Source organism: Oncorhynchus keta, chromosome 37 (genome assembly GCF_023373465.1).
Source record: "Oncorhynchus keta strain PuntledgeMale-10-30-2019 chromosome 37, Oket_V2, whole genome shotgun sequence".
Lineage (NCBI taxonomy): Eukaryota > Metazoa > Chordata > Actinopteri > Salmoniformes > Salmonidae > Oncorhynchus > Oncorhynchus keta.
In genome coordinates this window covers 8,112,021-8,254,659 of record NC_068457.1, presented here as the reverse complement: position 1 = coordinate 8,254,659, position 142,639 = coordinate 8,112,021, and the positions used below count along the sequence as shown (strand labels likewise).

The following is a 142,639-nucleotide window of genomic DNA, read 5'->3' as shown; positions in this document are numbered from 1 at the left end:
CCCAAAATACAAATTCCAAATCATGCCAGACTGACAAAACGGCACCGGTCAAGCACGACTGACAGCCAGCATGCAGCGAAGGAAAAGAGGAGAGCAGAGCGAGTAGAAGATCACACAGAGTGACTCTGGCATACAAGCACAATTAAAAACAGGAGGGGAGAGAGAGAGAGAGAGAGAGAGAGAGAGAGAGAACTGAGATAAAGAGGAGAGAAAGAGAGACATGAAGGGAGGGAGAAAGCAAGACAAAGACAGGGAGCGACGGGAAAAGAACGAACGACAGAGAAAAGGAGAGAGGAGCTGACCAGATGATACGTTCCCACACCCAGAGGCAGCAGCAGCTAGAAGTCAGCTGGTGTTTGCAGCAGTCAGCAGGTTGCTCCATAGCAACAGCAACAGCCCTACCAACAGCCCTACCCCCATAGCAGCCACGTAACTATGCAAATACAGTGCCTTCAGAAAGTATTCACACCCCTGGACCCTTCCCACATTTTGCACACAGCCCGAATTTAAAAATGGATTCAATTAAAAGATTGTGTCACTAATCTGTCACTAATCTATACAAAACACCCAATAATGTCAACATGTAATTATGTTTTTAAGACATGTTTACACATGAATAATACAAATCTATAGAGTCAATTTATTTATTTATTTTAATTTCACCTTTATTTAACCAGGTAGGCCAGTTGAGAATAAGTTCTCATTTTGCAACTGCGACCTGGCCAAGATAAAGTAAAGCAGTTCGACACATACAGCACAATACAGATGCACAATCGAGAGCATCCTGTCGGGCTGTATCACCGCCTGGTACAGCAACTGCTCCGCCCACAACCGTAAGGCTCTCCAGAGGGTAGCGAGGTCTGCACAACGCATCACCGGGGGCAAACTACCTGCCCTCCAGGACACCTACACCACCCGATGTCACAGGAAGGCCAAAAAGATCAAGGACATCAACCACCTGAGCCACTGCCTGTTCACCTCGCTATTATCCAGAAGGTACGGTCAGTACAGGTGCATCAAAGCAGGGACCGAGAGACTGAAAAACAGCTTCTATCTCAAGGACATCAGACTGTTAAACAGCCATCACTAACACTGGGTGGCTTCTGCCAACATACTGACTCATCTCTCTAGCCACTTTAATAATTAAAAATTGGATGTAATAAATGTATCACTAGTCACTTTAAATAATGTTTACATACCCTACATAACTCATCTCATGTACATACTGTACTCTATACCATCTACTGCAACTTGCTTATGCCGTTCGGCCATCGCTCATCCATATATTTATATGTACATATTCTTATTAATTCCTTTACACTTGTGTATACAAGGTAGTTGTTGTGAAATTGTTAGATTACTTGTTAGATATTACTGCACGGTGGGAACCAGAAGCACAAGCATTTTGCTACACTCGCATTAACATCTGCTAACCATGTGCATGCAACAAATAACATTTGATTTGATCCATCTTGTGATCTTCCTCGATTTGTAAAATTTTTTACCTTTATTTAACTGGGCAAGTCAGTTAAAAACAAATTCTTATTTACAATGACGGCCTAGGAACAGTGGGTTAACTACCTTGTTCAGGGGCAGAACGACAGATTTGAACCTTGTCAGCTCGGGGATTCGAACTTGCAACCTTCGGTTACTAGTCCAACGCTCTAACCACTAGGCTACCCTGCCGCACCCTTTGATTTGATTGTTTACAGTAAACGCTGTGCCACTGAGCCATTACATAGCTCTGCTAAATGGCACATGATATCATTCATTCCGTTGTGCATGGTCCTTGGAAAAAGCTAACTACCACGGAAATGTACGACGCAGGAACAAATAGGCATTTACGTATGGTGATAACCAGTAGCTCTGCAACCATAAACGTTCTGATATCAGAATGTTTATCACTAATATCCTTGGGTAATGAGTAACATATCGTTTCCAGGCTCGCAACAACCATCAGTTTGTTCATCGCTGACAAATATCACTGCTGGGTTTGATTTTCATATCGGGGCAATCATCATCCAGCCAATTAGACTGAGAAAGAGACTATTCACGGGGGTAAAAAAAAAAACACAGTCACACACACAATGGAAGTGCAGTCACCCAGCACAGAAATAACCCACTAATGTGTTAAAAGTCCTCAAATCTCCTTGCAGAGTAACACTGGCTTGGCAGCTAGCATATCGGCTCAATAAGAACGATGCTGTACGTTTATATTCGTACTAGGTCGGTCTCTCTTTTACTAGCTATCCTAGTATTTCAGGGTCAGCGTCTAACCGTGGTGTGTCCGTAGTGCGTAACACACACACACCTGTTAGGGAACATAGAGCACAGTGGGTATAGTGCTGTCCAATCCACACCTCACCGTCTCCCTATAGGCCGACAGACAGCACAGACTGGCACCACAGCACAGACTCCAGAACAGCTGGGAATGTCATCATTCATCCCAGCAGCCCCAGCTCCTGCCAGCTGCTCCAGCCAGCCTCTGACCTCTTGACCTCTGACAGCTGGCTGGGAATTGGTTACTGGTAACTGGCACATTGCACACACGTCCACAGGCACGTCCACGTGCGCACACGCCAAACACACAGTCTTGTTTTATTAGGCCTCCTGACTCTAGCAACTATCGGTAGTATGTCTGTCTGTCCGTCCGCCGTGCCACCTTCACGTCCGCCGTGCCACCTTCACGTCCGCCGTGCCACCTTCACGTCCGCCGTGCCACCTTCACGTCCGCCGTGCCACCTTCACGTCCGCCGTGCCACCTTCACGTCCGCCGTGCCACCTCCGGCCTTCCGACCATTCTCTGGCATAATATTCAGGAATGCCAGCCTGCCCCTGAAGGGTGTGCAACATGTGCCCCCCCCCACACACACACAAACATTCACAGGGAATTTGGGACGTACCCGTATACACACGCAAACAACTATACTGTTCCCCGCTAGTTCATTTATCTCCCAAGCGCTGACTCTCCATCTTCAAGAGTCAGATTCCCTCACCACCAAAGGGGATGGTTAGTTTTTAAAAGGACAGATGCAGACACACACACACACAGTCAGTCACACACACACATATCCATGGAGACCGTAGCAACAATAGCATCCTGCCAGTCAGTAGTACATGGTCTATAGTGACACACTTCACCCCAAACCTCCCCTTGTTAAGAGTTTTTTTCAACCCTCATTCCCAGTGTCGACCCTCATTCCCACAGCGAGTCGACCCTCATTCCCACACTGAAAGCATCTCATCCTCAAGGAATGAGTAGACGTCTCGAAATACACTGACATGGCACATGACTAGCCTGCCCCCCTCAACCCCGATTTCCAACCTACTATCCCCCCCCATCCTACTGCTGTATTCGTCTCTTTATTTAGTTAGGAATGTAGATGTAGGCTAAAGGTTGTAGAAGGAAGAAAGTGTAGGATTCCACGTTGCTCCTGGACTGCTGCTGACCGCAGCACTACCGCTGAGCCACACCACTGTCCTACCTCCTCTGATATGTCTCGGTTCTTGGGGACCCAGAGGGGTGCACGGTTTTCTTCTAGTCCAGCGCGAAGACACCTGATTCGACTTATCAAAAGGCTCAATGACTCGTTGGGTTGGTTGTGTTCGTGAGGGGCGAGAACAAAAACGTGCACCCCTCTGGGTCCCCCTGGATGACCAGGATTGGGAAACACACACCACAATGAGGGAAGACAAGTGTGACAGCCTGGAGACATGAGAGAGCAAGCTCTTCACAGTGGTGGTGAAGGGGACAAGACAGCGCAGGACACAGACTCTCAGAGGACGCGTGACAAAAATCACTTCAACGCTACTCCTCCACTTCCCGGGAACAGGCCGGTGCGGAGGGGGGGGGGACTTGTTCCCTACACCCCTCAGGCAGCCACACAGACTACGTCCCAAATGTCACCCGATTCCCAACACAGTGCACTACACGCAGCCCCCCCCCTCCTGTCTGTCCTCTGCCTTTCTTCCTTCAACTTACAGAAGAAAAAAAAACAGGCACAGCAAGAGCATTGAAATAGAATAACATTGTATTTTTTAAATTTTCCTCCCTTTTTCGTGGTATCCAATTGTTAGTAGTTACAGTCTTGTCTCATCGCTCGGGAGAGACAAAGGTTGAGAGCAATGCGTCCACCTGAAAAACAACCCAACCAAGCCGCACTGCTTCTTAACACAGCGCGCATCCAACCCGGAAGCCAGCCGCACCAATGTGTCGGAGGAAACACCGTGCACCTGGCAACCTTGGTTCGCGGGCACTGAGCCCGACCCCCCACAGGAGTCGCTAGTGCGCGATGAGACAAGGATATCCCTACCCGCCAAACCCTCCCTAACCCGGACGACGCTAGGCCAATTGGTGCATCGCCCCACGTACCTCCCGGTCGCGGCCGGCTGCGACAGAGCCTGGGCTCGAACCCAGAGTCTCTGGTGGCACAGCCTTAGACCACTGAGCCACCCGGAAGGCCTAATAGCACAACATTTTGAATAGGAATGGCCATTCTAGTAATTCTATTTCAATGAGCAAGAGCCTCTCTTTCACTGTGGAGATTCTGTCAGAAGAGTCATGGTACATCCATGATTTGTTTTAAATGTCCATGCCTGGTTCCAACGGCTCAGAGTTAGAGCATGGTGCTGGCAACACCAGGGTAGTGGGTTCCATCTTCTAAATCTAAAACTACAGGGGTCAGATTGGCTCCCATTCCAATTCTTTCGATAGAGTCCATGTACTGGCTAGCCCTGTCGTTCCAGATTAGTTTGTGCCGTCTTGCCAAGTCCTATAGCCATCAACTAACATCTATGACCACCTAGCTATGTAGTGGTGGCAGGAAACGGACTAAAACAGCACCCTAAAGGAAGGGGTTAAAGGTGTCTCTTACCTCTGGTGTGTCTCTCCCTTCGTCCCACTCAGGTCAAAGGAGGTCAAATGAAGCCAAGTCAGGACCAAGCTTTTATGTCCTGGAGAGGAGAGAATAGGAGAAGGGAAAAAAAGAATCCCATTTGATTCACCATCTTTTTTTTGTTGTTTTAAAGTGGAGACAAAAAGAAGATGGCTGAAATTCAGCTCAGCAAGGGCCATTACTCGAGTGACAAATGGGGACCTATGGATTGATGACGCTTGTTCTCATAGCGCTGTAGGGAAATCACATGGACTGCGTCGCTGTACACAGACAGAGAGAGATCAATCTCACCGTCACAGGGAGTGGTTTCAGAGCCTGGGTGTGGAGAACTCTTAGACACACTGGGCTGAGCAAATTGAATCAAGCTAAGAAGCTAACACAAGTAGCTTGTGACAAACGTACGCAGGTAAAATGAGGAGCAGCGCACTTCCACAGGTCGAGTCACAGACCACAAGCTAATCAAAATCCCGACTCGCGTTACGAGTCACCAAATCACCAGGCTAGTCCCGTATGCCGATTCAGACAAATCACAACCGAGTATGTCTCATGTCCAGAAAGAACGCCGACTCTTATGTTAAACATGATTCAAATCAATCATATAGGATGGAAGATTAGTTTTATGTCAAAAAAAAAATAATGCTGATTCGTGGCCCGGCTGGTCAACCTCTGGCACACGTCTACAGTGTTGGAATAGGTTTGAATTTGGCCTTCTGCCCTTTGACACAATCTTTCCCCACGGTCTTCCTCTCTGTTCAGTAAAGTGCCCCAAAAAATATAAACCGTACCAGTGAAAAGTTGGGACACACCTACTCATTCAACATTTCTTTATTTTTACTATTCTCTACATTCCATATATAGTGAAGACATCAAAACTATAAATAACACATATGGAATCATGAAGTAACCAAAAGAAGAAGTGTTAAACAAAATCAAAATATATTTGTAGCCACTCTTTGCCTTCATGACAATTTTTGCACACACTTGGCATTCTCTCAACCAGCTTTAATGAGGTAGTCACCTGGAATGCATTTCTATTAACGGGCGTGCCTTGTTGAAAGTTAATTTGTGGAATTTCCTTCTTAATGCGTTTTAGCCAATCAGTTGTGTTGTGACAAGGTAGGGGTGGTATACAGAAGATAGCCCTATTTGGAAGAAGACCAGGTCCATATTATGGAAAATAACCAAAACAGAAATGACAGTCCATTACTTCAAGACATGAAGGTCAGTCGATGTGGAAAATGTCAAGAACCTCTAAAGTTTCTTCAAGTGCAGTCGCAATACCCATCAAGCACTATGATGAAAGTGGCTCTCATGAGGACCGCCACAGGAAAGGAAGACCAAGAGGTACCTCTGCCGCAGAAGAGAAGTTCATTAGGAGGTAACTGCACCTCAGATTGCAGCCTAAATAAATGCTGATGAGTCCAAATTTGAGATTTTTGGTTCCAGCCGCCGTGTCTTTGTGAAACGCAGAGAAGGTGAACGGATGATCTCTGCATGTGTGGTTCCCACCGTGAAGCGTGGAGGTGTGATGGTGCTCTGCTGGTGACACAGTCTGATATATTTAGAATTCAAGGCACACTTAACCAGCATAGCTACCACAGCATTCAGCAGAGATACACCATCCCATCTGGTTCGCGCTTAGTGGGACTGCCATTTGTATTTCAACAGGACAATGACCCAACACACCTCCAGGCTGTGTTAAGACTATTTGACCAAGGAGAGTGATGGAGTGCTGCATCAGATGACCTGGCCTCCACAATATCCCAACCTCAACCCAATTGAAATGGTTTGGGATGATTTGGACCGCAGAGTGAAGGAAAAGCAGACAACAAGTGCTCAGCCTATGTGGGAACTCCTTCAAGACTGTTGGAAAAGCATTCCAGGTGAAGCTGGTTGAGAGAATGCCAAGAGGGTGTAAAGCGGTCAAGGCAAAGGGTGGCTACTTTGAAGAATCTCAAATATTTTTTGATTTGTTGAACACTTTTTTTGGTTACTACATGATTCCATATGTGTTATTTCATAGTTCTGATGTCTTCACTATTATTCTACAATGTAGAAAATAGTAATAAAGAAACACCCTTGAATTCGTAGGTTTGTCCAAACTTTTCACTGGTACTATATATCTCTATATCTCTGGTGTGAAAAATGCTGACTCGTTGTGTGGTGAACATGGCCACACAGTTGGTGTTTGTTTGCCTCAGAGTACACACTCCAGCCTTCGTTATCCCAGTTGGCCTCAGCTGTCCCTTTGTAGAACTATGCAGACGGACTGTCCACACAAAGTATGTGGCTCTATTCAAAACACAGGGGGGGGTTCTTTCATGGTGTGTGTGTCTGACTGACACACATACACACCATCTGTTTCTAATATTACCACTCAGCTTGACTTACAGTGAGCGATCAAGCCTTCCCTGCATGATATCTTCCCAGCAATTATGCCTGTCAGTCAACACAGACATTGTAATGGAGGTGACATGTGGGTTTGAACAGCTGTATGCGCTGCAGTAGCAGCAATGATGCCCAAAGCGGGCGCCACTTCTCTCTCAACACACAGGAAGTAAACAAGTGTGACATCATTATCCCAGATGCGAGAGAGGGAGGATGTGTGCATAAGGGGGTGGACATTTCTCCAAGGATCCACAACAGCAGGACCTTCACTGTCAATCTCTTACACTGGGTGGATTCTAAGTGCAGGAGTTGCATTTCAAGGGCCAAAGCAAAGGTTAGAGAATCAAGTCCTCTAATTTGGGAGAGGGTTTAAAAACTCCTGAAAAAGATATCACACTACCAGTAATGATCCCCTACAGCCAATAAGGCTGCACCTTTTGTCTCTGTTGGTTTCTATTGAGATGAGTGTTGGTGTAGGCGTCTGCCGAAAAAAAAAAAAAAAATGTAGAGGAAACACTGCTTCCTGTACTGTATATTCAAATCTCCCTAGGATACAGGTGTCCTTCTCCCACCCATACTTCCTGATCTGGCCTAATCCCACATTTCCTGTCTGAGCAGGAAGTGGGAAAGAGGGCACTTGGCAGAGGTGCTTCTACACCTGCATTGCTTGCTGTTTGGGGTTTTAGGCTGGGTTTCTGTACAGCACTTTGAGATATCAGCTGATGTACGAAGGGCTATATAAATACATTTGATTTGATGTCAGAGGATAATAAAAACGAGTATTGCTACAGAGAGGAAACAGAGATAAATCAGACTGTGTACAGTAATGGACATTATCCACAACTAACGCAACCCCAAGCCAAAAGACTCCTGAAAGGGCCATCAAATGGCTACCTGGACTATTTGCATTGTGTGCCTCCCCCAACCCCTCTTTTTACACTACTGCTACTCTGTTCATCATATATGCATAGTCACTTTAATCATAGCTACGTGTACGTACATACTACCTCAATCAGCCTTACTAACCGGTAGCCCTCGCTACTTTCATAGCGTCGCTACTGTATATAGTCTTGTCTTTTTACTGTTGTTTTTAATTTTTTACTTACCCATTGTTCACCTAACACCTTTTTCGCACTATTGGTTAGAGCCTGTAAGTAAGCATTTCACTGTAAGGTCTACCTACACCCGTTGTGTTCGGCAAACATGACAAATAAACTTTGATTTGAGGCAAAAACATTTGGGAGTGCGTGTGCATGAGTGCGACACATCCAAACCGGTGACCTCAGCCACACAGATCACATTGCATACACAGTAGTTAGGACATTCGTCACACTGCCTCATGCATTCTCTAACGAATGCTCAGTTTACATCGTGACGCATTTCATTACACAGAGTCTTGCCCCGGATTGTGAACGGACAACTGTACCGTTTAACGCAAGATGGAGGAGAGCCTGTCTCTCGTCAGAGATCACATTTATCTCGGAAGATCGCAAAATGTGACCTTTTCAATCAAAACAGGATAAATACGCCGGCACAATAAAAACGCAACAAGCGACAATTGCAAAGATTTTACTGAGTTTACAGTCCAGACGCTGGCAGTCATGAAATTTCGCCATCCGGCAAATAACTGTCGGTCTCACTGTAATTGACCACAATTAACAAACACATTTAGCATCTCCTGGCTTCCACACACAGCCCACACTGATGCAGGCCTTTGAAACATCTACATTTTAAAAAGGCTATTAACTCCATGTAATATAGCCTACACCTCCGGAATATATCCATTATTTATTTTAGACAGGTCTAAAGAAACATGATATGAAGAAAATGTAGTCTATTTCAGAAGAACAGAGTAGCATACTCTGAGTTGTCCTTATGTGAGGTCTTGATGTGGCTATGCCAAATGGCTGTGGGCTACACCATTTCCTTTAGCAGACAAGATTTGGTTAGAATTCCATGGCATTATTTTATACTATGAAGAATACAATTGAACATAGCTGAATAAAATAGAAAGGATATTTTCTCCAAATGATTCGAGGGAGTGCGCACATGCTGCTATTCTGTGTTAAGCAGTTAACAAAGAAACAGGTGCTCCTATGTGCTTAATTTAGAGCTATTTATGTAACTTTAGTTGCGATACAAATGTTGGCCTATATGTTTTGCATGATGCGACTAATGCTGATTTTAAAAAAGGTTGCATGAAAGGCATGAGCTCTGCATAGTTTTTTTTGCGCAGGCTGTACACACTTCTAGTCTCTCATTCACTATTTGACAAGCACTTGATAATGACTCTAATTTCCGGGACGGGATCCCCTTTGTGGCCGTAATCCACCCTAAAAAGAAATCAATGCTTCTTCTTTGTTGTGCCCTTCTACCAGAGTGCAATGGGCTCTCCATCACGTTGAAGTCTCTCTTACAGGCTACAAGTTTTAGACAGACACATTGGGAATGCAACTGCCCGTGTCCGTTATCAAAAATTACTGCAAATGTGATTAAGCATCTAATGAGTCTATAAGGTGCATTTGTATGATGAAAATTATTTTCCCCACGCCTGAAATATTTATTTATTTATTTATTTATATATGCCCGTTAGGCTCCATACCCCTTGTAAAGCGGATTAATGTGCTTCATTTTAAAATGTTTTTTTTTGGCCACTTTAGTTGTGATGACCTTATTACAATATACAGGCCTATGGCCTGATTACATGAGGTGTGCTACTATGATTAGAAAAAGTCGCCATTTTTTTAAATGTTTATGCTGGGCATCATTCACAAGCGATGGGCAAATATTTTCACCCATCAGACTATTTTTGATATAATCTTGTCTTTACATATACTAAATAATATGTGTGTGAAATTGTTTTGATTTAGAACGGACCATTATCATGCACCAGTCTCAAAAATGGGGCAGCGGGAAAAAAAATACATCTGTGCACTTAAATAGTAGTTTATTTTCATGACAGCCAGGAAGGCTATACTCCTGTTGTAAAGACAAGCAATGTGCATAATATTAGGAAAGTTGAGAAATAAATATAGTAGGCCTAGCCTATAGAAAGCTGATGGGATCCTCCTCTATTTAGTAGAAGCCATCACTCTGTTTTCTCCCACAATTGCCTAGCCTATTGAAATGTTGCGCAACATGAGCTCATGGGCTCACATGAATTGTTTGATTCGATTTTTTCGATCACATTACCATTGATGTCAGAGTGATTAGAGGGACAATAGTGATAAGTACTAGGCAGTTAGCAACTTTGGTAGGCTACTAATGACCAGCAGCATCAGAGCTTGGAGAATCCTAATTACCGTCACGTGGTATTTGACTGCCTTTATGACTCGTGACCGGTAATATGGTCAGCGCAACAGCCCTAGTTACAGTTCATTAAAGGAAATCAGACCATTTAAAAACATTCATTAGGCCCTAATCTATGGATTTCACATGACTGGGAATACAGATTTGCATCTCTTGGTAAGATAACCTTTAAAAAAATAAAAGTAGGGGCGTGGATCCGAAAACCAGGTAGTATCTGGTGTGACCACTATTTGCCTCATGCAGCGCGACATCTCATTCACATAGAGTTGATCAGGCTGTTGATTGCGGCCAGTGGAATGTTGTCCCACTCCTCTTCAATGGCTGTGCGAAGTTGCTAGATATAAAACACATGTTCTGTAAAAGGTAATGTGAACGAGGCTTAAAAGGACGAGTAGGCGAAGTCTTTCAGAAGAGCAAATCACAAGTGTCCATAGAGCATGAGTCATCATGACCAGGTCCATCGTGCAACCAGAGCAATGCATGGCCATCAGAGTAGGGTGAAGTTACGCTGATCTTAAGTCAGTTGAGACCACCCTTTATGATCAAACCACACAAGTTGTTTAGTTCACTCCCGAGTGCAGAGAGACTGTTCACACTGAGGGGGTAAACGCACCAGAGTTCAGAAAACCTGCACCAAAACAATTTGGTGTGAAAGACCCCTCAGACTAAGGAGTGCAAGCGTCAGGCCCTCCCTGTCCACCATTCATTATGACAGAAAAGGCTAAACTGGTCCACGGTCAGCACCCCTACTTAGAAGATTCATGAATATGGGCCTTGACCCTCTCCCTCGCTGTAAACTTCACTTTTGTTGCAACAGGTTCATGTTGGCTGACCCTGGACATGTGAGTAGCCCTCTGATGGCTCATATAACCAATAGGGATGCCAAGCTCGGCAGCTGATCTGGAACCAGGCCGCTCCACTAAATTTGGCACGACAGTGTGTAATCAGGTTCACGACACAACAAACCAGGCCCCAGCCAAGAAGATTAGCCCAGTGGGTCAGTCAGGGAGTTAGGAGTCGGAGAGACACTCACATACACACACTTAACATGTGTTCATACGCAAACGTGCCAATAGGTCACAGAAACGAACGCGGGCGGGCTGCGTGAGAGTGGTAAAACACTCACACGTGCCTCCAGTATGAGTGACTAAAGCTGCAGGTGTCAGTTTGATACGAGTCACCATCTATTTTATGGGGTGGGGGGGGACAGGTGCATAAGTTGAAGTGAGATATCTACAGTTTGCTAGCCAAAGCAGTTTCAAACTTCTCCAATGACATTATTGGCCTGGTCCGCCTATATTCAAAGCCCTGGGGGACATGTTTTCTGCAAGGGAACAGCACATGGCTGCATAACATTTAACACAACAGACGTTGACCAGTATAACTCCGTCTGAAGTTAGGACTACAGTAGTATGCCGCGGCCCTAAATGTGAGAAAACATGGCTTGTTCAATAAGAAACCCTCGTTTTCAGGTTGAAAAGCTATTTGCACAGAGTTCCCCTCATGAACACGGGTGTTAAAGCAGCAAAGCATTACAAAGTGAAACTGCTACACAGCCAAGTGTTCCAGATGTTGACTGTGGAAACTGGTCAAACGAATTGAGGAAAAATGACGAGAATGAGCTCAGTGTTTCCAAGCACGCATTTCCGGATGACATCATTGACACGAAGAGCAGCACAGTAGTCTCTTTCATTCATTTCTTTCTCTCTGCTCTCCATCCGATCACTAGGGTCATTTTCATAAGGCACCAAACTGAAGAAAACAGATTGAGACAGGGAGGGACCATTTGGACATGTCCACTAGGAAATGCTCATTTTCCTTCTCCTTTTCAAAATGCTTTAAAAACGTTTTGCGACGGTGCGCCCTACTGGAAATGACCCAGTTTCCCCCAACCAATGCCTTCAGTCTTGTAACGATTGTGTTGGCAGCTTGGCAGCTGAAGATTGAAGAAAGGTTAGCCAATAACCTCACTAGGGGCTCGATGATGTGCGTCGTCCCGCCGCCCTTGGCTCGCTGTAAAATGGGCAGTGTGACAGGGAGATGCTGGCCACATCCCGATTCGACAACCCTTCTCCTAAACTGTGCACTAGTACACTTCCCGTCATGGATTTAACAAACGGTGGAAACTCCCTCCGGCCAATGCGTACACCAACCCAATGATGGGGAGTGTGCAAGTGCACACTATGGCTGAAGGGGTGGAATATTGGGACAAAGCCGCATTTTCTCCCCTTTTTACTCGTCTCACAGGTCCAGAACAAATTCAAGGAAACGTACAGTATTCTACAGAGCCATTAAACTCCCATCCTTCTCATCTAGCGCAAGTAGCACAGCAAACCTGTTGTTTTTTTTTACGAATAAAGCAACACCTCACGGCACAAGGCCTCTACCCCACGTGATCCACTTGTCGTGTGTATTTACTGACATGTATGTGTAACTGACATGTATGTGTAACTGACAGATGCAAACGCACACCACGTGTTCATGATTTGAAATGCATGTCAATTGTGAAGTCTTTTGTCTGTTATGTCGTTTTCGTTTACGTGTCAGACCCCAGTTGGACTGGCTGTCGGGGATCCTAAGAAACTGGGATCCTAATAAACGGGGACCCTAATCAAATAAAAACCACTCTCATCCGTATGCACCTTCGCAATATCTGTGAAGTGAAAGCTTTTCTACAACCGATGTGAAGAGTGTAATGTGTGTAATGCATCTTTTAAAATAGGTCATATTTGCCTGGGCCTGGAAAGCAAAGAACGTGAAGGCAAGTTGTATATCTTTAATGGATAATGCAGGTTTTCTATTCTATACTGTCGGTGCCCAGTCTCAGCTCATAATATACAGGCTATACTATAAGAGAATCAGTGGACAAAACTAAATCTTTGAACAGACAAGAGGATTTTGTCACCCACCATCTAAGATTCTGAAATCGTTTCTGTAGTTGGAAACGGGTGAGATCATTCCTGAAACATTATTTTGTTTAAATATAATTTGATCGGAGAAATTAAGCTGATTGATTGCACCCCAAAAAAGTGGCCATTTTAAAAACGTATTAAGATTCATTTAATCCAAAAATAAATATGAGTACCTAACATCCGATTTGGACCATAACTCTTCCCAACAATGAGTAAGACTGAGTAATGAGGAATCCAATAAAATGATCACTAACCACCCACAGATCATCCACACCCTTACAACCAGTATGAGTTCTGGTTCTAAGGCAAGTATTATGGAGCTGCTGCTGTGAATCTGGCGAAACATTTTTTTAAACAGAAATTTCCGTCCTGTTCAATTTCAGTTTCAAAACGTTTTGCTAAAGTGTACGTTCACTGGATATCACCCATATTGCTAATGTCTAGGTGGTATGGTAAGAGAGAGAGTCGCCCATACATACTCAGCATAATCACACACGCGAAACACCAATAGAATAGAGCAGAGGGTCCCAAAGAAAATTGCATTTTTCCTTGAAACACAAACACACGCCGACAAAAATGCATGTGTTCACAGTTCAAAAACAGTTCCCTGAGGATTTAAAAGGAATGTGACCGAGAGACCACTCAGGGGGAACAGAGCAAACACAGCTATGGGTAGGAAAAATAGCGGAGGACTTCCGCAGAGGGGTGAGTGGAAGAGCTAGCTTAATCTGCACCGCCAATGACCTGATACGAGAGTTCACAGAGTCCGCGCACACAGTCAAACGCAAAACCTGGCTTCTCTCTACCACTCTATATCAACACAACACAGTCACACACACCCTGTGCATGTTCTTTCTCCTCGCCTCCCTCTCCTTCTCACGTCAAATCTTGGCTTCTCTCTACCACCCCACACAAAGACGCACGTCAGTGCTGCTGTCAGTGTTCCATGAGAACCAGCTGAACTTTGGGAGGAGAGCAGCAGCACACAGGATGGGAAGGATAATGATGTCAATCCCACCTGGTTTCCATGGCAATGAAGAAAACAGAGGTCATGTGAGGTCACTCAGAACAGAACTTTTCACTGGAGGGAAACAGGACATTCTGCATCCCAAATGGCACCCTATTCCCTACATAGTGCAATACTTTTCCCCTGGCCCCATAGAGCTCATTTGGGACACAACCAGATCGGAGAATCCAGCACAGGCTGGGCTCGAACACTTCAACTAGACCCAATGGACCAAATCAGTGGTTCCATGCAGAGCACAATATAAGGCCATCAAAAACTACATCCACGCCATTTCACATAACTGCCAATGGAAATCAATATAATACACTGGCTCGGCTAAAAATAGAACTTTGTATTTCGTTTCCCGTACTGATTAGGTGAAAGCAATACGGAAGAGCGCTACCTTTAGGTTATTAGGCCTATGCTATGGTGGGAAAGCAGCCATAATGCTTACTCGGACTTGGCCATGGGTCAAGGCTTCATTGCTTCTTGAGCTACCGTGCCTTGAAGAAATCAGTGAGGTGAAAGAGATGGACCATAGGAGAGACCTTTTTCAGTTTTGGAATGCAGCCATTCTGTACTTCAGACCTGGATCGTACTCATCAGTGCAAACCGTAGCAAAACGTTTTGCAAAGAAAACCTGAACTCGTCCAATAATTAAATGGTTTCGGTCAAATTTCCACAACATCCTGTCACACGACACTAATGCCAACACTGACTGGACCACAGCAAGAGCAGGCAGAGTCCATCTGCCTGTAGCTAACAGAGGCTTTGAGGACACAGGCTAAAGGCGTCTGCATGCTTCCTATCCGAAGCGGTTTGTTCATATATGATGACGACATTTTGGTCTTGGGTAAGGTTTTTTCAGGTGGTTGTACACACGAGGCAAGCTGAAGTTCAGAGCCGAAGTCTACTCCCCCTCATTGGTCAACAGTAGGGATTCTTCAATTAAGTGTCTTGTTGTCATTCAATGATAGACAACTCGTTTTCAAGCACATTTTCTTCACATGAGAAATACTGCACCCAAACATCTCAGTTAAACGTAAAATTGAGCGACTAAGATCTCTCCTGCAAAAACGTCTAAATTAAGGACCGGTTTGTGTTCTTACACTGAACAAAAATGTAAATGCAATAATTTCAAAGATTTTACAGAGTTACAGTTCATAATCAGTTATTTGAAATAAATTAGGCCCTAATCTATGGATTTCACATGACTGGGAATACAGATATGCATTGGTTGATCACAGATAACTTACAAAAAAAATACAAAAGGTAGTAGGGGTGTGGATCAGAAAACCAGTCATTATCTGGTGTGACCACATTTTGCCTCATAGCTTATACCTGCCCATACCATAACCCCACCACGGAGCACTCAGTTCACAACGTTGACATCAGCGAACTGCTCGCCCACACAGTCTGCCATCGGCACAGTACAGTTGAAATCTGTGGAGAGCACACTTCTCCAGCATGCCAGTGGCCATTGAAGGTGAGCCTTTGCACACTGAAGTCCGTTACGACGCCGAACTGCAGTCAGGTCAAGACCCTGGTGAGGACGGCGAGCACACAGATGAGCTTCCCTGAGACGGTTTCTGCAGAAATTCATAGTTTGTGCAAACCCACAGTTTCATCAGAAGCCGGATGCTGAGGTCCTGGGCTGGTTGTACGTGGTCTGCAGTTGAGGCCGGTTGGACAAATTCTCTAAAACGAGTTTGGAGGGGGCTTATGGTAGAGAAATTAACATTTCATTCTCTGGCAACCGCTCTGGTGGACATTCCTGCAGTCAGAATGCCAATTGCACACTCCCTCAAACCATGAGACATCGGTGACATTGTGTTGTGTGACAAAACTGCACATTTTTGTGGCCTTTTATTGTCCCCAGCACAAGGTGCACCTGTGTAATTATCATGCTTTTTAATCAGCTTCGTGATATGCCACACCTGTCAGGATTATCTTGGCGAAGGAGAAATGCTCACTAACAGGGATGTAAACAAATTTGTGCACAAATGTTGAGAAATAGCTTTTTGTGTGTATGGAAAATATATTTTATTTCAACTCATAAAACATTGGACCAGCTGAACTGAAGCCTTAACCAGCCACCATGGTGCTCATGCTTCTGACTGATTAATAACTACCTAAGCTGCTTATAATGACACTACATAGAGGGAGGAAGGGACAGAGAAGGTAGAGAGGGGGGTGGAGAGAGAAAGGACTTACAGGGTAGAAAGAGGGCAGAAAGCATTTCCTTTCATTGTGGGACAAGACTATCGCTAACAGTCTGAAAACTGATGTGTGCTCGTGATCCATTTAAAACACACTTAGATAAGAACCCCTGTTAATGTCTTATTGCAAAGAAATCAAACGACGCACATGTGACTTACTGTATCAATCAAATAACATTTTTTTTTTTTTTTTTTTTTACCTTTATTTAACTAGGCAAGTCAGTTAAGAACAAATTCTTATTTTCAATGACGGCCTAGGAACAGGGGCAGAACGACAGATTTGTACCTTGTCAGCTCGGGGATTTGAACTTGCAACCTTTCGGCTACTAGTCCAACGCTCTAACCACTAGGCTACCCTGCCGCCCCCAACATGATGCAAATGAAAAAAATACATTGACTTTCTTGTTCATTTCATTGAGTCATCTAGATTTGGATTTTGTACATTTCTGTGAACAATCGGTCAGTGGAAATCTCCTTCTCCATCTTGGTCCATAGGAGACGACCCGGGGCAGGCAGGCAGCTGGCTGGCTGTCTGCCTTTGTTCCAAAATGGCAGTTGCAGCTGTCGTCAAAGGTCAAGAAAATGCTCTACGAACACTAAGGGACCTATGGAGACAGAGGACAGGACCAGGACAGACTATAATAGGGGAAAACTCACATCTAGAAATGGCAGGGTGGGCCCTGGTTGGTATATGAGGGTGGCACTCGGTCGGGCACCATGGCGCCAGCTGCCCTTCTCAGGCTCCTACCACGCCCTCTCCCAAACCCAGAACACTGCCCAAGGCACTTGCAGCAGGGATACCTCCTTTATCAGCAGGCACCATCAGAGGTTTCCCTGCCCCCCCCCAGCTCTTTATCACAGTAAGTTATCTTTGAAGTGCCCCCGCCACCCTACACCCCCTCTGGGTGTAACAGATCCTGGTTAAACCTACACCCGTCATCTCAATGCCATTGCTGCTCTTTGTGTTTTAGCTCGTCGGCTACCTTTTGTGCCCAAGGACATGAGGTGGGTGGCAGGGCATTAGGCCTTCTACACGTGCAACACCCCACTCCACCCCTAAGGAAACAGCCTTTACCCCCTCCCCTCCTCCATCCCTGTCCCTAGGGATCATTAACCAAGCTGGGACTGCTTTTGTCATCTGATCAGCAGCTTCACTACTTTCACTGGAACACTGGGATATGAAAAGGCAAGAGGGAGTTAGTTATATGTGGCTTCCCTGTCCCTACTGTATAGCTTTCATTTTTTTTTTTTTTTTTAAACAGGTGGTACCTTTATACGACTAAAAACTACTGAGATAAATATGGGAGCAGACAAGGAAAATAACATGTTTTTTTTTTAAACAAAAGTAGCGAATTGGAAAACCATGCTGTAAGCTGTGTGGATTTTGTTGTGGTCTGCAGTTCTCTCAGACATGCAGTCTCTCATTTACCTCCCACTCTTCTCCCTCCCTGGCCTCAGGAAACAGTGGAATACTGAACTCCCTTAAGTCTGCCCTTAACAAAAAAAAAAAATTTAAGAAAAGAGGGAACTAAAATAACACCTGGCTTGCATCCCAAATGGTACCCTATTCCCCATATATTGCACTACTTTTGATCAAAGCACTATTGGCCCTGGTCAAAGGTAGTGCACTACATGGGGAATAGGGTGCCATTTGGGACACTAACTAGCTCCTCCTGGCAGATGGTCCCCCAATCAATGGAAAACAAACCATGACTGTGCTGTTTACGTGCACAAAGCCTGGGTTGTGTTCAGTAGGTACTACATTTAATGGGAATGGAGTAAAACAGGAATGGACTACCTGGATTTTTCAAATAAGTGCATCTACATTTGTTGCACAACGTTTTGAACTAATGAACACAACCCAGGCTACATCAGCCCCAAAGAACACAGCTAACACACAGTGCTTTGGCCATTCAAAATAAATGTGGCCACACCGCTGCAAGTTGCAATGCGATCCTTCATTCAATTCTTCAGAAACAAAACCACACAACATCTATTGGTGTGACTGACTGAAGATCCTGACAATCAAGCCACCATCTCAAGTCAACCAGCCACTACCCCTAGACCAGTGGTACCCTGAATTTGCAGCGCACAGTGACTATCCTATTTTCCATTCATAACACATAACAATGATACAATTTCAATTCAATGTGTTTAATGCAGGCCTGAATCATTTCATTGAATACATCTATTGTTCCCTGGACGGCAGATAGATGGCAGTATAGCGCAGCTGTTGAACAGAAAGGCCGAAATTGAACGTTTGCTAAAACTGCAACTGCACAAGCTACAGCAACTGACCCATAGTTCATTTTGCAGTCTGGTAGACATGGATCGATTTATTGTGTACAAAAAAAAAGAAACGGAAATCTATTGACAATGAAAATGAGGGGGAAAGAGCTGGAGAACAACGTGACAGCTGTGAACGAACAACCGCCGGAGAACCAGGAAATAAAATCAAAAATCAGGAGGATGGCGGCGGGGAAACACAGCTAGCTAACGTAGCTCCGGTGGCTAAGAGAAGGATACGGTCGATTCAAGAAGAACGCAGAAAGTTCCAAGAGAAAATGGACAGACAAGTATTTTTGTACTGCATAAGGGGACAAGCTCACGGTCTTATTTTCCAGAAGGCAGTCAATCATTTTAAACGAGCAAATTTCCAGTCACACCGTGCCCACTTTGACAAAACATATCCGCCACAAAGCAACCTCAGAAACAACAAAATAGTGCAAATCAAAGGACCCCTCAAAGAACAACAAATGGACAGATCTAGCACTGTTGCAGAGAAAACGACAGAGGCAACATATGAGATTGCTTGGATACTCGCGAGAAACAAAAAGGCCTTCACAGACACGGATATTGTATGCCGATTTCACAGACAAGGAAGCTATTTTAAAGAAAATTAGGGGACTGCAACTCTCAGACTCAACCATAACAAGACACATAGAAGACATCAGCAAACAACTGATTACTGACATATCCGTCGCCGTGTTTTAGGTATTGCGCTTGACGAAAGCGCTGATGTGACTGACATTGCCCAATTATGTGTTTGGGGTCCTTTCCCCTCAAAACGGGTCAATCAGAGAGGAACTTCTATGTTTACTGCCCCTTCAGGGACAAACACGAGAGGATATTCTGAAAGCCCTTGTTACATTTTTTTGCTGATAATATTGACTGATCAAATCTGGCACCTGACGGCGCCCCAAACATGCGAGGGAAGGAGAAAGGACTCAACAAATGAACATTGTGAAACAAAAACAGAGAAACAGACTGACCAATGCACACCCGGATTGCCTCACAAGGATACCAACAGACTATACCTTTTGAATTCATTCAGTCAAGGAGCAGAACGCATATTTTCACTCATCCAGCTACTGAACTAAACCTTAGTAAATGAAGGTAATGGGGCGGCAGGTAGACTAGTGGTTAGAGAGTTGGGCCAGTAACCCGAAAGGTTGCTATATCAAATCCCCGAGCTGACAAGGTAAAACTCTGTCATTCTGCCACTGAACAAAGCACTGTTCCTAGGCCGCCATTGTAAATAAGAATTTGTTCCAAACTGACTTGCCTAGTTAAAGGTTAAATAAAAAAACAAATAAATACGATATGGGTCTTATACATGTGTGTGTATATATTTGTGATGTACATCAAAACAATTGCGTGTTCCATTGCTCTCAATTGATAATATTTGAAGAAAAAGTACAACAAATTAAAGATAAGTGCAGCCCTCTGACAAAGTTGTCCCCTTACAAAGAACAATGAGTAACACTGCCCTAGACACAGATCTGTGAGGACTGGATAGGCATAAGCAATAATTACAAAAATTCAATCTAGCATATTGAAAGGCAAGGTGGAGCTACTACAAGTTCTTTCAGAACTCCAAAAGTGAACAGGAAGTAGGGCTCAACTTTCGAATGGATACGTCTTTGCTGTGATATGCACAACACCTCACTTATGCAATTCCTTCCATTATTTTCCCTCTGTTCTTTTGGCATGACAGTGAAATCGCTGTCATGCCAAAAGTGAAACCACAACTCCTGCTACTTGCTTTCCTTTGTAAATGTAAACAGTGTTCACGAGGAAACTATGAAACCACCTACTGGATAGTTGGTTGTCGTCATCATCATCTGGCCCACAACTGGGGTGTATTCACCAAGAACCAAACTAAAGCATACAGGCCCAAATGGGGAGGGACCTACCAGAATGTGTCCAATAAATTATTGTTTTTCATTGCAAAACATTATGCACTAATGAATACACCCATGTTCTGTTGGTGAATTTACTTTGGTGATAGGTCTTTATTTTACCAGGTAAGTTGACTGAGAACACATTCTCATTTACAACAATGACCTAGGGAATAGTTACAGGGGAGAGGAGGGGGACGAATGAGCCAATTGTAAGCTGGGGATGATTAGGTGACCGTGATGGTATGAGGGACAGCTTGAGAATTTAGCCAGGACACCGGAGTTAACACCCTTACACTTACAATAAGTGCCATGGGATCTTTAGTGACCACAGAGAGTCAGGACACCCGTTTAACATCCCATCCGAAAGACAGCAACCTACACAGGGCAATGTCCCCAATCACTACCCAGGGGCATTGGGATATTTTTTTTATTTAGACCTGAGGAAAGCCTGCCTCCTATAGAAAGGTTACTGCTCTGTCTCCCAACACAGAGATTAGGGTAATTTCAGTGTTTCCAGGGCCTTGTGGAGGTACGGTAAGCTACATTACAAGCTTTCCTGAAAAATACCATATTGTCGTAAAATATTGGACAGATAGGTGTAATAAGTTCTCATCAGCGTCACCCAGTAGGCCTCATTTCACTAGCAATCTTACCGCGTTCCAGCAGAGCCTGTGCGTCCTCGCAAGAAGAAAGAGCTCATCAATAAGAAACCTCTAGTAGGGCTGGGAAAACAGAGTAAAAAATGACCACCCAACAAATGTTTGTTCTGATATTTTAGCAGGCATTGGCAACCTGGGTACATATGGCATCCCGTGAGAGGCCTTGCACTCTGCTCCTCTTTGCAAAGAGGAGCAATGAACTCTACGTTCATCGAAGGGTCATTAGTTTAACAGTGTGAATGTCTGTCTGAAGCTAAGAGCGGAGAAACCCAGTCATACTCTCAATTCTGTGTTTGTCTTTGAACCACAGGCTCTATTTAGCCAAGAAACACTCATACACATACATTAACAGTCAAAAGTTGACACACCTACTCATTCCAAGGTTATTTTTACTATTTTCCACTTTGTAGAACAATGATTCCCTATGTTTTATTTCATAGTTTTGATGTCTTCACAAATATTCTAAAAATGTAGAGTGGTAAAATAAAGAACAACCCTTGAATGAGTAGGTATGTCCAAACTTTTGACTGGTATTGTACACACACCGCTTTAGGAAAGTATTCAGACCCCTTGATTTTTCCCCACATTTTGTTATCTTACAGCCTTATTCTAAAATTGATTAAATAGCTTTTTTTTTCTCCCTCAATCAGTTTGGGTTACACACTTATGACCCCTCTTTGGAAAAGGTGAGACTCGTCGGTTCTGATGGCCACAATCCTCACAAGACTCGCCTGAAGGTAGCTCGGTACCAGTAATAAAAAAAAAGTTAGTACTGTAAATATAGTGCATTTGTAAAGTATTCAGACCCCTTGACTTTTTCCACATTTTGTTACAGCCTTAGGCTAAAATGTATTTTTTCCCTCATCAATCTACACACAACACCCCATAATGACAAAGCAAAAACAGGTTTAAAAAACTGAAATATCACATTTACATAACTATTCAGACCCTTTACAGCCTTGAGTGTTCTGGGGTTTGATGCTACAAGCTTGGCACACCTGTATTTGGAGAGTTTCTCCCAGTCTTCTCTGTAGATCCTCTCAAGCTCTGTCAGGTTGGACGGGGAGCGTTGCTGCACGGCTATTTTCAAGTCTCTCCAGAGATGTTTGATCGGGTTCAAGTCTGATCGGGGTTCAAGTCTGATCGAAGGACACTCAGAGACTTATCCCGAAGCCACTCCACGTCTTGGCTGTGTGCTTAGGGTCTTTGTCCTGTTGGAAGGTGAACCTTCACCCCAGTCTGAGGTCCTGAGTGCTGACACCACCATACTTTACCGTAGGGATGGTGCCAGGTGCCAGGTGACACTTGGCATTCAGGCCTTAGGAAAGTATTCAGACCCCTCGAGTTTTTCTACATTTTGTTATGTTACAGCCTTATGCTAAAATTGACTAAATACATTTTTGCTAGGAAGCTGGATAATGTTAGCTCAAGGGGTTGAGTTTAGGAGTTAGCTAAAAGGTTTAGCTAAAAGGTTTAGGGTTAGCTAACATGCTAAGTAGTGGCAAAGTAGCTCAAAAGTAAGTAGTTGCTAATTGTCCATGATGAGAGCTGTACAGACAACATGTGGGTTGCTAGACGTTACATGTCCAGGATTGGGAGACAATATATCCACAGTGAACATATAATTACATCAATTTTTCAAAGTGATGGTAGTGCATTCAGATTTATATCAGCTGAAGTATGTGCAGAACCATGTAAGCACGTGCACGAACTCAGCAAGTGTGCATTCATTTGTATCTACTGAGCATGCTTCAGGTGATATAAATACGAATGCATTAGCAATGCTTTGAACAGTTCAAGCAATTATACTTTCCTGTGGATGTATCATCTCACATTCCTACCACCGGAAGGACCAGACACAAGAACCGTTAAAAGTATGTTAATATATAATTGTATTCAACATTATGGCTTGTAGAAATCGCGAGAGCAAACTTTCCTGATTCAAACGCTTAATTTCTGCCAGACACAGAATTCAATGCAATTCAACCTCGCGTATTCACGCTATACATCCACATTTGGTGTCCCAGATGTACGTTTACTATTATGTCTAGTCCGAGACCCGTCTGAACAGGGTGGGGACACTGGCATCTATATCGTTGTTCAACGAGGCAATAGGCCTTTCGTGTCGCTGAAAATGACATTGCGCAGTAGGCTATTCTCCGTTACACAAATCGATTTGGATGAGACGATGAAGTCATAAAATTTGCATGAAAGCATTTCACCCATCCTTGACCATCATCAACTGACATTCATATAAGCAATTCACACAGACAGTGCTATCCCGGCCTGTTTTTGTTTTTTTAAACAGTCCGTAGTATAATGACCTAACAGCAGTTGTCCATTTATATTTTTCAATAGGTCATGGTCAGTCTGTGGTGTTCCCTAGTCTGGCCAGCCACACACACACCCTTTATCCAAGGAGTATTCAATGGCCGCATAAGAACACCGCAAAAAGCATAGAACTCTTTCAAACAAACCACTAGCTTTGACATCATAGGGTTTATAAAAAGGTAGATGTTGATCTAAAAACACAGCCATATTTTAAATGTTAGGTCCTATACAACCAACTACCCTTCCTCAACAATCAATTCACACCCAGCAGGCTATCATTCCCTGTCTCCCGGCCCTTTCTTCGTGGGGACGCTACAATAATGAACACCTATGCTGGTACACCGTAACTCGTTTAAGGTATTTTTTGTTATTAAGTAGATTGTTAGGTTTTATCAATAAATAAATAAATCCTAATCACATCTGGAGGTGAGAAAAGCTGCTTTCAAAATCTACTTACAGTCAAATTGGGATTTAACAGCGGCTCCTCTTCTGTGTTCACCCCAATGGATGATGAAAACCAAAGGCAGTAATGTTCGAAATAACACGCTTCTGTGAATCAGTTGAGAGAATTGTAGTGCCCGTTGTCCTCATATTTTTTGAACTAACAGCTCGGCATGCAAACACATACATACTCCCATCCTCGTTCTCTTTCTCAGGATTGTTGCGTGAGGCACGCTATGCGTCTCCTGTTTCCTGTCCAGCCCAGAATTAGGCTCGAATCATCTATCCTGGGAGTGAACAAGCGCCTCTCCATCCTCGTGTACAAGTATGCAATTGCAGCACGCAAATCGGGGCGTTCCTGCTTGTGGGCATTTCTGCGTCTGCAGGAACACACCTCTCGAGCATCCCATTGGTTCCTTCATGAACACCACCCCTCGAGTATCCCATTGGTTCCTTCATGAACACCCTCCCTCGAGCATCCCATTGCTTTCTGCATTAACGCCCTCCCCACCCCCATCGAGTACCCATTGGTTCCTGTATGAAAGCCCCCGTCCATGCTTGGGTATGTCTTGCGGCACTTTCGAATGTGGGTCAAAAGGAAATATTGTCAACCACGCCTCCTGTGTGCCGGAGTCCTCTTTTCCAGCTGGACAGTGTCCTTCCCTCCCAGTCGTTAACAGAACTGCAGGAAACCGTACAGCAAACTGGCTAACACCTTTCTCCCGCCTGCTGTGTACCCAAGAAAATCATGCCTGACAGGCGGGGGCCAAGGACAGTTACTAGCACAGAAGGAGGCTGGGGCCAAGGACACTGTTACTAGCACAGAAGGAGGCTGGGGCGACACCGTGTTAGCTAAGTTGCTTGCTTACCAGTTAGCTAACACACGATGTCACACCCACCTGCTGTGTACCCGAAAAAACCTAAGGGCGAAGGATACGTCTACCGCTGTCGCTACTGCTAGCTTCTCCGGGAGGCGGAGGCAACACCGTGTGCTCCCGTGTACCGGACTCCTTATTAAGACTAACCAAGCACACATTTGTCCTTCGCTCTCGCCTGCCGAACATCTGTCCTCTCCGTCATTGACAGAACTTCTGGAAAACAGTGCCCGACAGGCGGGGGCGAAGGACACTCCACCTGCGGCCCCCATTTTGAAGGCCCTCCGAAACATTTTTTTTGGAACTCAGTCGGGGTCTCAACTTACTTTTGCGAGTTAGAATAGTAGAATACAAGGTATAATTTCGAAATTTGGTTGTGTATCAGCAGTTATCGTATGTCAGCTAACGTTTAAATTATTATTGCTAAGTTAGTTTTGCAGCCAGCTATCACGTTATAATGGTCGAAATACTCCCATTGATTTTGTTAGTCAGACTCACTCGTATCATTAAACTGCATTTGTCTCCACTTTATGGCAAACATTTTTGTGCCCCCATCAAAGTTTCGATCCCTAAGCTAACAGCTAGCTACGGTTATCTGCCTCACCTCTTCTTCTGTTGGGTGTATCAGCGGTTGGCATTCGACATTATGAGGAATTACCGCCATCTACTGTATTGGAGTTCCCATTCGCCTCCTGCCTATGTACTTGAATCATAGCTTAAACATGTAAAAGTACTGTATAAAGAGGGGCAGGAACGCCCTGAATTGCGGGGTGCAGTTCTCGACCCATCTTAACCAGACTGCTGAAGAAGCCAATTCGATGTACAAATTCATGGGATTGTTAAACTAATTCATATGGACTGATTCATGTTTGTCAAACCTCATACATTATCCTGTGAAGTTAGAATTAAAATAAACTTTTAATTTGCAAATTCTTTCTAATCTCTTACATTAATTCCACACACAAATTATTTACCATTTGTTGGTGTTCCTATTCTACCAACCCCAAACCGTTGCACAGTTCAAATCACATTTTATTGGTCACAAAAAGTTATTTCCAGCTATATGTAATAACACAAATAAATGTCTGGGATAATAATGTAACAAATAACACACACACAAAAAAAATACTGCAAAGTTGCCATATCTGTCGGTGGCATCCCCTGTTGTAGGATACTGCAAGTTTATTATAACCTTTGACCATTACCTCATTAGGCTATATCTGAAAGTGGTAGCCTAATAAAGTGAGGAACCAATGGCAATGGTGTACAAAGGACGTATAATGTGATAATAAATATAATATATAAGTGCTTGATAAATCGTTTGTGAAAGTGTGTTTAAATGTGTATTACAAATATAATTATCAACAGGCAGATACATCTAAACGAATTATGTCACCTAGTGGACAAAATTGCCATGACATCATTACATTTTTTATTCCTTCTCCCTGGTTCTAGGCCAGAGAGAAACATCTGATTAGCTGAATACTTGAATCTGGGTGTCAGGCAGCATTTAGATTGGCAGTCCAATTCAGTTTTTATTTTTTATTTATTGTTTTTTTGACAAATCAGATCTGAAAAATATCTGATGTGAAAACAATTGGTCAAAATATAAATTATTGGAAAAAATGTCAGAATTGGGCTGCCTCTCTAAACACAGCCTGACAGTGATGGGCAAGCACCAGTTGGCTCTGGTTTTGACTCGATCAGCATTTTCAATCTGTGCTGTTTTGACCCATCAGTGACCTTTACCACTGCTCTCTCCTCTCTGACATGTAAGGTCCCCAGTGTTTCAGAGAAAGTGATGATTAGGATCAACATCATGGGGTCCCCAGTATTGCAACATCGAGGCATAAGATACCTGGGCAAAAGCAGATCTATAGCTAGGGGTTTGTTAAGTGTATTTTTTCACAAAACGGAACATTCTACTAGGTGTTCTGATTGGAACCATCCATGCTGTCAAAGAAGGCTATGAAAAGCAGAAGTTAAGACGTGAGCTGTGGTTGAATACCCATACTATCATACTGTATACTACATACTTAATGAGTATATACTACATACTATAAGTTAATTTTAGTATACTGTAAACAAACAGTATCCTTTCAGATAAGTGTACTCTCTCTTCACCTGTGTACCGGAAGTTGATGCTGTTGCTATGCAACTTCTTGCTAGCTAGTTAGCATAGCCAAAAAATTACTCGCTTGACATCTTACGACTTCATTAACAATGTCCATTGAGAACTCAAAATGACAAAACCACTTAGCTAAGCTAAGAATGATGTGAATTATCAAGTCAATAAACATTGGGTAGTTAGTTGGTATATAGTTAATATACTGGCACTAACGTTAGTGGAAAGGGGGAAACCTAGTCAGTTGTACAACTGTACTGTAGCTAGCTAACATATTGGTACATACAAGCAACTGCAGTAATGATATGATATGCTGTTCGTAAGGCTAGCGAAGCTAACAAATTGTCAGACAACATAACATGTAGCGTAACTTATTTGAAAAGCCATTACTTTATCATATTGCACAACATTTTCTTAGCATGTCATAATTAGTTAAAGCAATGAATTCGTATCTGGTGTCAATGGACTTCGGCTGCATATTTTCCACAATTTTATTCAAATCTGAAAATGATGTGAAGTCACGCCCATTTCTGAAGAATCGCATAATGGGCCCCAAAAGAACAGAAATAGTGTCCACTTATTGTATACTTCGTATTTTGGCAAATGTAGTACGACATCCGGGACTGTGTTCGTGCTGGGAGAAGCTCTGCGTTTGGTGTTCATGTAGACACTCTAGGAAGACTCCACTCTCTTTAGGTCTCAGTTGGTAGAGCATGATGCTTGCAACCCCAGGACTGTGGGTTCTATTCCCGAAGGGGCCACCAACACCAAAAATGTATGTATGCATGACATGACTGTGTGTGTGTGTGTGTGTGTGTGTGTGTGTGTGTGTGTGTGTGTGTGTGTGTGTGTGTGTGTGTGTGTGTGTGTGTGTGTGTGTGTGTGTGTGTGTGTGTGTGTGTGTGTGTGTGTGTGTGTGTGTGTGTGTGTGTGTGTGTGTATAGCTGTAGTGTGCAGGAGATCAGTAAATCTCTCAACTCCCCCCCCCAAACAAACTATAGCACACAACATTTCCAATGAAGTTACCTGTATGATATGAAGTGTCTCTGGAAAATTCTTGCACAGAAAAAATCATGACAAACAGGAAATGTTGGCCTACACTGTGACCACAACGAGATGTATGGTGATACGATTCGATGTAATACTCCCCTGTCTCTGTGATAATATCAGAGTTTTCCTGACAGCCTGTCGCAGGAGACAGTCACATAGCAACAGAGAAACCTGGGTGGGTCTCTGCGAATTTTACCAGAAGCAGTGAAATATGATATGGAGGAGAAAAGCAAAACATGAGTAATACGATACGAGGTTCCAAGCCCATCAAAAGTCACACACCGGTAGAGGGTGGAAACTTATGAAGTTCAGAGTGCACTGCCACAGAGTGAGGATGTTTTTTTACTGAAGAGTCCGTGCAGTCAGTCACCCTGTTAGATGTGCAGCAGAGAGAGTTGCTTACAGTCGACAAGGGCCAGATTGTTGTTCACAGTGACAGGTGACAGGGAAGGATGTTATGAGATGCACGCTGCCATCGTGTGACGAGCATGTGTTGTATGTTTAGGTAGAGCAGAGCAGTCACTGTCTCGTTCTGTTTGGCTTACAGTGTCTTGTCACATTTACCCTGATTGTTGTGCACTGTAAAGGGAGATCAGGGGAGCTTCAGTTTCACGACAAAACTGAGAACTTTCAAGATGAACGTTTACTGGATACCCACGATCCTCCTCTCCCTCTCCAGTGCTGCCAAAATGATAAGCTCAAACAACTGTAAAGGTAAGATCGGAGCCTGTTTAATATGGTGCAATGTTATAGAATGTTCATAGAGTATTGTGTAGAATAGATATAAATGTCAGTCAGGTAGAATAAGAAATTGTTTCAGCACATTTGTCTGAATGTTTCACCATTGGACTTTGTCATTATCGTTCATCTATATTCTCAGTATCAACAAATGTCACCTCAGGCATGATCCATAGCACGACCAGAACATTCTGATAACAAGAACAAAAGCCAAAGATTGCCCAATCAAAGGGTTGCAATGCTAGCAAAATTGCATGGTTTTATAAGGTGGGGATGCTAGTTGCAGTGGTTTGAATTCGTCCAGCACACTACTCAAATGAGTGCAGTTAAACCCCAATTACAAATGTGGATATGCTTCAACATCTAGACTGCAGCTATATTATGAATAAAATAAGCAGGTCTATGTACAGTTCAAGTCGGAAGTTTACATACACTTAGGTTGGAATCATTAAAACTCGTTTTTCAACCACTCCACAAATTTATTGTTAACAAACTATAGTTTTGGCAAGTCGGTTAGGACATCTACTTTGTGCATGACACGAGTAATTTTTCGAACAATTGTTAACAGACAGATTATTTCACTGTATCACAATTCCAGTGGGTCAGAAGTTTACATTCACTAAGTTGACTGTGCCTTCAAACAGCTTGGAAAAATCCAGAAAATTGTGTCATGGATTTAGAAGCTTCTAATGGGCTAATTGACATCATTTGAGTCAATTGGAGGTGTACCTGTGGATATATTTCAAGGCCTACCTTCAAACTCAGTGCCTCTTTGCTTGACATCATGGGATAATCAAAAGAAATCAGCCCCAAGACCTCAGAAAACAATTTTAGACCTCGACAAGTCTGGTTCAAACATAGCAGCAGAACAACATGGTAGCAGCACAAAACATGGTACAGTACAAACATTATTGGGCAAAGACAACAGCACAAAGGGCAAGAAGGTAAAGACAACAATACATCACGCGAAGCAGCCAAAACTGTCAGTAAGAGTGTCCATGATTGAGCCTTTGAATGAAGAGATTGAGATAACTGTCCAGTTTGGTAGTTTTTTGCAGCTCGTTCCAGACGCTAGCTGCAGCGAACTGAAAAGAGGAGCGACCCAGGGATGTGTGTGCTTTCGGGACCTTTAACAGAATGTGACTGGCAGAACGGGTGTTGTATGTGGAGGATGAGGGCTGCAGTAGATATCTCAGGTAGGGGGGAGTGAGGCCTAAGAGGGTTTAATGAATAAGCATCAACCCGTGTCTTGCGACAGGTATACAGAGATGACCCGTTTACAGAGGAGTATAGAGTGCAGTGATGTGTCCTATAAGAAGCATTGGTGGCTAATCTGATGACCGAATGGTAAAGAACATCTAGCTGCTCGAGGGAACCCTCAACTGCCGATCGATCTATAAATTACGTCTCCGTAATCTAGCATGGGTAGGATAGTCATCTGAATCAGGGTTAGTTTGACAGCTGTGGTGAAAGAGGAGTGATTACGATAGAGGAAACCAAGTCTAGATTTAACCTTAGCTTGCATCTTTGATAGCTGCTGAGAGAAGGACAGTGTACCATCTCGCCATACTCCCAAGTACTTGTATGAGTTGACTACCTCAAGCTCTAAACCCTCAGAGGTAGTAATCACACCTGTGGGGAGAGGGGCATTCTTCTTACCAAACCACATGACCTGTGTTTTGTTCAGAACCAGGTTTAGGGTGGAGAAAGCTTGTTGGACACTAAGAAAGCTTTGTTGAAGAGCGTTTAACACAAAATCCAGGGAGGGGCCAGCTGAGTCGAACCAGGGGCGGAACCTGTTTTTAATTCTCATTTTATTTATGGGTGTGTATGTTAACAATACCACTGAAAATATCAACAACAAAAAGGTCCAAGTTACTTCGACAGAGGGGATCAAGCTGATTCTATACCATTTTACAGAGGCAAGATCATGATGGAAGGCTTGCTCATTAAAGTTTTTTAGTAAGTGTCTATGACAAGTCAGGACAAGTCGTTACACTGAACAGCCATTACAAACACAGGCTGTAAAACAGTGATCACTAAGGTCATTACAGAAAACACCAGATTGATACCTATCGGGATTATTTGTAGGGATAACATCAAGGAGAGTAGCCTTTTCTGGATGTTTGGAGTCATACCTTGTGGGATTGGTGATAATCTGAGAAACATTTAGGGAGTCCCCTTGCTTTAGGACTTGGTCAGGTGGTTTAAGCATGTCCCAGTTTAGATCACCTAGCAAGACAAAATTCAGACTTAGTGTAAGGTGCCAGGAGAGAGCTTAGGGCATTTAGGGTACAGGTCGGTGCTGATGGTGGCCGATAACACCCAGCAACAAGTCAACAAAGAGTTATTAAAGTGTAATGTGTAAAACCAGGAAATCAAATACTTTGAGGACAGACTTGGTGGAGACAATCAAGCACCGTTGTTGATCCTTGGTAAAGATTGCCACTCCACCACCTTTGGATGGTCTGTCTTATAGAAGATTTGTCTTCTATAAAGGTTAACATCAGTGTTCCAAACACTCTTTCTTAACCACGTCTCAGTAATGACCTACACATCTGGATTGGAGCCATGAACCCACATTTTCAATTGATACATTTTAGGTAATAAACTTCTAGTGTTAACGTGCATAAAGCCCAGGCTTTTACTATAGCAGAAATCTGTGAAGCAGATATCAGAGCACAAATCAGAATTGAGGCGAGCAACAGTAGATGGGCCAAGGTGTACATGCGCATATAATCAGCAGTAATACAATCAGGTCACGGCAGAGGACAGGGAGAGCTCTGCAGTTTTTATAACATTTGAATGTGCATTAGGTGGCAACACGATCATATTGTAAAGCAATTTCCTTAGGTAAGATGAATACAAAGCCGGCGAGAGGTGATTAGAATAGGATGGGAGGCCAAGAGTCCGTGTAAGAGTCCCGAGTGTGGGAACAAACAGACTGTGTCACGGTTGGGTAAACAAGCAAGTTCATAGTCAACAAAGCACGCAGGAGTCATGAGGTAAATAGCATAAAGAGCAAGTGAAAAATATAACAACTTGTGGCTTGCCATTGTAAGTTCAGAGTCACTCGCCTCAACAGTGCATGTGTGCTGGAGGTGACGGAAGCTTGGGAGAGAGGAGGGAGTGTGGCCGGGGTACCTATAGCAGACAGGGGGAGACAGGCTAGGGCAGACGGTGAACAGATCACCAGGTGGAATCCAAGAAGCAGTGCAGCAGGCAACGGGAGTGGGTGTCACACCCACTTGTGAGAAACTTTTTACGGGAGGCAGATTCCTCGTAGAAAATCCCAGCTAATGTAGCTAGAAAGTCTCTGTTTGTCTTTTCCTCATGGAAAACGAGGTCGTTAGCTAGCTACAGTGTATCTTTTCAGTATCGGCGAGTGGTCATTTACAACGTCCAAACAAAGTTGTCCTGTGGCTGTTGTATTTTGGGGATTCTGACGAGGATATTTTCTCTGCACAGATGAAGGGGGCTTCAAAGGCCTCTGCATTTGGGTGGGATGGGGCAGTGAAACTCACCTGCCGTTGTTAGGCTCAAGAGTTTTCATACACTACAGTGCTAATTTCAGTCTTTCCTAGCAGTTTGGTGGCCTTATATAACAAAATTACCTATAGAGTTTGTCTATTACTTTTTGACTTCAGAAAATAAGTTCAGACTTAACATTACTCACTCAATGTTGTGTTGGGTGGTATTTCCAGGTTCCGCTGTGTTTCTTCTGCAGGTTTTGGCCTGTTAGAAGTTATTTTTACTTGATAGTGGAAACATTGATTCAACCCATTTCTGCCCAGTGGGATGCGTCTTTAAGCAAGCTCTGTAAGCGCCAGACGGTGCTCTGAATGGCACTAATGGCAAGTGAGCAGAAACAGACGGCCACCCAGGCTAGGTTTACTCATCTTGCTGTGTCAGATCAGTGATTTCTTCAAGGTAAGGAGGGAAGTATTCAGACAGGGCCCTTGTCTACTTCCCTCTGATATAACGCGCACAACTGACGGCCTCTGTTTGACTTTTGACCTTCCCTCACCAGACAAGCTCAGAACGTTCAATGTGGTCCGTGTGTTTGTCAACGGCACTGCATCTGTCAGCTGCCCCAACCTGACAGGCAAGGACCAGGAGGAGATGAGATTCCACCTATACCTGGGCTTGGTCGAGGTTGGCAACCACACTCACGACAATGGTCACAACCACAACTCCACAGAGACCGTGAGTCCTGTTGGGGAGGGTCTGGGGCTGAGGGTGAACGAACAGGACCATACGGTCAGTTTTGTCCTCTCTGGAATGACCACGGAGCGCGCTGGAGTCTATACCTGTGAGGGGTACCCCATGTACCCACCTCCCATTGAGAAAGTACCAGACGAGCCTCAGACCTTGGTCCTGGTTGAAGGTATGTTTACTACAAAAGGAACTGATCTATACAAGCACAAGCACACATAAATACACACAGGCATGCACAAAATGCTATATATTGATTTACAGAAATATATACACTTGAGTGTAGAAAACATTAGGAACACCTGCTCTTCCATGACATAGACTAACCAGGTGAATGGTATGATCCCTTATTGATGTCACCTGTTAAATCCACTTCAATCAGTGTAGATGAAGGGGAGGAGACAGGTTAAAGAAGGATATTTGAGCTTTGAGAAATTTGAAACATGGATTGTTGTATGTGTGCCATTCAGAGGGTAAATGGGCAAGGCAAAATATTTAAGTATGGTAGTAGATTCCAGGTGCACTGGTTTGAGTGTGTCAAGAACTTCAATGCTTCTGGGTTTTTCCACGTTCAACAGTTTCCTATGTGTATCAAGAATGGTCCACCACCCAAAGGACATCCAGCCAACTTGATACAACTGTGGGAAGCATTGGAGTCATCGTGGACCAGCATCCTTGTAGCACGTTTGACACCTTGTAGAGTACATGCGGTGACGAATTGAGGCTGTTCTGCGGGAAAAAGCGTTGTAACTCTATATTAGGAAGGTGTTCCTAATGTTTTGTACACACACAGTATATTCTAATGATCTATTTACACTTAAAAGACTAAACTGGACAGTTTCCTGAACTTATACAAGCCTTCTTCTGGACTTGAAATGTATTTTCAATGGAAAAACGAAGTTACTCTAGGAGTAGGCTTAATCTGGATCCGGAAAGCTGCCCCTTAAAGCTTAACTCACATATCCATCTCTCTCTTTGATTGGTTGGTCAGCTTTCCAGTGCCAGGCAAGGAAGCCTGTGGGATGTGTAGGCTCTGCTTGGACATGGGTACTGGGGTTCTGGGTCACCATCATCTATGGCCTGGCTGTCACTGTCATCGCCTTTGCCATCCGGGTGAGTGACATCTCGCTTCCTTTACTCAGAGAGAGGGGAACTTGTCTTACATCCGTGAGGTGCTGCCTCCTGTGATGAAAAAATATAAGCAAGCCTTGGCATAAATTCAATGCACAATTAACTATTTAGTCCATTGAGAGGTAAATAAATACCTGTCTATTTAAGGAAAAATCACCTTGATTAACTCCTTAGTCATAGCTGCCTATTCCTGATGGTACCAGTCAAAAGTTTGGACCTGCCCACTCATTCCAGGTTTTTTTTTTCTTAGTAAAAATGATGGTCTACAATACATTGTAGAATAATAGTGAAGACATCAAAACTATGAAATAACACATATGGAATCATGTAGTAACCCCCAAAAAAGTGTTAAACAAACATATTTTATATTTGCCTTGATGACAGCTTTGCACACTCTTTGCATTCTCTGAACCAGCTTCATGAGGTAGTCACCTGGAATGCATTTCAATGAACAGTTGTGCCTGGTTAATTTGTGGATTTTCTTTCCTACTTAATGCGTTTGAGAAGATATACAGAAGATAGCCCTATTTGGTAGAAGACCAAGTCAATATTATGGCAAGGACAGCTCAAATAAGCAAAGAGAAACAGTCCTTCATTACTTTAAGACATGAAGGTCAGTCAATATAGAAAATGTCAAGAACTTTGAAAGTTTCTTCAAGTATAGTCGCAAAAATCATTAAGCGCTCTGATGAAACTGGCTGTCATGAGGACCGCTACAAGAAAGGAAGACCTAGAATTACCTCTGCTGCAGAGAGTAAATTCATTAGAGTTAACTGCACCTCAGATTGCAGCCCAAATAAATGCTTCATAGTTCAAGTAACAGACACATCTCAACATCAACTGTTGACTGTTGACTGTGTGAATCAGGCCTTCATGGTCGAATTGCTGCTAAGAAAAAACTACTAAAAGACACCAATAAGAAGACTTGCTTGGGCCAAGAAAAAAGTCAATTAATGGACATTAGACTGGTGGAAAGATTTCCTTTGTCCTTTGGTCTGATGAGTCCAAATTTGACATTTTTGGTTTCAACCGCCATGTCTTTGTGAGACGCAGAGTAGGTGAATGGATGATCTCCGCATGTATGGTTCCCACCATGAAGCATGGAGGAGGTGTGATGGTGCTTTGCTGGTGACACTGTCTGATTTATTTAGAATTCAAGGCACACTTAACCAGCATGGCTACCACAGCATTCTGCAGCGATACACCATCTAAGCTGGTTTGCACTTAGTGGGACTATCATTTGTTTTTCAACAGGACAATGACCCAAAACAGACCTCCAGGCTGTGTACGGGCTATTTGACCAAGAAGGAGAGTGATGGAGTGCTGCATCAGATGACCTGGCCTCCACAATCACCCGGCCTCAAGCCAATTGAGATGGTTTGGGATGAGTTGGACTGCAGAGTGAAGGAAAAGCAGCGAACAAGTACTCAGCATATGTGGGAACTCCTTCAAGACTGTTGGAAAAGCATTCCTCATGAAGCTGGTTGAGAGAATGCCAAGAGTGTGCAAAGCTGTCATAAAGTCAAAGGGTGGCTACTTTGGAGAATATAAAATATATATAAAATATATTTTGATTTGTTGAATTTTTGGGGGTTATGTGTTATTTCATAGTTTTGATGTCTTCACTATTATTGTACAATGTAGAAAATAGTAAATATGAAAAAAAAACCTTGAATGAGTAGGTGTCCAAACTTTTGACTGGTACTGTATGTAAAACGACGAGCTGATAAATAAAATGACGTAAGATTCAACATTTCGTGTGCTTCAGTTAAATTATTGTACAGAATTCTTGCCAACAACAAAATGTTGAATATCTGGGGCATACAACCATTGCAGCTCTGCAGATTTTTATGTGAGGATACAGAATCAATAGACCATTTGTGTTGGTATTGCCCTCAAGTAGACGGTTTCTGGTCTCAGTTTAAAATTGACCCTAGAAATAGTACTGTTGGGAGATCTGGAGAGACCGGGTCAGTCATTTAATAATACTCTTAGTAAAAGTATTTATCTTCAACTCGCAATCTATGGATTCTATTCGATAGATTCAAAATCGCATGTTAAACATCACAGCATAGTTGAAAGATATCTTGCGTAGAAATACAAAGAGGGTGGCCAGCTGAGGAGGACGGGATGAGCTGGGGGAAATTGAGGGTTGGGATGAGGAACTGGAAACAAGTGGGAGAGAAGTTGCTGGGATGACGGTCAAAGAGAAAAGTCAAAAATAAAGTCAAAATAAGCAAAGAATACCAGTTTAAATGACAACAAAAAAAAGTCAAATAATGCAATATTGTATATGTATTTAAAACACAAATGATGCATGGAGACAGTTGTACACAACTACATACATATACACAGCTCACCCTACTCACTCTCCACCTCTTTCTGTGAATTTGATCCTCAGCTCAGACTGAGGAGAGTGGAGTGTTCCCAGAGTGACTACATGAACATCAAACCCAAAGCTCCACTCAGGTGGCACAGGAAGAAGCAGGGGGTCCAGCATCCAATCCGAATGGGACGATACTGATCACTGTCGTCCTCAGATCAGAGTTGAGCCACAATTTGCCTTTGAGAGCGGACTTCTGAAACACACCAAGTTTTCCATGTAAACCGGTTCATCAAGTCACATGGTACACATCTAATTGTACAACTGATTGCGTGTCAATAAAGATTTGAGTTATATATTATATATGTAAATCATATAATTAAATAATTACAGTCTGATGTAATATGATCTTCCGGGAATCTATTGAGAATGGACTCTTGAAGTTGTGGGCAGCATACCCCCCAAACAACAACAAAAAAATACGAAATGAATGTTCATCTCTTATATCCTCATGCATACTGTAGTCAGCGCGCACACACACACACACAGGTTAAGCTTATAGACACAGGGACACCCTCAGTGATATGTAGTGCGCGTGTGGCGTAGCTAGAGGAAGACCCTGGTGAATGGGTCTCACGTGAAACAGTGGTTTCCAAATACGAGGGGACTGACATCCCATTCTCTCGCTGAGAGCCACTGTGATTGTCATGTATGGGTCAAAATAAGTGACTGTCCTACATTGAAACTGAATTACAATTCCCTGCTTGTGCTTTAGGACATGACCTTGATGCAAGGTACATCTCTCTATTTTGAACTAAGGAGCACACTGTGTTAACTTGTGTAACTCGGTGGATAAGGAAACGATAGTGAAAAAAAACTGCTGCAATGACTAAAAAATATTTTAAAAACACCTAGCATCATTTCCTGTTTAAGGTTTCATTGGAGGTTGTTTTTTTGTGTGCAATTGTGCACTTTTGTATGCACAAGAGGCACTGCTCCTTAATGTTGCACACCTTGCAGTTTCTATGTAGTTAGGGCAAACACTGCAGCAGACTACGAGGGCTGTACAGGTTTCATGTCACAACGTAATAGTGACTATGTTCCAAATGGAAACCTTTTCTCTTTATAGTGCACTACTTTCGCCCAGGGTGTGCACTATAGGGAATAGGGTGCCACTTGGAACGTATTCGGCATAAAGGTCTGAGGTTAACACAAGCTTAGGAGATTTTTAGATGTTTTGTTCTACGAGATAATATCAGTCATGAATTATAAAGCCTTGTGCTGTATGTGCTATTTTACATTTTATTACATAAATGCTTCAAAATGACCAAGATTATCTCATAGAACAAAACGTATAGGATCTCCTAAGCCTGTGTTTACCACAGACCTTATTTTTCGGCATTTACCCAAAAACTCCATACACTTTCCCAGAGGGAACCATGAATGAGTTAGTGCCTACAAAAAAACTTTTTGAAAAACCCGGCATTAATATTGCTTTCAATGCCGGACGCCCAGTTGCTATAGTGTAGCAGAGCCGTTACGATGATCATGAAAGACTCATCCGCAGCTCTTCAGCCTTGATATGACTGACAGTCACGTGCGAGTGCGTGTTTGTTCTGGGGGAAATTCTGGGTTTGGTGTTCATGTAGTCACTCTGAGGAGACTCCTCTCTTTAGTCCGAGTTGACTATATTTTGCAGACAAATGTAATAATGATTCATGTCCTGTGGGGCCCAGTCGGGAGAGCATGATGCTCTCTTTGGATAAAAGTGTCTGCTAAATGGCACATACTTGATTATTATTTTATAAAGATGTAAATGTAGAGAGTGGCTGGGGTGAGCTACAGTAGGTGTGTGTGTGGGTAAAGTCTACACCTGTTGTATTCGGCGCATGTGACAAATCAAATTTGACTTGTGTATGTTTGCCTATCGCTGCAGTGAGATTTAAAAGGAGACCAGTAAATCTCCCTGCTCACCCCAAACAAACTATAGGCCTCTCAATTTCTAATTAAGGTATATACCTGTATGATGTGAAGTGACTCTGGATAATGACACTCACTGGAAAGTGTACTCAAAAATCTAATAAAAAACAGGAAATGTTGGCCTACACATTCGCCACGACGTGGTGTATGGTTATATACGATTTGGCGCATTACACGTCTGTGATAATATAAGTGCAACATTGTTAGTTTACCTGACTGACTGTTGCAGGAGACAGTCACAACCACAGACCAAACCCCCGTTTGTGCGATGGTTGTCACTGACAGGTGCTAGGTAGGCCTATGTAACAACCGCGTGATGAGTAACTCTGCCTGAGACTTGAACACTTGCATTATGCTCTAGCTCAGCAGGCTAACACAGTCTTGGTGCCGTGGCCCAGGTGGGTCTCTGTGAGTTCTACCAGAAGCAGTGAAATATGATATGGAGCGAGTCTATATGACAGTCCCCAGATAAGAGGGGGAAATCAAACATATGACTAACACACAGAGAAGTATCAAATTCGAAGGGCATCAAAAGTCACACACCGGTTGAGGCCAGAAACTTTGTGAAGTTCAGAGTGCACTGCCACAGAGTGCGGATGTTTTTTTACTCAAGAGTCCGTGCAGTCAGTCACCCTGTTAGATGTGCAGCAGAGAGAGTTGCTTACAGTCGACAAGGGCCAGATTGTTGTTCACAGTGACAGGTGACAGGGAAGGATGTTATGAGATGCACGCTGCCATCGTGTGACGAGCATGTGTTGTATGTTTAGGTAGAGCAGAGCAGTCACTGTCTCGTTCTGTTTGGCTTACAGTGTATCATTGCATCTACCCTTTAAAAAGATACCAGGGGAGCTTCAGTTTCACGACAAAACTGAGAACTTTCAAGATTAACGTTTACTGGATACCCACGATCCTCCTCTCCCTCTCCAGTGCTGCCAACATGATAAGCTCAAACAACTGTCAAGGTAAGATCTGAGCCTGTTTAATAGCTCACGCTCTACAATAGTTATGACTGAAAACATGATGTATAATGTATAAGTACCATCTATCCAGATGTAATGTATAACAAATTACTTTATTATTGCTATGTAACTATTGTGAAAAAAAGTGCCATGTATGTAAAATGTGTGTAGAATGTATATGTAACAACAAAACAAAAAGCTGGGGGGAAATATGGGACAAAAATTGAAAAAAGATCCGGGCAAGTCCAGGATGGTGTAACGTATGTAGAAAAGGGAATCGTTTCAGCTCAAAATTATTACATTTGTCTGAATGTTTCACCATTGGACTTTGTCATTAACGTTCATCTATATTCTCAGTATCAACAAATGTCACCTCAGGCATGATCCATAGCACGACCAGAACATTCTGATAACAAGAACAAAAGGTTGCCCATCCAAAGGGTTGCAGATCATTCAAGATTTCAATGCTCACCAAGCTGCATGGTTTTATCAGGTGGGGATGCTAGTTGCAGTGGTTTGAATTCGTCCAGCACATTACTCAAAGGAGTGCAGTTAAACCCCAATTACAAATGTTGATATGCTTCAACATCTAGACTGCAGCTATATTATGAATAGAATAAGCAGGTTTATATAATGCATTGAAGGTGTTGTTTCCTCATTGTGATAGGACTTGCAGAAAGGAAACGGCAGGGGTGGGGGTGATAAGGATTCAACTAAGTGACTCACATGTTCTAGTCCACACAGTTACGGGACTGCTTCTCTTTTTGGAATCTCAGGCCACAACACTTGTTTTGGAGCATGTTCAATGTGTGGGTTAAAATACTGTGAAATGATGCATACGAATAGTCCACATTTGAGAGGGTAAAAAGGCTAGGTAAGCCTCAGAAGCCATTTCCTGTGTGTGTGTGTGTGTGTGTGTGTGTGTGTGTGTGTGTGTGTGTGTGTGTGTGTGTGTGTGTGTGTGTGTGTGTGTGTGTGTGTGTGTGTGTGTGTGTGTGTGTGTGTGTGTGTGTGTGTGTGTGTGTGTGTGTGTGTGTGAAAGAGTGCAATTCCACTGAATTGGGGATAGTTTAACCAAAATATGCCACAAGACCTAGAATTGCCTTGTGTGTATCCCACACAAAACGTTTCACTTGTTATCAGCTAACTTTTTAGAAGAATTTAAGCAAAATGCCAGGGCTTAACTTCCCATGGACAATTTCCGGAAAAATACCAGAAATTTACCGGAAAGCTTCCGACCCTCTGCAACGTGTGTGCACACGTTTTACTATACTTGGGAGTACCAAAAGTCCTCAAAAAGTCCTCACTTGTTAAAAAGCTATTTTAGGCTTAGGGGTTAGGTTCAGGGTTTGGGTTAGAATTAAGGTTAGGTTTAGAATTGGGGTTAGGGTTTGGAGTTAGGGGTTAAGGTTATGGAAAATAGGATTCTGAATGGGAATCAATTGTTAGTCCCCCAAAAGTCCTCAAGTATAGCAATACAGTCACCCCCTTGGCATTTTTCCTATTTTGTTGCCTTACAACCTGGAATTAAAATTGATTGGTTTTTTTTGGGGGGGGTGTTGTATCATTTGATTTGCACAACACACCTACCACTTTGAAGATGCAAAATATTTGTTATTGTGAAGCAAACAAGAAATAAGACAAAAACCTGAAAACTTGAGCGTGCATAACTACTCACCCCTCCAAAGGCAATACTTTGTAGAGCCACCTTTTGCAGCACTTACAGCTGCAAGTCTCGTGGGGTATGTCTTTATAGGCTTTGCACATCTAGCCACTGGGATTTTTGCCCATTCTCCAAGGCGAAACTGCTCCAGCTCCTTCAAGTTGGATGGCTTCCACTGGTGTACAGCAATCTTTAAGTCATACCACAGATTCTCAATTGGATTGAGGTCTGGGCTTTAACTAGGCCATTTCAAGACATTTAAATGCTTCCCCTTAACCCACTTAAGTGTTGCTTTAGCAGTATACTTAGGTTAATTGTCCTGCTGGAAGGTGAACCTCAGTCTCAAATTTCTGGAAGACTGAAACAGGTTTCCCTCAAGAATTTCCCTGTATTTTGCACCCTCAATCATTCCTTCAATTCTGACCAGTTTCCCAGTCCCCGCTGATGAAAAACATCCCCACAGCATGATGCTGCCACCACCATGCTTCACTGTGGGGATGGTGTTCTCGGGGTGATGAGAGGTGTTGGGTTTGCGGCAGACATAGCATTTTCCTTGATGGCCAAAAAGAGTGTCATCAGTCTCATCTGACCAGAGTACCTTCTACCATATGTTTGGAGAGTCTCCCACATGCCTTTTGGCGAACACCATACGTGTTTGCTTATTTTGTCTATAAGCAATGGCTTTTTTTGGCCACTCTACTATAAAGCCCGCTCTGTGGCGTGTACGGCTTAAAGTGATCCTATGGACAGATACTCCAGTCTCCGCTGTGGAGCTTTGCAGGTCCTTCAGGGTTATCTTTGGTATCTTTGTTGCCTCTCTAATTAAAGCCCTCCTTGCCTGGTCCATGAGTTTTGGTGGGCGGCCCTCTCTTGGCAGGTTTGCTGTGGTGCCATATTCTTTCCATTTTTTAATAATGGATTTAATGTTGCTCTGTGGGATGTTTCGGATATTTTTTTATAACCCAACCCTGATCTGTACTTCTCCGCAACTTTGTCCCTGACCTGTTTGGAAAGCTCATTGGTCGTCAAGCTGCCGCTTGCTTGGTGGTGCCCCTTGCTTGGTGGTGCCCCTTGCTTAGTGGTGTTGCAAACACTGAGTCCTTTCAGAAGAGGTGTATATATACTCAGATCATGTGACACTTAGATTGCAAACAGGTGTACTTTATTTAACGAATTGTTTGACTTCTGAAGGTAATTGGTTGCACCAGATCTTATTTAGGGGCTTCATAGCAAAGGGGGTGAATACATATATACGCACCACTTTTTGAATTTTTTTAAACCAATTTGGACTATTATGTGTATGTCCATTGCATGAAATCCAAATAAAAATCCATTTAAATTACAGATTGTAATGCAACAAAATAGGAAAAACGCCAAGGTGGATGAATAATTTTGCAAGGCACTGTATATAGCTGTTTATGTGTGTGTGTTCAAGATCAAAGAGACAAGCAATTTGGCAAAGGACAGGAGTGGAACGCTCGCTAAAAAGACTTGTAACCAGAGTGGGTTTCTACTAGCCTGGTCCCAGATCTGTTGACAATGACTCAGATGCTGTCATTGTCAAGCTGAAAAGTCTGGTCTCACAGTAATCTGTTTGGCATGACAATTCCATAAGGACTTGGCAAGAGAGCTGAAGTAGACTGGCACCAATACTAGGTTTACACCTCATTGCACTCACCAAATCTTGCTGTGTCAGATCAGTGATTTCTTCAAGGAAAGAAGGAAAGAAATATTAAAACAGGGTCCTTGTCTACTTCCCTCTGATATAACGCGCACAACTGACTGCCTCTATTTGACTTTTGACCTTCCCTCACCAGACAAGCTCAGAACGTTCTATGTGGTCCGTGTGTCTGTCAACGGCATTGCATCGGTCAGATGCCCCAACCTGACAGGCAAGGACCAGGAGGAGATGAGATTCCACCTATACCTGGGCTTGGTCGAGGTTGGCAACCACACTCACGACAGTGCTCACAACCACAACTCCACAGAGACAGTGAGTCCTGTTGGGGAGGGTCTGGGGCTGAGGGTGAACGAACAGGACCATACGGTCAGTTTTGTCCTCTCTGGAATGACTATGGAGCGCGCTGGAGTCTATACCTGTGAGGGGTACCCCATGTACCCACCTCCCATTGAGAAAGTACCAGACGAGCCTCAGACCTTGGTCCTGGTTGAAGGTATGTTTACTACAAAAGGAACTGATCTATACAAGCACACACAAATACGCATGCATGCACAGTTGTTCAAAATGCTATATCTTGATTTATAGGACTATACACTGAGTGTACAAAACATTAGGAACACCTGCTCTTCCATGACATAGACTGACCAGGTGAATGGTATGATCCCTTATTGATGTCACCTGTTAAATCCACTTCAATCAGTATAGATGAAGGGGAGGAGACCGGTTAAAGAAGGAATTGAGATATAGATTGTGCATATTTGCCATTCAGAGGGTGAATGGGCAACACAAAGATTTAAGTGCCTTTGAATGGAGTATGGTAGCAGGTGCCACCGGTTTGAGTGTGTCAAGAACTGCAACGCTGCTGCGTTTTTCATGCTCAACAGTTTCCTGCGTGTATGAAGAATGGCCCACCACCCAAATGTCATTCAATTAACTTGACACAACTGTGGGACGGCTGTTCTGAGGGCGAAAGGGTTTGCAACTCAATATTAGGAAGGCGTTCCTAATGTTTTGTGCACTCAGTGTATATTCTAATGATGTACTTTTGCTTAAAGACCAAACTGGCCAGTTTACTGGACCTAGATAAGCCTATTTCTTTTACTTAAAATGCACTTTCAGTGGAAAAACTAAAGTACCCCAGGAGTAGGCTTAATCTGGATCTGTAAAACTACTCCTTGAAGTTTAAAACTCACATCTCTCTCTCTCTCTCTGATTGGTTGGCCAGCATACCAGTGCCAGGCAGGGAAGACTGTGGGATGTGTAGGCCCTCGAGTGCATGGTGTCCCTGTTTGGGTATGGGTGCTGGGATTCTGGGTCACCACCATCTATGGCCTGGTTGTCACGGTCATCGCCTTTGTCATCTGGGTGAGTGACATCTTGCTTCCTTTACTCAAAGAGAGGGTAACTTGCCTGACATCCATGAGGTGCTGTGATGAAAACACATAAGTAATCTCTCAAGCCTTGGCATAAATTCAATGCACAATTAACTATTTGGTCCAACAATGCAATAAAGTGTACAGTACCAGTCAAAAGTTGAGACATCTACCAATTCAGGTTTTTTAAAACTATTTTCAACATTGTAGAATAATAGTGAAAACATCAAAACTATGAGATAATAAGAATCATATAGTAACTAAAATAAGTTTTAAACAAATCAAAATATATTTTATATTTGACATTCTTCAAAGTAGCCACTCTTTGCCTTGATGACAGCTTTACACACTCTTGGCATTCTCTCAATCAGCTTCACCTGGAATGCTTTCCCACCAGTCTTGAAGGAGTTCCCACATAGGCTGAGCACTTGTTAGCTGCTTTTCCTTCACTCTGCGGTCCAACTCATCCCAAACCATCTCTGTTAGGATAAGGTTGGGTGATTGTGGAGGCCAGGTCATCTGATGCAGCACTCCATTACTCTCCTTGGTCAAATAGCCCTTACAGAGCCTGGAGGTGTGTTTTGGGTCATTGTCCTGTTGAAAAACAAATGATAGTGGGACTAAGTGCAAACCAGATGGGATGGTGTATCGCTGCAGAAGTCTGTGGTAGCCATGCTGGTTAAGTGTGCCTTGAATTCTAAATAAATCACTGACAGTGTCACCAGCAAAGCACCCTCACACCACCTCCTCCGTGCTTCACAGTTGGAACCACACATGCGGAGATCATCCGTTGACCTACTCTATATCTCACAAATACACAGCGGTTGGAACTAAAAATGTCAAATTTGGACTATTCAGACCAAGGTCTAATGTCCATTGCTCATGTTTTTTGGCCCAAACAAGTCTCTTCTTATTATTGGTGTCCTTTAGTAGTGGTTTCTTTGCAGCAATTCGGCCATGAAGGCCTGATTCACACAGTCTCCTCTGAACAGATGTTGAGATGTGTCTGTTACTTGAACTCTCTGAAGCATTTATTTGGGCTGCAATCTGAGGTGCAGTTAACTCTAATGAACTTACCCTCTGCAGCAGAGGTAACTCCGGGTCTTCCTTTCCTGTAGCGGTCCTCATGAGAGCCAGTTTCATCATAGCGCTTGATGGTTTTTGCGACTGCACTTGAAGAAACTTTCAAAGTACTTGACATTTTCCGTATTGACTGACCTTCTTGTCTTAAAAGTAATGATGGACTGTCATTTCGCTTTGCTTATTTGAGCTGTTCTAATATGGACTTGGTCTTTTTACAAAAAGGGCTATTTTCTGTATACCACCCCTAACTTGTCACAACACAACTGAGTCGCTCAAATGCAGGAAAGAAATTCCACAAAATAACTTTTAACAAGGCACACCTGTTAATTGAAATGCATTCCAGGTGACTACTGCATGAATCTGGTTGAGAGAATGCCAAGCATGTGCAAAGCTGTCATCAAGTCAAAGGGTGGCTACTTTGGTTAGTACATGATTCCATATGTGTTATTTCATAGTTTGTACAATAATAGTGAAGACATCAATGTAGAAGATAAAGAAAAACAATTGAATGAGTAGGTGTGTCCAAACATTTGACTGGTACTTTATTTATTGAAAACATAAATGATGCATGGAGACAGTTGTACACAACTACATACATATACACAGCTCAACCTACTCACTCTCCACCTCTTTCTGTGAATTTGATCCTCAGCTCAGACTGAGGAGAGTGGAGTGTTCCCAGAGTGACTACATGAACATCAAACCCAAAGCTCCACTCAGGGGGCACAGGAAGAAGCAGGGGGTCCAGCATCCAATCCGAATGGGACGATACTGATCACTGTCATCCTCATACAAAAGTAACACGAGTTGAGCCTTTATTGGCCCTTGAGAGCTGACTGGAGAAACAGACCAAGTTCTTGATGGAAACATGAAAGCTAGCTTTTCAAATGACGAGGTGCACATCTAATTGTGCATCTGATTGCGTGTAAATAAAGATTTGAGTTATCTTATAAATGTTTGTCAAATAATTATAGTCTGATGTAATATGATCTTCGGGGAAACTATGGAGAAAGGACTCTTGATGTTGTGGGCAGTATACTATATAAAACAATATCCCCTTGCATACTGAACGAACACACACGCCCACACACACAATTGGGTTAAGCGTACAGCCACAGGGATATCGTATTTGATTTGTAGTGGGTATGTAGTGAAGAGGAAGACCCTAGCTTGGTGGTGAATGGGTCATACAGGAAACAGTGGTTTCCGAATTTGAGGGGACTGAACCACATTTTCACACACTCTCTCTGAGAGGCACTGATTGTCATGCATGTTCCATTGAAACTGGCACACTGAACTACAGTAACAAAGTATTCCCATTACAAATCGCTGATTGTCCTTGTAATGGGAATACTTTGTTACTGTAGTTAAGTAGTTTTTTTAAATCAAATAAAGCTGGTGCTTCAAATCGAGCATTCCCAAGCTACAGGCCTCTCTTAACTGTTTCAGTGTATTGCAATATTTTAGTTGGAACCATTGTTTACAGATTTTTATAGAACATCTTACAACTCGTCCTTTGAAGGATAACTTAAGTAACTCAGCCACAAGGAAATGTTGAAATACAAAAAAACTGCTGTAATGACTAAAACGAAAAAACATACCTAGCATAATTTCCTGTCTACTGTGTCCTTGGAGGCTTGTGTTTTGCGCCATTGTGCACTAGAGTATGCATAAGAGGGATGGCACCTTGACGTTGCACACCTTGCAGTTTCTATGTAGTTAGGGCAAACGCATTAAACCAGCAGACTATGAGGGCTGCACAGGTTTCATGTCCCAAATGGAACCCTTTTCGCTTTATAGTGCACTACTTTTACATGATGTATTACACATACTGTATGCATTCCTGCATTCGTGAAGGATTCAGACCCCATGACTTTTTCCAAATGTTGTTATGTTACAGCCTTTTTCTAAAATGTATTAAATTGTTTTTTTTTCTCCTCATCAATCTACACACAATACCTTGTACCTGAGTTCTAACGACAGATTTGTACCTTGTCAGCTCGGGGGTTTGAACTCGCAACCTTCCGGTTACTAGTCCAACGCTCTAACCACTAGGCTACGCTGCCGTAGCCTAGTGGGTTGCGAGTTCAAACCCCGAGCTGACAAGGTACAAATCTGTCGTTCTGCCCCTGAACAGGCAGTTAACCCACTGTTCCCAGGCCGTCATTGAAAATAAGAATATGTTCTTAACTGACTTGCCTGGTTAAATAAAGGTAAAAAAATAATAATAATTTGCAAATGTATAAAAAAAAAAACTGAAAATCAAATCAAATCCACTTGTATTTGTCACATACATGTGTTTTGCAGATGTTATTGTGAGTGTAGCGAAATGGTTGTGTTTCTAGCTAACAGTGCAGTAATATCTAACAATTTCACAACGATACACACAAATCTGAAGTAAAGGAATGGAATTAAGAATAAAATAAATATTTCGGTGAGCAACGTCAAAGCGGCATAGACTAAGATACAGTAGAATAGGATAGAATACAGTATATACATATGAGATGAGTAATGCAAAATATTTAAACATTATTAAAGTGACTTGTGTTCCATTATTAAAGTGGCCAGTGATTCCATGTCTATGTATATAGGGCAGCAGCCTCTAAAGTACCAGTATTCTAACAGTATTTAACTGTCTGATGGCCTTGAGAGAGAAGCTGTTTTTCAGTCTCTCGGTACCACCTTGTACTGACTTCGCCTTCTGGATGATAGCGGGGTGCCCGGTGATGCTTGGGCAGACCGCACCACCCTCTCGAGCGCCCTGCGGTTGCGGGTGGTGCAGTTGCCGTACCAGCCGGTGATACAGCTCGACAAGATGCTCTCAATTGTGCATTTTTAAAAGTTTGTGAGGGTTTTAGGTGCCAAGTCAAATTTCTTCAGCCTTCTGAGGTTGAAGAGGCGCTGTTGCGCCTTCTTCACCACACTGTCTGTGTGGGTGTACCATTTCAGTTTGTCAGTGATGTGTATGACGAAAACTTGAAGCTTTCCACCTTCTCCACTGCAGTCCTGTTGATGTGGATAGGGGGGTTCTCCCTCTGCTGTTTCCTGAAGTCCACAATCAGCTCCTTTCTTTTGTTGACGTTGTATGAGAGATTATTTTCCTGGCACCACACTCCCAAGGCCTCACCTCCTTCCCTGCTAGGCTATCAGGTTATCATGGTTATCAAACCTACTACTGTTTGTGTCGTTTGCAAACTTGATGATTTAGTAGATGTGCGTGGCCATGCAGTCATGGGTGAACAGGGAGTACAGGAGGGGGCTGAGCACACATCCTTGTGAGACCCCAGTGTTGAGAATCAGCAAAGTGGAGGTGATTTCTTCTGCCTTCACCACCTGGGGGCGGCCCATCAGGAAGTCCAGTACCCAGTTGCACAGGGCGGGGTTCAGACCCAGGGCCTTAAGTTTAAGGATGATCTTGGAGGGTACTATGGAGTTGAATGCTGAGCTTCAGTCAATGAACAGCATTCTTACATAAATATTCCTCTTGGCCAGATGGGATAGGACAGTGTGATGGCATCGTCTGTGAATCTATTGGGGCGGTAAGCAAATTGAAGTGGGTCTAGGGTGTCAGGTAAGGTAGAGGGGATATGATCCTTGACTAGTCTCTCAAATCACTTCATGATGACAGAAGTGAGTGCTACAGGGTGATAGTCATTTAGTTCAGTTAACTTTATTTTCTTGGGTACAGGAACGATGGTGAACATCTTGAAGCATGTGGGGACAGTAGACTGGGGTAGGGAGAGATTGAATATGTTCGTAAACACTCCAGCCAGCTTGTCTGCGCATGCACTGAAGAAGCGGCTAGGGTTGCCGTCTGTTTGGGCCGGCAGGCTTGCAAGAGTTGACACACTGTTGTGGAAATTCTTGAACAGGGACACTCGGAGTCACTTAGTGAGTGACTTAGACTCTCTCATAGGGAGGGTGACATGTTAGATGCCAATATAACGCAGAGACTAAATCGAGTGGCCTGCCTCCAAGAAGTGGGCCGCAACTGGGTAAGTAAAGTTTTTACACCTAATGGTGCTACGATGCTCTGAGATACGTACTTTTAATTTGCGCTTTGTTTTACCCACATAATTTTCACCACAAGGACAAGTTATAAGATAAATAACTGCCTTAGTGGAGCACGTAATAACACCTTTGATTGGGATCGATTTCCCTGTTTGTGGATGTTTGAAGGATCTACATTTATAAGTGCCATTGCATTGAGCACAGCCATTACATTTGTAATTTCCATCCAGTAGGTGCGCAAATATACATTGTTCAGGAATATCATGGGCTGGTAAATCAGAGTGTACCAATTGGTCTCTGAGATTTCTGTCCAAGGGAAGGTCCGAAAACACATTAGTGAGACTATCATCGGATTTTAGAATGTGCCAATGTTTGTGAACAATTCCCTTAATTTGTTCAGAACGCTTTGAATAGTGGGTAGAAATCTCAGACCAATTGCACACTCTGATTTACCACCCCAAGATATTCCTGAACAACGTCTATTTGCGCCCCTACTGGATGGAAATTACAAACGTAATGGCTGTGCTCAATGCAATGGCACTTATAAATGTAGATCCTTCAAAACACCCACAAACAGGGAAATCGATCCCAATCAAAGGTGTTATTACGTGCTCCACTAAGGCAGTTATTTATCTTATAACTTGTCCTTGTAGGTAAAACAAAGCGCGAATTAAAAGTACGTATCTCAGAGCATCGTAGCACCATTAAGTGTAAAAACTTGACTTACCCAGTTGCGGCCCACATCTTGGAGGCAGGCCACTCGATTTCGTCAATGCGTTATATTGGCATCGAACATGTCGCCCTCCCTAGGAGAGGGGGTGACCTTGACCATTTATTGTTAAAACGAGAGGCTGCCTGGATCTTTAACTTAAAGACCCTTGCTCCCTTCGGTCTCAACGTAGACTTTGATCTGAAGCCATTCATGTGATTACTGTGACTTTGCCATTATAATTGTTTGTAAGCTTGTGTTGTCAAATGAATTTATGATCGTATGCTATCCATTTGTTGTTTGTACGCTGTTCTTTGTATACTATTTTAATATTTGATAATTAACCAATGATATTAGGCCACTCTTGGCCATGATTACAGACACCTGTGTCTTTTGACACTACATAAACGAGTCATCCCGCAGTGTTTGTGATTAAACCCTGATGAAGACCGCTTGGCTGTCGAAACGTTGGTAATGACATTTTTGCATCTGAGCTCCTAGAGTGTGCGGCTCTCTTTTATTTTCAAGTTTTCTACTCCGCTAGCCAGCACCTCGCCTAAATAGGTGTGCGTTTCTTTTTCTTCTAGATAAGGCTACCAATTCATCACATCAGTATTGTTCTCAAGTGCAAACATTCTATATGACCACTGCCCTGTTTTGTTAATCATGTCACATGACTTGGATTTTAAACTTTATTTTAAACCTTTTCCAGAAATGAGAATTAGATCAAAAATTAATTTGGGAATAAAGTAACAAAACGTGGAAAAAGTTAAGGGGCCTGAATACACACTATGTACATACGCACAGCACCAGTCAAAGGTTTTGGCACATATTCTCATTCAAAGGTTTTTCTATATTTTTGACATTGTACAATAATAGTGAATACATCAAAACTATGAAATAACACATGTGGAATCATGTATTAACCAAACAAAGTGTTAAACAAATAATTTGAGATTCTTCAAAGTAGCCACCCTTTGCCTTGATGACAGCTGTGCACACTCCTGGCATTCTTTCAACAATCTTTATGACAGTCACCTGGAATGCATTTCAATTAACAGGTGTGACTTGTTAAGTTAATTTGTGGAATTTCTTTCCTTAATGCATTTGAGCCAATCAGATGTGTTGTGACAAGGTAAGGGTAGTATACAGAAGATAGCCCAATTTGGTAGAAGACCAAGTCCATATTACAGCAAGAAGAGCTCAAATAAGCAAAGAGAATTGAGTCCATCATTACTTGAAGACATGAAGGTCAGTCAATCCAGAAAATGTCAAGAACGTTGAAATTTCCTTCAAGTATAGTTGCAAAAACCATCAAGTGCTATGATGAAATTGGCTCTCATGAGGACCGCCACAGGAAAGGAAGACCAAGAGTTACCTATGCTGCAGAGGATATGTTCATTAGAGTTAACGGCACATCAGATTGCAGCCCAAATAAATGCTTCAGAGTTCAAGTAACACACACATCTCAACATTCACACTGTCTCCTTAGAATAGTTAATCAGGCCTTTGTGGTTGAATTGCTGCAAAGAAACCACTACTAAAAGACACCAATAAGAAGAAGAGACTTGCTTGGACCAAGAAACTCAAGCAATGGACTGGTGGAAATCAAATTTGGACTCATCAGACCAAAGGACAGATTTTTGGTTGCAACTGCCGTGTCTTTGTGACTCAGAGTAGGTGAACGGATGATCTCTGCATAAATGGTTCCCACCGTGAAGAATGGAGGTGGTGGTGCTTTGCTGGTGACAAGGTCTGTGATTTAGTTAAGTTCAAGGCATATTTAACCTGCATGGCTACCACAGCATTCTGCAGCGATACACCATCCCATCTGGTTTGCCCTTAGTGAGACTATCATTTGTTTTTCCAACAGGACAATGATGATCAGATGACCTGGCCTCCACAATCCAATTGAGATTGCTTGGGATGAGTTGGGCCGCAGAGTGAAGGAAAAGCAGCCAACAATTACTCAGCATATGTGGGAACTCCTTCAAGACTGTTGGAAAAGCATTTCTCATGAAGCTGGTTGAGAGAATGCCAAGAGTGTTCAAAGCGGTCATCAAGCCTAAGGGTGACTACTTTGAAGAATATAAAATATATTTTGATTTGTTGAACACTTTTTTTGTTACTAAATTATTCCATGTGTTATTTCATAGTTTTGATGACTTCACTATTAGTCTACAATGTAGAAAACAGTAAAAATAAAGAAAAACCCTTGAATTAGATGTGTCCCACTCAAAACACAGGGGATGTGTGTGTCTGATATACACACAGACATGAAAACTTACACCCTGTGTTAGTATCAAAAACAGATGCTATCACTCAGCGTGATATCTGCCCAGCAATTATGCGTGTCAGTTGACATTGTAATGGAGGTTTGAACAGCTGTATGCGCTGTAGCAGCATTTATTTTGGTTACTACATGATTCCATGTGTTATTTCATAGTTCTGATGTCATCACTATTATTATACAATGTAGAAAATAGTAAAACAAAATAGGCTGAAATGAGTCGGTGTACAAAGTACAAACTTTTGACTGGTACTGTATATAGTGGATGACTGTTTCTATGACATTTTATTTTCAGCATAAGTGACAGTCGTGATTATAAACCCTTTCGTTGTTAGAACATCAGTTCCCATAACCACCTCTACTCAACAGATTTCAATGACATGGCATCAATCAAACAATTTCAGGTCCAATCCCAAATCAACCCCTAGACACTCACCCTATGCACTTCCGGAGATGTAAGAGGATTTAACGGGTATAAGCAATTAATTCCAACTGGCCCTCTGTTAGGCTAGGTTGAAGTTTCACCGTATTGCTTAAACCCATCAAATCATATGCGATCTCCACAAGTGCACAGGGTGTAGGGTCCATTTAGGATTGGGCCTCACTTTTGGCAAATCCACAGTCACCTCAAGTGACTTATTCTAAATGAGACACACAAACCCAGTAGAAACATGGCTCTCTGTCTCAATAGTCTACAGTAGCTTCTCCTCGTCCCCTTTCCTTCCTCTGGTCCTTCCTCTGGACAGGCTGGTCAGATGAAGGAGAGGAGGCGAGGATATGAACTTAGACTATTTAGGAATAACCCATGAGAGGTATTAAGATGCTTAAAGTTATGTTACTTAACTTTAAGTTACTTCAACAGGATTGAACTTACTTAAACATAAACTGGAACACTTACGCTCCAACACAGATTCCCTCAAAAATATGAGGAGCAATGACAGATGGGAGTTTGTTCCCATTTACTTTCTAGTTAAATAGTGAGACATTACGCAGTGAACTGTTAAGTCCAGACACTCGCACACAGATATTTTCGACAACAGTCTTCATGTAGTCAATTCAGTATACCAGCAGTTCCTGTGCAACGAATGACAGGACCAGAACAGGATCGTGACCAGACTGACCACAGAACCAGGTCGGGGTTTTCTTGACTGAACGAGCCATGTCCTCGCTCTCTCTGTGTCCGTCAGTCTGTCATCTGTTCGACGTTAGCAGGTCTCTCCTGTTCTGGAAAGATCCGTGTTTTGAGGAGCTCTGTTCTCTCCTCTTCGGACAGATTGTCCAGCTCGTGCTCCAACACCTAGGAATGGAGAGGAGGGATGGGAAATAATGTACTTAGAAATGAGGGATGGGTAAAAGTGGGGGTACCTAGTAGGAGGCCTTGAAGTTGAGTCAAGTTCAAGATGGGCTCTGCAACATTTGTCTTATTTTAGTATATTACAATGTCTCTCAAATATACAAAGTTAAGACTCATAAATAACCATGCTAAATAAACATGGCTCACATTTCACCTTATCAAAATAGGATGGTACAAAGAGTTTTAATCTTTAATCAGAAGACCATATCAAGTTCATCATCATTTCAGAAGGAAATTTGTTTGTTAATAAAAGTCAAACAAGAGACAGTTAAGACACAATCACATTAGCGAGAGCTTAAAACAAGAGCCTAGGCTACGACATTAGGGTGCAAAACTCACCACGACTGGGGTGTATCCTAGGACCGTCAGATGACGCAACTTGATAGCCAGGTTTCCACGGGGACGGGAGGTACCATAACAGAAAGAGGACGGGGATGCGCAGAATACTGCAATTCTACATCAAGGGGACAGAAAACAAGAATAGTTTGATCCTAATTTAGATAACATTGATGTGACTGAAACAGTGATTGAATGAGTTTGAATGGGAGAGACTACACAGATCTAATTGATGAACTAAATCATATAATCCTGTAAATTTTACAGACAGTAACTGTTTTTCCACAACATTAGTTAGTAACCTTTGACTGTGCTCAGGTGGCGGAAACTCGCCCTCAGATGGTGCCCTCCCTCCTGTGGCTTCTTGTAGAGATCCGGGTTGGGTTATCACACCATCTGTTATACAACCCAGACACAACCCGTAATATGACATCCTTTTAGCAACAGAAACAATAACTCGCTAAAATAAAGCACAATCAATGTTGAGCATTGGTGAAGAAATAACTGGGGGACATCTTATGCTGACAGGTTCAAATACAGTACCTAACACATACATAAAAGCTGTGCGACTGTCTTGTCCCACATAATAAATACACAACATAATGATCCCAAGCAGTGAGGTAGCCAGGTCCCAGATCTGTTTGTGCTGTATAGCCAACTCCTATGGTCATTGTAATGCCATACAACCATACGAGTTAACTATCCAGGGTTTCCAGGGCTGCCGCACAGAAGAAACATCAGCCCACGCAGAAAAGCACGAGATCTACATTTCTAGAGTTTTCCCTTAATGAACACTATCAACGTTTCGCTGTACTGTGGGAATTGTGCTCGAATCAACACAAGATTTTCAAATCAAACCTAATTTTATTTGTCACATCCGCCAAATACAACAGATGTAGACCTTCCTATAAAATGCTTACTTACAAGCCCTTAACCAACAATGCAGTTCAAGAAATAGAGTTAAGAAAATATTTACTAAATAAAATGAGGTAAAAAATAAAATAAAAAGTAACACAAAATAACAATAACGAGTCTATATACGGGGGTACCGAGTGGTACAGTTTATTTGAGGTAATTTGTACATGTAGGTTGGGTAAAATGACTACTCATAGATAATAACCCATGTAAATAGTCCGGGTGGCCATTTGATTAATTGTTCAGCAGTCTTATGGCATGGGGTAGAAGCAACATTAGCCACTTTCAATGTAACATACCGGAACAAAATCAAATATGCAAGACTTAGTTTGATAAAACTAACTGTGCAAGAGATTTTCTTGTCGGCAAAGCACTATGGAGTAGGATTTCATTTCATTGACAGTCATGACTCAGGCCCGTACTCTACACAGACTGGTGCGCCATAATCAATCAGAGCTGCAGTGGACGCAAATAGCCATTGTCATATATGGATGGATCTGTGCCATTCACTTTGAACTGGACTGTGTTTACAACATGAACGTCAGCGAGTAGATGCGCTTGTTTTGAGATCAAAGCGAGAGTTGCATGCAGCCACCTGTATACATTTGTTCATATTCTTTGCGAGTTAGTGAGTTATTAGCTCAGTTATAGCTAATTTCTCATCAACAAATGGGGGAGTGAAAAAAGAGCACAAAATGTGTGCATTTCTAGCCATCTTCGTAAAGAGAATTAGGTAAAGAGTTGTTTTTTTTTGTCTTAAAGGGGCAGTGTTGTAGCCAATAGGCAAAGGGTAACATAATTTGTCTGATTCTCTGTAATAATGGTATGGGAATAATAATGCATTTTATTTTGAAAAGTGGTTTCTTGCATCAAACAACAACATTCAGTCACCTTGTCTGAAGGACAAGTGGATGAACAGGTTCATGTCAAGCCCTGCATGTTTTTCCCCAAAAGTCTCATGGAATGTAGGTCTACATTGAACACCACACATTGGGTGCTACTGTAGGCTGAATGATGGAACAGCTATTTCCATATTAAAACGTTTTGGGATTGTTTTTGGCCACTGATAAGCCTACATTATGATCAAATAGCCATAGTAGTCTACTGTGCCACTTTAAAAAAAACTAACTTAAAGCAGATCAGCATCCGTGTTCACAGTAAACGTGCGCCGTAGGTTGAACAGAATTTTCACAACGTTTAGGTTTGCGCTCAGCAGAACTGAAATTTGCTCAGTGCCTAAAAGAATTACAGGGAACATTTGGACCAAGCTAACAGTGAGGTCCTACTTACCTATGAAGTATTGGTCTTCAACCATCACACCCTCCTGTAGCACCCCTTCCTGGGCGATGCTCTGCAGGGTCATAGACAGCCCTGGGTTAATGGACAGGTCGTTAGGGGCTGGAGAGCCCAGAGCCTCGGGAGGGACGGTCAGGGGCTTAGGGAGAGAAGGTCGGTCCAGCCTGAGGCACAGGTCCACGATCTGCAGCTTTTTTTCCATCCCCTTCTGCAGCCGCCCACCTGTATGGACATGGAGGACAAGGGGTCAGCTCGTTGGATAGGTTTAAGTAAGATGGTAATCGCTTCCTCTTGCCTTCTTATTGGCTGGGTAGAAATATTGCTTACACCCATTTCACTTCCTACAGGAGCATCTAAGGGGTAGGAGCTAGCAGTTCGATTTGGAATTCAGCATATCTGTATTATAATAATGTTTAATAATTATGTATACGTGTCTTTTTTTCCAAAATCGAATGATTTGAAAATCTAACCAGTATCTTTATTTAGGCTGACAGTGTCTGACCTCTGGCACTGATCTCCTCCAGTGTCTCCTTCTGCAGCAGCTGTTCCAGTGGGGCGGCAGGAAAGTGGCCCAGCAGACACAGGCAGTAGACCACCTTCAGCAGCTCGGAGGCAGCCATCTTGGGAAGGTAAGACACCACCACGTGGGTCACACCCTCCAGGAACCTGTGGCCAGGAAGAAACATATAGAGTTTGCATTCAGCGGGATATGGTGGTAATCTGTATTATGTGACTGTTATGTGGCTGCTTTGAATATTGATTGACAACCCATCTCCATTTATAAATACAGCTGTAGCTGTGCACACTGCAAAAGTGCTATATAGCAGGGAGCAGAGATTACTGTAGGTTCCTTCAAAATGTAATGCGGTAACTACTGATCTGTAAGTAATTGAATAATAGAGAGACCCTACTGCTTCAACTTTCACCACCTTAGTCAACTCAGTAAATACTGTAACTTAAGGTTTGGGAGAATGGAAGCCTGGATTTAAGGTATTCAAACAGGGTCTAGGCCTACAGTTAGCCAGGGGGGAGGGAAACGGAGAGGGCATGGCGAGTTAGAGACCATAGAAATAAAAATGTCAACAATGTCATTCTATTTCTATGGTACATTATATTTCTATGGTGGAGACTCACGGCTCTCTGTAGCCCTGTAGGTTGTGGTTTAGGGACGAGTAGGTCTTCAGAACGCTGAGGACGTCTTTGAGCCCCAGGGCGTCCGGGTTCTTAGTCACTCTCTCTGCGAAGGCGTCCAACATGGCCGTGGGGCAGAAAGCTAGATCCTCAAACGCAGACAGGAAGAGAATCAACTGGAACCGACAGAACACGTTAGAGGAGAGGAGTAAACTTCCAATTTCAAACACAGGCTCTTAAGGATCAAGATCACCACTGAACAGTATGCTAAATGCTAGAAGCTTCTCAAAGGCCGGTTTATCAGAAACAGTGCTCCCATGCTGCATAAATCTGTGTAACTGTATTAGGGTCGGGCGATGTCAACCTTTTCCCATCGTGATTATGCACTCCTAAAACATTGTGGTATACGATAGTATCACCCCCTATTGGCAAACCGCCTGCACAATTATAAACTAATTCACATTTTTCCAAATCCTCCTCTCATATTAGGCCTAGGTTACTATGAGTTTAAGGTAGGTTGCACGTAGCTAGAATAATACAGAAATAGGCCTATGCCACGTAGGCTACACGTTGTTCTCTTTCACAAGCTTTCCTCAGCTTTCTTTAGACTTCTAACTCAATTTTTCAATCTTGGTATTGTTGGCACAACTTCACTTCTTGTGGCCTGAAATATAATTTGGCATTCAAAATAAAGTTGTGATTGAGAATAGCACAGATTCTGACATAATTGTTCACATTTAAAAATGAGAAACTTTAGGACAAACACTTTATTCGAATATTTGGGAAATACTTTTCATAACTTTAATTGCTTTTATGATATTGAAATTAGTAGGATTAGACTTTTGACAGTTTGGTTCACAATGGCAAGGAGGGATCCCCCCCCCCAACATCTCATGCATGCTTTGATCAACTAAGTTTTGTTCAAATTTCTCATTAAATGTTTACATCTTGCTATTGTTTGTTCTCTCTTATTACCTTAGGCCTACCATATTTGTAGGTTATTCAAAAACAACTAACAACTTTGAGATAATCTAACAGAGTTGAAGGCTAAATGTTTGATCATGAAATAGAGCGGCTGGAGAATTAATTTGCGTGAGAAAAAAAAAATAGAACATATTTTCTGAAAGAACATTTAGCGCTGCTTTGGTGAAACTTAGCAATGTCTACATCGTCCTCGTGCATTCTGTACATATAACATGAATTGAAATAGGCTATAGCAAATAAGAATATAGGCAATATTACTCTAAATAATGTAGCTCAGGGGGTAAGCAGTATAGTATTAGTATATATAGTGTAGTATAAAATACTGTAGTATGGTAAATTATAGTATACAGTAGAATGGTAAGTTATAGCATAGTATACAGTAGTATGGTATATTATAGTATACAGTAGTATGGTATAGTATAGGTCACCTGTTTGTTGTTCCACATAGTGATGCTGGAGGCCACGTAGTCAGAGATGGCGGTGAACAGGGCCACGTCTCTGGAGTGCAGCTCCTTATAGGCCCTCAGCACACTCACCAGGCGGTGGAAGGGGACTCCGTGGACGTGCTCTGTGATGCAGGAGGGAAAGAGTACAGTCACCTTTACATATAAAACAGTTGCACAATTAGCTGAGAATGATGAGCCGACACTGATCAAATAACTGATCCTGTGAAACACATTGAGCAGAGTACAGCGGCTTACATCCACTGGTTTCTGGCATATAGGATGTGTCTCACCTGCAATCTTCCTGCTGCAGACGGCCAACAGTGGCTTGGAGCAGAAGCCCATAGAGGCCAGCGTAGTGATCATATACTGGGAGTTCGGAAGAGTGAACTGGTCTGCTAATGACAGGGCCTTTCTCTGGATGGAGGGATGGCAAGAGAAACATTGTTATTACTGGTCACGGCCCATATGCACAATCTCAGAGTAAGAATGCTGATCTAGGAGTTTTAGGGCTGACCCCATTTCGTCGACCTACATTTTTAAAAAGTCGGACACAGTTGCACAATAATTTATAAAATAAACGCTGCAGTAGCTGTTTTCAAAGTATTTCCGCCATTTTGTTTAATAGCTGGTAAATTAATCGCATCAAGTCTAAGAACTACGAATCCTATATAGGGTTCGTAGTTCTGAGGGTCCAGAATATTTTATACAATGTTGCAAGAGCTTCCACTGGACCAAGTTGATACAATGTTTCAAATTCCTTGCAGGCAGGTCATGTGTAGCCAATGTGATTCAGGATATTTTCTAACCGTAGGCTGCAATGTTTTTATTTGTTGGCTTTATGTAGGATATTTTTACATAGTTGGCAATGGTAGTTACTTTTTGATTTGTATACTTTTAATTTAGATATAATTTTGTATTAATCACATGACAATGATTTTGAGATAAATTAAACTGTTCCACGACAATGCGCATATGAAAATCATAACTGGCATGCAGATTAGTAGAATGGTAAGATAAATTGTTACTCCAAATGGAAAAGGTTGTCAACCCCTGGTGTAGCCTATTACAGGCAACTTCGGGAGCGTAATGGCAAAATCTGCGAAGGTCAGCAGCAGCGGGAGGAACAGGTTTTTTTCTTCTGGTTAGGCTACCTTGATCTCTGGCTCCCTCATGAGTCATTTGGGTGTCTTAATTATTTAATCACAGCATGCTTAAAGCATCAGATAAATTCAGTAGCCTGTGCAACAGGGAAATAATGTACAAGCCTAGTTGATTTTATTAAAAACACACAGGGTGTGTATGGAAAAATAGACATTTAAAAATGTAGACCAGTCGATTGTTCAAATGAACACACGACTCTTGGTCGACAAATATTTTTTTGTGTGTCAGGGACAGCTGTAAGGACTTTTCCTTTTAGATCACAATGAAAAAGATACAGATAAGTCGCTCTGGATAAGAGCGTCTGCTAAATGACTTAAATGTAAATGTAAATGTAAGAAGACCTAATCCTAGATCAGCACTCCTATTCTGAGACGCTTTATGAATACTGGCCCAGATGTATATAGTTTGCCACAGGGTACAAGGCTCGCTAAACTGTGATTTAACTCAATGGCTCAACGGATGAGCACTAACACACCTCCAGTTTTTTCTTGATGTCCACTGGGGTGTCCCGGCCCATGTGGCGCATCAAGGTCTGAAGGGACATGACGTTCTGGATCCTCGGCAGTAGAGCCTCGATCATTAGCCTAGAAAACAATACACACACGGTCATACACTGTACTGGAGAAATACACTGGACCTGGGGTAGTTAAATAGGAAATGGCACTCTAGTAATTTTTGAAGAATCACTGCCTCTGTTAAAACAGATGTCACTGGAACCCACCTGACTCCCTCCTTCAGTGCGTCCCCATTGGGGCTGCTCTCCAGGTGTTCCAGACAGGAAGCCAGCACTGACAGGGACTTCTCATCAAACTCATTGAGGTTCTCCTGTGGGGGCAAAGCATGGCATTACACCATCATATAGGAATATTGTCCAGCGTGCATTTTAAAATATTGAGAGAGAGAGTTACAGCGCTACTCTTGGTGGGTGCCAGTCTGAGGTTACTGTTCACTGACATGCTGGAGTCAGGAGTCCAAAATAAATATAAAATGTAAAATATGAATTCCGCCAGACACAGATGAGATAAACACTTGCATGCTGAACACTGCTAACAGGACTCAAGTCTCTGATTGGTGGCCTGGCCTGTAACACACTAACAACCTGTCTCCGATTGGTTACCTGGCAGACTCGGAGGAGGGTCTGGACCACGCGGCTGCTCTGCGACACTCCCAGCTTGACTGTGGCCAGCAGGCTGTAGGCTAGGTCCTCGCTACGCATGTGCCGCGCGTCCTGCATGGTCCTCTGGAGGAGCTCTTCGAAGCCAGCGTGCTCGAACATAATGCGCAGTTCGTAGCGTCTCTGCTCCTCTGACATCTTCTTGGTGGACTCCCAGCAGCGCGTCAGGCAGTTGCTTACCCGCCGGTGTGTGGCTGTGTACTGGCCGGCCAGGTCGAGCACATCCGAGGGGGAACCGCACTTCCTCAGCTGGTCGTAAAACGGCACCCTTTTGGCTGGCTGGTCCGGGGATGTCCGACTTGGTGAAGACCAGGTTCCAGAGCTCTGAGTCTGTATGGAGTTGCCTTGCTTTCTTTCCACCACGTCCTGCCCATATGTTTTACCCTGAGAATAATACCTCACTTTGTATATAGCTAGTCCAGCCAATGGTCTATGACTTGGTCCTGTGCTCCAGATATGAGACAGTCCTCTGTCAAAGCTCTCTATCATCAACATCTGAGGGCCACGGTGTTGCCATGGACGTCGGTGGTTGCATATCCGCAGGGCCCACCCGAGCAGCACCTCTGCAGTACGGGCTGTCATTGTGTTGTTTAGTTGTACAGATGGGTAGTCCACTGGGTAGTGGTTTAAAAATGCAATATGGAAGCTATCATCTGAAATGATATAACACGAAACATACAGTCAATGAGTGTTTCGTACAGCAACACCTTTGAGTCATTAACGTATCCTCTTGAACTGCTAACGTTACTAGAACAAAAGGAAAAGCCAAATAACACAGCGTGGCATTGCACATATGACATTACAAAGTCATTAACCGTAGATAAGTTTACCTCTGTGGTTAGTCTTTCCTTAGCAAAATAGACTGATACTCGAGTCAATTCTGCATCTAAACACGTGTCTCCACTATCTGAAAACAATAAAATGTTGTTTGTAAGACAATCATTACTTCCCATTGTGAAAATTGCAATCCGATGTAAATCGGTCACAAGGCCAACAAGCGCATGATGCTAGGGGTTAAGTTACTAACGTTAGCTACCTAGCTATAGTATCGTCAGCCAGCTCGCTAAATGACAGGTTGTGCTAGCTAACTCACTCACTCACTCAAGTTACAATTTCCATACATAACAATATGTCATCATATTTGAATATAAACGAATTTACCCTGGCCTTAGCTATGTTGTCCAATCCATTTCACATGCCTTTCACATGCCAGTTGTCTGTGTGTGCAACCATAATGGGTCCTTCGTCGTCCATTAAAAAACGACGTTACATCATGTTAAGTTTTAGTTATTTGATATTTTAAATATTTACAGACATAATTTGTTTGGAATATTATAGTGAATATGTATTGAATTTTCATATCATAATTAATTACACAATTCTAAAAATATTCAGCTAAACGTAGCGACCTCTGTTTCCTATCGGACACAATTAAAATAACACCCCTGGTTTCCTAGCAACAACTGACATCCGGCCAACAAACATGGCAAAATTTGTACTTGCTGGTAAGACTTGTTTAAGTTTAGGTTGTATTAGCTATGTAGACATAAATGTCTGACTTACCTAAATGGGAAGAGCTTATGACCTGCTGGTAATGACATTCCAACTTGTTTTTTTTGACAACTTGTTTTTCTCTCAGGTAAGGCAAATTGCCCCTACTTTGCCAAAGCTGAACTTCTTGCAGATTTACTGCATAGATCTCTGCCAAAGTTCAGCATCCACAAGCTCTGCATGCACCCCAATGAGTGGCAGGTAGATGCATTTAATACATTCAGTCAATTCTATTTTCATATGGTCTCTTTACTTTGTCAATGTGTAGCCTAAACTAGAGATATTCTGTCCAGACAATCTGTGTCACCCTCTCTTTCCACCTCCCAGCAATGGCTGGAAACCACTTGCAAGGAAAATGGCTGGCAGCATGAGCATTCTCCCATGATATGGAGGGAACTGATCAACCGTGGGGGTAAAGGAATGCTTCTAGGGGGCTTCAGCGACTTCCTAGAACATGTACAGGTAATGTTACTCCATCACCCTTATTCAAAGATAACTATCAGTCTGGCATTATATCAATTATTACTTTGTTGATAATTCCACAATCAGCTGGTTCAGCAAGAATAGAAGCATCCTGATCAAATCATGTCAAAGTGCTGCTTGACTTCCAGGCTTACTATGGCATCACCTCCGATATGACGACGGAACTGATGATGAAGATTGCAACAGAGAACCTGCTGACACGGGAGCTGTGCATGAAGGAGGAGGTGTACCACCAGAGCCTCATCAAGCCACTGCACATATGGATCAGCAGGTACGTAGGGTAGCTAGCTGCATCTCAATGTGAGGCATGGCTGGGATCAATTCCATTTCAATTGAGTCAATTCGGGAAGGAAAAAGACATGTCTATTGCCATTGAAAATATGAAGTAAAAATATTGAAAATGTTTGGCTCAAATATGTTTGTCTTCTACAGAAGTTATAGGCAGCGAAGCATCCTAATCTACCAGACGAGTTTGTGCTGTCTTGCCAACTCCTATGGCTTTAGGCCTACATCACAAACAGATTTAATCCACTGTTCCCCTCCTTTTGCTACCCTGCAGTGCTCTTAAACCGACCTGCTACATCCTGATCCCCCAGCTGTTTGCCCCTGGGGTATTCCGGGATGCCCCAACCATCAGCCTCCACCTGTTGGATGTGGGGGCCATCGAGGAGGACCTGCAGGGGGTCAGGATGGAGACAGAGGACCTGGCCCTCCCACAGCTCCATAAAGTCACTGTCTATACAGAGCTGGACCAGGCCTTCCAACAAGCACACTTCATCATCCTCCTGGATGACAGTTGGCCTGAGTTTGGAGGGGAGGATGAGGAAGAAAGCAAGGTGTGTAGTTCGAATGGCTCCATGGGTTAGTTAGAGCACGGTGCAAGCTACACCAGGGTTGTGGGTTGGATTATTGTATCAACCACTCCATACGCTGAACATGTGTCAGTGTTGACAGTTCTGTAAGTTGCTTTGGATAAAAACATCTGCTAAATGACCATATTATTATTTTTAAGGTGAGGAAGGTGTCGGAGCGTTACCAACAGTATGGGCGCCTTATCGACGAAAGGGCGCACAAGAACGTGGCGGTGATTGTGGCTGGGAACACCTTGGTTAACCTGAAGTGCTCCCTTCTGCTAGAGAACGCTCCCTCGGTTGACAGCGGACGATTTGTCGGCATGGCAACTCAACTGGAGTACGAAGCCAGAGCCCACATTGCACAGAAGCTATCTGTGAAGACTGCAGGTAAACAAATCAAAATTCTACATTTACATTAATTTTGTTCTTATACAGAGCGACTGAGTCAGTGCATTCAACTAAAGTAGATGACAACAACATATCCCAGTCATTCCGAGTGAATCTTTCCTCAAATCAACTTTTAGCGCAATAATTTTTTCCTTCATTTTTTCATAACCATTATACATGTATCTATAAAATGGATAAACATTTTCACCTTAAATTGAAAAAACCCCTCAAACCTTCATGTGATTCTTCTTTATCGTCAGATGTGACAGATGTCATCGTTTGGGGCAACATCAGCGGCAGTTCCTATGTTGACCTGCAGAGGGCGAAGGTTTTCCAATACGAAGGGGCCATCTGGGGACCATCAGATTTTTCTCAGCCAGTCCTAAAGATGATATATGACAGGTAACTTAACTGTTTGCTAAGACATTTTGGCCAAATTATGTTTATCAATGAATCTGTACTGTTCCTGCAGTATAGATCTGTTTGTGCTGTGTAACCGGCTCCTATGGTCATTGTTACGCCAAAATGTCCTTCGGATTTGGCAAGACGGCACAGTCAGATCTGGGACGAAGCTACTGTTCCTGTGCTATTTCATACCTAAATTCAACAACCATAAAATACCACTGCACTAAGTTTTGATAATACACCTCCCTGTCATCAGTGCTCTAGTTCTAACACACACACAGTACACCCAAACTTTGAATACCTTTTTTTTCTCAAAGGAAATGGCTACAGACTGACTTCCTGAATTTGGTCAGTTCCCAACGTGCCACTGTAGCCTCCAAGTCCCAGAGGGCCACAGCCATATCAGCCACTAATGGGATCATTGCAGTTCTGAAGGCCTGGAACTACAACTCTTCTGCAGAGGATGTCTTCTCCTTAGGCATACTCAGCACAGGTCAGGTCAAAAGTCAATATAGTGACAGTTGCAAAATAGGAGGGAATAATACTAGTCTGGTCCCAGATCTGTTTGTGCAGACTTGCCAACTCCTAGAGTCATTGACATGACTTGGCTATAGAAAGACTGTATCATTAAGCCTGATCCCAGATCTGTCTGTGCTGTAACATTAGTATTGACAAAAGCCATAGGAGTTGGCTATTAAAGCACCTAAAGATCTGGGACCAGGCTATGTAATCATTTTTATATATTGTATCAGCATTTTATATAATGTGTTCCAGGATAAAAGTTTCAATGTCACATGCACAAGTAGAGTGAAATGCCTTTCTTGCAAGCTCTAACCCCCAACAATGCAGTAATCAATAACAATGTAATACTAAAAATAGCATAAGGTATAACAAAAACAAACAAATACAAATAAGAACACAAAGTAAGTAAGCATACTAAATAAGTGCTGCCTATGAAGCCTATATTCATAAAGTGTCTCAGTATGAGTGTCTAAAAGGTCAAACTGATCCTAGATCAGCACTCCTTCTCGAAGACACTTTATGAATAAAGTCCCTGATATCTGTCTTCTCTTGGCCTCTCTGCAGGACAGTACAACCTCCCAGCTGGTGTAGTCTTCTCAATGCCAGTGAGCCTCCAGGATGGTAGATGGTCCGTGTTGTCTGATGTCATCATTGGTGATGAGATGAGGGCCAAACTGCAGATTGCTGCAGACCAACTCAGGGAGGTGAGTATCGTAACTAGGACACAGGCACAGCAATCACATGTCTCATAGCTTAGTATGCTTCTGTGCCAGTGTTTTAGATTATTTTCCAGGACCTCGAAGATTTGAATTGAAAACAATTGTGGGGGGGACCTGATCTGTACTAATGGGAGGGGAAACATTTGTACTGCATTGCCCTCATTCCTTTTGGATTCATTGATTTTTCATGAACCTTTTATTGTAAAGTAATGTTCCACTTGTGTTTCTATTTTGTTTACACTATCCATAGGAGAAAGATCTTGCGTCAAGGACAAGAAAAGACACTGCATGAATTTACAGGACTTGCTGAAGCGCTTTCTGTCAGAGTTGTTTGTTTAAAAAAAAAGGTCTTTATACTTTTTGATAAAGACATCTGACATTCATTTGCATATTAAAGGTTGAATGTATTTGATGACTAAATAAATAGTGATGATCTCAATGAATATCATCATCACTGGACTTCTGGTTGCCCCTCTCCCCACTGCATCCTTCTTCCCCACTGCATCCTTCCCCTTCAACTTATTGTTTTAGCTATGAAGTTATTTTTCACATAGTTCACGCCATTCTCAGATGCCATGTCTGTAAGCCTTATGTAACTGGTAGGGTGTGAATCCAAAAATCAAAGGCTGGAACTCCAAGGTTTTAGGGAGGAATGTTTGCAGAGTTGTATGTCTCGTTTTCAAGAGGCTCTTGTCTTTATGCATACCAGCCAAGTGTTCGTGTCAGTACTGTAACACAGCACTGGGCTGGCTAGCTCACCATTTGTTCACACTGACACCCTCCTAGTGCTTTTGAATCAAATATGCAAACTCCTGTGGTGAGTTGCAGGTCTAACATATGGCATGCATTTCCTCTGCGGCAGTCTCTGTCTGTCTGACAAGTGTCCATGGGTTACAGCAACGGTGTGTATAAAACCTGGATCACTGACTGTGTGCTGTATTGAAGCCACCGCGCAGCCATCTTGCTACTCCTCCAATATAAAAAAAATAGTTGGAAGCTATATAAATGCATTTATAAATGACTGCATTTGTTTTTTACAATTATTATATTAGGCATCTTAATGCATACTTTTAAATTATATGTGTGCTAAACATAACAAAAAATGACAGCATTTTCCCCCTAATGTTACTGTCTCCACCACATCAACAAAAAATACTAGGCGGTTAAAAGTAATTTTGTCCTTAACATTTAATTTAAATACTGTAAAATTCATTTCTATGGAAGACTGTGTCTACTGGGGAGTGCCAATATGGCTGACCAGTGGCTTCAAAGCCTCTCAATGGCCAATATATAGCATCAGCAATAAAGGATATGTTATAGGATGTGTACTCTGACAGAGGCTCAGTGGGCTATCTTTTCTTTAATTCCCAACCCCCAAACATCAAAGCACACAAGAGGCTATAGGCAGCAAAGTGTCGGCAGCAGAGCAGTGCCCTGCACAAGGGCCCAACAACAGGTTTGGCTGAGTTTTCTGGTGAAGCAGCGGTTTCACATTGGGTCCAAAAAGGAATGGCTTCTCACATATGTTGTGTGTAGGCTACATTATGCAATTCTATTTATATCATGGTCCATAGGTAAACACTGCATGTAATAAACATATTTTAAATACAACATATTGTATATATCTATCCATCCACCGCTATCAACTGGCTGCATGTAAAAAATAAAAAAAAATCGTTGACTGGCTGGCGGCCGCCTGTCTTTGCCTGTGCTAGGGTTATAAGGATATATATATATATATATATATATATATTATACATACACACAAACCCAAGCATGTATTGCCTTGTATGATAATGACGTAATATTGATTTAGCCAATGGAATGCATGCAAAGACAAACTCCTCACGCGCGCTGAAACTTTCTTTTCCCTCTCTTTCAACGGCTCGCTCGACTTTAGGCGCTTAGAAAAAAGGCGCGCAGTAAACATTACAGTTATTGTCAGGTGTTTACAAGTGATCTTTATTCAGTTACACGTCGACTCGATTTTAACATGAGGGAGATTGTTCATCTACAGGCCGGTCAATGTGGAAATCAGATCGGTGCCAAGGTAAGGGCACTTTTTTAATTTAAATGTATCGCAAACGCAGTTGCATTTTTCAAATGAACTAACGTTAGCGTTCATGAGCTAGCTTTGTGTCGCTAGCCTGCTCATAAGTTAAGTCCAAACTAAAGTATTTGCGATTTGTTAGTTAGCAAGCTAACGCTAGATTTGGTTATCTAAACATGGTTGATATGAAGAGTAAATTCGTTCAATTGTCGATGGCTGCCTAAATTTAGCTTGCTAGCTATAATGCTATGAGTAACTTTTACCCGCTGACGTGCCACTAACCACTCCATCATACTTTTGCAGTTTTGGGAGGTCATCAGTGATGAGCATGGAATAGACCCAACTGGCACTTACCATGGAGATAGCGATCTGCAGCTTGAGAGAATCAATGTGTACTACAATGAGGCAACAGGTAACTAACTGGAAATGATCCTCTATGTACATAGGTAGCTAGCTAAATTGTGACATTTTGATTAAATATAAAACATTAAGTTGCTAGTTGATGTGATTTTAAAGTGTATTTACGCAGGTAGTAGTGTCAAGTATTCAACACATTATGCTGTGTTCTCTTTAACTAACAAACACATTGTCACACTGTGTGATGTTAACAAATTAAAATATTGATATCAACCGGTCCAGATTGTAGGATATGCTTCTGTTCTGTAGTCACATTCTGCAATTGGCTTGCAATCAACTGCAGCAGTTTATTTTATATTTTGATCTGGGCATGTGCCAGCAGCTCAAGCCTCTGTATATGCGCCAGTGAAGTGAGTTCAGAAAAACAAAGTATGCATCTTAGAAATAGTTTTCACACAAACCTTATGTCCAAACTCAGAATAATCTGAACTCAGAATAAAATGGGCCTGATTTCAGACCTTTCATGTAAAAAAGATGAGGGAAATTGTTCAGGTTTTCACCTGCCATATGAGTTCTGTTATACTCACAGACATCATTCAAACATTTTTAGAAACTTCAGAGTGTTTCTATCCAATACTACTAATAATAAGCATATATTAGCATCTGGGACAGTAGGAGGCAGTTCACTCTGGGCACGGTATTCATCCAAAAGTGAAAATGCTGCCCCCTATCCCAAAAAGGTTAACCAGATTTCCAGATAACTATAATATCGAAGTAAACTTGGAGTCACGCAACATGGTGTGTGGTCTCCGACTCAGAGAAACAATGCCGTTTTAGGCTACAGATGAGATCTTGATGCTCCTTTCCAATAAAGAGGGTCTAATTCTGGTGACTTGATGCTTGACTGCTGTTTGACAAATACAAATATTCTCACTCTTATCCATAAATCTCATCATGTAGACTAGCCTACCCACACTGTATCTGCAAGCTGTTGGCTAGAGAGCATGTACAAAGACCAGAGTAGGAACATTTGCTATTTAATGCAACAGTTTGACTAAACTACCTGTAGAGTTGAAAATGCGATGGAAACACATGGAACAATTTTTTTTTTTTGTATATGAAAACTTAAGTGAAAAAGTAAACGTTTTTGTGCACTGTTATCGCGCTGATTTTTATCTGCAACAAGTCAGTTTGGTGAAAATGTACCACTGGTGGGTAAACTCGCATATTTTCTTAATGCAGATTTTACAACATTTGCATGGAAATCTGTCACAAATTAGCTACTGACTCATAATGTGTATGTTCATTTATTTCAGGTGGCAAGTATGTTCCTCGTGCCATTCTAGTTGATCTGGAGCCTGGCACGATGGACTCTGTCCGCTCGGGACCATTTGGCCAAATATTCAGACCGGACAACTTTGTCTTTGGTGAGCAAAATGCTTTGAAATTGCAAATTAATTTCACATTACCATAGTAATATGCCTAGCCTACATCTCATTGCGTTACTTTTTGTTGTTTAAAGGACAGAGTGGTGCGGGTAACAACTGGGCAAAGGGCCATTACACTGAGGGAGCAGAGCTGGTAGACTCTGTCCTGGATGTGGTGAGAAAGGAAGCTGAGAGCTGTGACTGTCTTCAGGGTTTCCAGCTCACCCACTCCCTTGGAGGCGGCACGGGCTCTGGCATGGGTACCCTGTTGATTAGCAAGATCCGTGAGGAGTACCCTGACCGCATCATGAACACCTTCAGTGTGGTGCCCTCTCCCAAAGTGTCAGACACCGTGGTGGAGCCCTACAATGCCACCCTGTCTGTGCATCAGCTCGTGGAGAACACTGATGAGACTTATTGCATTGACAACGAGGCCTTGTACGACATCTGCTTTCGCACCCTGAAGCTGACGACTCCCACTTACGGGGACCTCAACCACCTGGTGTCAGCCACCATGAGTGGTGTCACCACCTGCCTGCGCTTCCCCGGCCAGCTCAATGCCGACCTACGTAAGCTCGCTGTCAACATGGTCCCATTCCCCCGCCTGCATTTCTTCATGCCAGGCTTTGCCCCCCTCACCAGCAGGGGTAGCCAGCAGTACAGAGCGCTGACGGTGCCCGAACTCACCCAACAGATGTTCGATGCCAAGAACATGATGGCCGCTTGCGACCCCCGCCATGGCCGTTACCTCACCGTGGCCGCCATCTTCCGTGGCCGCATGTCCATGAAGGAGGTGGATGAGCAGATGCTGAACGTGCAGAACAAGAACAGCAGCTACTTCGTCGAATGGATCCCCAACAATGTCAAGACCGCAGTCTGCGACATCCCACCCCGCGGACTCAAGATGGCCGCTACCTTCATCGGGAACAGCACGGCCATCCAGGAGCTGTTTAAGCGCATCTCTGAGCAGTTCACAGCCATGTTCCGCCGCAAGGCCTTCCTGCACTGGTACACCGGAGAGGGCATGGACGAGATGGAGTTCACCGAGGCCGAGAGCAACATGAACGACCTGGTGTCTGAGTACCAGCAGTACCAGGATGCCACCGCCGAGGAGGAGGGCGAGTTTGAAGAGGAGGGAGAGGAGGATATGGGTTAGATGGATAAAAGGGATTTAAATCAATTTCAACTGCATTCCATCCCTTGTTTCAGTTCGTTATTTTATTCTCTTTCATTGCACAAAGAGCTACTGTCAGTGTTTAACCTCTTGTAATTGCAATAAATCTTATCATTTTCAAAACTTGTTTGTGTTATTTTGTAGATGTAAAATATCAAATTGATGAGTAGTTTCTGAAAAACAGGAGACAAGATACATTTCTTTACAATAGTACATTTCTTGTTAAGTGCCTTTATAGATCAAGAAGCAGTAAAAGCATAAGCAAACATTTCTATAACACATTTGTTTATGTCTTTTTATAGTTGTTACAGTGGGATTATAGTAAAACAAATGACCTTTTAAATGAAATCACACTAAATTGCCTCATTGGCAATTTAGTGTTCTAGAAATTCTATTTAAGCTGCAACATACAAATTGCATGCTTGCTACAAGTCCAAGATCTTGCTCCCTCCAAGTTGCATTTTTAATGCTTGGTTTTCACATGCAATGTTAAATTGCTCTCATTTTGAGGGAAACCTTTTACAGAAGTGCTTGGAAGGCATTGGCCAGGAAAAAGGTTGGTCTATATTACAATACAGTGCACAGGGACAACTCGGGTTGGGGAACTTTAGGCTAGACATTGGTGGATGCCATTTTCTACCTCACATTAATTTGCATCTACATATTAGTTTCTATGCAACGGTATCTTCCATTGCGCAAACTAAAGTACATCCCACTCCTGAGATTCAGATCAGATAGGCACACTTGCAATAAAGCTGTCCTAGTTAAATTGGTTGAGCTGAATTCCCACTAGTAACCAATTTATGAAATGAAGAATTCCCATCATTGTTACATAGGACCTAGGGAACATACCTTTTTGACAGATAATGCAATGCATGTATTCCTATTTCAATCATTTGTCATAGCGAATGGCAGTTGTATGTGGGATTGCCATGACAAAACCTGCATTTGGAACCTTCTTCAGATGTTAGGTACCTAGTCTCTAGACAGACTGGTTGCCTCCCACAGTGTTACAAATGTTTTGCCCGAGGTCTGGGATTTCCAAGAGTATTAAGTACCCAGAACATTTGCAAGTTGTACACATATTAAGCAATTGGTGGTGAAGTAGCACTTGCATTCGTTTTCAACCAATACAGAATACAACTAACAAAATATAGACCTTTGAGATGTTGACATTGAGCAATTGAAAAGGTTGTCAGCATACCACAGTAAGTATGTTTTGTATGGGTAAAGATTCTCTTACCATCACCTGGTTTGGAGATTTAAAAAAAATACAATTTCTCTGAGTGTGGAACTTACTTGAAGGGCTTGCTGGTCTTTAAATTGCCTTCAATAAAACTCCCAAACATACGTATTTGTGCCTACAATGTCCAATACACCCTAAATGTAATTTTAATAGACAGTTAAAATAGATGGCATAACTCCTTTGTGTATGGCTAATAACTACAGACTTAAGTTTTGTTTGGGAGATTTCACAATTGATTGCTGAACTTACTTGAGGGGTTGCTGGTTAATAAACTGCCTTCAATGAAACTCCCAAACGTACGTATTTGTGCCTACATGAGAACGTGTGTTTCACTAATGATCTAAATCCAATGCAGATTGTAGAATCAATTTGGGTTACTGACCATAGAGAATCTTTATTACTTTCAAATTCCCATATGACGACAATAGATTTCCATTAAACTGACCATTAAATAAAAATAATTTATCATATATATTAATATAATCAAAACAAAAACCTTTTCTTTTCTCTCAAAGAATCCATCTACATATAATCTGTTAATAATTTCCTTCAAGAAGGGTGGCTGTGGATCTGGACCCATTGCAGATTGTGCTGTAATGTACCCAACTCCATTTGGCATTACAAGATACAGCAGAAACAAATCTGGGACGAGGTTCCACCAAAGCCTTCTCCTGCCACCCAAACGTATTACTAGTAGCTCCCAAATCTCAGATGGCTTGTTCCCTTGGTTAAAAGCAATAAAAGCCTGTCAAACACAGGTACCATCAAGCCCAAGCCTCAAGAAACAAGTTTAATCCCAAATGGTACCCTATTCCAGCTATAGTGCACTACTTTTGACCAGAGCCCTATGGGCCCTGGTAAAAAGTAGGGCACTATAAAGGGAATAGAGTGCCATTTGGACTCAACCACAGTGATCGTGTGGAGGCAGAATTAACCACAGTGATCTCAATCACTAACCAACTGCCACTAACCACAGACACTTTGATAAGTGTACATATATATCTGTATAATGTATATCTACGTAAAACAAAACAGTAGGGTATGAGCGGTGATGAGGACGCTAGAAGGATTCCGGTTGGTGCGTCGGAGATGGGTGTGTGTCTGCGGGAGAGGCCACTCCCACTACCCCCTGTCCATCAGGACTGAGAAGACCCAGCAGACCCTCATCCATCTGCTCCAGTTCACTTTGGTTCAGAAGCTCAAAGTCCTCGTCCTCGATCGGTACAAACATGTCGTCCGGCATCTCCTCGGCACTCCTCTCAGACGCCGCAGCGACCACATCCTGGTCCTTTTCTGCCTCGGCGACAGGGGGGCTTTCCAGGGCGCTGGGGGGCATGTCGCTGGGCAGGAAATCTGCGATGGATGGGCCCTTACTTGCCTCGGTGGAGCGTAGCAGGTCCGACAGTGTGTTCTGTACCACGGTGGAGATTGCCGTGTTCACAATCTCCTCACTCAGGGCTTCCAGTGACTGCCTTGGGGCCTGGGATTCCAATTCCCCCCCATGCACCACCACCTCCGCTCTCCCAGCACCCAGCAGTGGTCCCTGGTCCCCACCTGGCGGCCGTCCATGTCCGTTGAAGTGTGTGTTGACAAAGTGGAGCGGGGAGGCCAGGTGCTGGATGAGGAGGCTGGCAGGGCTCATGGGCTCCTCCTCCGAGGGCTCTCTTCCCCCAGCCGCAGCCTCGTCCCCTTGGCCCTGACCGGGGCCACGCAATGGGAAGTGGAGGAGGCTGTGCTCGATGGGGAACTCGTCAATCGAGGGGAATTCAGGTAGGTCCCTTAGGAAGGCCTCCTCTGGGTCACTGTGCACACTCTGCTGGTCCAGGTCTAAACAGTCACAGGAGAGAGAGAGGATGGGGTTAAAGGTAGTCAGCAATGCATGAAGTAAATTGCAATATTGGGTTGACTTCTAAGAATGTGAATCGCAAGGCTGAACTTCTCTGCCGTTTTGGTCCAGCAGATGTCACATTGCAGCAGCTTAAAGCTCACCTGCACATGGCAATATATTTTTTGCGAGTGAATATCTACAATATCCTGCTTGTGGTAACGCCATGTCGCTGAGTAGCCGTTTAATATGCAGTGAAAATGTCATTCTGATATATAGTGAATGAGGAAGGAGTCAACAGCATACAGTTGAAGTCTGAAGTTAACATACACCTTAGCCAAATACATTTAAACTCAGTTTCTCACAATTCCTGACATTTAAACCTAGTAAAAAAAAATCCCTGTTTTAGGTCAGTTAGGATCACCACTGCATTTTAAGAATGTGAAACATCAGAATAATAGTAGAGAAAATTATTTACATTCAATTAGTATTTGGTAGCATTGCCTTTAAATTGTTTAACTTGGGTCAAACGTTCTGGGTAGCTTTCCACAAGCTTCCCACAATAAGTTGGGTGAATTTTGGCCCATTCCTCCTAACAGCGCTGGTGTAACTGAGTCAGGTTTGTATGCATCCTTGCTCACACATGCTTTTTCAGTCCTACCCACAAATGTTCTATAGGATTGAGGTCAGGGCTTTGTGATGGCCACTCCAATACCTTGAATTTGTTGTCCTTAAGCCATTTTGCCACAACTTTGGAAGTATGCTTGGGGTCATTGCCCATTTGGAAGACCCCTTTGCGACCAAGCTTTAACTTCCTGACTGATGTCTTGAGATGTTGCTTCAATATATCCACATAATTTTCCATCCTCATGAAGCCATCTATTTTGTGAAGTGCACCAGTCCCTCCTGCAGCAACGCACCCCCACAACATGATGCTCCAAATCCCCGTGCTTAGAGGCACTGAGTTTGAAGGTAGGCCTTGAAATACATCCAAAGGTAAACCACCTCCAATTAACTCAAATTATGTCAATTAGCCTATCAGAAGCTTCTAAAGCCATGACATAATCCAAGCTGTTTAAAGGCACAGTCAATTTAGTGAATGTAAACTTCTGACCCACTGGAATTGTGATAGTGAAATAATCTGTCTGTAAACAATTGTTGGAAAAATTACTTGTGTCATGCACAAAGTAGATGTCCTAACAGACTTGCCAAAACTATAGTTTGTTAACAAGAAATTTGTGGAGTGGTTGAAAAACGAGTTTTAATGACTCCAACCTAAGTGTATGTAAACTTCTGACTTCAACTGTATGTCTAACATCGGGTTATATGCTAGGGACGGGCATTTGAAATGGCTTCAAGATTAGAATTAATATAGATTCTTCAGATAGTCTAAATACATGTTTTAAAGAGTATTCTTTTTTAAACTTCAATGGAGACCTGCTTGCGTAACTTGAGAGCCGGTGCACTGCGCTCTGCTTGGACGGATGGGGGAGGGGCGATAGGGGAGCAGGGGCCGGTGTGTGTGACAGTCTGTGTGTGGGGCATGGAGGAGGGAGAGAGAGAGAGAGAAAGTTGGCAAACCGACAAGCTAGTTAGACACTTGTTGCTGCCATAGGTTATCTATCATACCATCTGCTAGTGTCCGTCTTGACTGCATCTAATCTTTGTAAAGAAACTAGCTACAGTAGCCAGCTAAATTAGCCAGCTAACTAGCTAAAGTAGCAAGGCTTATTGAGGCATCCTTGTGTACAACAACTCCATTCATATGAAACCACAGCCTACCAGTTGGTTGATCATTGTAGCCCAATTCCATTTTGCGTCGAATAGAAATCTCCCACTTCACTTGCTATACACATGAAGCCTCTGACTGTGGTGCGGCTTTGATTGACCGACAATAACAACATCCTAGGCGAGCATTTGTTTTAAATGGGGCAAAACATTTTTGCTTCGGTTTGCTCTAATGAACACACACCATTCCTTTTCTTTTGAATCCAAGTTGCACAAGACAGATACTTTGGAGGAAGGGCCTGCTGCGCTTGGGTACCTACCTTCACAGACGTCTGTGAGCTGTGGGGTGGTAGCTCTGGATACGGAAAACCCCCCACTCTCCAAAATGGATGCTTCCTCGTCAGACAGCTCCGAGTCAGTGATGGCCATTGCCAGGGCGGTGGTCTTTGCATCCACCTGACCAATGACAACACCATTGTTCTTTAGTGAAAGGCTCTCGACAGAACCCATTCTAGAGCCCAATCAGGTTATTACAAAGTCAAGCCATAATATTTTCTTATCCTCTCAATTGTGAGGAAATGTCAACAATCAAACATGAATTAAACCACATTCTGTAAAAAACTGAAACAAATATTTTGCCTTTCATTGAGGGGAATATCTTGATTGAGTACAAATAATCTCTCATTCCTCCTGAAGTGTGCGCTTGTTCTATTCCAGACATATTTAAAAGCATTAGATTTATAGGCATGGGCTAGAGGGAGTTTCCATTAACGTTCATTTCCTTTCAAATCCATAAGGGGAAGTGAACATGTGTATATTGCTAGGGAAAAAGGAAAGATTATTGGGATGCAACACGTGTCTAATTTTGAATCAGCCAAACCATTGAATCAGCTAAATGATTTGACAAGTCTCATGGAATATAGGCTGCTAATGTAGGTTGAATGATAGAACAGCTATTTCCATGTTAAAATGTTATGGGATGCATTTTCTCCATTGTTTTTGGTGGTAGGCCACTCTGGTAAGACTATATTATGCTAAAATAGCCATAGTAGTGTACTTGGCCACTGTTAAAAAACTAACTTAAAGCGGGTACAGCCTCAGTGTTCACAGTCAATGTGCACTGGAACCCCCAACCCTAATTCTAACCTTAACCCCCTAGAAATAGCCTTTCTCCCTTGTGGGGGCCAGACAAAATGTCCCCAGTTGGTCCAATTTTTGTTCTGGCCCTCACAAGTATAGGTAAATATGTCCATACAAACAACACACGACCCTAGTGCAAGATGGCAGACGGCGTGGTGCTTACCAGTGGGGCAAAGCAGGATAGCTCCTCCTCGCTCTCGCTCTCCGTCTCAGCCCTGGGCTCATCCCCTTCCTCCACCTCCTTCTTCACCTCTGCAACACACACACAGTTTAAAATGTAACTGCAGGATCCAAGAAGTTGATTTTAAGACATTCAAATGTCACTTGGCGTGCAATTTAATACAAATTGAGGTCTGCACGCGCCACACCAGCTAATATTCTTCTCCAGAAATGAGCCCATGTTGGGCGGTCTCTTTCAAAGGTGGCTCATTATCAGGCAGGTGTGCTCTTTCAGCAACGAGCCTGACGAATGTAGTAGTTTAGTGGCTACTGGCTAGACTAGATGGCTAAAGCATGGGGTTGCCCATATGCATTTGTTAGGCTACCCCAATGGGCTAATCATTAACTAAGTCTCCAGAATTTTGGCTTCGATTTCAACACCAGCTTAGTATATTGATATTCAATACCATAATGATTCAAAAAATGCCTTACAAAAGGTCAAATATACAGCACTGTTACTATATAAAACACATGGTCAACCAGAGAAAGGCAACTGGGCGTGCAGGCTTTTGAGCCAGCACTGTTCAAACACACCCGAGTCAGCTTAACAAGGTTGCTTTGTAGAATCTGGTTTGTTAAGAGTGGGGCTGGGACAAATGTCTAAACACACAGTAGCTCTTCTGGAGGTATTATGCTTTAACAGACTACAACCAAAAAGGTGAAGAAAATAACTCCCTTGTGAAATGAATCAGGTATCAAATGGTTTGAGCTAAGGTAGCCAAGTGGGAGGGCTCGAGAGGGACTTTCCAGTGGCAAGTAAAGAAGTAACGCCATTTCATCTAACATATTCATGGAGTGCATGATGGATATTTTGATATGCAATTTTTCAAAATAGGATCCAGAATAATTAGATATGTTTTTTGTCTCTTTAGAGGTGAATGTTCCTGTATATTTGCATATTGGCCTTGGTGATCGACTATGCTACATCATTTACCAACTGAGGAAGTGGGAACTCATTAGCTAGATTGCTAAATCTAAATATGATATTGTTTCTTTAGCCATGCAATTGATCTAACAGTAATTGTAATGTCCTACAAAAAAACGTTTCATTGGTAGCCTACTTGATGCATTCATCGCAAATGGTGCGCTCCGCTCCGTTGGCGAATCATCTCAATTACATCCTGCGTTTGTAAAGTGGTTTTTTCCCCTCCTTTATATTGACAGTTCCAAAATAATTGTTCCTCAAATAAAGCTGACTCTTAACACTAACAGTAGTTGTTGGAAAAACTGTCTTTCACGCAATTATATTTTGAAATGTAGCTCAACTTTCAGTATGCTTGCACTTATCAGAATACATCTCTCCCTTCACCTTGTGTGCAAAGAGGGGAGCGGGAGTGAGAGCCAAGTTCAATTGTTTGTGTTTTTCCCGCGGTGGCAACAATGAAGCAGCTGCACAATATAACGGAAACACTGTAGTCATCTCTGTTGCATTTTTTAAAGTCCTTTGAAAGCACAATTTAAGACTTAAGATCTTTTAGGATCCGTGGAAACCCCAAATCCTTACATGTCTGAAAATAAATGTGCTCCAGCTGCCACACTAGTGACACAAACCGGGAGGAGAACGGGTTCTGAGAATAGGAAATATATTTCTTAATGTCACTGATGTAGTTCTGAGGTTTAGAGGGTCTACACCAGAAGTTAAGGGTTATAGGAGGAAGGTATACAATGTGTGCAATTAAGCTTGGAATGTGTTGAGTGCAGGGATCGATTACACATCCTACAGATGTGTAGGAGGAGACTCCGCCTATGAGGATCGGTTAAATATCAGTGCTTGTGTGAAAATGTTTTTGTCTTGAATGCAGCTATATTGACCCTCTGGGCAGAACAAACATGGTTAAGCTTTTATCATGTCTGTTGAGTGTTTTACTCTGGGAATTAGAATCTAACACCAGGCAACCCTGACGTTCAGTGTTCACAGCCAGAGAGGGGACCTGGTGACGTGAATGGCGGAGGGCACACACACACCAAACACAAACACACACACAGTAAACTCACTCCTCTTATCGTGCTTGTGGTGCTGCGTGTCTCCCTTCATACTGTAGTCCAGTTTCATCAGGATGGGCTCCAGGCCCGTGTACATCCGCTGGATCAGCTCGTGGTACACCACCAGAGGCCACACCAACACACTCAGCGCTGGGCACAGGACAAAAAAAAAAACAACCCTAATGTGGCACTTCAATGGCTTTTGACTCACCATGACAAGCGCAGCATCCGAAATGGCACCCTTTTGCCTACATAGTGCACTACATTTGATCAGAGCCCATAGCGTTCTGGTCAAAAGTAGTGCACTATATAGGGAATAGGGTGCCATTTGGAACGCACTCAATCTTCAGTGTAAACCAGAGAAAGGGATATATTTAGGGTCGTATTCATTAGTGAACACCGTAGCAAAACATTTTGCAATGAAACCATTTACTCCAAACGCTACAACGTTGCAAATGTCTGGCTACTGTGTGCACTATTGACTACGACCCTGGAATACTGAGCTTCACAAATGGCCAAATCACAATACATTTCTAGGTTGGAGAATGGCAACACTATAAATGGTGGTATGAAGGTTGCATTTAGAAGTTATTGGCAATAACTTTGGTTGGCAATTGTTATGCAGTAGCACTGCTTTTCTTACAGACAACCACACCCATTGGCATACTGGTTGGTTGGTTGCCTTTGTGAAAAACAAGGGAAAATTATTGAAAACGCAAGGCAGCTCACCGATGATATAGGATATCATGATTCCTGGTACGTAGTGTCCCACCACAGCGAGCACAGAACAACCAGAGCACATCATGGCACAGAACTGGAGGGAGAAAAGAGACGCAGTGCCATTAAACCTGCAAGTTGGCTGAAACTAGTGTAGGGGAGGGACGACTACTTCAGCATCAGCAAATACCTCTTCAGATCAGAGGAGGATGGTGGGAGGAGCTATAGCGGGGAGGCTCGTTATAATGGCTGGAATGGGATTCATGCAACGGTATAACATATGGAAATCACGTTTTACTACGTTCCATAAATTCCATTCCAGCCATTAATGAACTTGTCCTCCTACAGCTCCTCCCACCAGCCTTAACTCCTTCAGATATACAAAAAAATACACAACTCAAGCAATTTACTGTTTTGATAAACCATGACTGAGGCACTTAACAACAATATGGTAATTTAGCCGTTGCTTTAATACACTTCAACCTACAGATACCAAATGACACAATCAGTACATGTGGCCAACGTGGGAATCGTACCCACAACCCTGATGTTGGAGGCAATGAGCTCTAACCCACTGAGCCGCCATCAAACCCAACATACCTTTCCGTGGTTCTGCCTTTTGTACTGCAGCATCTCCTGGACGTAGAGGCAGTAGTAGAGGTAGCTCTCCACCAGGTGGTGGCTGAGCTCTGGAATGCTGAGGAGCCGGGGTTGCACACTCATGGCCTCTCTGCAGTCAGAGAAAGAGACCGTGGGATGAACAAATGAACACAAGCAGAACTAATCCAGACCTAAAAAGCTTCAAGCATCTCAGAGTAGGAGTGCTTATAATAGATAGGGTGAGCCTGATCCTAGATCAGCTCTTCTACTACTCTTTATAAATATGTGCCCTGGTGCTATTGACAGGTACAGAACACCAAACAAGTAGGGAAAACGCCTGAATAATCACATGAGTCACTATAACAATAAAGTGCTTGAAGGTGTTATAGGAGCAGGGTGGAGTAGGATGTGTTTAAAGGCCCAGTGCAGTCAAAAATCGTGATTTTCCTGTGTTTTATATACACACACACATTTCCACACAATGAGGTTGGAATAATACTGTGAAATTGTGCAAATGATGATAATAACCCTTTTAGTATAAGAGCCGTTTGAAAAGACTGCCTGAAATTTCAGCCTATTTTGGTGGGATGGAGTTTTGGCCTTCAATGGTGACATCTCCATGCAGTAAATGAATGAATACACCAATAAGAAACAGTTCCAAACCTCTCTGCCAACAACAATTAATGTTACAGACCACTCCCAGTCAGTCCTAGCTAAATTTGTTGATTAATTGCTCTTTGCTAAAAAATATGTTTATTTTTGTACTATTTCAATTTAAAACAATCACATGAAGGTACTTAATTGTTACCCAGAAATGATTTGACACAGTTTAAAAACAGCTGCATTGGACCTTTAACTGAGTCAAGAGGTGTACCTTTCCAGTGGGTTGGCCTCAGGATACTGAACTGTAGCAGAGAGAGTAGACAGGAGAGATTTTTTCCATCTAAGTCCAACATCATCAACAATACATTTTAGACTTCATAGAATAAATAGCCTTGGGAATCAAAGTCATCAGAACAATGACATGTAAAATCAAATCTAAATCCACAACATTCAACCATCTTATCAAAGCGTGACCTGTACCAGCATTTCAGACTTCACACTGACCCCAGAGTCAGGGGTGGTGGGTGTTGCAAGAGTAATGCATGCATGCACCTACTATGCGCTTACTTACCGGTTGTAAGAGGTAATTTATGCTTCCATCTCTCCAGCTGCATGAGCCCTAGAATGGAAAGACTCAGGAGGAAGAGAGGACGCAGGGACGTCGAAGACAGAAACCTGTAACACACATGAAAACAACCCATGCCATTTTAAAATGTTCCTAGCTATTTGCTAACGTTAAGTAGCTAGCTAGCCACAGGAGTGAATAGACTGTCAGCTAGCCCCCTGTCCTGGTTCAGGACAATACATGAAACAGAACTGTCAACTTGGCCACGTTCAGTTGTCAAACGTTGCAGATATAAATGCCATGAATACAGCCATCATGATTCCTTGGTCTACATGTTGGAGAGGCATGTTTGTTCTACATTTACACATTTCTATCCGAACGCTCCAAAACGTCTTGTTAGCAAGGTAGCTAGATTAGACAGCTGTCAACTAGGTACTGCTATTTCAAAGATAGCTAACTTGTAACTAATGTACGGTATTTGGCTAAACGTTATTCATTTAATTGATACTAGCAGGGTACATTTTGGCATGCTAAACTACCAACTGACAGCGTTAAATAGGTAATTAGCCACCGAGCTAGCGTCGCTGTCGTCCGAGGGATTATCGATGTCTCGCTGTCATTCAATCTAGCGACACTACAGCAAGTAGCTAGCTGGCGTTGCTACTACCAAGATAAAACAGTCGCGACAGTGCATCTTCCCATTCCAGGGCAACATCACCGATGACATGAGTGATTCTTACTAATGATTTTAGCATTACCAGAACAAGGTGTTCAGCGTGAGCGCAACAAAGATGCTGTAGAGCGGCCTTTCCCAAACAAGCAGCCTCTGCACCCATAACAGCAACGGCTCATATTGCGATAGCCAGCCTTGGAGACGCTCTCGCAGTTGCACAAGCTCAGGGTTCTCGTCCCCACATACTGGCTCTGATCCTCCGGCAGGGAACAGGTCCTCGAGGACGGCAGAGGAAGAAACCGAGGGGCGTCTAGCCTCCTCTCCGCTCGCCATTTTTCGCCCCCCACTTTGTTATGTTGTTTTGGTGATCACGGGGTATGGATAGGCGGATAGATCCACGCAGGCCCGTCACTGTTACAAAAAAGTAGGACCCCGACGGTACTGCTCGTCACTAGTTACCACAGCCACAAAGTCATAAACCCCGCCCATTTCTACTATCGCTCTTCTTCAAATGTGATTTTAAAATTAACCCCAACCACCCTGGTAATCTTATGCCTAACCTTAATTTATGACCAAAACGAAAAATGTGTTTTTCATTCATTCTTACTATGCAGTCATTTCTTACTTTGTAGCTGTGCTATCGAGTGGACACACAGTTTTCTGGATCAGCATGTCACGTGCTTCCTTGTTTACTGCCCTCTTGGTTTTGCGAAAACAATAGCTATTTACTGACATCAGCTGGATAAAGTGGATACTGCTATCCACTGATTCGTAAAATACAATTCATATTTCTTTCTCCACTTCTTACCCTGAAAAGCTTACATAAAACAGTGAAATCCATTGTGCAAGTCCATTATAAAAAAACAAGTAAAATTGATTAGAACATGTTTAATAAAGCACAAATTCAGCGCAACAAAGTAACACAAACTTACATCATCAATTTGATCAAATGCAACTAAGGACAATTGTGTTTTATTGAACTCAACTGATACAGTTGATTGTTGCAGATTATGTTTCTCTCCACAGCAGTACGATGACATTTTGAAAACGGTCTCCCTTTTCATCCACTTCACATTGTTCTCTAGTGATCTCAGTTTGATTTGCTTGAAATCTCTGGAAAAGAAAAAACAAGAGTGGAGATGCAATATGATCAAAGATTGGAATGATTATAACCAAAGCATATGATTAAAAAAAGGTTTGTGTGCATTATATCAGCATAAATGTAGATAATACGCTCCATTACAGATCCTTGCCATAGACACAAACCAATCTGAGAGATGCAAATGTACAACACGGTTGCATCCCAAATGGCACCCTATTACCTATATATAGTGCACTACTGACCTGAGATAGACTAGTGTCCTGTCCAGGGGCTGTACTTGTCTATCATGCTGCCTCACGCTACAGAAACAGGAGATAGGCTCGTGCTCCTATGAGCCGTTCCGGCTTGCACAAGCCAAAATATTTTTTTTAACTTTTCAACCTGAGCCCTATGGACAATGGTCAAAAGTAGTACACTACACTACACGGGATAGGGTGCCATTTGGCACACAGATCAAATTGGATATCATCACATCTTTATGCAGATACATCACCACATTCCTCTAGTGCCATACTGTAACTTTAAGCTACAGTTAGTCCATAGAATGTCAACCACAAAGGCTTGGAATCTTCAAGATTCCACTCCTTCTGAAAGTCATTGGATTTATCCTGCGCCCCATGCATCAGGCAAGCAGGGAATGATAGGTCAGAGGTCATCATCATCACCCTTTGTGTGTGTGCATGTGTGTGTGTGCATGTGCGTGTGTGCCCACTTGCATGTTGGTGCTTCGGGGTTGATACGTGGCTGAAGCTCAGAGAAACAGGGGGGGTCAAAGAAGCGTGTCTGACAGCCAGTCAGCGAGCTGGAGGGATTGGGAAGAGGAGAGAAAAAGGGTGTACCTACCTGGGCCGGGGAGGTGGGGCTAGAGGCGGTGGAAGATGGAGGTAGGGCAAGAGGGCCTGACTCCCACAGGTGTTTTGAGGCTAAAAGGGTGTCATAACCTGCCAGGGTTAACACCACGGCCTGGAGCAGGTCGGAGAGAGAGATGATCCCCCTGCACACGTCCTCTTTGTCCACCAGGACCAGCCGATGGACCTGAGGGGAAAGGATGGGAACAGGATGAGGACTGGAAGGGGGGAGGAGAGGATGGAGAGAGCAATGGGGCAGGATGGGGGGGTAAGACAGGGACAGGGTGGAGAGAGGATTGACATTTTTTAACATTTAAGTCATTTAGCAGACGCTCTTATCCAGAGCGACTTACAAATTGGTGCATTCACCTTATGACATCCAGTGGAACAGCCACTTTACAATAGTGCATCTAAATCTTTTAAGGGGGGGGGGAGAAGGATTACTTTATCCTATCCTAGGTATTCCTTAAAGAGGTGGGGTTTCAGGTGTCTCCGGAAGGTGGTGATTGACTCCGCTGTCCTGGCGTCGTGAGGGAGTTTGTTCCACCATTGGGGGGCCAGAGCAGCGAACAGTTTTGACTGGGCTGAGCGGGAACTGTACAATCGTGCCCGCTCATGGAGGGCACGATTGGGAGAGGATGGGGACAGGATGAGGACAGTATAGGGAGAGGATGGATAGTGGATTGGGGCAGGATGGGGTAGAATGGGGAGAAAATTGGTGCAGAATGGGGAGAGGATGGGGCAGGATGGGAGTGTGTGGCGGGAAATGGTTGGCTGTGGTTACACAACAAGGGCGTACCGGTAGTTAAGTAGAGTAGAGCAGAGCAGTAAGAAACAGAGAGCTATAACCTATACAGAGATGAATAAGTGAGGAATGAAAAGAAATACAATTGAGATTCCAAAAGCTGATGGCTTAGGTGACAGTGCCTTAGCCTGGTCCCAGATCTGTTTGTGCAGTTTTGACAGACTGTGTGAATTGGTAAGACAGCCCAAACAAATCTGTGACCAGGTTAATGTCGCCTTGCTTGACACCACACATTCAGATCAGCGCCTTTGCAGTTCCCTAGATGTGAGCTCAAATGGCATATTGCTTTCTAGGGTGTGTGTGTGTGTGCGCGCGTGCCAAGACTGAGCTATTCATCTCACAATGTTGACAACTCACATTACATACTGTCTGTCAAAGTGGACAGCGATACAGACATAAATGACAAATGAAAACCAAACCTTTTAAGGTTCAAACATTTTATTACAGATTTCTACACATTGAATGTTTTGTACATTGTTTACAAAATTAAAGGATTTCATGCTTCAAAATCTCAGTCCGATTTGAAAAAGGTTTTATTTAGAAACGTGTCAATGTAAAACCAAGTCAAATGTTTAAATAATCATAAATTCCCTAGCAAGAAACTATCTTGAGTAGAAAAATATGAGAAGTGCTAACTGTTTTTCCAGGATGAGATACATAGAAACAGTATGACTTAGAATTTACATCCCCATTCAAGAATGGATATCCCCATTCGAGGAATTCTATTTCTATGCAGAAAGAAGACCTCTTCCTGCTCAAAAATGGAAAATAAGACAAAATGGTGTATGAGTGACTTTTACTGTTGGTCAGGTCTCCCCGACCAAATGGGTATGTTAAAGAGGGATACTAATTAATTGCAAAAACAGATCTTAAAATAAAATAAAATAAATTTTAATGAAAAATTGTGTTTTGCACAATTACAACTCACCCATATGAGGATGTTAGGTTTCCATGAAAAGGTTATTGGATGAAAATTGCAATCATTAAATACATTTCCAAAACAATCATGTTTGATGTCAGGCGCCATCGTATTCAAAACTCTTATTTAAAAAAACAAAAAACAACAGGAAACAGTAGACTGGTTATGACCCATTTCAGTTGTGTGGCATTCTGTTGGAAAAACGTGAAATCAGAGAGAGAGCCACTGCATTCTGTTGGAAAAACGTGAAATCAGAGAGAGAGCCACTGCATTCTGTTGGAAAAACATGAAATCAGAGAGAGAGCCACTGCATTCTGTTGGAAAAACGTGAAATCAGAGAGAGAGCCACTGCATTCTGTTGGAAAAACGTGAAATCAGAGAGAGAGCCACTGCATTCTGTTGGAAAAACGTGAAATCAGAGAGAGAGCCACTGCATTCTGTTGGAAAAACGTGAAATCAGAGAGAGAGCCACTGCATTCTGTTGGAAAAACGTGAAATCAGAGAGAGAGCCACTGCATTCTGTTGGAAAACCGTGAAATCAGAGAGAGAGCCACTGCATTCTGTTGGAAAAACGTGAAATCAGAGAGAGCCACTGCATTCTGTTGGAAAAACGTGAAATCAGAGAGAGCCACTGCATTCTGTTGGAAAAACGTGAAATCAGAGAGAGCCACTGCATTCTGTTGGAAAAACGTGAAATCAGAGAGAGCCACTGCATTCTGTTGGAAAAACGTGAAATCAGAGAGAGCCACTGCATTCTGTTGGAAAAACATGAAATCAGATAGAGCCACTGCATTCTGTCATGGTAAAATAAATAGTTACTTGAAATATGATATGAATTTAATGTTTTTTTCCCCCCACAGGAATAATACAAATAATTGAATCTCTGTTGTTCAGTGCAGGGACCAGTAGCCATCTGTGGCTTTGCTGATCTAGTTATTATTAACAAACCCCCAAAAAAGCATAAATATGTTAACATTTTAAAAATAACTGCAATAACTGAGAAAAAGAAGGACCCAAAGACTCCATGGCAAATCAAATGTAGGCAAGCTAGTTGTCTCTAGCTTGAGTGCAAGTCTGTATGTGCCAACAATCCAACTCCTTGTCACTCGCTCATTGTCATGCAATGTTTGGCTTGACAAGGAGAGCAAGAGTTGGCAAGAGCACAAAAAGATCTGGCACCAGGCTAAATTGACTCCCTTCTTAAAGTACTGACTTAGAAAGCAGCCTTGCTTTTGTGGAGACAACTTACTTTCTCAACATTCTCAAATGGCTATAAAGTCACATCAAAACTGAACTCTTCCATCTAACATGACTTAGCCCAACCACCACAATCCCCCCCATTTTCAAACATAGGTAAAGTGTAGGTAGCCTGGGTACCAGTCTGTTTGTTCCATCATTCCACAAACACATCTGGTACCCAGGCTAAAGATTAGGTAGGAACAAACACTGTGTATGGTAGCCATGCTTAGACATGTGTATTTTTAAACCACACATGAAATATTAGTTTGCCGTGTACACACCTTCTAGAAACACCCATTGAAAAGCTGCGTGATCCAACCTTTGAAAAATAAACATTAGAAAAGATAAGTGCCTGAGCACAGAACTCAGATCTCACGCTGTTATGAGGTCATCTTACTTATTTACACCAATTCAGCTGGCAAACCACTGTACAAAAATGTGCTACTCACCTTTAGGGGCCCTTATCTCAAATTTAGACAGTATATGCAAAAAAAAAAAAAAAAAAAAAAAAAAAAAAAAAAGCACATACAAAACAAAATGTCACTTTCCTTTCACTGCAACGGATGCATTCTGAAAAACCAGCTGGTTTCATTTGGAGTCCGGCGTCATCGTCATTGAAGGGTAACGATAGTGGCTTGTTTTGTCCGTCTGCGTCTAGCTGGGCATGAGGAGAGATGGGGCTTTCTCGATGGGCAGCATGAACTGTGGGCAGCAGGGTCCGACACAGAGCGGTGCCATGCCAGTCAGACGGGAGTCCAGGAGCATCGGGGCAGCTCCGTAGAGGAGGGGGGCAGGGGCCAGCCACGGTGCTGCCGGGTGGCCAGGGTGTCCAGGCTCTAGTAGCGGAGCAGAGGTGTTATGTGGGCCGCACTGGATGGAGCCAGGAGGGAGGCTCCCCACTGTAACCTGGCAGCCGGGGCAGTGCAGAGAGGAGGCGGACAAGGCTGGTTCAGTGTCAGGCTGGGGGTGGGGGTCAGTGTGGCTTAGCGAAGTGAGGATAGAGCCCCATAGACACAGTATAGAGGTCTGGGAGGAGGTTGGCGAGCCGTGGTTGTGGTCGTCGTGGGTGTGCAGAGTGCCAGGCCGGCGGTTGTGACTGTCGTTGCCCAAGACGCAGCAGCGAGGTCGGTCGGATGCTGGACTGGTTGTCTCTGGGACTGGGAGCAGGCCTAGTGGAGGTGGAGAGAGGCTGGAGCTCAGCAGGTGGACTTGGCGGACTGGGGCCAGGGGCTGGCTGCTCCTGGGGAGGCTGGTGGCGATAAGGCCCGCGACACTGGTCAGATACACCAGCCCCAGCATGCAGGTCACCTGGAGAGAGGTGAGGACGTGGATTTAGTAGATTTCTTTCATTTATGTTTTTCCTTTCCCCCCCCCAACTGACTACTTTCAAAAGTGTTGCTTCTTTCAATCAACACAGTCTACGTGGGTTTCTGAAATTTGCAGTTTTCGGAAATTGATACGATGGAAATGTTATACTTGTGCTTTTCTTATCACTAATTTCTGTGTTCTATTCATGTGCTGTTCTAATAACCAATTTCCTCACTTATCAGTGTCTACAATTTGTCAGTAGGCCCAAACCTTGTTTTGAAAACGAAAGATATTTCAGTTTCAAGGTCCCAGCTTAGAGAGAAGAAGCCTTGCGAGGTATTGGTCACATGTATGACCCAGTATTGAATTACTTCTGCAAATATAAGTCGTCTGTGTATATCCGTATATAAGACAACTGCTGAGACTGCCTCAGCAGAGCTTCTGACAGATGTTCACTATGGTGCATTAAGTTTGATGGAAACTCTCCAGCGTGCTGACAAACAATGATTCATTTAAGATTGACTTTGAGTGTCCCTGTGTAAGAATTTCCATGACATTGACATGTTACTTTCAGGTGAGTCGTGTCCATTCGGCACAAAACAGGAACAAAAAAAATATATATATATACTACCCGAACGTGTCAAATAAGAAATGCTATTTTCTAATTCAAAATGTTCTGCTACAGTGTGCCCATACTGAGCATGACCCACAACTCAGTCATTTAGTGCACCCCACTGCCCCTGCCCGCTGACCCTTCCTCACCTTGGCAAAGTGCAGGTAGATGGCCGTCAGAGCCTGTCGCCAGGCCGCCTGCTCCAGCAGCACACAGAGGTCAGTGTAGGTGAACCAGCCTCGCTTCATCCCCTGCTTCTCTGCAATACTGTTGTCACAACAGGTCTGAGTTAATACACACACTCTATGCAAACACAGAGAGAGAGATGGACGTAGAACAGAGTCTGGCAAACAAATGACATGTGACACACACAACCCACCCTTTGTTTGAACTAGCAGCTAGCTCTGTATCAGATCTACAGTCCCTATGCCAGGCAAATTACCACAAGAACTCAACACTACTAATTTAGTTCTTCTCTGAAAAATCACGGGGCCTACAAAAATAGAAGTCTCTATGACATTCCCAACCCTTCATAGCTTCTTGTGTTTCTAATGCATTAGGAGTCACACACCCACCCTGACCAATTTTTAAAACATTATTTTTTTTTTTTTACAAGAAGCCCAAACAGATAAAATATTTGATTAAAACAATCATTTCAAATCTGGCATACATTTGTATACGATCACAAGCACTGTATCTCTATTATGCATAGGAATACTTTGGAACAGAGTTACAGAATTAAAAACGCATGGAAATATTTTGCTGGTGTTTTTACATTCAACAACAAACTTAGGTGGCCAAATAAAATCACCCACGGGTCAAATTCGGCCCGCAGGGCGACAGTTGGGGAAACCTGCACTAGCATAAAAAACTATCTAGGTGAAAACAAGAACCACAAACCTAGTTTCGAGTTGATTCAGTATGCCAAAGTAGTCCCCGGGCTCAGTGAAGAGGCTCCACTCCTGAAACACAGAAGTGAGAGCAGCTGTCAGATTGTAAATTATGGCCATACAAATACAGTACAATGGGATTTAAAAATGAGTGATGCGCGGGTTGACACAAACTACAGTCCCTGTGGTTATAACAGCAGGCGGGTGGGTCTAGGGTCATGAAATATTGTGTGGATGACAGGGGGAGGGGGGGTGCGCAGCTTGCGCAGAGAAGCACGAGAGCGAACTTCACTCAACTTTCCAGAGTTTTACCCCTTAGTTTTACCCATTAGTTAACTTGAAGAGTTTGGACACGCCTACACATTCAAAGGTTTGTGTTTTGTTTATTTGTACCATTTTTGACATTGTAGAATAATAGCAAAGACATCAAAACACCACATGTAGAAACCAAAAAGTGTTAAACAAATCAAAATATATTCTATATTTGAGATTCTTAAAAGTAGCCAGGCACCCTTTGCCTTGACAGCTTTGCGCACTCTTGGCATTCTCTCAACCAGCTTCATGAGGAATGCTTTTCGAACAGTCTTGAAGGAGTTCCTACATATTGTATGCTGAATACTTGTTGGCTGCTTTTCCGTCACTGTGGTCCAACTCAACCGAAACCATCTCAAATTGGGTTGATGTCAGGGGATTGTGGAGGCCAGGTCATCTGATGCAGCACTCTCCGTTATTGGTCAAATAGTCCTTACACAGCCTGGAGGTGTGTTGGGCAATTGTCCTGTTGAAAAACAAATGATAGTCCCACAAAGCGCAAACCAGATGGGATTGCTGCAGAATGCTTTGGTAGCCATGCTGGTCAAGTGTGCCTTGAATTCTAAATAAAATCACTGAGTGTCACCAGCAATACACCTCCACACCTCCTAAATGCTTCACGGTGGGATTCACACATGCAGAGATCATCCGTTCACCTACTCTGCTTCTCACAAAGACACAGTTTGAACTCATCAGACCAAAGGACAGATTTCCACCGGTCTTATGTCAATTGCTCGTGTTTCTTGGCCCAAGCAAGTCTCTTCTTCTTCATATTGGTGTCCTTTAGTAGTGGTTTCTTTGCAGCAATTTGACCATGAAGGTCAAATTGAACTCTGAACAGCTGATGTTGAGATATGTCTGTTACTCTAACTCTAATGAACTTATCCTCTGCAGCAGAGGCAACTCTGGGTTTTCCTTTCTTGTGGCGGTCCTCATGAGAGCCAGTTTCATCATAGCACTTTATGTTTTTTTTAACTGCACTTGAAGAAACTTTCAAAGTTACACACACACACCACACCCCTATGTTATGCACTATACTTTCAAATATGACACTTCAAGGGAACTGTAGCCTACTGTTCAGATGGGTAAAATGGAAACTGAAATCTGGACACTGACTTTAGGTCTATAACCTCTCACACAGCCTTAATATTAACTCCAGCAGAATTCAGCATTTCTTGCAATAAAATGATACACCAAATGTAGGAAACATTTTGACTCGAAAAGGATGAGAGAAATATGATTTCTTTCTTTCAGCATCTTGAGAGAAAGTGAATGCGCAGTTAGATATCGTCTGTAGAGGTGCAATCTTTATCAGCATCATAAAAGCTGATAGTATTTCAACCACATTAAATATGCATCCAAGCCGAACTGACATTTTTTCAGAAACCCATTGGGTCATTTTCACAGCTTCCTACTTCCTTACAACCAGTCAGTCACACTGATGCTATTTGGAAATTTACACAGAAAATATTTTCTCCCGGTTCGTGAACGTCTTTGTTCCATTAAAGAAGCAGAGACAACAGAACATTTTTACCAATGTCAACTAATTTGAAGCATTCCTTCTATCGATTTATGACATTCTGGTGAGCAAGGGTTTATTTAGTCTTCTAGGGAAACAATGACAGAAGAGAAGCTGCATGTATCTAATTATAGACAATATGGCTAAAAAAGCCGACCAAAATGTCAGAATTTTTTAGCAGAAACATATCTAAAATCAGGCAAAAAAATAAAAATCCTGCACCTTCTGTCAACAAAAGTGTTCTGCGGGGGGGGGACTAGCGGTTGACCCACACACCACATGGCTCTGAGTAGGACCACACGTTTCTGTGCCTGTGGTGTAGTATGTAATACTACGTATAACTTACAATGGCGTCGAGGAAATTCATCTCCAGGGTGTTGACAGTCTGGACGTCCAGTTTCCCAGCTGCCCCCCACTCGTCGTTGAACACCTCCTCGTCCTCCCCTTCGTCGTACAAATACTTGCTGGCAACCATCTGGAGGAAAGGCGGCACGGGATTAGGAGGTTAAGATCAGTCCATATGTCATAGAAAGCAAGTTGTGTTTGCATCCATCTCCTCACACATACTACACAGGAGGTTCCATCTGATTAATTCTATTACTTGTTATCTTTTGACTTAAACATTGTTATTGACTGATGTACTGTATTGTTGAAGCTATCACATAAGCATTTTGCTGCGTCTTCTATACCTGCTGTAAACTGTGCGTGACGAGTAAAATATGATTTGATAACATGACAGGATGCTTTCCCAGACACACTCTTACATCTACCCCTGGTCTAAAAACACACAAATTCTAAATTGAACAAGAATTGGGTGTAGTATATGGGTCTGGGCCTTACATGCCCAGCAATTACAGAGACCCATGTTCATAACAAGCTGTACTGTGCCCATCACATGCATAGCCATGGCCTAATTCTGGTGAGAGGACCTAATACTTATCACATGGGCTAAATAGCCTTTGACTAATTCTGGAGGGACAACCGGTGAGTCGCAAATGGCACCCATTCCAATTAATCAACTAAAAAACGTGGCACATGATTTTGTAAACAACAGGTGTAGACGAACAGTGAAATGCAGATCTTGGGTCTGGTCATAAGCAGTACACTACAAAGGGAATTTGTAAGTCGCTCTGGATAAGAGCGTCTGCTAAATGACTTAAATGTAAATGTAAATGTGCCATTTCAGACGCATCCAACCTTTGGCCCACATACCATGGAGATAAGGAAGAGGTCCGAGGAGGAGATCTTTTGCAGGTATTCGGGGTTCCTGTGTCGTAGCCTTTCAATGTAGACCAGGGCCAACATCATGGCACATGGAGAGATGCACGCCTCCCTGAAAAACAGACCATGTACATTAAGTTATGGAGACCATTACACGCCCAGAAAGGATAACAAGTGTCAACATTCACTGACAACATACCTCGCGACATGAGCGGCATATTTCTTGTGCAGTTTTCGAATTGGGCTCGGGGCAGATTTCTGAAGGAGTTCCACAGCAATATCTAGAAATCATTTTCCAAACATAAGAATCCAATCATTCAAATTGACAACACAGTCACACGCGGACAGGACATAACCTAACAGACAGAATAGCTAACCTGTAACAGGACAGGAAAGGGAATCTGGAGACCCGTCTTGGTCCAGGCCATAGTACAATCGCTTCCGCACTCTCTCTGACAGTTTCTGATGTCCAGGAAGAAACTGTGAAGGCAGATCAGAGAGCAAAGTGAATCATTGAGCGAAGGGCCGACATGACAAAAACGAACCTGAAATAACGCTAACGTCAAGTTAGCCAACTTTACACAACCAAGTCATGTCAACACGGTTGGAATATGTTAGCAATCCCACAAATTGCCTCTTATAGTCGGTTATCCTACTGTGTTTGCTGGCTACCGTTCTACGAGGTTAACGTTCGCTTCAACTTCGAGTTGTCACCTAAATCCAGAACAGCCACAATCACATGTAGCTAACGTTAGCAGGCTGGTTAGCTTCGTTAACGCGTGAGCTAGTACATTACTGTCAAGTAAGCGTTAACCTTGCCGTGTTTTGATGTTCAATTAAAAGGCATACAACACGTGTTTAACCTGGTATGCATATTTAAAATGCGATTATTACCAAATAGGTCACATCAACCCGTTTGCGATCATATTTAACCACCTAAACTAGCCAACTCAGCTAGCGTCACTCGCCATGATAGGCTAACTTACCGTAAACTCCTGAAAGTCAGAAAACTGAAATGTTCGTTCACTAAACAATTCGTCGAAATCCATGCTGGTCTATCCAACATTAGCCAAATAGTAGAAATAGAAAACTCGAGTTTAGGAAAAAAAAAAATATATATATATATAAAACGGCGCCTGATATTACTCAGGCTAGCTACCTAGCACAACAGTAACCCCCGTTGTGACATCTGACAAGCCCGCTTATAAAACCAATCAGCAGCTGAGATGGAGGGAGGGAACCGTTTTGAGAACAGTTATGCAACGTACTGTATGGATACAAAATGTTTAATAATATAAAGCTATCAATATGGTAAATTAGCAAAAACAGAGCCCACTTTGTCATTATACATCTTTAATTATACCATTTATTAACATATATACAAAGAAAAAACAAACCATTGATGTATTTGACTTCCAGGCATGGACAGATGCCACACCCACACACATTGTCACTCTTCCAAAGGCAAAGATCACACTACAGACAAACTATGCCCCCAAATCACATTTCAAAAAAGTTTGACATTGTGTCAAAGCAGTTAATATCTTTACACACCTTTCTGGAAGGCACAAATGGAACGGCATCAAACACATGTATTTGATACCATTCCACCTATCCGCTCCAGCCATTGCCACAAGCACGTTCTCCCCAATGAAGGTGCCACCAACCTCCTGTGGTGTCAATGTCACTCATGTCACAGATAACATTTCAAATTCATGGTGCATTAGTGTAAATCATTTGACTGCACCAGTTTGCGCACATTGTACACCTACAAATGATTGACTGCTGTAGTGGAGCAATTATTTGGTAGCAGAACAACTCTAGCTCTTTGGTATTACTTCTGCAGTCACAAATGCTCAAATGCATTTGGGATTCATCCATTTATTTCACAGTCTGCAATAACTTTTCATGATGTAAAGTCTGCTGTGCACTATATGGATGGTAAGTATGTCCGTTTTCACGTCCCCTTGATTAATGCAGACAGTTTCCAATTCAACCCCAAACCCGTAACCCTAGGAGACTTAACATAGATTTAAAGTCCCCATTCTCTCTCAAATAAACTAAAGTTCAGCTAAATGGCTAGATCTTCCCTTATGGGCATTTTTAAAAGCAATTAAACAGAATTTGACAATGAATAAATGGAGTGTGATTATTATCAACAGATACTGACAAACTCCACACTGCCTTGGGAATTATATTTACAAATTCAAACAGATTAATTTCTTCCATTAAAATAAAGATACACTTGAAAGTAGTTCTGTACTCAAAACGGGTAGCAGCATACAGGCTTGAGGATTGGGTTCATTCATAGGTAAAGGTTTGATTTTCCGCTACTAATTTAGTCAATTCTATCGATTCTGTTCCCTTTAATATACTGCCAGTAGTTCTTATTGATCACCATTGGTGACAATTCAAAGTTTTACATGTATCAGTCAACACCTAGACTGTACTGTACATGACAATGCCCAAGTCTAATTGGAGTAAAATTGATGCAGTTCTAAAAATCTCATTTACAATGAACCTGTTCAATAAGATCTGCTGTGAATACAACAAATTCACTTCACAACCCCTAAACATTAGTCAACCATTTAAAGTCTCGTGAGACTGTGCCAAACTGCCGATACCTGCACTTAAGGTATTCGTCTACTTTGGACTTGCTGCGGCTTCTGTGGACGGCTGCAATCAAACGACTTCAGACAGCAAGAAGACGGATTATACTGAATCAGTCGGCACTAATCACTCATGCACAGACGCACATAACATAACTGGCACAGTAGTGTTTTTCAACAGACTGTGGGATGAGACAACAGCCACGGATCATTTGGAGAAATCAGGTGTTTACATCGTTCAAATTTTGGAAGGGGAGGGAACATTTGGCTTCTAAACGTGCCCGTAATTTGCAGAAAGTGTGTGGGGGGGGGGGGCGGACTACAGCACTGCTTCCGCTGCTCATTCTAGTGTCTTTTCTGACACGTCTCTCCTCAGAACTTTGTCAAGCATCTGACTCAATTTAAATGTAGATGTTTTTTACATTGGATATTAATTACGCACGAAACGACATTTAAAAAATATTGCAATAAGGAGGGGCTACCTGGACTTGTCCAATAAGAAACAAAACGTTATTTTATTTTTTTAAATTCTGTTAATGAACCTAATGAACACGATCCTGAATACACTTAAAAACAACTGGCCTGAGGCATTCACGGTACAAACATTTTGATTGAATGATCAAACATAAAATACCCAATAAATATGTGCTTAAAACTTTACTCATAACATAATTAACCTCGGTGGACGGATACCCTAAAAAATACAAAACAGCCTTTTGAGGTATCTAATCTTCGCCCTGCGTCCCCCTCTTTGTCCTCCTCTGTCTCCTCACAATGTCTACATATTCTTGACCTCTCACTCAAGACTCAGTGGCTCCTGTGGCCTGCAGTGACTGATGTGGGCTGTAGTTTCTCAGACTTCCTGTCTTTGGCTTCGGTGTCAGAGGCTGAGTCAGAGTCCTGTGCCTGTTGCTGCTTCATCCACATGTCACAGTACAACCCTTCCTTAGCTAGCAGCTCATCATGCCTGGGAGAAAGAAAGTAGAGAATATATAGTTACAATGGGGACACACAATCACCATTACCATCATCAAGTACAATGTCAAGATGTTCCCACTATATGTTGTTGAGAATAGAACTATAGTGTGAGAAGCATCCAACACTGGCCTGTCCCATTCTTGGCATTTACATACATTCTTTAGATGTTTGTTTCTTGAAGAGCATAAAACAATATTTTGATTGGAATAGGCTTGTGGAGTGTGCAGCAATCGAACAAACACTCTTTCAACCATTCAACTCACCGTCCTCGCTCTGCTATCTGACCGTCACTTAGTACAAGAATCTGGTTGGCACCGATGATGGTCGACAACCTGAAGACAGACAATTCAGAATCTGACTACAGACCGGACAGATCCAAACCATACAAACTCAGCATTAGAGAGGGGGGGGTCCTAATCACAGGAGGTTGTTGGCACCTTAATTGAGGAGGATAGGCTTGTGGTAATGGCTGGAGTAGAATCTAGCACATCATGACGCAATTCCATTCGCTCCGTTCTAGCCATTATTATGAGCCGTCCTCCCCTCAGCCTCCACTGATCATACTGTATAGGTTCCCTCTATACATGCATCTTCTTCCAACTGAGAGCCATCGCATACCTGTGAGCCACGACGATGGTGGTCCGATTGGAGCACACTTTGGTGAGCGACGCCTGAATGTTGCGCTCCGTCTGTGTGTCGAGAGCAGATGTGGCCTGTGCAGAGGGAAAACTTTACGAGATAAGTAACATATTCGAGTTCGGTGAACTCGTATTAATCCACTGTAACACAATACGAAAGGGGATCAGTGGTGTGGGGGCAAACATTGTCCCTCTTCAAATATGTGAAGAATGCATCTTTGCTTCATCTCGTTCTTGAAGAAATATCTGATCTGACATGGCTGGACTGGTGAAAGCTAAGTGATAGAGCCAATGTGTTCGTTCACCTAGGGTTGCACATTTTGGGGAATATTCAGAGGTGGAAACTTTCCGTGGGAAAATATGGGAATAAACACAAATATATGCAAAGTAATATTAATACTATTTAAATGTAGATGTTTTTTGAATTGGATATATTTACCATATCATATGGCGACAGAAACATAAACCTTTTACCTTGTCATAAGTAGACATAATTGCAAAATGATTAAATCCTTCCAATAGAAATAAAAAAATACAATTTAGTTAAGAATTGAACTTTAATTAAATGAGTTTACTCTTCACATGGGATGATTTCAATGAATAATAAAAGAAAGGGAATACTGAATGATCCCCAATTATCCATTGCATCTCCCAAAAACGTTTAACATATTGTTGAAGTCGGAGGTTTACATACACCTTAGCCAAGTACATTTAAAATAGGTTGTTCACAATTCCTGACATTCAATCCCAGTAAAAATTCAGTCTTATGTCAGTTAGGATCACCACTTCATTTTAAGAATGTGAAATGTCAGAATAATATTTTTTTTCAGCTTTTATTTCTTTCATCACATTCCCAGTGGGTCAGAAGTTTACATACACTCAATTAGTATTTGGTAGCATTGCCTTTAAATTGTTTAGCTTGGGTCAAACGTTTCAGGGAGCCTTCCACAAGCTGGGTGAACTTTGGCCCATTCCTCCTGACAGAGCTGGTGAAACGGAGTCCGGTTTGTAGGCCTTCTTGCTCGCACACGCTTTTTCAGTTCTGCCCACAAATGTTCCATACGATTGAGGTCAGGGCTTTGTGATGGCCACTCCAATACCTTGACATTGTTGTCCATAAGCCACTTTGCCACAACTTTGGAAGTATGCTTGGGGTCACTGTCCATTTGGAAGACCCATTTGCGACCAAGCTTTAACTTCCTGACTGATGTCTTGAGATGTTGCTTCAATATATCCACATACGTTTCCTCCCTCATGATGCCATCTATTTTGAGTAGTGCACCAGTCCCTCCTGCAGCAAAGCACTGCCACATCATGATGCTGCCACCCCCGTGCTTCACGGTTGGGATGGTGTTCTTCGGCTTGCAAGCCTCCCCCTTTTCCCTCCAAACATAACGATGGTCATTATGGCCAAACAGTTCTATTTTTGTTTCATCAAACCAGAGGACATCTCTCCAAAAAGTACAATCTTTGTCCCCATGTAAAGTTGCAAACCGTAGTCAGGCTTTTTTTATGGGGGTTTTGGAGCAGTGGTTCTTCCTTGCTGAGCGGCCTTTCAGGTTATGTTGATATAGGACTTGTTTTACTGTGGATATAGATAATTTTATACCCGTTTCCTCCTGCATCTTCACAAGGTCATTTGCTGTTGTTCTGGGATTAATTTGCACTTTTCGCGCCAAAGTACATTCATCACTAGGAGACAAAACGCGTGTACTATTGTTTGTACAAATGAACGTGGTACCTTCAGGTGTGAGGAAATTTCTCCCAAGAATGAACCAGACTTCTGGAGGTCTACATTTTTTTCCTGAGGTATTGGCTCATTTCTTTAGATTTTCCCATAATGTCAAGCAAAACGGCACTGAGTTTGAAGATAGGCCTTGAAATACATCCACAGGTACACCTCCAATTGACTCAAATGATGTCAATTAGCCTATCAGAAGCTTCTAAAGCCATGACATCATTTTCTGGAATGTTCCAAGCTGTTTAAAGGCACCATCAACTTAGTGTATGTAAACTTCTGACCCACTGGAATTGCGACACAATAAACTATAAGTGAAATAATCTGTCTAAACAATTGTTGGAAAAATTACTTGTGTCATGCACAAAGTAGATGTCCTAACCGTTGCATGTTGCGTGCTTTGGTGTGTGTTCCCAAACAAGGACCAGTTGCGCTCTTAGGAGGCTGATGATGGTGGGATTTGGAGGATGATGGAGGCAGGGGAAAGAGCCCAAGATCCACAATGTCCCTTCCACCAGATGGCTGATGAGATATGTTGGCACGATATGTTGGCATCTCCACCCCAAAGCTCTTGCTTGGAAGTGTACTCGCCAGATTGCCAAGATCCTTGCCCTCATCCAGGCCAAGGTAGCGAGACACGGTAGTGATGACACCATAAGCCTTGTTGATCTCTGCGCCAGACAGGATGCTCTTGCCAACATACTTGGGGTCCAACATGTACGCTGCGGCGTGTATGGGCTTCAGGCAGAAGTCTTCATGGTTTTTGATGTATTTCAGAACTGCAGTTTCATCTGCTTGGGCAACAGTGTAGTGGGCAGGGCAGTCCGTATTTCTTCTCTTACATCTGCAAGCAGAGTCTGAACATCAGACAGGATAGCATTTTCTCCCTCAATCTGTGCAATGGCTACTGCTATAGGTTTCAGGATTTTCAGGCTGTTCACCCCTCTCTCCCAAAATACATAATCCAGGAGGATCCTCTCTATGGGGCTGTCCATATCGGCAGACTGTGATATGGCCATTTCTTGGAGAGACTCCTTCCTATCCAGGAGACTGTCAAACATGATGACAACACCACCCCAATGGGTGTTGCTGGGCAGCTTCAATGTGGTGCTCTTATTCTTCTCACTTTGCTTGGTGAGGTAGTTTGCTGCTATAACTTGATGACCCTTTACATACCTAACCATTTCCTTGGCTCTCTTGTAGAGTGTATCCATTGTTTTCAGTGCCATTGTGTCCTTGAGGAGCAGATTCAATGCATGAGTAGCACAGCCAATGGGTGTGATGTGAGAGTAGGACTCCTCCACTTTAGACCAAGCAGCCTTCATGTTCGCAGCATTGTCTGTCACCAGTGCAAATACCTTCTGTGGTCCAAGGTCATTGATGACTGCCTTCAGCTCATCTGCAATGTAGAGACCGGTGTGTCTGTTGTCCCTTGTGTCTGTGCTCTTGTAGACTACTGGTTAAGGGGTGAAGATGATGTAGTTAATAATTCCTTGCCCATGAACATTCAACCACCCATCAGAGATGATTACAATACAGTCTGCTTTCTCTATGATTTGCTTGACCTTCACTTGAACTCTGCATCCAGCAAATGAGTAGATAAAGCATGTCTGGTTGGAGGGGTGTACGCTGGGCGAAGAATATTCAGAAATCTCTTCCAATACACATTGCCTGTAACCATCAGAGGTGAACCAGTTGCATACACAGCTCGAGCAAGACATTCATCAGCATTTCTCTGACTACGTAACCTCTGATTCCAGGAGGACCATGATCTGTTGCTATCGATAAGGTGTCTGATTCATCATTTTCACATCAAATAGAAGTAGAGGGACTTTTGTCAGAGGCTGCTTGTTGTGAGCGCTGAGGGAACTTTATGCACTTGGCCAGATGATTCTGCATCTTTGTTGCATTCTTCACATATGATTTGGCACAGTATTTGCAAATGTACACAGCTTTTCCTTCTACATTAGCTGCAGTGAAATGTCTCCACACATCAGATAGTGCCCATGGCATTTTCCTGTAAAGACTAGAAAAAATATGAGTAAAAAAAATAAAAAATACAATTCCATGTACAGATAAATAGTTAAGCAGTTAGATTAAAAAACTCCTTTGTAAGATATATATTTTTTTAATTAAACATGTTTGGGAACAGGTGAATTAACACTCCTCAGATAGCAGGCTCAAGCATTTAACATTTACATTTAAGTCATTTAGCAGACGCTCTTATCCAGAGCGACTTACAAATCAAGCAAGCTAAAACCCACATGGTAGCAAAAGCTAACTAGCAGATATTGTTAACTTAGAAATGATTTAAACACGTGGTCCTTCTGTGGCTCAGTTGGTAGAGCATGGCGCTTGCAACGCCAGGGTAGTGGGTTCGATTCCCGGGACCACCCATACGTAGAATGTATGCACACATGACTGTAAGTCGCTTTGGATAAAAGCGTCAGCTAAATGGCATATATTATTATTATATTATAACACACTTTGCTGTAGGCTACTATTTACTAGTTAACAAAAAATCATGTATGTCATATAAAATATATTCACCCCACCCAGTATTGTAATCAAAACTTACCAGAAAGCATGTAGTCCTTGGCTTAGACAGTGTAGTAGTGTGGACTCAATAGCATCTCATTAGTGTGCAAGATCTTGAGAATCATCTGCACATGTGATGGAAGAGTGAACTGTACATGTGATGGAAGAATGCACTGTGCATGCAGAGAGTTGCAATTGCATTGAATTGGGGATAATTTAACCAAAATATGCCACAATACCTAGAGTTGCCTTATGTGTATCCCACAAAAAAGGTTCACTGTTATAAGCTAACTTTTATTAATGAATTTAAGCAAAATTCCCATGGAAAAATTCCAGATATTTACCAGAAAGTTTATTACCCTTTGCAACCCTTTGTTCACCTATCAATTTGTGAAAGCTCAGCGATAACTTCAAGGAGAGGAGGGAGGAAGTGTGTGTTTTTTAATTATTTCAATGCTCCGGGGTGAAGTTTCACCTTGGTAAATATCTAGGACCAGCTTCCCCTACACAATCCTAAACCTAACCAAAAATAGAAGAAAAAAATGCAACTGACCCAAGATCATCTTCACCCTATACCTATCTGAACAGAGTCATTGAGCCTCATGTTGGACCTTCCTGAAAGTTTACCTCATCCAGCAGGATGATCTGAGGGGCCTTGAGGATGGTGCGGGCGATAGCCACCCTCTGCTTCTCCCCCCCGCTCAGCTTCAGACCCCTCTCGCCCACCTGGGTGTCGTATCCTGGGTAGGGGGACAGACAGAGACGACACAGACACAAACGTCACTCACCTCATACAGTAACAATGACAGCCCGACAGCTACTGTGTGAACTCCGCAAATCTCCCCACTTGTTTGAGGAGATTTAGATGTCAAAATGCTTCGGCAAATTCGGTTGGCAAATACAAAACACCTACACAAACCCTTAAAACAACAATATTGAAACCCATAAGCCACTTTCAGGTTAACTACAAATATAAATATAATTTCCAGGCACAGATTAAGCCTAGTCCTGGACTCAATAGGGAATCTCCATTGAAATCATTTTTTTAGTCTTGGACAAGGCTTAAATTGGTGTCCGGGAAACCATCGAAAGAGACCGGTTTATTTCCGTACCTTCTGGGAACGTCTGGATCTTCTCGTGAATGTCCGCGGCGATCGCCGCCTCCTCCACTTCGTGGTCGCTGGCAAAGATGCGTCCGTAGCGGATGTTGTTGCGGATGTTGTCGTTGAAGAGGACCGTGTCCTGGGGCACCACGCCAATGTGGGCACGCAGAGACACCTGTTTCACCTGCACCCAGATACCAAGAGGCTCAGAATACACTATATTAATACAAGGTCAAGTTCACTAGGTTACGCAAAAAAAAACGTTTTCAAACATCCAGATAATAATGTTTTTTTCTTAATTTGGTGCCTAATGAACACGACCCAGGTGTATCATATTAACAATACTGTATAACTGAAATAGAAGACAAATGTGTAACAAACCTAATGTTATATACAGCATGTACTAACAAGGCAGTATGTCTGGGAACTATTCTCTTGCAACTGGGCAAATTACTCACCTTAGAGATGTCCTGGCCATCGATGCGGATGCATCCTCCCTGGACGTCGTAGAAACGGAAGAGCAAGCGAAGGATGGTGCTCTTACCACACCCTGACTGGCCAACCTAGGGATGTCAACAAACACACAAACTGTTGAGAAGCAAGAAACATCTGTACTACACATGGTCCGGACATAAACCATCACATGACTGACAGAGAGAAATCAAACACTGCTCAAGTGTGCGGAATATCTGGGTAATGATCGGAAGCTCGGAATCCAATCTTACCAATGCAACAGTCTGGCCTGGCTGCACAGTAAATGATACATCCTTAAGGATCTCCTTCCTTAAAAAAACACACACACACAGAAGCACAAAATATACAAATGTTATTTGTCACATGCTTACTTTCAAGTCCTTGACACTTATTTTTTCTAAAAACTGCACCGTTGGTTAAGTAAAAAAATAGATAAGTAAAAAATACAAGTAACAAATAATTAAACAGCAGCAGTAAAATAACAATAGCGAGGCTATATAAAAGGGGTACCGGTACAGAGTCAATGTGCGGGGACACTGGTTATTTGAGGTAATATGTACATGTAGGTAGAATTAAATCGATGGCTGGAGTCTGACAATTCTTAGGGCCTTCCTCTGACACCGTCTGGTATACTGGGCCGTACGCACTACCCTCCGTAGTGCCTTGCGGTCGGAGGCCGAGCAGTTGCCATATGCGGTGATGCAACCAGTCAGGATGCTCTCCATGGTGCAGCTGTAGAACTGAGGATCTGAGGACCCATGCCAAATCTTTTCAGTCTCCTGAGGGTGAATAGGCTTTGTCATGCCCTCTTCACAACTGTCTCTGTGTGTTTGGACCATGATAGTTTGTTGGTGATGTGAACACCAAGGAACTTGAAGCTCTCAACCTGTTCCACTACAGCCCCGTCGATGAGAATGGGGGCGTGCTCGGTCCTCCTTTTCCTGTAGTCCACAATCATCTCCTTTTGTCTTGATCACGTTGAGGGAGAGGTTGTTATCCTGGCACCACACAGCCAAGTCTCTGACCTCCTCCCTATAGGCTGTCTCATCGTTGTCGGTGATCAAGCCTACCACTGTTGTGTCATTGGCAAACTTAAATGACGGTGTTGAAGTCGTGCCTGGCCATGCAGTCATGAGTGAACAGGGAGTACAGGATGGGACTGAGCACGCACCGCACCCTTGAGGGGACCCCGTGTTGAGGATCAGTGTGGCGGATGTGTTGTTACCTACCCTTACCACCTGGGGGCAGCCGGTCAGGAAGTCCAGGATCCAGTTGCTGAGGGAGGTGTTGAGTCCCAGGGTCCTTAGCCTAGTGATGATCTTTGAGGGCACTATGGTGTTGAACGCTGAACTGTAGTCAATGAATAGCATTCTCACATAGGTGTTCCTTTTCGTCCAGGTGGGAAATGGCAGTGTGGAGCGCAATAGAGATTGCATCATCTGTGGATCTGTTGGGGCGGTATGCAAAGTGGAGTGGGTCTAGGGTTTCTGGGATAATGGTGTTGATGTGAGCCATGACCAGCCTTTCAAAGCACTTCATGGCTACCGACGTGAGTGCTACGGGTTGGTAGTAATTTAGGCAGGTTACCTTAGTATTCTTGGGCACAGGCACTATGGTGATCTTCTTGAAACATGTTGGTATTACAGACTCAGTCAGGGACAGGTTGAAAATGTCAGTGAAGACACTAGCCAGCGCATGCTTGGAGTACACGTCCTGGTAATCTTTTTTGGCCCTGCGGCCTTGTGAATGTTGACCTCTTTAAAGGTCTTACTCACATTGGCTATGGAGAGCGTGATCACAGTTGTCCAGAACAGCTGATGCTCTCATGCATGTTTCAGTGTTACTTGCCTCGAAGAGCGCATAGAAGTTATTTAGCTCGTCTGGTAGGCTTGTGTCACTGGGCAGCTCGCAGCTGTGCTCCCCTTTGTAGTCTGTAATAGTTTGCAAGCACTGCCACATCCGACAAGCCTCGTAACCAGTGTAGTACATACGGTTCAATCTTCGTCCTGTATTGACGCTTTGCCTGTTTGATGGTTTGTCGGAGGGAATCACGGGATTTCTTATAAGGCAACAATCGCTTCCGGGTTAGAGTCCCGCACCTTGAAAGCGGCGGCTCTACCCTTTAGATGTAATCCATGGCTTCTGGTTGAGGTATGTACGTACAGTCACTGTGGGGACGACATCATCAATGCACTTATTGATGAACCCAGTGACTGATGTGGTGTACTGCCATCGGAAGTATCCCAAAACATATTCCAGTCTGTGCTAGCAAAACAGTCATGTAGCTTAGCATCTGCTTCATCTGAGCACTTTTTTTATTGACCGAGTCACTGGTGCTTTAGTGTTTGCTTGTCAGCAGGAATCAGAAGGATATAATTATGGTCAGATTTGCTAAATGGAGGGCGGGGGAGCGCTTTGTACACGTCTCTGTGTGTGGAGTAAAGGTGGTCAGAGGGAAAAACCCTCTGGTTGCACATTTAACATGCTGGTAGAAATGAGGTAAAACGGATTTAAGTTTCCATGCGCCGCCCCTGGATGAGTATTTTCCTGTCTGCTTATGGCCAGCTCATTGAGTGTTGTCTTGGTGCCAGCATCGGTTTGTGGTGGTAAATAGACAGCAAGAAAAATATAGATGACCACATTATTTACCAAGAGAGTTTAACAGCTTATCATGAGATACTCTACCTCAGGAGAGCAAAACCTTGAGACTTCCTTAGATTTCATGCACCAGCTGTTGTTTAAAAATATACATAGACAAAATATGCACCAGCTGTTGTTTAAAAATATACATAGACAAAATAAATAAAATAAATAAATAAATCGTAAAACCCGCTAGCTGTATGTCATTCATGTCATCGTTCAGCCACGACTTGGTGAAACATAAGATATTACAGTTTAAATATATTTTTTAATCCCCTTTTTCTCCCCAATTTCGTAGTATCCAATTGTTACTGTCTTGTCTCATCGCTACAACTCCTGTACGGGCTCGGGAGAGACGAAGGTCGAGAGCCATGCGTCCTCCGAAACACAACCCAACCAAACTGCTTCTTAACACCAACCCGGAAGCCAGCCGCACCACTGTGTCGGAGGAAACACCATACACCTAGGGACCTGGTCAGTGCGCACGGCGCCCGGCCCGCCACAGGAGTCGCTCGGGCATGATGAGACCCGGCCAAACTCTCCCTAACCCGGACGACGCTAGGCCAATTGTGCTACGCCCCATGGACCTCCCGGTCGCGGCCCGCTGCGACAGAGCCTGGGCTCGAACCCAGAGTCTCTGGTGGCACAGCTAGCACTGCCTTAGACCACTGCGCCACCCGGGAGGCCGATATTACAGTTTTTCATGTCCCATTGGTACGATAAATGTGCTCGTAGTTTGTCTATTTTTTTTGTTGTTGGCTCATAGGACCGATTGTAAAGCTAGATTACCCACTCACCGTCGGATCCTTACAAGGCACCCAGACCTACGTCCCCATTCAAAGGAGAAAGCTGGAACTACCACAACTATGATTATTCATCAAACTGTTTCTGAATCAGTCTCTGTGTATAGCCTACACATCAGTCCAAACGAGACCTGAATATACATTTTTTAAATCTTAGGACTTACCCGTCAGTGTAGTTAAAGTATACATTCTCAAACTCCACTTTTCCCAGTTTATAGAGAAGGTTCCCTGCGTTCACCGCATCCTTCACCTGAAGAGAAATCAAGATAAAGCACATAAAAACTACAAAAAAAATACATTTCCCATAATGAAATGCAAAGATTAGATTCTGACATAGGGAGAATCTCGATTGGTTTTGCTTGCCTCCTGCCTCCTCTCTTCTACCCTCGCCTCATTTGAAAAACGTTGAAAGTAATCAAAGAGGTGGCGAGGAGAAGGAACATGGAAACAAATAAGCTTTTCATGAAATGAGACTCTTTCTCCACTCATGCAAAATGATGCGTACAGAAAAAATAAATGTGTAAAGTGATTAAAAACTAAATATTCTAGTGGTGCAAGACATTTTATAGATAAAAGGATACGTAGTGCATTGTTTTTAAATGTGTACATGCTCTTCTCCTCCGACAAAACAAAAGCTGATTCAAAGGGATTTCAAAACACCTCCATGCTACCTGCCAGGAGGACACTATTCTGCATCCTCTGTCGAAGTAGGTAATCGAGGATGGGAGAAGACTACCTACTTACGAATTGGCACTTCTCGATCACTTATCGGTTGCCTGTCACAGAGGACGGAGGAGTGGAGGAGAGGACAGGCTTTTCCAATTGAGAATCTCCCATACACACCAAAGCTCAAAGACTAAAGCTGGTCATTGATAACCAATTTCAAAATTACCTCCTCTTCCTCTGTAAAGAGCTTAAACATGCTCTCCATGTCGATAAAGGAGCTCTGGATCATTCTGTGGAGGATGAGGACGTATGTATTATAAAGAGCACCTGTTGTGTAAACAATGCCTTTCATCGATCTGTGTCAATAGTCTGGCTTAATTTGCTTGTGTCTTTCTTGATCCAGTAAGACATGTGGAAGCAATATGGTGGAAACTTATCCAGTCCATTTAGCTGTAAGTGATAGGCTTAAGAGACTAGGGAAGGATGACAGGAAGTAGAATTGAAACCCAGCCCATAACACCTCTCACCTGTAGTAGGTTCCAAACCAGTTGAGAGGGGTGTAGAGCTGGATGATGTAGGTGCCAAAGAGGACAAAGTCTCCAACCTGGCGATAGAGTGCATTAGCCTGGTTAAACCAGACTGAACACTTGGCTCACTATTGTTTCACTTCATTCAGTTTGGTTTAACCAGGCTAAAGTTCACAGCAGCTGACTTGAATGTATACTTCATACACCACATGTATTACTGAGAAAAACATGCAATACCACAACACTGTGTCAAAGGGAAGTTCTTTAGCACATGTTCAAACATGCATACAGTAGCAAGGCTGCATGGCCTTGTAGTGATGCAATGTCTGTAGTTGCTGGAACCGTGCTGATATGTGCTGATACGGACAATGTGAAAAGAGCCAGGGCAGTTTGTTTTCGGTCGGCTCGATAGTGTGAAAAGGGTATTAGAATGAGTATCTAGGCCTTTAACAGGGAACGTCAGTATTTCACAACTTCATGTTAAATTGTTTCTCACCCGGAAAGTGGTTATTTAACAAAAACCAAACATGGATTATAGATTACAGTCCTGGCTCATAGACTATTGTCAAGGTGAGGAACCATCTAACATAACATAATTGATAAAATACTAAACTTTCCCTTTAAGCTAGCAAGGGCTCCGAGCTCAGTACCTTAAACTTGCCCTCCTGGACAAAGTAGGCACACAGCAGTGACCCGGCCAATAGGCCTGAACCGATGATCAAGTTCTGTGTCTGGTTCAGGAAGGCCAGAGAGGCTTGTGTCTTCCATTCTGAGATCTAGGACGGGAGGGGACAGACAGACAGACAAACAGGCCATACATGTAACATTACAATCAAAAGAGTTATAGTCTGGTCCCAGATCTGTTTGTGCTGTCTGTTTGCACTGCTGAACAGACCTAGAACCAGGAAAATAGAGATACAAAAGCTAAAGCAATGTCTGCTGGTTGCAGTTCTAAAATCCTAGAACATCATTAATGATGGAAAGCTCTATTTAACTATGCTTCTGAGGTGGTCAAACACATTTCATATATATCTATTCATCATGTTACTGGTCACTGTTACATGAATATATTATCATTTCCATAAGTATTTAAATATATCTGCTACCAGTCACTTTTTAGCCCTGTTTACATCTACAATGGCTTTTTCATTATTGTGTTACAGTCTGAATTTAAAATGGATTCAATTTGATTTTTTGTCACTGGCCTACACACTATACCCCATAATGTGGAATGATAATTTTACAAATTAATTAAACATGAAAAGCTGAAATGTCTTGCGTCAATAAGTATTTAACCCCTTTGTTATGGCAAGTCTAAATAAGTTAAGGAGTAAAAATGTGCTTAAAGTCACATTAGTTGCATGGACCCACTCTGTGTGCAATACGTGTTAAACATGATTTTTGAACAACTACCTCATCTCTGTACCCCACACATGCAATTATCTGTAAGGTCCCTCAGTCAAGCAGTGAATTTCAAACACAGATTCGACCACAAGAACCAGGGAAATTCTCCAATTTTGTGAGGCATTGGAAAATTGGTAGATAAAAAAACCCCCGCAAACATCCCTTTGAGCATGGTGAAGTTATTAGCTACACTATGGATGGTGTATCAATACACCAAGTCACTACAAAAATACAGGCATCCTTCCTAACTCAGTTGCCGGAGAGGAAGGAAACCCCTCAGGGATTTCACCATGAAGCCAATGGTGACTTTAAAACAGTTGGCTGTGATAGAAGAAATCTGAGGATGGACAACATTGTAGTTACTCCACAACACTAACCTAATTGACAGAGTGAAAAGAAGGAAGCCTGAACAGAATACAAATATTCTAAAACATGCATCCTGTTTCCAACAAGGCACTGAAGTAATAATGCAAGACATGTTATCAGAGCAATTACCTGAGTACTGTAACTCTCCATAGAGAGATTTTTTCAGAATGTTTTTTATTTTTTATTTTTTTTATTTTTTTTTTTACAGAAGGGAACTAAGCACAGGCAAAATCATTGAGGAAAACCTGGATTAGTCTGCCTTCCACCAGACACTGGGGAGATGAATTTACCTTTCAGCAGGACAATAACCTAAAACACAAAGTCAAATCTACACTGAAGTTGCTTACCAAGAAGACAGTACATGTTCCTGAGTTGGCTGAGTTAAAGTTTTGACTTAAATCTACTTTAAAATCTAAGGCAAGACCTGAAAATGGTTGTCTAGCAATGATCAACAACCAATTTGACTGAGCCAAAATCATTTTTATAAGAATAAAAAAGGGCAAATGATGCACGAGACCTACCCAGAAAGACCCTTAGCTGTAATCACTGCCAAAAGTGCTCCTACAAAGTATTGACTCCTGAGTGTAAATATTCACATACATTTTATATTTCTGTATTTAATTTGAAATACATTTGAAAAGATGTCTCAAGACACATTTCCCCTCTGTCATTTTTTTCACTCTGCCAAGGGGTACTGTGTGGAGATGGGTGACAATTTGTTTTATTTCATAAATTTTGAATTCAGACTTAAAACCAGATGTGGAATAAGTCAAGGGGTATGAATACTTTCTGAAGGCACTGTGCATCCATCCCACTGTCACACCTGACACTCTTGCACACACACACACACACACACCACACACACACGCTTCTGCCATCCTGTTTACTAATATTATTATTTATCCTGATACCAGTCACTTTCTCCTAATCACTGCCTACATGTGAACATCTACTTCATATACTCCAGTATCCCTGAACATTGTAAATGTACTCTGTATACAGATTCCACTCTTACTTCTGCTGTTATTATAAAACATTTTCTTATCGGTTATACTTTGTTGATATTGAATACTGCACTGCTGGGTAAAGGCATGCAAATAAACACAATGAGTCCCACCATTATGAAGGTGTGATTTAGGACTTTAATTTCTAACACATTTTATAGATTGTGTGTTTGAGATACAGACTTCTGGGTTGTAACAGTGGATTTGTCTATTTCTTCTGCATCCATAGTCTGTGATTAACGGGGTTTGAGGCGGTATTTGTGAGACAAGGGTGGATCTCGAAGGGGGCCAGGGCAGGGTTTTTTAAACAAAAACATCTGTAGAGTCCGAATGGTTTGGAGTTACAAACTATTAAAAGACATACAGTATAGGAAAGGCTAAGACTCCCACAAACACTCACAGGCCACACGAGTCGTTAGAAGGTAAGGGGTTCTTCTACATAGAAGATCATAGGAAATCCCAGGACAAAGTGTCTACAATACTGTAATAAGCGTACATAGTTGCTGTAACAAACTCCACACAGTTGTCACTGACTGGTTGGATATTAATTTCCCAATGAACAACTTCTGTACTTACAGTGGTCATATAAATACATTTTTATCAGGTTTTTGCTTTGGCTAACCTTATTTTTTTATTCTTGACATTTGTCAATAAAACTCATTAATGCAACTGTTTATGTCTAATTGTTTTGTGTAGCCCTGGTTGTCCTACTTTTAGCCCTGGTTGTCCTGATAACATTTTTTTTTTTAAATGTTTACTTTGTGAAGCAAAATATAAAAGGCTGGACAGATAAATGAAAGTCATATGAATGAAAAGCCGATTTTTGCTGGGGACTTGGGACTGTGCATGTGACAAATAAAATGTGGAACTGGAATTGACCTTAATAACCTAAGCAAACGCTCTGGTGTAACTTTACACATATCTATATTTTCAACTCTTCAGAGTTTTACATCTATAGCCTGGATTACCTGATACTTCAGAATAGCGTCCTCAAAACGGTTCACCTCGTAATTCTCTGCGTTGTAGTACTTCACCTGTTAGATAAACATTACAATCACAGCCATGAAGCAACTCTGAAGCTGCAAAAAATGGAATATGTTTGAGGGAATATTCATGTGTCCATTTGGCATCAAAACAGACAAACTGGGAGGGACTACCTGGACTTTTTACGTTTTCCATTCAATAATGTTTTTAAACATTTTCTGTTGCGTGCCCTAATGAACACAATCAAACTATTGAGGTTAAAGGTCAATGAGACCATCTCGGTACCGTCTCAAAGTTGAGCAGGGAGTCCACCGCCTTTGACTTTGCGTTGTTGTCCTGGGTGTTCATGTCTCGCCTGTACTTGGTCCTCCATTCCGTGATGATGATGGTAAGAGCTGAAGAGATATATTGATGGACCATTATGAAATACTACATTGGTATTACCAGACCTCAGTCAAATGCATATGTAAAATAGTTTCAAGTAGGTGTGATTGATTCAGCTTGGAGTCGATTTAATTGACACTTTTGGGACTATTCCATTGGTGCAGGTCAAGCCATTTGAAAGTATTTCACATATTTGACTCAGATCGGATGATTGTTCCTTTATAGAAATAACTAAGTTAGCTCCGGAAAGGAGGCCTTGTACTCACTGAGGTAGAGGAACATACAGACGAACACAATGAGTCCGAACCAGGCGTTGAAGTAGGTGATGAAGTAGATGATGGAGATGACGATATCTGCGATGGTGGGGAAGATGCTGAATACAATGTAGCTGTGGGGAGAAAGAGCGGGAGAGGCCAGGTTTACCTCTGAATTAACACACAGACTGTCCAGAGGTCAGGATGACACTAAAAGACTGAGACGTACTACAGGGAGATCAAAGTTGGGTCACAAAATCACACTGGTTGGTAGTGATGGAAGAAATGGAATGTTGACTCAATTTTAAGGTGGAAAGGAGAACAGATTAATCTCTCTTTTTGACAATTGAGTAAACCCCTGAGGAAGTCTCTCAAAGCTTTGAGGATCAGGTAATCACACCAAGATCAAACCAAGATGTGAGCCGCCACTGCTAAATTGTTGCCGCCGTTCCAAAAAATATGTAAAATATATATATATATATATAAATAACAGTGCCTTCAGAGAGTATTCATACCCCTTGACTTATTCCACATTTTGATGCGTTACAGCCTGAATTCAAAATGGATTAAATAAGAGTTTTTGTTCTCACCCATCTAAAAACACACACAAAATACCCCATAATGACAAAGTTACAAAAAATTATATTTTTGCTCATTTACAGAAAATGAAATACAGAAATCTTATTTACATACATGCAACCATTTAAAAGATTTTACTGAGTTAAAGTTCATAAGGAAAATAAGTTCAATAGGCCAAGACTGGGAATACAGATATGCATCTGTTGGTCACAGGTACCTTAAAACAAAATGTAGACATGTGGACCGGAAAACCACGCACACACACAATTTATTATTAGGAGACCCACCTGAGCAGGCTGTTGATGGAGGAGGTGCCACGGTCAATGCTTCGCAGGACGTCCCCGGTGCGTCGCCCCAGGTGCCAGCGCAGAGACAGTGAGTGTAAGTGGCTGAACAGACGCACCTGCACCACCCGGTTGGTGTACTGCTGCACGCGGATCCACAGGAAGGAGCGCAGGTTACTGACGAAGCCGGACGCACCTAGGGAGAGAGTGAGGTACAGGAAAGTGAAGAGAGGGAGAGGGCAGGGGGGTACGAGTGGGGTTGGGGAGAAGGAGAAAGGGGAGAGGAGATATAGAGAGTGAGGGAACAAGAGAGATAATTAAAATAACAGTACTCAAGGAATGAATGGGTGTAGCAGAGAAATACAAAATGGTGGCACCAGAAAATATATATTTTAATTGATTGATATATAGGCTATATTAGGCTTTTATGAATTATAGCTACTTTTGTAGCACATGTTGTGCCTTAGAAACTAATATGTAACACTGTAAATACATTAGTTTATTATAAAAGCTAAAACGTTGATACTTTGAAACGTCATTGAAATTACAGTAATTTGTGGAATATTAGGCTTCAACATTGTGTAAAAGCACAATTTTCCTACTGAGAGAAAAGGGTGTAATTGCAGACAGCAATTAGGGCTGTTTTCTTTCATATACAGGTGTTTCTCAATATCAAGTTACACCCATTGATGCTCGCCATTGGTCCGTGGCCTTTTCTTTCACGTCGGGGACAACAGTAGTTGACAACTGTAGCATTGTAGCCTAACCCTTTTCCTAACTTTAACCTTCTCCCAACCTGCCACGCTATTTCACCTAATCTGCCATGCCAATTCTCCTAACCTGCCACGCTAATTCACCTAACCTGCCACGCTAATTATCCTAACCTGCTATGTAAACAAATCATGTGTTGAGAAACCAACCATCGCATAACACCAGAATTGCCAAACGACAATATCAAGGAATGACAACATCAGGAAACACCCCGAATTGTGGTCTGCTATTACACCATATTGTTTGAGATGCATAAGATAAAACATTTTACACGGGCTCTTTAAAAAGTCAGGTTTGTGATAATGACAGGCAAGATCTCTCTCATTCATTCATTGCTATATTCATTGATCTCCTGAAGAAGCGATTCCTTTTCCTTTCTTTCTGTGCCCCCAAATGTTTGGATATACTCGTCAAGTTACCAGGTTGTTAGCTAGCTAGCCAATGCAGTAGCATGACTGAACAAAGTGTCAACAAATGGTTTGCGAATAGTTTTCGAACGGCCCACAACATGGTTTATGAATGTAAAATGTGGCCCCAGCTATCCGCTATAGGAAGATAAAAATGTTGCGGCGGTAATACGGGTCAGATCTTTTGACCTGGGCGAGAAGCAAGCCGAGAAGCAAGGCGAGAAGCAAGCCGAGAAGCAAGCCGCTTTCGCTGTAGTAATGGTGCAACAATGGCGCTAACGAATCCGCACCAGCTTGTTTCTCTAAGGCACTCGGAAACAACGGTAAACAACGGTATCATTACAACGATTATCTGGGAGATTTTTTTCATACTCGCACAGTGCTCCCAAAACAAAACCTAGCCGCAAAGCAAAGCAAAATATTATTGACCAAATTGGTCGCACTTTATAGCCCTGCACTCACCTGCCCCTCCACCTTGCAGGAACTTGAGCAAGACGTAGACACACACAGTGGTGGCAAAGGTCTTCCAGCTGCTTCCATCAGTCAGCTCATTCACTGTGACAGAAAAGAGGGTTGACAATCCCAGGTCATCTTTTCTGCAGTTTTTCTGGGTAGATTATCATGTCAGCCTCAATGATATCACAAAATACTTCTGAGAATGTGCAGTGCAGCACCAATAAAGACAACCTGCAACGCAACCAATAAGGTTGTGACGGCAACAAGTAGGAATTTAAAAAGGCATCCAGATAAAAGCTGGATAAAGGGGAGATGTTACGAAACGAGGGATGCTCTCTCACCAATGTTCTTGTAGTAGATGGGCACAAAGACATTGATGACCCTCTCCAGACCCAGCAGGCACAGGCAGAGGAGCACCAGGCCCTGTAACAGCATGCTGCCTCTGGGCCACATGTAGGGCACCAGCAGACGCACCTTCTGCCCAAAGTCATGCCAGGTAGACTGGGATTCCTCTGCCCCATCCAACAGGAGCTGGGGTACAGATAGAGATATTAGGGGTTATTATGAACTTAATAAATACAGACAGGGACAATAAACAACAACAAAAAGGGTTGTGGCCGGGGACTTTAATGCAGGCAAACTTAAATCGGTTTGACCTAATTTCTACCAGCATGTCACCTGTGCAACCAGAAAGAAAAAAATACTTCTATCCTCCCTATTCCTGCATACAAGCAAAAACTAAAGCAGGAAGTACCCATGACTTGCTCAATACTGAAGTGGTCAGATGAAGCGGATGCTAAGCTACAGGACTGTTTTGTTAGCGCAGACAGGAATAGGTTCCGGGATTCATCCAATGGCATTGAGGAATATACCACCTCAGTCATCGGCTTCATCAATAAGGACATAGATGATGTCGTCCCCACAGTGACCGTACGTACATTTCCCAACCAGAAGCCATGGAGCTGCTATTTTCAAGGAGCGGGACACTAATCCAGACGCTTATATAAGAAATCCTGATATGCCCTCAGACGAACCATCAAACAGGCAAAGCGTCAATACAGGATTAAGATAGAATCCTACTACACCGGCTTCTTACGCTCATCGGATGTGGCAGTGCTTGTAACCTTACTACGGATTACAAAAGGAAAACCCATCCGTGAGCTGCCCATTGATGCGAGCCTACCATACAGGCTAAATGCCTTTTATGCTCGCTTCGAGGCAAGCAACACTGAAGCATGCAGGAGAGCACCAGCTGTTCCGGATGACTGCGTAATCACGCTCTCCGTAGCCGATGTGGGCAAGAGCTTTAAACAGGTCAACATTCACAAGGCCGCGGCCCCAGACAGATTACCAGGAAGTGTACTCAGAGCATGTGTGAACTAACTGGCAAGTGTCTTCATGGCCAAGCATGACTCCAACACCATCATTAAGTTTGATGTAGACACAACAGTGGTAGACCTGATCACTGACGAGACAGCCTATAGGAAGGTCAGAGACCTGGCAGTGTGGTGCCAGGACAACAACCTCTCCCTCAACGTGAGCAAGACAAAGGAGCTGATCTTGGACTACAGGAAAAGGAGGGGCGAACACGCCCCCATTCACATTGACGTGGCTGTGGTGGAGCGGGTCTAGAGATTCAAGTTCCTTGGTGTCCACATCACCAACAAACTATCGTGGTCCAAACACACCAAGACAGTTGCGAAGAATGCATGACAACACCTATTCCTCCTCAGGAGGCTGAAAAGATTGGTGGGTTCCCAGAACCTCAAGACGTTCTACAGCTACACCATTGAGAGCATCCTGACATCCAGAACCTCTATACCTTTCTTTACACTGCGGCTTCTCACTGTTTATTATCTATGCAGTCACTTTACCCCTACCTACAGTTGAAGTCGTAAGTTTACATACACCATAGCCAAATACATTTAAACTCAGTTTTTCACAATTCCTGACATTTAATCCCAGTACAAATTCAGTCTTATGTCAGTTAGGATCACCACTTTATTTTAAGAATGTGACATGCCAGAATAATAGTAGAGAGAATGATTTATTTCAGCTTTTATTTCTTTCAACACATTCCCACTGGGTCAGAAGTTTACATACACTCAATTAGTATTTGGTAGCACTGCCTTTAAATTGTTTAACTTGGGTCAAACGTTTCGGGTGGCCTTCCACAAGCTTCTCACAATAAGTTGGGTGAATTTTGGCCCATTCCTCCTGACAGAGCTGGTGTAACTGAGTCAGGTTTCTAGGCCTCCTTGCTCGCACACGCTTTTTCAGTCCTGCCCACAAATTTTCTGTAGGGTTGAGGTCAGGGATTTGTGAATGCCACCTTGACTTTGTTGTCCTTAAGCCAGAACTTTGGAAGTATGCTTGGGGTCATTGCTCATGTGGAAGACCCATTTGCAACCAAGCTTTAACTTCCTGACTGATGTCTTGAGATGTTGCTTCAATATATCCACATAATTTTCCTCCCTCATGATGCCATCTATTTTGTGAAGTGCACCAGTCCCTCCTACAGCAAAGTACCCCACAACATGATACTGCAACCCCCATGCTTCACGGTTGGGATGGTGTTCTTCGGCTTGCAAGCCTACCCCTTTTTCCTCCAAACATGACTATGGTCAGTATGGCCAAACAGTTCTATTTTTGATCAGACCAGAGGACATTTCTCCAAAAAGTACAATCTTTGTCCCTACGTAAAGTTGCAAACCGTAGTCTGGCTTTTTTTAATGGCGGTTTTAAAGCAGTGGCTTCTTCCTTGCTGAGTAGCCTTTCAGGTTAGTCGATATAGGACTTGTTTTTACTGTGGATATTGATACTTTTTGTACCCGTTTCCTCCAGCATCTTCACAAGGTCCTTTGCTGTTGTTCTGGGATTGATTTGCACTTGTCGCACCAAAGTACATTCATCTCTGGGAGAAAGAACGCGTCTCCTGCCTGAGCGGTATGACAGCTGCGTGGTCCCATGGTGTTTATATTTGTGTACTATTGTTCGTACAGATGAACGTGGTACCTTCAGGTGTTTGGGAAAACTTCAACTGTATCTGTACATACATATTACCTCGACTAATCTGTACCCCCGCACACCAACTCGGCACTGGTACCCCCGCACACTGACTTGGCACTGGTACCCCCTGTATATAGCCTCGTTATTGTTATTGTGTTACTTATTATTATACTTTTTTTAGTTAATTTAGTAAATATTTTCTTAACTCCATTTTCGTAAAAACTGCATTGTTGGTTAAGGGCTCGTAAGTAAGCATTTCACCGTAAAGTCTATCTATACCTGTTGTATTCGGCGCATGTGACAAATAACATTTGATTTGATTACCTGGCCAGTGCCGCCCTCCACGTCGCGTTCGTCCTCGTTGATCAGGAGCATGTACGGTCTCCGTGGTAATCCCGGGGCCTTCAGGCCCAGGAAGAAGAGTGTGCCCGTGCCGACGTAGCGCATCAACCACAGAGAAAATTCCACCTGAGGTAACGAATGAAAAATGCTAAGTCATGACTGAAGCTTTAACGGGGCAATCTGCAGCTTTGGCTTGGAGAAATGGAACCACTCAACGGATGAAAGGACCGAACATCCATGGTATCAAAATGACCGTTTTAACCATCTTTTAAGGTTATATACACTGTTGGGACTGTTAATACAACACCAAACGGTGAATGCCAGCCGTCAAAATATATATTTTTTGGAGTGTAGTATTTCTTTAAATAAGTGCTGACTGACAAGCATAACGGCATAAAACACATTTCAATACTCCATTCAACCCATACCATTTACATTTTAGTCATTTAGCAGACACTCTTATCCAGAGCGATTTACAGGAACAATTATGGTTGAATGCATTGCTCAAGGGCACATCGGCAGATTTTTCACCTAGTCTGCTCTGGGATTCGAACCAGCGATCTTCCAGTTACTGGCCCAACGCCGTTAAATGTTGGGCTACCTGCTGCCCCAACTTCAATGTGAGGCCGAGGTTCTCATTCAAAAGTAATTTACTCAGGAGTTGTTGGATCATTCAGGATTGGAGGAGAGGTGAGTCAGTGGTTACAGTCAGACTGACTATACAAAGTAAACTACTGTACACATTATGACACAAAGTAAACAGTGGACTGTGTCATATACTTTGTGGTATTACAACCCATTGGAAGAACTAAGATGGTGAATGCTTGGTAAAAAGCTAATGAAGATGTGTTCAACTAATGCATTCTGAAATCAACTGGGAGACATTAGTAGCTGAGTGGGACAACCAATGACAGACATAGGGAGGGACTAAGAAAAGGCGTGATCTGATTGGTTACAAAATGTATATTTGGGGGTGTGGCCAGAGGGAGAGGTAAGAAGAATGGCAAGATGGGGCAATGACTCAGCACTTCTAGAGTTACTCATAGCTGACTAATGATAATGGCTCTTCCCCCTTCCACTGCTGTGTCATAGTTGGAATGCCAGTTTCTATTTTAGCAGTCTTCCTGTGAGAAAATGCTTTGTTATATATATATATATTTTACAATCCCAACCGTCGTTACGAAATGGGATTCACGAAACATTAAACCTAGCCTATGTGTCTCATTTACACAGATACAGTATCACACCCTATGGGTAAACTAACTTACTTTTTAGAAAGCCCACTATTACACTTGTGTAATGGAGTGTTAAAACTCAATGTTAAGTTTAATAGCCAGTAACATTATATGCTAACGTTTTTAACAACCTCTATAAAACTAGGGAGTGAGATGGCAGTTTATCCTCACTGAGGGTTGAGCTGTGGGGTTAATTGAAAGAGGTGAAACGTTTGAAAAATGCAGACAGAAATGCAAGGAACAGATATAACACCATTTCCAACTTAACCTGACAGTTAAACATGTTTATTCAACGCAAATACATTTCTATCGGGAAGGTCCTCTAACACTACACCCTCCTGAACAGACCCCAGTGCCACGTTCAGTAGGCAAGGTTGTGAAACATTCAGATAGAAATACATTATGTAGAAAAGACGTGTCTCTGTGAGTGATACGTAGAGGGAGGAGTTACGTCAGCTCTATTGGGGACATTCTATAATGTTAAACCCTCAACAATACCACTGGTCCTCTCTCACCTGCTGCTGTGTGTTCTCCAGGCCCCACCACCAGTAGGGACTGGCCCAGGAGACGAAGGCCAGGTTCTCCGCTGAGAATGCCACAGCCCAGAAGAGCAGCAGCACCGTGCTGTGGCCACGTGTCCGGTCCCTCACCAGCACCCTCCTCCTCTCCAGCCTTAACAGGGCCACGGCCCAGGCCCAGCCCAGCATGGACAGGAGGCCGTACAGCACCACGTAGCCAGGGAGCTCCCCTCCTCCGGCCGCCCTCCAAACCAGCCCCCCCAGGAACTGCAGCAGGAGGAGCAGGGAGACTGCCAGTTGGAGGCCATAGAGGCGCGAGCGCGGAACGAACTTGGGCTCCATCTCGGTGCCGTAGCGGCGGTAGCAGACGCAGTGGAAGGTGCCGAAGAAGAAGGAGAGGGTAAGCAGGACGGTGGGCACCAAGGTGAAGTAGAAGCAGGGCGAGATGCCGCCCTCCAGCCAGGCTTCAGAGATGGAAGCGCTGGCTTCACAGTAGCTTTGCACTGCTACCATGGTGGCTGGAAGCTGGGGAGACAGGGAAGGGTAAGAGAGTATTCACTATAACAGACATATTACCACATTAAGCCTACATATAGGGCTCAGGATCATCAACCTGGTCCGCATGGATGTTAAAGAGACTTTTAAAAAAGCAGGACAGGCAAAGGAAATCATACAGTTGGCTGCATGAAATTCGTTTTTATGCAGTCAGTATTTTCACCGGATCTTATTTGTATCCTACTCTAAACGGCTATTCGTGATGGAATTCAACTCGTCTAACTTCTTCCATTCGTGACTTCAGATCGTTGCTGCTATACCCTATTTAATGTATTAGGGTTAAGAGCAGATTGAATCCCCTTGAAGTGTGTGTTGTACTTTGAAGTAAAACACAGCAAGCATCTCTTCCTCGTAAATAATCATTCAACAGACTTAATAGGCCTAAGAGATCCAGGCCAACCCTGCTATATCGGGCTGTGAACTTGACAATATGGTTAGTGCTTCAGTCATGGCCCCTAAAAGCACCCCAGCCAGTCAACTGGGGTGGGCGGTGGACTAATTCTGATTCAGTCAAGGCACTTAAAACACATCACATTTCATCAACTGATATTCATTCAAAATAACATACTAGAATTAGGTTACAGTGGTATGCCGACAACTACCTTTTTAATCATAACCCGCACAAAACTATTAACCCCTTATTACTCCATTGTTTATGCTTTTGTTGTCATATGATATTGAACTTTCTAAACAAATGCTTCAGATGTTGTTGCTCTCATGCAGTCATTTCTTGAGCACTACAGGTATTATCATGGGCATCAAGATGCATTTGCTCCGGTGGCATTGTTTAGCGTGTTTTTCTTGGTGGCCCGCTCTTTGACAGACAGAACATATTTTAAAAAATGTGACAACAAAAACAGAGCGTCAAAATAACCTTAGCGGTAGAGTTTCTCTCTAGCTACCATTTGTGAGACTTGCCTAGTTAAATAAAAATGTAATATATACATGTGTGGCGTTATCGGTCTGGCCGATCAAGATAGCTAGCTATCTACATTAGCAAGCTTAGATCTGTTGCTTTTAATTACAACACTCACATTCTCAAGACAAGCTGGTGCTGGAAAGCAATTTAGTGAATTGAAGCTCCCAACAAATAACTCGTTTTACGCAAAGAGATTTTACAAGTCAAAAATAACAACAATGGTCATCTTGTTGCATCCACTTGTAAACTGTCCTTATTCTTCTTGCGGCTTGCGTGGAGCGACGTATTCCATGACTCAGCAATCGGCATTTTCTCGCAACAGCCTGAACCGGGTCCTAGCGCCCCCTAGAACACGCATGTTCAAATATAATGTTACGCAATCTCATATATGGCCAGTAGATGACAGTATATACAAAGACATCCTACCTCACACAAAAATGCCATCTGAACGCTGGGTCTCGTCATGGCCAACAGACAGGAACAGGCCAACAGTATGCAGTCAGTCAATATACCAATATCTTAGCAACAGAAAAATAAGATGGATAAGAAAATACCTTTGATAATTCCTATCAAAAGGAGTAGAATTTTCAATGCATTACAAATCAAATTATATTTGTCAATAGCATTGTAAACAACAGGTGCAGAAAAAACAGTGAAATGTTTATTTTTCGGCCCCTCCCAACAATTAATTGAGAAATAATAGAAAAGTAATAGCATGTAATAATAAATGTAATAATAAATAGACAATGAGTAGCAATAACTTGGCTATATACACAGGGTACTAAACTCAGCAAAAAGAGAAATGTCCCTTTTTCAGGACCCTGTCTTTCAAAGATAATTCATAAAAATCCAAATAACTTCACAGATCTTCATTGTAAAGGGTTTAAACACGGTTTCCCATGCTTGTTCAATGAACCATAAACAATTAATGAACATGCACCTGTGGAACTGTTGTTAAGACACTAACAGCTTACAGACAGTAGGCAATTAAGGTCACAGTTATGAAAACCAGGGACACTAAAGAGGCCTTTCTACTGACTCTGAAAAACACCAAACGAAAGATGCCTTAGGCATGCTGCAAGGAGGCAAAAGGAATGCAGATGTGGCCAGGGCAATAAACTGCCATGTCTGTACTGTGAGATGCCTAAGACAGTGCTACAGGGAGACAGGATGGACAGCTGATTGTACTCGCAGTGACAGACCACGTGTAACAAAACCTGCACAGGATCGGTACATCCGAACATCACACCTGTGGGACAGGTACAGGATGGCAACAACAACTGCCCGAGTTACACCAGGAACGAACAGTCCCTCCATTAGTACTCAGACTGTCCGCAATAGGCTGAGAGAGGCTCTCTCAGCCTATTGCGGACAGTCTGAGCATTGTGAGGCCAAATAGACAGCTACGAAAAATATAGATGAAAACTCTTTAGGTAAACTGTATGGTCTACAGCTTATCATGGGGCATTCAAACTCAGGTGAGCAGAACTTAGAGAAATCGCACAACAGCTGTTGTTAACAGAGGCACATACCTCCCCCCTTGAGTTTACCCTGTCATTGTCACTGTCACTGTCATTCTATCCTGCTGATGCATAGAAAAACCAACCAGATGTACTGTATATTATCCATGTCCTTGTTCAGCCACGACTCCGAGAAACATTGGATGTTATAGTTGTTCAGGTCCCATTGATAGCATAGTCTTCAACGGAGCACGTCCAGTTTGTCTTCTTGTTGTCAGAGTCTTGGGAATTGGGGCCTGCTCCTCAAACTAATCGAAATAGAAATCTTCATCCAAATTGAGGTTAATGATCACTGTTCTGGTGTCCAGAAGCTATTTTCGGTTATAGGAAATGGTCACGTCTACTCCAAGAAGCGCTCCAACAAGGTTTCATCTGCATGTCCACTTCTCCTGCGTCGGCTGGTTTCTTCTTTGTGGCCAAGACGGATGGTTACGGAGGGTTACGTCCATGTATAGATTACAGAGGACTCAATGAAATCACCTAAGTACCGTTAAACTCTGCCGTTGGTGCCGGCAGCTATACAACAGCTCCGTGGGGGCCCAGTTCTTTACCAAACTGGACCTGCGGAGTGCATACAATCTCATCCCCATCCTGGAAGGGGATGGATGGAAGAATGTTTTTAGCTTGATGTCTGGTCACTACGAGTACTTGGTGATGCCATTTGGTTTAGCCAATGCTCCGTCAAGCATTCATTAACGAGGTATTCAGGGACATGCTGGGACGCCAGATGGTCATGTATATCGATGACATCCCGATCTACTCAGCTACCCTGAAGGATCAAATCACTCATGTTCAAGCAGTACTGGAACGCCTCCTGGCTAACCACCTTTTTCCTTTTTTCTCCCCTGGCTAACCACCTGTTCCTCAAGCCCGAGAAGTGCCAATTTCATCTGAAGGCTGTCTCTTTCTTAGGCTACCAAGTCGGCCCGCAGGGAGTGAGGATGGATGACAAGAATGTAGATGCAGTCAGGTCAAGGCCATTTCAGCACAAGGTTCGATTTCTCGCTGAACTATCGCCAGGTTAAAAAAACACCAACGCCAATGCTCTGTCCCATCTCTACGATTCGGTAGATGGTCTTGTCCAGAATGCACCTATTATCCTATCCTCCCGAGTCGTAGCGCCTGTGGTCTGGGACAGATGTGAACATTTGCCAGGCTCATGAGAGGGAGTCTGCACCCACTAACTGTCCTCCCGAGCGCCTCCAAGTTCCCACAGGGATAAGGGACCGGCTGCTGACCTGGACGCACACAGCTGTCGTAGCTGGAAATCCAGGCATTTCTCGTACTACCCAATCCATCTCTGAGAAGTACTGGTGGCCCACCTTGGCGCAGGACGTCACTCATTACGTCAACTCCTATGCCGTATGTTGCCAAACCAAATCCCCCCGGAAGGCTCCAGCATGGAAACTCCTTCCCCTTCCCGTGCCTCAGCGTCCCTGGTCCCATCTATCCATTGACTTTGATACTGATCAAAGAAAAAAAAAGTTACAATCAGCACAAAACCCCCCCACAAAATAGAAGATTTGATCAGGAGACCATAAAACGTTAGTTATCCATTGCAGCGCCATTCTTTAAGTCACATGTTCAGGTCACAGCGGTGGTATATATGTCAAATAAATCTACATCTGTAACAGCGGTTTCAATTAAATACATGGGTTAATATGTTGGAGAGGTCGGAATATCTTTCAAACCAATTCAACTAGCATCCACACGATACCTGAAGCACGCGACCTCGCAAGCAATACAATCTGATCAGATTTAGCTAATAATCTGAATGAAACTCTGATTGGGAAACATAGGCCAGCATTTCATATCTTTCATGTCTCTGCTGTGCAAAGACGAACGTTGTGGTTGTTCAGAGACACCTCGTTCAAAACATTAGAAATGAACTATTTACATACATTATTTGACTGTCACATTAGGTGGCTCTGAGAGCAAGGCATGAAGTGGCACAAACTGCTCGGTGTTCTGCGCCAGCTGATATCATGCAGCGAAGAAGCTGGATGTTCCATTGGGACCAGAATATAAACAAATGCATCGAGGGGGCCCAGAGCTCCGTCAATCAGCTGGCGTACGCATTTCTCGGTGACAAGGGAACACAATCCGCCACCCTGCCATTAAGCAGTGTGTCCCTGGGTGTAACTATTACAAAGAGAAAAATCTCAATGACATGTAATTGCTAAAATAAAGGTTTAAGGAAATACAGGAAGCACCACATTACCACAAGACAAAACAGCTCACTTAAACAAACCTGATGGTCTACTTTCATGTAATATTTTTTTTGGGGGGGGAAATGTAGTGGAATTTGATAATATCTTAGTGTGGTGTGTGAAGAATCCATTTGTATGAGGTACAAATCACATTATTGTGAATTAGGCCGTTTTTTGTCTTTAATAAGCTTATAGTTTGGGTTATGATGATAGGGTAAGAAAGTTGTATTCAGCTCACGAGGCATTATATTCAATTAGCTGGATATATATCATTAATTGAAATGACAAATCAAATGAAGTGCAGGACGTCTTCTAGATTGTGGCTTTCGCAAAATTCCTTAAAATAAACTTAACATATAGGTATTAACAAAATCCTTGAAAGCAATTTTACATATAAGTAACAAACTATTAACAAGAATCATTAAAAGCTAATTTTACATGGAGGTAACACATTATTAAAGTAAAGTAACATTTTCTAAGAAATGTTCAAATCCTGTTTCTCAAGTGGAGCTATTTTTAACCAGTGGACCTATCAAAACGTACTCAATATCAATGCTTTATGTCTAAAAAAACAAAAGGTGAGTACATTCATATATGCAAACTTCTAAGACAAATTCCCTGTACAGGTTATTTTGTAAATACTTAAAAGGATTAGTATATGTATTTTATGCACTAAGTTATAGCTTCCCTACACAATTACATTAGCTTTGATACATGCAGAAAAATACTAGCCAGAAGCTGTGTACTTTAAACCTATTTGGATAATTTGAGCAAGTGAAAAAATAGATTAAAATGTTAGTCTTCTCTTTATTCTTCACTTTCTTTTCTCTTCACTATCCTCTCTCTCTCCCCTTTGTTCGCTCTCCTCTTCCACTCTGCTGTTCTGCTGGCAAGCGTCTTGGCTGCAGACCTCATGTTCTGCAGGGAAGCCTGGTAACCCTTCCTGGTCTTCGGGGAAGCCTGGTAACCCTTCCTGGTCTTCGGGGAAGCCTGGTAACGTCTCCTGGTCTTTGGGGAAGCCTGGTAACCTCTCCTGGTCTTCGGGGAAGCCTGGTAACCTCTCCTGGTCTTTGGGGGAAGCCTGGTAACCTCTCCTGGTCTTTGGGGAAGCCTGGTAACCTCTCCTGGTCTTTGGGGAAGCCTGGTAACCTCTCCTGGTCTTCGGGGAAGCCTGGTAACCTCTCCTGGTCTTTGGGGAAGCCTGGTAACCTCTCCTGGTCTTCGGGGAAGCCTGGTCTCTTCTCCTGTTCTTAAGGTCCACAGTGATCACAGCAAAGTCCCTCCGCAGCAGAGCACAGGCCAGCAGTGAAGAGTACACAGCATAGATTGTGGCGTCGCTACCAAACGGGTCTCTCTACCATTCAATAAAGAGGGTTGTAGTTATTGATAAACAGACCATGTTCTTCTGTTCAGAGATGAGAGCACCTCAGTATCCCCACTGTCCTCTGGTGAGAGGTTAGAGAGGACCAGAGAGATGTAAGGGCGAAATATATTCATTCTGCCCTCCAAATCTTTAGGGAATTGTTTATACTTATCCATACATCTTGTTTCCAGAATAACATTGCCCACCTTTGTAGTCTTTCTCTACCACTCCACCCGGTCATATTCTGGGACATCAGCTGCATGTAAGGGCAACCTCGCCTCAAAACTCTTTGAGGGACTAAGACTTAGGGCAAACCATTAGACCATATGATATGATGACTCTTGATGGCGGCTTCTGCTGGCAATCATAAAACCCTGAGTGGTTGAGCATCGGTGATGGGATGACTAGGGAGTCATTTCCTGACAATAGTCCATCCACAACGTACGATGTCTGCTTCCCTTGATGGCTGAAGATTCTCCCCCACCATGTCTTTGTCCCATTGGGGTCAGGGTTGAAACAGGGAAGCACAGCCTTCTCTCCCATATCATGCTGACTGATTTTGGTCATATGGAGAGAGGATCCATTGTCAGCCAGCAGCACCCGGCCCCTTACTTCCTCCATGAAGGGCTTTGCGGATTCGTTCACGTCCCAAAAGTGCTTGCAGACCCATCTGACTGTAAAGTTACCATCTCCCCCCTCAAGAATCCCCACACTGCAGGTCTACTTTCCCTCTCAATTGAGCATACATATAAACTGACGATACAGCAAGAGTACTTCAGACACTGAGGTTGATGCTTTGCTGGAGTTTTACCTTGCCGGCTGTCCAGCACTCTGCCCTGTATAGTCCAGGGTCTGACGAGAGGTTCGGGATTAGGACAGTTGAAATGTCATGAATCCATTTCAGTTTCACTCGATCCCTTAATTCGGCATTCAGGGTGGAATTTTCAGTTGAAGTGTCAGAAGAGTTCCGTAAAAGCAGGCGCTCTTCAGATTCGGATTTTAAAGATCAAACAGTAGTCCCTTCCCACATTGAGGCGATGGCGCCGACGGAGATGGCAGCATCGCAACTAGCTCTTAAACAATTCTGCAGTATGTTGTTTAAGTACTATTTTGTTTTTACGTTATTGGCTCAGGAATTGTTTTGTGTCATTACATACACCAGAACTTCTAGCATTACGACCAGGATTACGACTTCCCTGGAGTAGAAGGAACTCAAGTCCTTCTGTTCACCTGACCTAGAATATCTCACAATCAAATGCCAACCTTACTATCTCCCAAGATCCTTTTTGTCAATAATAGCCACAGCGGTCTACAGTATATTCTTATTAACAAACAGTTTATAGTTACAAGGAAATGATAACGGAGTTTCCCTAGTGGGATAAACCGGCATCGCGACTTGGTAAAAAAGGGAAGTGGGGGTCGACTGAGATGACAACGCACAGTTGATAATTATAACAATTTAAATGCTAACGCTCACTCATTCAGGAACAATTGCAATCAGTATATATATTTACGCTCAGTGTGTCATCAGGGTCTCTGTTGAAAAGTTTGTTTCTGTTGGAGAGTTTGTCCGCCGTCTCTGTCGTGGTTAGAATGGATAGTTCAGAGTGACATTCATTCATGTTGTTATGGATAGATGTTTCGGCAGTTGTCGGTCTTCGCGTTCAATGGTAGCTACAGACTAGTAATTAATATCAAAGACTTGTTCTTATTCTGTCGGTATCGATAGTCTAAGAGTTTAAGAACAAGTGTATCTTTAATTATATGTAAAACATGTATCTTTACTTCAAAGTTTATGATGAGTATTTCTGTTATATGACGTAGCTCTCTGTAATTACTCCGGATATTTTGGAGGCATTTCTGAACATGGCGCCAATGTAAACCGAGATTTGTGGATATAAATATGCATATTATTGAACAAAACATAAATATATTGTGTAACATGATGTCCTATGAGTGTCATCTGATGAATATTATCAAAGGTTAGTGATTAATTTTATCTCTAATTCTGCTTTTGTGACTCTTATCTATGGCTGGGGAAAATGGCTGTGTATTTTGGGGGATTTGGTGGTGATCTAACATAAATACATGTTGTGTTTTCGCTGTATAACATTTAAAAAATCAGACACAATGGGTAGATCAACAAGATGTTTATCTTTCATTTGCTGTATTGGACTTCACTTCATCATTTAATTTGCTGTATTGGACTTCATTTGCTGTATGTGAAAGTTAAATATTTCAAAAAAATATTTTTGAATTTCCTGCGCTGCCTTTTCAGCGGAATGTTGGGAGGGGGGTTCGGTTAGCGGAACGTGTGTCTTAATGCATTTCTGTGAATGACTTAGTTAGTAAATAAATGATTTAATCCATACCTTACTTAGATTTACGTGTATTTTGGGTATATGTTGTGAAACTGTTAGATATTACGTGTTAGATATTACTGCACTGTCAGAGATAATAGCACAAGCATTTCACTAGACCCACAATACCATCTGCTAAACACGTGTATGTGACCAATAACATCTGATTTGATTTGACATTGTTGTAAAAAGCATAATTTTCTCCTCCTTCTTTAATCTAATAGATTTCTTAGACAGCATGGATGGTTCCCATCAGACCAGCCAGAAGAATGCTAAGCTTTGTGACAGAATCCATTAAACACACTCTGTCTCTGCTAATGTGTCGTGACAAACCACTTGCTATAGATCTGCTTTTGCTCAGTTTTCTTATGCCTCGATGTTGCGATACTGGGGGCCCTGTGATGTTGAGTACAATATCTACTCAACTCTGTCTCTGAGGGCCTTGACATGTCAGAGAGGAGAGTGCAGAGTGCAGTGAAAAGGTCACTGATAGGTTAAAAGAACACAGATTGAAAATGCTGATGTGAACTATGATTGCATCATGGGCCTGTTTCTTGCTTCAGTTGCGTGTTTCATTTACATATCTTAAACAACCAGTAGCACTTTTCATATCTTCTTTTGGGTTGTTCAACGAACAGTCACTTTTGTGTCCCTTTGTTATTGAAAGTAGAACTTTTAAAAGCCTGTTACATTAAATGAAGCTCCCTTTAATAAAGACCACGTGGAAAATGTACCACATCAGATCCCTTATATTAATAAAGACTTGCTAAAGTACCAAAAATCATGTAGATTTTAACTCAAAAATGTATCCAAGTTTTCACCATCATTGTAAGTCTTGCTAGTTACTCTGTTGCTTTGACAAAGTAATTTCTGAAGATTATTATTTATTTTAGGTGATTAGTGATTCAATTAAAGATCAACCCTGTTACGCGAATTGAACTCTTCTTTTAATATAGCAAAATCATTGATATTCCTCTTTTTTTTTATATATATAGCTTATGCCTTGATGTTACAATACTTGTGACCCTGTGATGTTGAGCCCAAAATCGACTCATTTCTTTCTGTGAAATGCTGAGTGCCTGAGATGTCGGTGAAGAGAGAGCAGAGTGCAGTGGTAAAGGTCACTGATGGGTCAACACATAACAGATTGAAAATACTGATGTGAACCATGATTGCGTCATGGGCCTGTTTCTTGCTTCTTGACAACTGAAGGTTTCCATATACATTATTTTTAATGTTCTAATCTGAAAATGCTCTTTCTTACTTCTAACCTGACTAGGTGGTGCTTTATCCACTCTATCCCTGTCACAGAGACATCATTGTACCAACACGTGTTTTTGTGCATTCACAATTCATCATTTAGCAGATGCTCTCATCCCGACCGATTTACAATAAGTGGGTGTGCAGGCTTATGTTCTTGCCCATCACGAACACACCTGATTCAGGAATTGAACAGGAGTTGAACTAAGCAAAGTCTTCTCTCTGGACCATAAAACAAAATCAGGTGTGTTACTGCAGGCCTGGACCTAAAGCCTGCACACCCAGTAGCCCAGGAGTGAAATTCTAAAATCTCTCTTCACCGATACCTGTAATAATTTACAATAGAAAAGAGTAACCTTATATTTTGGTTTATGATGAAATAGATTCATAAGGCATTTAGTAGTAGTTATATTCTCCAAGAATCCATGGGTACTGCTGCAGAGCATTAGGTTAGGTCCATAAGGTATCAACAATTTACTGTTAGTGGTGTTGAGTATTTGAGAGAAAAAACTAAATGCAATGTGGTATAGAACAACACCTGATATTACATTAAATGGCAGTTATACGCTTTCTAAGAAGATACCTTCAATTAGATACTTCTGTTGTGTAAGTATGCTTTATATTCTACAGAATGCAGCAGGCCTAATCCTGGAGAGGAAATCGCAGTATATCGACTTTTTCATGACAAGAGCCACTCTTTAAGCCCTATAGCCTATCACCACTATCCTGCTTTCAATTCAGCCCGAGGGACAAAGGAGACCAGAGATGGACTGAAAAGGCAGCTGTCACATCTGAGCTGCTTAAAAAGAAGGGGAATAAAAGAACCTTTAAAAAAATATATATAAAAAGCTGAGACTATAGTCCTGGGTCCATCGCCGTGCAGCATGCGCACGTAAGTAGGAATCGAGAAAGGGAAATCTTATCATTTGGCCCACTCGCATAAGGTCTAGAGAGCGGCTTATCTGCTTCATCTCTCCGGTCTTTTGTGTTGAGTGGAAATGGGCCCTCTGTCAGTCAGCTACCGCTCACACGTCTCCATTGTCCCCAGTGAATTCGATGGCTGCCGTGGCCTGTCTGTCACAATGTGCGTCCAAAAAATGTCAACTTATGGGCTCCGGTCAAAAGCAGTGCACTACATAGGGAATAAGGTGCCATTTGGGACACAAGACTCGCAGCGCTCATATCTCCCATTCATTGTGGGGCCTGGCTCAACCTCCACTGTGCAGCACAGCAGGACCGTTAAAGGCCTCTTTTAGGTACATATTTTATTTCTTTCATTCTTCTCCCTTTTCTCTCCCCCCCCACCACCCCCTCCATGTCTTTGTTTTCCATCTGAACTGAAGTGGCTTAACTGACTGACACAGTTTGATGGGCAGAGTGAGAGAAGGATAGGAGGCGTATCAATCTAAAGCTTTGGCACAGAGATAAAATGGTGGGCCTATATTGTTGCACTTTGGAGTATGGAGAAATGTTCCATTCAGATCTCAACAGAGACCAAAAAGGGATACCGGTTTATAAATCCATTCAACTTTGTGGTTTATCTTTCTTTTGGAGGGGAGGGTTGTTTTGTTTTCAGCTCATATCCTCAGTTGAATCAGTTGAGATTGTGATCTTAACACCTTTGGTTGTCCACATTGTACACAGTTTGTGTAGATGTTCCATCCTCATGACATGACAAAATGCCGGTGTCAAATGTCAGAATCCCAGAACGAGCAGGACATCATGTTTAGCACCACAAATGCCGCAGGCTTTTCTAAATCTACCCGGAAATTATTGGGAAATAATTTTCTACTTCTACTGTATCTTTGAATAAGTAGGAGAGCACGCCAAAGGTGGTCTTTCTTAATATTTTCTGGAACTTCCCCCGAAGAGACAAGCCAGTCTGCCAATATCAACTCTGTAAGATCATAATGAACAACACTGCCTTGACAAACCAACTTTGATCATGTCAGTTTCCACTGTGAGGGTAATCTTTTATCTCGTTTTAAACACAATATCCTGCCTAAAATTCATAAAGTATTAGTTAATATTTTTATTGGACAGGAGAGAAAGGGAATAATAGGAACAGTGTGCCATAGGAAGTGGGTCGGAATGTGAATCGTAGACACTGATGCATGAGGGCTGTAGGTATGACCACTAACCACTATACCACAGCCTTTAGGTAGTCAATACACTTTACACACAGGTGAAGTGGTGAAGGTGAGGTGGTGAAGTGGTTTAGAATGACATGTTGTTGGTCCCTGTAAGGCTGTAAGGCTACCCTGCCTAGTGGTTAGAGCATTGGACTAGTAACCGAAAGGTTGTAAGTTCAAATCCCCGAGCTGACAAGGTACAAAATCTGTCGTTCTGCCCCTGAACAGGCAGTTAACCCACTGTTCCTAGGCCATCATTGAAAATAAGAATTTGTTCTTAACTGACTTGCCTAGTAAAATAAAGGTACTTTTTTTTTTTAAAGCACTGTCCTCTTAAATGAGGAGTGGGAGAGGACGGGAAAGGAGGAGAGAGGAGAGAAAGAAAGAGGAGGGGTGAGAATAGGAGATGGAAGAGGAAAAGATGGGGCGAAAAGGGGAGAAGAGGAAGGGAAAGGAGAAGAGGAAAGTGGAAGAAGATCTCTCTCGCTCAGTCAGGCTGCCGCTGGCAAACACAAATAGACATGTTCTGCAAACACTGAACCTTTACCACACTCCTCAAGAGAGAGTGACAGGAAGAGAGAGATAGAAGGGGGAGTTGGAGGGAGATTTGCGTACACAAAGAGCCAGAAAGGGAGATATGAAGAGAGAGTGGAAAGGAAGAGAGAGATAGTGCCAAAGTTAAGATAAGCTTAATGAACACGTCAGTGAGAGTGGCTGTGAGAGAGACAAAAAAGAGAGGTAGCTTGAACGAGGGATCGATTAACTCCACTGTAAATGAGATGGTGGGTAGCACAGTAAGGTAGTATGCCATGGACTTCTTCTTGACAAGCAGCAGCTTTCGTACATCTTTACTCATCTGATTACCCTGACTACCATGCTATAGTTCGTTTTGGTCACTAGGGGCAATCTCGTATCATAGCTAGAGTGACAGTAACCAAGGGTCTGAAAGCATTGGCAACTGGCAAAGGAAAGAACATGTCATTTTATTGTAGAAAACAGAAGTCAGTTTGCAGGTCTCCTCTGTCAGAATAACAGCCTGTCTGTCTGCCTGCCATTGACATGCTATGCCCTTATAGTTTTTAATACTTTCTGAAGGCACTGTATTCTGTTGGTAGTAATTATGGTGGGATGTCCCTTTAAATGATAATACAGTGATACTCCTACACTGTAACCAATTGAACATAAACGTTTTGAATACAATGTTGTATGACAAGCAGCAGTGGTCACTATACTGCATTGTTGACGGTCATCTTGGGTGTTCCTGTTAGTCAGCATTTCTCCTTTGCCAAGATAATCCATCCACCTGACAGGTGTGGCATACCAAGAAGCTGATTAAACAGCATGATCATTACACAGTTGCACCTTGTGCTGAGGACAATAAAAGGCCAAATGTGCAGTTTTTTCACACAACACAATGCCACAGATGTCTCAAATTTTGAGGGAGCGTGCAATTGGCATGCCGACTGCATGAATTCCCACCAGAGCTGTTGCCAGAGAACTGACTGTTTGTTTTTCTACCATAACCCAGCTCTGGTTTTAGAGAATTTGGCAGTACGTCCGACCGGCCTCACAACTGCAGACCACGTGTAACCACGGCAGCCCAGAACTTCCACATCCGGCTTCTTCACCTACGGGATGGTTTGAGACCAGCCACGCCAACAACTGATGAAACTGTGGGTTTGCTCCACCAAAGAATTCCTGCACAAACTGTCAGAAACCATCTCAGGGAAGCTCATCTGCGTTCTCGTCGTCCTCACCAGGGTCTTGACCTTACTGCAGTTCGCCGTCGTAACCGATTTCAGTTGGCAAATGCTCACCTTCGATGGCCACTGGCACGCTGGAGAAGTGCTCTTCACGGATGAATCCAGGTTTAAACTGTACTATGCAGATGGTAGACAGCGTGTATGGTGTTGTGTGCGCGAGCGGTTTGCTGATGTCAACGTTGTGAACTGAGTGCCCCATGGTGGCGGTGAGGTTATGTTATGGGCAGGCATAAGCTAGGCACAACGATGGCAATTTGCATTTTATCGATGGCAATTTGAATGCACAGAGATACCGTGACAAAATCCTGAGACCTGTTGTCGTGTCATTCATCTGCCATCACCTCGTGTTTCAGCATGAGGTAATGCAAGGCCCCATGTTGCAAGGATCTGTCCATAATTCCCGGAAGCTGAAAATGTCCCAGTTAATCCATGACCTGCATACTCACCAGACATGTCACCCAGTAAGCATTTTTAGGTTGCTCTGGACAACATGTTCCAGTTCCCCGCCAATATCCAGCAACTTCGCATAGCCATTGAAGAGGAATCGGACAGCATTCCACAGGCCACAATCAACAGCCTGATCAACTTTATTCGAAGGAGATGTGTCGCACTGCATGAGACAAAGCCTGGTCAGACCAGATACTGATCCCTACATTTTTTAAAGGTGTCTGTGACCAACCGATGCATATCTGTATTCCCAGTCACGTGAAATCCATCGATTAGGGCCTCATAAATGTATTTCACTTGACTGATAAGAGCTGTAATTGTAAAATCTTTGAAAATGGTTGCTTGTTGAGTTTATATTTTTGTTCTGTGTACATGTATAGGCTGCCGCATCTTAATGATCACATCGGTGGCCTCTCCCACCCCTCTGTCAAGAAGGCTAACATGTGAGCTAGCATAGCACATTGCTACAGAGTCTGACTTCGCCGTGATGTCCTGGGTCACCTTTGGACATTGCTTTCATTTCTATCATCATGCACTTTTACAGATGCAGCCTACATCTAGTAACAGTACAGAATATAATAATATATGCCATTTTGGTGGATGCTTTTATCCAAAGGAATGTACAGTGGCGCCTGCATACATTGTCATATGAGGGAATTTGACGCACAATCCTAACATTGAAGAGTCAATGAGTCCCACAGTTCAGGGTCCCCAAAGTGAACAGCGGGTTCTTAAGGGTCCTATGCATTTATAGTCCCGATCATAGCAACTACCGTATGAATAATGATCTATAAGAAGTATAGGATTTGTTCAATTGAGTGTGAGGGTTGTGATCTGGCACTCGGAAGAGGGGTATCTTCTTTCCGCAAGGGTGGGTTCTACTCCCGGTCTGACAGGTGGCTGGAGAAACTGCCTGAGTGTACTGTAAGTGTAAAACATTGTTACATATATTGTTTGTTTTTTTGTATGTTTTAGGGATAAAGACAGAGTCGGAAGGGAGATAGAGGGATTGCTGAAAGAGTAGTGGGCTGGATTTAAACCCATGCTGGCATACCGCTAGGCCACGCCAGGCCACCTAAGAGTCAAAAAAGAGCTACTCCCTCTGCCTCGGGCAGGCTGTGACAGATAATGCATTTATGCATTACCGAGAGGGGATAGCCATCCATCATGTTGGTGTGTGATCGTTTGCAGGCAATGCGATCCTCCTCTGGGTGTCTGTCTGTGGGGTTGGTGGGGATGGGGAGGCCTTGGGTAGTGCAGATGGATACAAGACAGACAGGCAGGCGTGTGTGTGTGTGAGTGTCAGGGGGTTGTGTGTGTCAGTGTGTGTAGGCAGACACGCCAGGTCAGAGCATCTGGAGACAAGGGGCTCTCACTCTGTCAAACAGGGCCGGTTATTTATTTGGTTGGGGGCATGGGAATTCAGGAAACATCTACTTTTTTATGAATAACGGTGTCTGCCCGGCCGGCATGTTCCCCTGCCAATATGTTTCATGTTACGGTACCACACAAACATTCATTGAACCACGCAAGTACATGTACACTAACACATAGTCACGCAGTACATACATGATGTCACACGCACAGGCATGTACACACAAGGATCTTATCTGCCCATACTCTTTCGTACAAACATTGAATGCAGCAGATTTCATGAGTCATATTCGTAGGGCAAATTATTTTATGGTGCGTCTCTGAGTTTACGACACCCTCGCCCAGACTCAGCCCAGCAGGGAGCCAGTGTCTTGAGTAGAGCGGAGCTGAGTTTCTTTCCAAGTCTGGCGTACAGTGGGGAATGATCTGTTGTTTCCACTACTATGTGAAAATCACCTTGAATAGCTCAAAGAGCCATTGATGTTTTACACAAATATGCACATATTTAACTCAGCCGTTACAATTTGTGTATTCAAAGAGTAGGAACATCTGGGAAAAATATCTCTCCGTAGCTGAATTTTTTTGTGCTCATGTTGCATGCCAGATGGGCCATTTCTGGGCACACATTTCGTCTTTAAACGTGATACTGAATGTTAAGTTTGACTCACCACTGACCTCTGTTCTTATGTTATTTTGTTCACAGTAAATCATGTTGTGTCCCTTTTTGCCTGCTGTACAACTGCATTCATTTTGACAGCCATTGTTGTTTCAACAAGTACAGGTTGGGCGGCTCCCATTCAAAATACAGAGCTCAGGAGAGCACTGAATATGCACGAATGTATACCCGTGTGTGTGAGCAAATACACGTGCACACACATACAGCCTCCTCCCACATTCAACTCCCATTCAAACACACACATGTGAAGTCTGTGTTTCCTCCCCAACTTTGTTTGCAGGACAGGCCAGGCACGTGGTGGCGAGCTCCAAGGGTCCCTCCACTGGGCATTCACACAAATACGCCTCGGGTGACGCCTTTTTATACAGTTTAAAAAATAAAGACTGGATATTGATGCATTACGTGGTATTTGGAGAGATATATTTTGCCCGGTGACTCTGGGGTGTTTGTTGTTTTGTGTCGTGTATTTATGGAAAGTGCAGTGCTGCCTATTTGTGTGCGGTCTATTCATGAGAGGAAGGCCTTTTGTGAGGCTTGCTAATCCTACAGAGAACTGTTTACAGCTAGCGTCCCACTGTCCCAGTTCTGTTTTTGTCTCTGTCCCAAATGGCACCCTATTCCCTACACTCTTTAGAAAAAAGGGTTTCAAAAGGGTTCTTCGGAAGTACCCATAGGAAATCACTTTTTGGTTCCAGGTAGAGCCCTTTTTTGATTCTATGTAGAACCCTTTTGGGTTTCTTCTGTGGAAATGGTTCTACATTGAACCTAAAAGGGTTCTACCTGAAACAGTTATTCAAAGGGTTCTCCTATGGGGACAGCTGAAGAACACTTTTTTAGGTTCTAGATATAACTTTTTTGTTGTTGTATATAGTGCACTTTTTTACTAGGGCCAATATTGAATAAGGTGCCATTTGGGATTTAGACTGCCTCTGAGGCACTGCAAAAGAAAATCTTGAGAGAGACTGATAACAGTATTGGGCCCTATTTCCTATCAATTCTATTTTACTGTAGGTATAACAAAAATGAAACAAGACCTTATCACAAACAGACCTTTCCTTTGTTACCTTCATCCCCAGCTATTCTTTTCATCCTTGCACCATCTTCTAGCTATCTTAAACCCCCTCCTCTCTCCGTGTGTGCGTGCGCTTGTACGTACATGTGTGTGTGTGTGTGTACGGAGTCTCGCCACACTGTGCCTAGAGATTCCTATCTCCTTACTGGGTTATTATCATCTTCTCGCTTAAACAATACCATGCAGGTACATTCCCGGGATTTGCAAAGATAAATTCTTCCTCAAATTCCTCATGAACACTTCCATATTATTCATTCAAGTGATTGAAAGAGGTTCTGATTTGGGTGCACGTGTGTGTGCGTATGCTTACCTGTGCGAGTGCACGTGTGTGTGCATGCTTTCATGTGTGTGTGCGTACCTGAGTGGGTTTAAGTTCAGGTGTGTGCATTTAGGAGGCAGTGGTTTGAATGATGCTAAACTGAATCTGAGCAGCTGACTGGGGGTTGTAAGTCCCCTCTCCCCTGGGTGCTGTTATTTAGAGCAGCAGAGAATCAGTCAGAGAGAGAGGGGGGGAAAGAGCCGAGAGGGGTATCATCACACACGTGGACAAATGTGTGTGTGTTTATGTGTGCGCACGCATGCAGGCTCACAAACACACACAATGTCTGGGAACATACCACCTACAAGGCATGGGAACGTACCGTCAACAAATCCCCTGCTCACTCAGTGAGTGAAAATGAACAGAACAAACCATTAGTCAACATTAAAAGAGTACATAAAGTTAACATACCCATACCAGCCCCTTTATACTGCAAACAAATAGTACACCTACAGTACACGAGTCACCCAAGCTTCGCTCTTCAAAAATGATTAAACAGTTGGAATATGTCTAGATTGGCTAAATCATTTGTTGAAGAAGAGTGCATTCAGATGCAGTTTATTTATGGGCAAACTTTGTAGGCTCAAAGGCTTTTCTTTGGTAACAAAATTGTAAATTATTCCCGAAACAGATTGAAGTGCCATTGAATGGAGTCTGTAAGGAAAGAGAAGTAATTTGAGGGAAATGACGAGAATTATTATTCACAAAACAAAAGACAAACGTCTGCCTGACACATAATTAAAACAAAAGAAAGCTCTTGAGAACAATCGGCTGCATGATGGGCCTCAAGTTGCATTCAGTAAATCCCCCCCCGTTGTTTAGGCTGACTCATTTCTATTGAAAGTAAAGGATTTTCATTTTTGACATACTTCATTGCTGGTTTTCAATATGAAATACAGTATGTCACTTTGTTTTCCCCCCAGATTCATATTGACTCACTCCCTATTGACTCAGGCCCACAGAATTATACCTACGGAGGAGCGGGTTCTATGAAAGAACTCTGAAAGACTTTGAACTTCAGTGAGTTGGCTTAACATTGGGCTACCTAGCTAGCTAGCAAGCTTGTGTGAGCAGAGAGGCACCAGAATTCAAATAAGAACACAAATAAAAACACAATAGTACATTTCTATTGAAACATTCTGTAAATGTCCATTGTCCCAGGTGTACATTATAAAATCAAAACAATTAACCAATGATATTTTGTACAGATAAGTATAAATATGTTTTTACAGTCAAGTACTGTATGACTCTTTCAACATGCCACTGAAAAGGTTGAAAGCTTTTTTCCATCTGAGGGTAAGTGTTCTTGTTTCTAACACACACTATACTATATTTACAGGGATAAGGAACCCAGAATACAAACTAACATGATTTTCCACCTACCTTGGCTGTAGTTGATTCAAGAATCCAGTTCTCAGATATTTGGTTTCCTTTAGACATTTAATAGCCATATTTTGTTACTGTTAGCAGTCTCAGTAACACTTTTTTTTATTTCACCTTTATTTAACCAGGCAGATCAGAAATGGAGGCCAGAAATGGAATAATGTGTTCCTGAACAAAGGGGGAGTCAAAATCAAAAGTCACAGTCAGTATCTGGTGTGGCCACCAGCCGCATTAAGTACTGCAGTGCATCTCTTTTTTTATTTATTTTTATTTATTTCACCTTTATTTAACCAATTGAGAACAATTTCTCATTTACAACTGCGACCTGACCAAGATAAAGCAAAGCAGTGCGACAAAAACAACAACACAGAGTTACACATGGGATAAACAAATGTAATAACACAATAGAAAAATCTATGTACATTGTGTGCAAACGTAGTAAGATTAGGGAGGTAAGGCAATAAATAGGCCATAGCGGCGAGATAATTACAATTTAGCATAAACACTGGAGTGATAGATGTGCAGATGATGTGCAAATAGAGATACTGGGGTGCAAAAGAGCAAAAAAAAAACAATATGGGGATGAGGTACTTGGGTGGGCTATTTCCAGATGGGGTGTGTACAGGTGCAGTGATCGGTAAGCTGCTCTGACAGCTGATGCTTAAAGTTAGTGAGGGAGATATAAGTCTCCAGCTTCAGTGATTTTTGCAATTCGTTCCAGTAATTGGCAGCAGATAACCGGAAGGAGAGGTGGCCAAAGGAGGTGTTGGCTTTGGGGATGATCAGTGAAATATACCTGCTGGAGTGCATGCTACGGGTGGGTGTTGCTATGGTGACCAGTGAGCTGAGATAAGGCTGGGCTTTACCTAGAAAAGACTTAGATGACCCGGAGCCAGTGGGTTTGGTGATGAATATGTAGCGAGGACCAGCCAACGAGAGCATACAGGTCGCAGTGGTGTGTAGTATATGGGGCTTTGGTGATCAAACGAATGGCACTGTGATAGACTGAATCCAATTTGTTGAGTAGAGTATTGGAGGCTATTTTGTAAATTACATCGCCGAAGTCAAGGATCGGTAGGATAGTCAGTTTTACGAGGGTATGTTTGGCAGAATGAGTGAAGGAGGCTTTGTTATGAAATAGGAAGCCAATTCTAGATTTAATTTTGGATTGGAGATGTGAGTCTGGAAGTCTGGAAGGAGAGTTTACAGTCTAGCCAGACACCTAGGTATTTATAGTTGTCCACATATTCCAAGTCAGAACCGTCCGGAGTAGTGATGCTAGACAGGCGGGCGGGTGCGGGCAGCAATCGGTTGAAGAGTATGCATTGAGTTTTACTAGCATTTAAGAGCAGTTGGAGGCCAGATGTATACAGAATGGAGTCGTCTGCATGGAGGTGGGTCAGAGAATAACCAGCTGCATGAGCAACATCATTGATATATACAGAGAAAAGAGTCAGCCCGAGAATTGAACCCTGTGGCACCCCCATAGACTGCCAGAGGTCCGGACAACAAGCCCTCCGATTTGACACACTGAACAATATCTGAGAAGTAGTTGATGAACCAGGCGAGGCAGTCATTTGAGAAACCAAGGGTATTGAGTCTCCCGATAAGAATGCAGTGATTGACAGAGTCGAAAGCCTTGGCCAGGTCAATGAAGACGGCTGCACAGTACTGTCTTTTATTGATGGCCGTTATAATATTGTTTAGGACATTGAGCATGGCTGAGGTGCACCCATGACCAGCTCGGAAACCAGATTGCATAGTTGAGAAGGTACGGTGGGATTCGAAATGGTCGGTGATCTGTTTGTTAACTTGGCTTTCGAAGACTTTAGAAAGGCAGGGCAGGATGGATATAGGTCTGTAACAGTTTGGGTCTAGAGTGTCTCCCCCTTTGAAGAGGGGGATGACCGCGGCAGTTTACCAATCTTTAGGGATCTCAGACAATATGAAAGAGAGGTTGAACAGGCTAGTAAATAGGAGTTGCAACAATTTAGACTGATAATTTTAGAAAGAGGGGGTCCAGATTGTCTCGCTCAGATGATTTGTAGAGGTCCAGATTTTGCAGCTCTTTCAGAACATCAGCTATCTTGATATGGGTGAAGGTGAACAGGGGGAGGCTTGGGCAAATTGCTGCGGGGGGTGCAGAGATGTTTGCCGGGGTAGGGGTAGCCAGGTGGAAAGCATGACCTGCCGTAGAAAAATGCTTCTTGAAATTCTCGATTATCGTGGATTTATCGGTAGCGACAGTGTTTCCTAGCCTCAGTGCATTGGGCAGCTGGGAGGACGTGTTCTTATTCTCCATGGACTTTACAGTGTCCCATAACCTTTTGGAATAAGTGCTACAGGACACAAATTTCTGTTTGAAAAAGCTAGCCTTTGCTTTCCTAACTGACTGTGTATATTGGTTCCTGACTTCCCTGAAAAGTTGCATATTCGATGCTAATACAATACGCCATAGGATGTTTTTGTGCTGGTCAAGAGCAGTCAAGTCTTGAGTGAACCAAGGGCTATATCTGTTCTTAGTTCTACATTTTTTGTGGCATGCTTATTTAAGATGGTGAGGAAAGCACTTTTAAAGAACAACCAGGAATCCTCTACTGACAGGATGAGGTTAATGTCCCTCCAGGATACCCGGGCCAGGTCGATTAGAAAAGCCTGCTCGCCGAAGTGTTTTAGGGAACGTTTGACAGTGATGAGGGGTGGTCATTTGACCGCGGACCCATTACGGATGCAGGCAATGAGGCAGTGATTGCTGAGATCCTGGTTGAAGACAGCAGAGGTGTATTTAGGGCAAGTTGGTCAGGATGATATCTATGAGGGTGCCCATGTTTACGGATTTAGGGTTGTACCTGGTAGGTTCCATGATAATTTGTTTGAGATTGAGGGCATCTAGCTTAGATTGTAGGACGGCCGGGTGTTAAGTATATCCCAGTTTCGGTCACCTAACAGTACGAACTCTGAAGATAGATGTGGGGCAATCAATTCATATGGTATCGAGGGCACAGCTGGGGGCAGAGGGGGGTATATAACAAGCGGCAGCAGTGAGAGACTTATTTCTGGAAATGTGGATTTTTAAAAGTAGAAGCTCAAACTGTTTGGGCACAGACCTGGATAGTATGACAGAACTCTGCAGTAGATTGCAACTCCGCCCCCTTTGGCAATTCTATCTTGACGGAAACTGTTGTAGTTGGGGATGGACATTTCTGAATATTTGGTGGCCTTCT

At 42.9% G+C, this 142,639-nt stretch overlaps 9 protein-coding genes across 17 annotated transcripts in view; 4 read left to right on the top strand and 5 right to left on the bottom strand.

Annotated features, from left to right (window-relative positions):
* The window catches only part of LOC118369972 (ras-associated and pleckstrin homology domains-containing protein 1-like), a 77,046-nt gene extending 52,053 nt beyond the window's left edge, over positions 1-24,993 (bottom strand). The window contains 2 exon segments of the mRNA XM_052499058.1: positions 4,875-4,953; positions 24,361-24,993. The gene's annotated coding sequence lies outside the window, so the exon portion shown is untranslated.
* A 3,546-nt stretch (positions 24,994-28,539) lies between these two features.
* On the top strand, positions 28,540-37,162 carry LOC118382973 (T-cell-specific surface glycoprotein CD28-like). 4 transcript variants are annotated; one of them, XM_052499053.1, is made up of 4 exons: positions 28,540-29,108; positions 33,163-33,519; positions 34,339-34,460; positions 35,733-36,229. In XM_052499053.1, the coding sequence occupies exons 1-4, from the start codon at positions 29,030-29,032 to the stop codon at positions 35,964-35,966; spliced, it is 792 nt and encodes a 263-aa protein (XP_052355013.1). In that variant the 5' UTR covers positions 28,540-29,029; the 3' UTR covers positions 35,967-36,229. The 4 variants fall into 4 exon arrangements, with proteins under 4 accessions (XP_052355013.1, XP_052355015.1, XP_052355012.1 ...); XM_052499055.1 differs by lacking the exon at positions 35,733-36,229 and adding an exon at positions 36,880-37,162 and having other exon boundaries at positions 28,553-29,108; XM_052499052.1 differs by lacking the exon at positions 28,540-29,108 and adding an exon at positions 29,122-30,328.
* A 2,460-nt stretch (positions 37,163-39,622) lies between these two features.
* LOC127916654 (T-cell-specific surface glycoprotein CD28-like) lies at positions 39,623-46,487 on the top strand. 2 transcript variants are annotated; one of them, XM_052499057.1, is made up of 5 exons: positions 39,623-39,743; positions 40,098-40,233; positions 43,221-43,577; positions 44,310-44,449; positions 46,193-46,487. In XM_052499057.1, exons 2-5 carry the CDS (start codon positions 40,221-40,223, stop codon positions 46,313-46,315), a joined length of 633 nt encoding a protein of 210 aa, XP_052355017.1. In that variant the 5' UTR covers positions 39,623-39,743; positions 40,098-40,220; the 3' UTR covers positions 46,316-46,487. The 2 variants fall into 2 exon arrangements, with proteins under 2 accessions (XP_052355017.1, XP_052355016.1); XM_052499056.1 differs by lacking the exon at positions 40,098-40,233 and having other exon boundaries at positions 39,625-39,743.
* A 4,451-nt stretch (positions 46,488-50,938) lies between these two features.
* Positions 50,939-62,727, bottom strand: fastkd2 (FAST kinase domains 2). Of its 3 annotated transcripts, none has more exons than XM_035754958.2 (13): positions 62,509-62,727; positions 62,178-62,254; positions 61,291-62,000; positions 60,895-60,998; positions 60,649-60,757; positions 59,303-59,426; positions 58,995-59,134; positions 57,586-57,731; positions 56,954-57,117; positions 56,446-56,673; positions 54,543-54,636; positions 54,244-54,358; positions 50,939-53,847 (listed from the first exon to the last, which is right to left on the bottom strand). In XM_035754958.2, the coding sequence occupies exons 3-13, from the start codon at positions 61,927-61,929 to the stop codon at positions 53,734-53,736; spliced, it is 1,977 nt and encodes a 658-aa protein (XP_035610851.1). In that variant the 5' UTR covers positions 61,930-62,000; positions 62,178-62,254; positions 62,509-62,727; the 3' UTR covers positions 50,939-53,733. The 3 variants fall into 3 exon arrangements, with proteins under 3 accessions (XP_035610851.1, XP_035610849.1, XP_035610850.1); XM_035754956.2 differs by having other exon boundaries at positions 57,586-57,758; positions 62,509-62,724; XM_035754957.2 differs by lacking the exon at positions 62,178-62,254 and having other exon boundaries at positions 57,586-57,758; positions 62,509-62,724.
* Positions 62,728-62,787: 60 nt separating this feature from the next.
* mdh1b (malate dehydrogenase 1B, NAD (soluble)) lies at positions 62,788-66,707 on the top strand. The gene is made up of 10 exons (XM_035754959.2): positions 62,788-62,852; positions 62,987-63,099; positions 63,226-63,360; positions 63,510-63,652; positions 63,941-64,217; positions 64,394-64,622; positions 64,883-65,024; positions 65,345-65,520; positions 66,114-66,253; positions 66,519-66,707. The coding sequence occupies exons 1-10, from the start codon at positions 62,831-62,833 to the stop codon at positions 66,558-66,560; spliced, it is 1,419 nt and encodes a 472-aa protein (XP_035610852.1). The 5' UTR covers positions 62,788-62,830; the 3' UTR covers positions 66,561-66,707.
* Positions 66,708-68,130: 1,423 nt separating this feature from the next.
* LOC118370136 (tubulin beta-4B chain-like) lies at positions 68,131-71,399 on the top strand. The gene is made up of 4 exons (XM_035754955.2): positions 68,131-68,318; positions 68,622-68,730; positions 69,992-70,102; positions 70,198-71,399. Exons 1-4 carry the CDS (start codon positions 68,262-68,264, stop codon positions 71,256-71,258), a joined length of 1,338 nt encoding a protein of 445 aa, XP_035610848.1. The 5' UTR covers positions 68,131-68,261; the 3' UTR covers positions 71,259-71,399.
* On the bottom strand, positions 71,301-83,006 carry retreg2 (reticulophagy regulator family member 2). The gene is made up of 9 exons (XM_035754953.2): positions 82,661-83,006; positions 81,909-82,012; positions 81,609-81,639; positions 80,735-80,864; positions 80,147-80,231; positions 79,430-79,567; positions 77,379-77,467; positions 76,396-76,531; positions 71,301-74,349 (listed from the first exon to the last, which is right to left on the bottom strand). Exons 1-9 carry the CDS (start codon positions 82,906-82,908, stop codon positions 73,583-73,585), a joined length of 1,728 nt encoding a protein of 575 aa, XP_035610846.1. The 5' UTR covers positions 82,909-83,006; the 3' UTR covers positions 71,301-73,582.
* Positions 83,007-85,750: 2,744 nt separating this feature from the next.
* cnppd1 (cyclin Pas1/PHO80 domain containing 1) lies at positions 85,751-94,558 on the bottom strand. The gene is made up of 8 exons (XM_035754952.2): positions 94,338-94,558; positions 93,729-93,831; positions 93,551-93,632; positions 93,343-93,463; positions 92,477-92,605; positions 90,310-90,371; positions 89,559-89,676; positions 85,751-88,796 (listed from the first exon to the last, which is right to left on the bottom strand). Exons 1-8 carry the CDS (start codon positions 94,398-94,400, stop codon positions 88,143-88,145), a joined length of 1,332 nt encoding a protein of 443 aa, XP_035610845.1. The 5' UTR covers positions 94,401-94,558; the 3' UTR covers positions 85,751-88,142.
* Positions 94,559-94,703: 145 nt separating this feature from the next.
* On the bottom strand, positions 94,704-121,843 carry LOC118370133 (ATP-binding cassette sub-family B member 6-like). Of its 3 annotated transcripts, none has more exons than XM_035754951.2 (20): positions 121,652-121,843; positions 120,060-120,587; positions 118,292-118,435; positions 115,300-115,489; positions 114,965-115,057; positions 113,328-113,520; positions 112,474-112,595; positions 112,109-112,218; positions 111,808-111,873; positions 108,716-108,841; positions 108,066-108,142; positions 107,765-107,828; positions 107,037-107,122; positions 103,681-103,738; positions 103,414-103,518; positions 102,965-103,139; positions 102,480-102,592; positions 97,557-97,651; positions 97,202-97,270; positions 94,704-96,927 (listed from the first exon to the last, which is right to left on the bottom strand). In XM_035754951.2, the coding sequence occupies exons 2-20, from the start codon at positions 120,573-120,575 to the stop codon at positions 96,768-96,770; spliced, it is 2,562 nt and encodes an 853-aa protein (XP_035610844.1). In that variant the 5' UTR covers positions 120,576-120,587; positions 121,652-121,843; the 3' UTR covers positions 94,704-96,767. The 3 variants fall into 3 exon arrangements, 2 of the variants coding, with proteins under 2 accessions (XP_035610844.1, XP_052355011.1); XR_008095432.1 differs by lacking the exon at positions 94,704-96,927 and adding an exon at positions 101,893-101,977 and having other exon boundaries at positions 97,216-97,270; positions 97,557-101,340; XM_052499051.1 differs by lacking the exons at positions 94,704-96,927; positions 97,202-97,270 and adding an exon at positions 101,893-101,977.
* Between the last annotated feature and the right edge of the window lie 20,796 nt (positions 121,844-142,639).

Bases quoted from the DNA above. Each gene is read 5' to 3' on its own strand.
- cnppd1 (XM_035754952.2), bottom strand. From the start codon at position 94,400: ATGGATTTCGACGAATTGTTTAGTGAACGAACATTTCAGTTTTCTGAC. The intron at 93,633-93,728 runs GTTAGCTATTCT...AATGATTTCTAG, and splicing joins CCTTTCCTGTCCTGTTACAG to ATATTGCTGTGGAACTCCTT. The intron at 92,606-93,342 runs GTATGTGGGCCA...CCTTTCCTCCAG, and splicing joins ACCTCTTCCTTATCTCCATG to ATGGTTGCCAGCAAGTATTT.
- fastkd2 (XM_035754956.2), bottom strand. From the start codon at position 61,929: ATGACAGCCCGTACTGCAGAGGTGCTGCTCGGGTGGGCCCTGCGGATA. The intron at 60,999-61,290 runs GTAACCAATCGG...TTGCCCCCACAG, and splicing joins CCCTCCTCCGAGTCTGCCAG to GAGAACCTCAATGAGTTTGA. The intron at 53,848-54,243 runs GTGAGTTTTGCA...CTCCATTCCTAG, and splicing joins TAGGATACACCCCAGTCGTG to GTGTTGGAGCACGAGCTGGA.
- mdh1b (XM_035754959.2), top strand. From the start codon at position 62,831: ATGGCAAAATTTGTACTTGCTG. The intron at 63,653-63,940 runs GTACGTAGGGTA...GCTACCCTGCAG, and splicing joins CTGCACATATGGATCAGCAG to TGCTCTTAAACCGACCTGCT. The intron at 66,254-66,518 runs GTGAGTATCGTA...CACTATCCATAG, and splicing joins CTGCAGACCAACTCAGGGAG to GAGAAAGATCTTGCGTCAAG.
- retreg2 (XM_035754953.2), bottom strand. From the start codon at position 82,908: ATGGCGAGCGGAGAGGAGGCTAGACGCCCCTCGGTTTCTTCCTCTGCC. The intron at 82,013-82,660 runs GTAATGCTAAAA...TGTGTGTTACAG, and splicing joins ACGCTGAACACCTTGTTCTG to GTTTCTGTCTTCGACGTCCC. The intron at 80,865-81,608 runs GTACACCTCTTG...CTCTGACTGCAG, and splicing joins GAGGCCAACCCACTGGAAAG to AGAGGCCATGAGTGTGCAAC.
- LOC118370133 (XM_035754951.2), bottom strand. From the start codon at position 120,575: ATGGTAGCAGTGCAAAGCTACTGTGAAGCCAGCGCTTCCATCTCTGAA. The intron at 113,521-114,964 runs GTGAGTGCAGGG...CTCTCTCCCTAG, and splicing joins CCTGCAAGGTGGAGGGGCAG to GTGCGTCCGGCTTCGTCAGT. The intron at 107,829-108,065 runs GTGAGAGGTGTT...CATCCTCCACAG, and splicing joins TGGTTTGGAACCTACTACAG to AATGATCCAGAGCTCCTTTA.
- LOC127916654 (XM_052499056.1), top strand. From the start codon at position 39,719: ATGATAAGCTCAAACAACTGTCAAG. The intron at 39,744-43,220 runs GTAAGATCTGAG...TTCCCTCACCAG, and splicing joins AAGCTCAAACAACTGTCAAG to ACAAGCTCAGAACGTTCTAT. The intron at 43,578-44,309 runs GTATGTTTACTA...TTGGTTGGCCAG, and splicing joins GACCTTGGTCCTGGTTGAAG to CATACCAGTGCCAGGCAGGG.
- LOC118382973 (XM_052499052.1), top strand. From the start codon at position 30,241: ATGTGTGTGCTTTCGGGACCTTTAACAGAATGTGACTGGCAGAACGGG. The intron at 30,329-33,162 runs GTAGGGGGGAGT...TTCCCTCACCAG, and splicing joins GGCTGCAGTAGATATCTCAG to ACAAGCTCAGAACGTTCAAT. The intron at 34,461-35,732 runs GTGAGTGACATC...GTTTTTCAACAG, and splicing joins TCATCGCCTTTGCCATCCGG to GACAATGACCCAAAACAGAC.
- LOC118370136 (XM_035754955.2), top strand. From the start codon at position 68,262: ATGAGGGAGATTGTTCATCTACAGGCCGGTCAATGTGGAAATCAGATC. The intron at 68,319-68,621 runs GTAAGGGCACTT...ATACTTTTGCAG, and splicing joins GAAATCAGATCGGTGCCAAG to TTTTGGGAGGTCATCAGTGA. The intron at 68,731-69,991 runs GTAACTAACTGG...CATTTATTTCAG, and splicing joins GTACTACAATGAGGCAACAG to GTGGCAAGTATGTTCCTCGT.